The sequence below is a fragment of the Podarcis gaigeae genome, assembly GCF_964106915.1.
Source record: "Podarcis gaigeae genome assembly, chromosome: 13".
NCBI classification, from domain to species: Eukaryota; Metazoa; Chordata; class Lepidosauria; order Squamata; family Lacertidae; genus Podarcis; species Podarcis gaigeae.
The window spans coordinates 25924276-26068454 of NC_139689.1; the positions used below are offsets into that span (position 1 = coordinate 25924276).

Genomic DNA, 144179 nt, shown 5'->3' on the forward strand with positions numbered 1-144179 from the left:
CCAAGATGAGCAGCTTAGGATGCAGTGGATCTCTGACTCAGCTGGGCTAAGTAGGCACTTCATCTCCAACCCTGGCTCAGCTGATGCTATGCCAGTGTAACTGAAGCTGTCTGAGTCAAGGCAAGTGTAAGTCTCAAAAAGGGGCATTAGGAGGTGTGTGGAAGAGGCAGGACTAGAAAGGGTGGGCGGACTTAGGCTGGATTCTAAACCCATTCAGCTCAATTTTATGACTTGGCAACCTGGCATAAAGCACAATTTTAAAGGCTTGTTTTCTCTCTGCCAGGCTTACACAGAGCAGCAACCCCCTGCTGAATTTGGTGTAACTTTAAACCAGCTTAACTTTTATACTGGCTTGCTTCACTCCACCTTCTTGTGCATAGGATTGCCCCTGTGGATGAGGGTAGAGTTAGTGTGTTAGTGGAGTGAGGCTAGCTGTCTCTGTGTGTAAAGATTGTGTGGAGACAAATGTCTGAGCAGGATTTAAATGGCCATATGCATGTTGCAATAAATTACCACTTGGAAAGTGGTTGCCTGTTCAAACTTATAATATTTGCCTGTTCAAATAATAATAATAATAATAATAATAATAATAATAATAATAATAAAAAATTACTTATACCCCTCCCATCTGGCCAGGTCTCCCCAGCCACTCTTGGCAGCTCCCAATATAATATTAAAAACATGATAAAACATCAAACATTGAAAACTTCCCTAAACAGGGCTACCTTCAGATGTCTTCTAAAAGTCATGGTGAATAGCTTTACAGTGAAGGATTTACATTCATCTTTATCTTTTCTTTTGCTCAATAACCTTGGCTGAGAGTCTCTACACCAAAAATTTATTGAGTTTTTAAAAGCAATGCAGTTCATGTATATAATGAATGCTGATATCTTAATCTTCATTGCTTAGAAATCCAGACAGATATATTTCTTGGTAAATGTACATATCACAAAGCATTAAAAAATGAGCATGTATTAAAAGATACACATGCAGCTTACTTCTGAGTACACATACATGGAAGTGCTCTGCAAGTTTTGTTAGTAGTTCTGATATTGTAAATTGCTCTGAGTTGCTTTAGCAAAAAAAGTGACCATAAGCTTAAATGATGATGATAGCTACTAAATGTGGTCATACAGTATCTAAGTAGGCATTATAAGTGGTGCATTATAAAATTTATACATTGTTCACTGTTTGTTCCTCTGTTAAAGCTCAGCTCAGTTTTTTCCAGAGGAGTAACTTATCAATTCAGTCCTTCCTGTTTTCTACAGAGAACTTTTTTAAGGGCCTCTTTCACCTCCTTGTTCCTGAGGCTATATATGATGGGATTCAAGAGTGGAGTGACCAGGCAGTAGAAAACAGCTACCAACTGGTCCATATTGAAGGAGAGGTTTCGGGTGGGCCTGACATAAATGAACATCATTGTTCCATAATAGATACCAACCACTGTCAAATGGGAAGCAAAGGTGGAGAAGGCCTTTTTCCGTCCATCGGAAGAACGAATGCCCAGAACAGTGATCAAGATGGCGGCATAAGAAGCCACAGTTATTGTGAATGACCCAACAAGGAGAAAGGAGCAGATGAAGAAACTCAGCATCTCGTTGAGCTGGGTCCTGTTGCAAACCAGCCTCAGCAATGGCAAAATGTCACAGAAGAAATGGTCCACTATATTGCTCCCACAATAGTTGAGCTGAGATATGAGAATTGTTGGGATCAATGGCAGAACCAAGCCTGTGACCCAAGACCAAGTAGCAAGCTGATGATAGACAACACTATTCATAATGGTGTTGTATCTTAAAGGAGAACGTACAGCCACATATCTATCATATGCCATGGCAGCCAAAAGGAGGCACTCAATGCCGCCAAGAGCATGGAAAAAATATATTTGGGTAAGGCAGTTCTTGAAGGATACAACATTCTTTTTTCTAATGAGATCAACCAATATTGTTGGGGCTGTGACTGAGGTAAAACAGATCTCCAGCAAGGAAAAATTGCCCAGGAAGAAGTACATGGGGGTGTTAAGAGAATTTTCATACCTGGTGATGAATACTATAACCATGTTTCCTATCACTGTTAGTGTGTACATAATTAGTACTAGCGTAAATATTGGAAATCTGCTTTTTTCCAGGCTGGGAAATCCTGTGATAAGAAATTCACTCACTGTTGTATGGTTTGAGAGATCCATATTATGATTGGTTGTTCTTTTGTGGAAACAAAAACAAAAAAAAAAGAACAGTTGTTTGCCCTAAAGTGAAAGCATTCTGTGTACTTCTTATGATATATCAGTTGAAGAGGTTTAACCTAGAAAAGGCTTCAGATGATTTTTTTCAAGGACAGAACGTCAGTCAAAGTGAAGAAATCTATGACAAGGAAAAGAAAAAGAATCTATCAGAAATCTATGAGAAATCTATGAAATCTATGAAAAAGAAAAGAATTCTATGATCACTAACCTTCACAGCAGTCAAAGGAAATAACATTGCCAGTGTGCTTAAGAAATGTTGTAGTCTTGGGTGGTGGAAGGGGGGAAGGAGTTTCTTTGCATTTATATCTATTGATAATATAAGGTCATTATTTGGAGAGTGGACTTGGGGACTTGAAAATGCCACTAAACGTACAGTGTGCATTACTCTGCTCATGTAGAGTAATGCATGCTATCACTGTACCTCTTCTATTGATTCCAGTGGAACTTGTTAATTGCACACAATTGCTGCCTAGTGCTGTTACTCTATGAATGCTTGGTTAAGAGGAAATCATACTAAATTGAGCACCACACTCCAGATGAGCCATCCAGACCATGAGGATTTGTCATATGTGGGATATGAACCTATGCTTCCAATCAGAGACCAGAAAAGATAAAAGATAAAACAGTAAAATCAAAGGGGGGGGGGGACACAGCAACACTTTAAAACATACAAATGTTAAAATACTAAAACAGATTAAAATTACCTCAGCTTTCTAAATACCTGGGCAGGCTCGTCTAAAGAATAATGGTTTTTTGCAGGTGCTAAAAAATGTGTGTGCTTGCATTTGAAGTGGGAGCCAATATTTAGACAGCTCACCTATAAATTTAAACCAACCTGACCTGATTTCTGCCTGAAGAATAATCCAGTGGTTTCACACATACCCCACACTTCTCAGCTGAACTTTTCTCCCAGTATTAAGAATAACAAATATAATCCTTCTGGAGTTATACATTCCTCTCAACTCTCAACATTCCTCCTCATAACAGTTTATGTGCTATTACATATATAATCTCCAATATATTATCTCCAATTTTTCTTTGAAAAATTTACTAAGTTTAAGAAAGAACAAAAAAGCATTTCTTTCTCACATATCCTGGCAATGTGACATTTTTGTCAGTAGAATTAAAATCAATAAATTATATACACATTGAACTACTTCATTAAAGAAAAATCCTGCTTTTGAAACGTTTTGTCCATTTTCATCCTGCAATGTGGCTATACTCACAAATGATGCAGATCATGCATTTGAAAATAGTTGGTCCCATCATGACTACCATGAGGACTGGCCAGGTGTTGGGACAAGACGATGTGAAAAGAAGACCTAAAGATAAATTATATTATCTTTTCATGGGGAGATTTGCATGTGTACTTTATACATTGAACCTATTTCATCAGCATACCTGTATTCAAACTCATGGGGACCTGATCTCCAAGGGATCAAACCCTAGAGCTTAAAGTTAGACAGCCTTATCAGTGAGACTCTGCAAACTGTGCTGATGAAAGTGGTGGAAAATATTTCACCATCTTTAATTGATCTGAGAAACCCCCCAGCAGCTAAATGAGAATGTTGGAGTGTGATTAATGAGAAGAGGACAGACCACTATTTAATAGGAATTGATTCAAGCTACGTGTTAGCATGTGTTCCTTAATGTTAGGAAGTGCTATAGCCTATCAACAATGCACTGCAGAACATCATGAACTGCCACAATCATGTGTATGATATAAAATACAAGAAAAGTGAAACTCATTTTTATGCATATACACTCATTTTTAATTCCCCTCCTTTTAAATGTCGTGGGAAAGGTTATGCAAATAAGGTGCATGTACATACAAAGGCGGACAAACTTCATAATATTTCTCTCTTCCCCAGAGTTTAGCCTACTAATGAACTAATCCCAGAGTAGAGCCTCCGTGGAACGCAAATTCCACAGAGAATTGAGATTGTAGTAATGCTCGTCCCCAACCTCTTGCCCCTCCCTTCTCCTGTCTCTGCTCTCCGGCCAGACCAGGACGCCCAGGACAGGGTTGGCGGACGAACATACGTTTTTGCAAAACAGAACAAACAAAACCCGGTAGGGCTGCCACCACTCCCTCTGATCCAGGGGATCCAGAATCACAACCCAGGGAGAAGGCCGTGACCCATTAGCCTGGCTGTCCCCTTCTCTACAAGCTGTATCCACAGACTTGCAGGCAGAAGTTCTACGGTATAGCGTAACCAAGCGTAAGGCTAGGACTTAGCTTTTCCCTTTTGGAAGGGCACACAACTAAAACAGTTTCATCTTTAAAATGTTTATTTTAAAATAACATAAGAAACATGCTAAAATAGCAGGCACATCTTTTAGAACGTTACAGGTAAGAAAACAACAAAGCTACATAGGCTAACTAAGATTACATACTTACAACTCTAACACAAAGATAGGATAGTTGATGTTCTTTAAGCCTCTGCAAGTAGAAGACGATCGAAGATCTCCATTTCAAAAGATGAATAGCGGCCTATTAAGCTGGAACCATAGAGCCGGGCATCTTTGCGATTTGCAGGGCAAAGGCAGAGAGGCCAAGAGCAGAGGATTCTCTGATCTTTTATTTCCAATTCGCAACCTGCGTCGTAACTTTCAAGCCAATCATAAACTCAAATTATTTTTTGAATGCACCAATGATCGGCTTGCTAGTCTATCAATTTACCTCTTGACAGCTGGGCCAATTTGGAATTCAAACTTTTAAATCAAAGGGTTTCCTCCCTTCCGCCAGAGACACATTCCCAGGCAATTCAAGGGCAGATAACAACACTGGGAGGGGGGATGTTTACATCATTGAACTCAGGTGTTAGATCCTTCATTAATCAAGACATCCTGGGTTCTAATAAACCTTTCAGCTGAGGAGTCAGTTGTCTAGAGTTTTAAAGATACACAATTCCTTTCCCAGGGTCCTTGTGGCTGATGAAACTCCCACAAGGCGTCACTCTCTTTTGCTTGGCCAAAGAATAATTTTCTAAATATTCCTACTTTACTACACCCTCCCCTCTAGAATGAAATTAAGGGTAAAGTCCCCTAATTTCATCAAAGAAAATTATTTACACACTGAGGTAGATCATCCGGTCCAGGGGGTTTTAGCAGCTTTTAAAACCATACATCACTAGCAGCACCCCCTTAATCCGATATTTACACAGTTTCATGGCACAGATTGGTACATTCTAGACAAAGTATCAGCAACAACGTTGTTCTTTCCTGCAATGTGAGTGACATTAAACTGAAAATCTTGAAGGGCCATACTCCACCTAAGCAGTTTCTGATTGGATGATTTTACCCTTTCCAACCAACACAGGGGAGAATGGTCCGTTTGAACCTCAAAGGTGTTACCCCACAGATAAGGCCGCAGTTTGGTTAGGGCCCAGACCAAAGCAAAACACTCTTTCTCTATGGTTGAATAATTTTGTTCAGCAGTGGACAACTTTTTACTTAAGTAAACCACAGGACGCCAATTCCCTTCTTCATCTTCTTGAAGCAAAACTGCTCCTAGTCCTGTTTGACTGGCATCAGTTTGCACTACAAACGGATGTCTCTGATCAGGAGCCAGCATGACTTGGGAGCTCATAAGGGCGTGCTTTAACAAATCAAAAGCCCTCTGACACTCCTCAGTCCAATTTACTTTGACTGGCAGGGATTTCTTACAAAGGTTAGTAAGAGGTGCAGCTAGAGTTGAGAAGTGATTAACGAAGCGTCGATAGTAATTAACCAACCCTATAAAAGACTGTACATCCTTTTTCACGATGGGGCGAGGCCAATCTTGAATGCACTGCACCTTGGCCTCTAAGGTCTTGATGTTTCCCGACCCCACTCTAAATCCCAAATACACCACTTCTCCTTGGGCAAACTGACATTTAGATATTTTAACAGTCAGGTTTGCCTCCTGCAACCGGGCCAAAACTCTCTGCACATGTTTAAGATGTTCTGGCCATGTCTCAGAAAATATTGCCAGGTCATCCAAATAAGCACAGCAAAACTCATTTAGGTCATGAATCAAGGAATTAATTAGCCGTTGGAAGGCTGCGGGAGCATTTCGCAATCCAAACGGCAACACTTTGAACTGGTACAAGCCTACATGAGTGACAAAGGCAGACTTCTCAGAAGCTTCTGGGGACAGCGGGATTTGCCAATAACCTTTCGTCAAATCCATGACTGTGATGAATTTCCCCCGTCCCAGCTTCTCAATCAATGTGTCAATTCTAGGCAAAGGAAACACATCAGGAACAGTGACTAAATTAATTTTCCGATAGTCCACGCAAAAACGAATGGATCCGTCGGGTTTTGGAACCAGCACTATGGGCGAAGCCCAAGCACTTTTACTAGGTTCTATAACTCCCAACTCCAGCATTTCTTTCAGCTCAGTTTCAATATTCTGCGCATGTGCCTCACCGACCCGATAAGGACGTGAGGAAATAGGGGGGGCGTCCCCCGTGACAAAATGATGCTGAGCCAGATGAGTCTTACCAGGTTTGGTGCTGAAAGTGTTGCTATAGGGTTGCAGTGCCTCATAAAGCTCTTTAGCCTGAGTCTCACTTAAACTCGGCAACTGCAATACATCAGAAATGCTTCCAGCCTGTTTGTACTCAGTTAAAAGATCCACAGGCGAAGCAGGCACCTCTTCCTGACTACGCGTAATGGCCAGTACAGAGATCTTTTGTTCAACACATTCTTTCAAGGAATTAACATGATACTCGCGAGCAGTAGGGTGCAATTCCTTGCAACTTACAAGGTAACGCACAGGACTCAGCCTTGCTTCCACAACACCAGGACCTTGCCATTTCACATCTAACTTGTGGGGGCGAGACGGTCTTAAAATCCATACTTGATCTCCCACCTCAAACTGTTTGCACACCGCTCTGGCATCATGTACTCTTTTTTGTTCTAATCGGGCATTCTCTAAATTCTCTTTGGCCAATTGCCAAACGTCGGCTAGAGTTCCTTTTAGTTGAGCAAAGTACTCACTGACAGAAGGCAGTTTTATCTCTTCCTCTGAACCTTCCCACTCTTTTCGAAGCATTGAGAGGGGGGTATTCAGAAGCCTTCCAAAAATTAGCTGGTTAGGTGCAAACCCAAGGCTTCTTTGATGGGCAACATTGTAAGCAGCCACCACCAAAGGCAAATCTTGGTCCCAACTGGAACCATGGGCCAGGGCATACTTGCGCAGCATTTGAACCAAGGTCTTTTGCACTCTTTCCACCAACCCATTTCCTTGATGTTGATAAGCAATAGAGGTATGATGGCGCACCTCAGACAAACGCAAAACCTCTTGGGTGACCTTAGCCATAAAATTAGTTCCCAAATCGCTCACCAAAACCTTAGGAATTCCTAGGGAACAAAAGGCAGAAATTAAAGCCTTAACCAGACTATTAGCAGAGGTATTGGTCAAACTTGTGGCATACACATAACGAGAGGCATAATCAATGATCACGCATAGATACTGCTTTCCTGAGCGGGTTTTTGGTAAGGGGCCCACTAGATCAATTCCCCATTTTTCCAAAACATTTGCTTCTAAGGGGACACTCTGTAACTCATTGGGCAAGTTATCACGGTCATTCCCCACCTTCTGGCAAATCACACAAGAACGTACAAATGCTTTAGTTGTTTGATACACCTCAGGCCAGTAAAAATAACGAGTAAGTCTTTCTAAAGTCTTTTGCAGTCCCATATGACCTGCTAAGCCGTCTTCATGGGCTAAGCTAAGAACAGTAGATCGCTTCTTCTCTGGAACCACTAGCTGCAAAACAAAATCCTTGTCTTTCACCTTTTTTGGTACAAATTGCCGATACAAAAGTCCCTTTTTATACACAAATTGGGCCTTCTTTGATCCTCGAAGAGGGGCTCCAACCGCCTCCCGACATCCCTGCAAGGAGGGGTCAGCCCTTTGTTCAGCAGCAAACTCTCCCAGATCTCCCAGTTCAATAGAACCACCAAGGTCCTTCTTGGCATCCTCATCCAAGGCAGGTAACTCTCCCTCCCCTCCGGGTTTTTCCTTCAACCCAGTCTCAGACTCCACCACATCCTTCCCTGCCGGGGAGGGGGTGGGGGAGGTTGCTACAGTTACCGATTCCCCATTTAGCTGTTGTTGCAAGTAAACTTGAAACCCAAGATCATTCCCAACCAAAACTGGGCTTTTGCAAACTTCTGGATCATGAACAATTACCAGATGGTCCCCACTGTAACCTTTGTATTTAAGGGGGACTATTGCTGTGGGCTGCAAAATTTCTTCTACCCCATAAGGACTGATTTTTAAGGGTCTTTCCTGCATCTGACTAGGCAAAACCAAATCTTTTGAGACGCTAGTGATGTCAGACCCAGTGTCCCGGTACGAGTTCACAACAGTTTTATTGATTTCAATAGGAGCGGAAAACTCCAAGTTCGCCCAATTCACATGGGGTGATTTTCGAGTTCCCCGGGTGCAGACAGGACCCACGGTGATACTAGTTTTTTCAGGTTTGTTCCCAACAGGGGTCACCTCACCCTCCTCCTCCGGAGCCAAGCTCTCCACCGCTCCAGATTTGGCCGGCCCCTCCTCCCAATCTTCTTCCTGCTGCTGTATCATGCGAACAGCAGGTGTGGAGGTAAGGACGGTGGACTTTTTCCCAGCCAACTGGGGACATGCTGCTTTCATGTGCCCCGGTTTTTTGCAAAAGAAACACAGTCCAGAACTCGGGGGCACTTTAGCACGCTCTCCCCCAGCTGCAACAGAGTCTTTAGCAGGTGTAGACAATCCCTTGCTGGATTCTTTAATGGGGGGGCGGTCCTTCCCGATGACGCTGTAGCTTTATACATATTACTCTGTCCTTTATTAACAAGATGGGTGCGGTTCAGCCAAAAAGATTCGGCAAGAGCAGTAGCTTCTGCTAGTGTCTTTGGTTTTTTATCAGCCACCAGGCTAACAATTTCAGGGGGCAGAGAGCGCATTAGTTGTTCAATAAGCATCAGCTGTTTGATTTCTTTCACATCCTCCACCCCTTCAGCCGCCAGCCACAGTTCGAAATTTTGGGCCATTTTTGCAGAAAAAACCGCAATGTTGTCAGTAAGCCCCCCCTTTTCCACTTTCCTGAAAGCTTTACGATAATGTTCAGGGTGCAAGCCATGCCGCTGCATGACTAGCCTCTTGAAGCTTTCATAGTCATTTATTTCTTCCAAAGGGAGATGTCCCATAAGTTCTGACAAATCACCACAAACTAGGGGCCGAAGCACAGCCATGTAAAGTTCTGGGGCTACACCCATGTCCCGGCACGTCACCTCAAACAAATTTAGGTAACTAAGGACATCAGTGGGGGGGGTGGTATTTCTGGAACACCTTCCAGTTGAGATTACTTAAAGTCAGTCCTGGAGGGGACCGTTGGTTTTGATCTCCCCCCCCCTCCTCGGGACCAGTCCATACCTCGGCGCAGGCACAGGAGGCGGTTGCTCCTCGGCACGTAGCTGCTCCGCTGCCGTTGTTGCGTATCCACGCAGGGGTCTCTGGAAGTACTCCTCCTCCTCCTCCTCTGCCACGTACCTTCGCGCCGGCACGCGCACCTCTCGAGCCGCAACCGGCGAGTAGACTCTGCCTGGGCTGAATGAGCGCTGTCTCACCTTCCGACGGGCGTCAGGCGCAAGCTGTTCCCGACGGCAGTCTCCCACAGTCACATCCTGGAACTGCTGTGGCAATTCTTGATAGTCAGGTGCCATCCGGCTAACTCTTGGTCTCATGAAGTAGCCCATCTGGGGAAACTTCTCCCAGCAGCGGAATCCACCGTTCACCGGATCACGAACCCACTCAACATCATAACTCTCCGAGACATCCATCTCTCTGGGTTCTGCATAAACAGAATAGTTCTTCCTAGGACGGGTGGAGGCCCTCACCGCCTCCACCTCCTCACGAGGAGATAACTTTTGTTTACCGGGAGTGCCCCTCCCTCCGTCCACAATGCAGGACTCTCTCTGACCCTTCCGGATCACGCTGGCATCCACCAGTTCTTCCTCTGACCCTGTTTCCGAGTCATTTGAAAACCAGGAAGCGGATTTCACTCCAGGACTCACAGCTTTAGGGGGTTCGGTTTCCACCGGGAGAGAGCTGTCTTCTCCCTCTCCTCCCCATTGATCTAAAGTTTGCAACGATTGCTGCTGCGAAGTTGCGGAACTGTCCTCCATGCTCCTAACTATCACTATCCAAAAAAAAACAAACCACCTGTAACCCACAAAAGATTCGTGCCAAGTTTAAAAAATCAAAGTGCCTTTCCACGGGAAGTCCAATCCCACCACCGCTGCCACCATGTAGTAATGCTCGTCCCCAACCTCTTGCCCCTCCCTTCTCCTGTCTCTGCTCTCCGGCCAGACCAGGACGCCCAGGACAGGGTTGGCGGACGAACATACGTTTTTGCAAAACAGAACAAACAAAACCCAGTAGGGCTGCCACCACTCCCTCTGATCCAGGGGATCCAGAATCACAACCCAGGGAGAAGGCCGTGACCCATTAGCCTGGCTGTCCCCTTCTCTACAAGCTGTATCCACAGACTTGCAGGCAGAAGTTCTACGGTATAGCGTAACCAAGCGTAAGGCTAGGACTTAGCTATTCCCTTTTGGAAGGGCACACAACTAAAACAGTTTCATCTTTAAAATGTTTATTTTAAAATAACATAAGAAACATGCTAAAATAGCAGGCACACCTTTTAGAACGTTACAGGTAAGAAAACAACAAAGCTACATAGGCTAACTAAGATTACATACTTACAACTCTAACACAAAGATAGGATAGTTGATGTTCTTTAAGCCTCTGCAAGTAGAAGACGATCGAAGATCTCCATTTCAAAAGATGAATAGCGGCCTATTAAGCTGGAACCATAGAGCCGGGCATCTTTGCGATTTGCAGGGCAAAGGCAGAGAGGCCAAGAGCAGAGGATTCTCTGATCTTTTATTTCCAATTCGCAACCTGTGTCGTAACTTTCAAGCCAATCATAAACTCAAATTATTTTTTGAATGCACCAATGATCGGCTTGCTAGTCTATCAATTTACCTCTTGACAGCTGGGCCAATTTGGAATTCAAACTTTTAAATCAAAGGGTTTCCTCCCTTCCGCCAGAGACACATTCCCAGGCAATTCAAGGGCAGATAACAACACTGGGAGGGGGGATGTTTACATCATTGAACTCAGGTGTTAGATCCTTCATTAATCAAGACATCCTGGGTTCTAATAAACCTTTCAGCTGAGGAGTCAGTTGTCTAGAGTTTTAAAGATACACAATTCCTTTCCCAGGGTCCTTGTGGCTGATGAAACTCCCACAAGGCGTCACTCTCTTTTGCTTGGCCAAAGAATAATTTTCTAAATATTCCTACTTTACTACAGAGATACATAATGAAACCTGTTATATTTACCATAGCCCTTTTTGCCTCATAGAATGAGATTCAGTAATTCTTTGCAACAATCCTCTGAAAATTTATCTTCAATTATCCATATTCATTAAGCAAGAACTATCCTTAGACTACAGAGATATCTGATTGCCTTCCAGAAATGATCAACACTTTGTTGCCTCTTTAACAATACTTTCTATTCGAACTGCCGACCTTCTGATCAGCAAGTCCTAGGCTCTGTGGTTTAACCCACAGCACCACCCGCATCTTCCTTTAAATGCTTTGACTCAATTCATTGAAGTCCTTGTGTCAAAGATGGATGGTAAACTATGTAGTTGATGTAACACATGAAAAAGTGCCATAGTACTGATTTCATGCAGATCTATTTCTGTGATTTCTCACCACCAGCTCTTTTTATCTACTTACATAGGTGTAAACCCAACTGAACCTAATGTGACTTACTTCTGAGCATGCATGTATAGGATCACACCATAAGACAGAAAATATTGCACATGTGGAGTCTGTCTGCAGGGAGGTGGACAAATTGCAGTGCCTACTAATTAACTAGTCCCAGGGTAGGTCCTTTGTGTAATAAAACTTCCAGAGAGAATTGAGGTGCATGATGAAAAATGTTATATTTACTATGTCCTTTTTTCATTTAGTGGAGATAGTTCTTCATGACTTTCTCTTAAACATCGTCTCCAATTATCTATATTCATAAAGGAAGAACTGCTCTGAGTCTCCTGAGCTATCTGACTGCCTTCCAGATATGATCAGCATAGTCTCATCTCCTTAGCAGCACCTTCCACTTCAGCTCTTAAAGAAAGGAAACAGTGAGGTTTCAGCCTTCTTCAAATTCAAAAAGGTAAGTTGCAAATTAATAAAGTAGCTCCTAAAATGCTGCTACTGTAGTTGTGTCCCTGAATCATTGGCCATCACTTCTAAGTGGAATTTGTAACTTCCAAAGGGAACTTCAACAGTAGAGCTAAACTGAAAAAAATCAGAAATGGTCATTTAATGAGCATGGGTAATTAATCCATGAGAATATCCTAACACCTATTGAAATAAACGGAAAACCCTGAACATAATAAGCAGTGAACCAAATGGAAAGTATACATTAGGATACTGTAATAAACAAATCTGTGAGACATAAAACCTTGTGCTCAAATCCTGTCTCAATCTTGAACATCCTGCAAAGTTTCTGGGAAGCAGTTACCATTCAGGTTCACCTCCCATCTGGAATTTCAGAGTACTTACAACATTGTGAATTCCACCTTGAAGAAACAGGCAACAAAACTTTGTAAACAGTAAAGCACCAGCAATTATATTGTTCCATCCTGCCTAAATTCCTCTACTATCGTTCCAATAGCAAAAAAATCTAACCCGGAAGATCTGAATGACTTTCGTCCAGTAGCACTCACACCTATAATCATGAAGTGCTTTGAAAAGCTGGTACGAAATTATGTCATTGCCTGCCTACCAGAGGGACTGGACACATTCCAATTTGCTTATAAAACGAAAAGATCGACAGAGGATGCTGTGGTGATTGCCCTCCATGCCGTTCTTGCACATTTGGAGCAGCGGGGGGGTTATGCCAGACTGCTTTTTTTAGATTTCAGCTTGGCATTTAATACCATTCTACCACAACGTCTGATGTCTAAACTGGAAGATCTGGGGCTTCCGTTATCACTTTGTGGGTGGATATTGGACTTTCTGTCAGACCACCCCCAGAGGGTTCGGTTGGGCCCTTATACCTCTAATACGCTTAAGACTAACACAAGGAACACCACAGGGATGCGTACTTAGTCCGCTCCTTTATATTCTCTACACGTACGATTGTGTCGCTGCTCACCCTAGTAATAGGGTTGTCAAATTTGCAGATGACACAACCGTGATTGGGCTCATCTCTGAAAGGGAGGGTGAAACGGACTATAGAGATGAGGTGGAGTGGCTGACAGAGTGGTGCAGAGCTAACAACTTGCTCATAAATACAAGGAAGACAAAGGAGCTTGTGGTGGACTTCAGGAGACAGAAGAGCAATGTCCAGCCACTTTTGATTGATGGGGTCTGTGTGGAGAGGGTAACAACGTTCAGATTTTGGGGTATTGAATTACAAGAGGATCTGTCCTGGAGTGTCAACACAAGGGGGCTTGTGAAGAAGGCGCAGCAGAGACTGTACTTTTTGAGAATCCTAAGGAAAAACTATCTTCCGCAGAAACTGCTGCTTGCCTTCTATCACTGTGCCATTGAGAGCGTGCTCACTTATGGCTTATGTGTGTGGTACGGAAGCTGTACTACCCAGGACAGGATGGGGTTGTGCAGAGTTGTTAAGGGAGCAGAGAGCATTGTTGGCTGCCCACTCTCCACCTTAGAGCAGATTTATGCCACAAGGTGCCATAGGAAGGCACTGGACATAGTAAAAGATCCATTGCATCCTGGTCACTGTCTCTTCGAGCTCCTGCCGTCGGGACGGAGATACAGGACGATGAAGACAAGAACGAGCCGTCTCAAGAACAGCTTCTTCTCCAGAGCGATCTCGGCCCTGAATGGGAAACCTGGACTTTGAAAGTCATCTAATCTTCCTTGCTGTATTATACTGTATTGTTTTAATTAGTGTTTTTATAGTTGTTCTGATTTTGAGTGGAGTGCCCTACCTGGGTGGATGGAGCAGCCAAATAATTTTGTTGTCCCCGAGAGGGGGCAATGACAATAAAGATATTAGTAGTAGTAGTAGTAGTAGTAGTAGTAGTAGTATTATAAGTATTAATATCCACATTTTTAATTATACCCAGTGACTGTTAGTATCACTTTCTCTGTCTCCCTTTTTCTCTTCTCTTCAGATAACATCATAGAAATGTGCTTAGATGCACATCAGGTGTGTTTAGCATCAAAAATTCTCTAACTTTTTTCACAATGATCATTATTCTATGTCAGATGATTATTTGATATATGTATCTTTTTGTTTCCTGCTTGATAGATCCACAAGTACATCAGCATGTTGATTGGCAATCAAACTGCAGTAACCCATTTTATCATCTTGGGCTTCCCAAGTCTGAAGAATCTTCAGCTTCTCCTCTTCTTTGTGGGGCTGGTTGTCTACATCTTGACCTTGTGTGGACACCTCATCATTATCACCATAGTACGTATTGACCAACATCTCCAAACACCCATGTACTTTTTCCTCAGCAATTTTTCCTTCCTGGAGATATGGTACACCTCCAACATTGTTCCAAAGATGCTAGAAGTATTCCTAGATAAGAACAAATCCATTACATATGCAGGCTGCATTACTCAACTCTACTTTCTTATTACACTTGGTACTGCAGAATGTTTCATTCTGGCTATCATGGCATTTGATCGCTATTTAGCCATATGCAATCCTCTTCGATATCCTACACTCATGAATGACAAAGTTTGCCTTAAGCTAGCTGTAAGCTCTTGGATTGGTGCCTTCATAGTTAACATCCCTCCATTAGTTGCGCTTTGCAGGCTGCCATTTTGTGGCCCAAATGAGATCAATCACTTCTTTTGTGATGCACCACCTTTACTGAAACTCTCTTGCACAAGCCCACATGAAGCAGAACTGTCCAATTTCATAGTGGCCACAAGCGTCATTGTTAGCTCCTTCCTCCTCATTCTGATATCGTACATCCTCATCCTCATCGCCGTTCTGAAAATCCCTTCATCGACAGGCCGCCAAAAAGCCTTCTCAACTTGCGGTTCCCATTTAGTTGTAGTGACCATTTTCTATGGCACTCTAATGTTCATGTATGTCCGCCCAACATCAAATTTCTCTATTGATTCAGTGAATTTCAACAAAATTGTGTCCATGTTCTATACTGTGGTTACTCCCATGCTTAACCCAATTATATACTGCCTGAGAAACAAAGAGGTCAAAGATGCTCTCCGGAAAGCAATCAGTGGGAAGCGTGTGCTCCAAACAAGTAGGATTTTTAGTGGCATAGTTAAGTAGATGATAATAGTATACATACCTCAATTGAGTGAGCACAATTAATTACCTTGTATAACTGTATCCTTACAAATTCAGTAGTTATTTCCCTCTCATGTTTGAGAACATCTATGATATTGCATCCAAATTTTATCCACGTCTTCTGAAAAACTTTTTTTTAAGACTGAACTTTCTGTACACATCACATTCCATAGGAGTTGCATTGAAAATGCACTAAATGTATTTTACAATATTGTGTGTTTTTGTGTTGTTGTCTTTACTGATCCTCCACCACTGCAACTCAGGCAGAAATTGCATCCAAATGGCACCCTTTTGTCGTTTAAAGCAAACAAGTAGACAGGGCATCACCTCCAGTGATTCCTCCTTTTGGAAGTATTAGAAGCATTGGCATCCAAGCACTGGTGAAGGCTGGTGATAACTAAGTACTTTTGGAGTGACAGGTAAGTTCAGGGAAGGAAGAAGGCTGGCAACAAGCACATCAGTAGCAACATGTGCTCCTTTGTTTTGCTACTGAGCAAAGACAGTTGGCTGGTTGTGGCCAAAAATGTCTGATTGCAGGCAGGGAGGCAGGGTTCCTCAACAAGACAGTGTTTAGAGCAGTGCAGATAGCTAAACATTTCATCTATATGCAACTCTCACACATGGCAATGAGACAAGGAGTGAGTGTGAGAATACATGGAGGAACTGGGACGCTATAAGTAGAGTGAAGGTCAATGGAACAAATGTGGAGTATGAAGAAGTGGGTTGTGATGGACAAGGGCATGCAGTGTAAGGAAAGTCTTGATGAGCCAGGTTTCTTTAAAGTTTACAAGGGCAGTTTGCAAAGGGATGTTATGCCCCTGCCTGGTGGTTTTGTGGGTAATTTGCTGTATTCTTTTTGTTATAGACATAGAGTAAGTGGTAAGACTAGTACTGCTGTATGTAGCCACATGCTGGGAACATTTGAATGGGTTTAAAATAATGTAAATATACAAAATAGTGCTTAATGCATAGTATTGTGGACAAAGACCCAAATCTCCAAGCCATATGAAATTCTAGGGGTTCCAGGCACCCACCCAGGGTCCTTATTTCCTTTGGAATGGAGACAGTGGAGACCATGGTGGTTTATTTACACCTATATACAACCTGTGCCTGTGATGGGGGAGGGGGAGGGGGCTCACAGCATTAACATCCCATGAGGTTCTTGATTCTCCCATAGCCACAGCCTTGGATTCCAACAGAAATCAGGTATAGCTTTGCCTCCCAGCTACCCAGCCTGCCAGTGTCCAGTTTCTAGCTCACAAAACTCCGCTCTAGGGCTCAAGACTACAGCCTGCCCCACCCATAAAAAAATTCATAACAGTGTATAAAATGATGTCTGTTTTTAAGAATGCTCCCTGTCTCAGAGCACTAGCCTCCATAGTCTTTTAGGTATTGCATCCTTCTCATTACAGGTTTCATAACTTTTTTCTCTTGCTGTTGTTGACTATATGTACACTTTGGATGAAGAAGAAAATGTAGCATGGTTTTTGTGTTTGTGATACAAATACATTTTGTTTTTTAAAAAAATCTGTTTTTTTCTGAAGCAAGCATTGGAAATGCATATATTTAGATACAACCAGTTTGTATGGACCAAAGACTGAAGATCATTAAACCCAATATGGTCCTACATTTATATGCTGTAGTAGTTTTCTCACAAGACTTTCTATGGGCAAGCAATATGGTATTAACTTATTGAATTTTTTGGAAAATTAACACTTTAGCATTTATCAAAGAGAAAAACATCAATTTTGTTCAATGTCTAAATCCTTACCTGAGAGGCAGACATATTGCTTGCAGTCTGTAAAAACACAAATCTTTGGCTGTGACATTCTAAAAACCCATTCAAGTAAACTCAATGCTTTTATTTGTGAAATCAGTGAAGAACTTTTAAGACAGTGATGCGGCCCTCCTAATTTCTTAGCAGACATCACTGGGAGTGAAAGAACCTAACGTAGATCCTACTGCTCAGTATGTTGTTATTGATTCTCTAGGCCTGATTTTAAGCTCTAGATTTATAACTGGAAAATACACAAATGGCTGAACTCATCTCTTTATTCCCCTTGGGAAATGTGACCCCCTGAAATGTTTCTTCAACATGTTTGTTTCCACACCATGTTCTTTGATCCTTTATTGTCTTAATGACCCATTAGCCCAGGCTATCACCTCATGGGAAATTTAATTAGCTTTTTACACATGCTGATTCCAGAGGACAGAAGTATCTAATACAGAGCTTAATATGCATGTATCTGGCACTTAGTTTTAATGCATCAAGCCTTAATTAAATTTTAGCACTAGCTTGATCCAGAGATTATATTGGTCTTGCACCCACAAACTCGTAACAATACACAGTGTCAGAGAAGAAGCATCATGAAATTAGATGAAAGATACCATGGTGGAGGATTAGCAAGCTGAGTAGAAAACAGACTGAAGAGGATGTGTTGCTGAAGAAAAAAAGAGTCAATTGATGGAAGCAACATTGTCAGAGAAAAGAGACTTAGAGAAACAGGCATTGATGAGTCTGTGTTGAGGAAAGGCACAGAATGAAGGTAGCCAAGTTGTGGACTTTGGTATGCTGTTGAACTGCAACTCTCATCAGCCCAGACCATATTATGTAGGGGTTATAGGCATAGGAGTTCAAGAAAATCTGCAGGACACCATGTTGGCATACATAATAAAGAACAATGGCTGCTTATTAGAAGAGCTGGCACGGGAATGAGGTGGGGAGTAAATCTGAATATGACATATTGATGAATATTGAACTAAGCTCTGAATTTTGTGGTTGCAGTTTACAACTGTAATGACATAAAACATCCTTTCACTATAATGTTTAATTAGCATACCAAAATACAATGAAATATATCAAGCTAGTGTCGTGTTCATACTAATAAACTACAGCTGCAGTCTTATACTCACTTGTCTGAGAGTAATCCGCCATTTATATAATGGGACTTGCTTCTGAAACAAACTGAATAGGATTGTAGTATTAAAACATTTACTTTCCCCCAAATATTCTCCCAAGAACTCTCTTCACTTCCTTATTTTTCAAGCTATAGATAATTGGGTTCAACATGGGGGTCAAAATGCTATACTGAATAGAGAACAGCTCATCAATGGTCATGGAAGACATGCTGCTGGGTTTCATGTACTGGGACATTCCTGTCATATACAATAAGCCAACCACAATGAAGTGGGAACTGCAGGTAGAGAAGGCTTTGCTCCTTCCCTCTGGGGAGCGGATATTCAGGATGGTGGAGATGATTTGGAAATAGGAGACAAAGGTTGGCAGGAAGGAACCAAGTCCAAAAATCACAACAGAAGATAGAAGAATCATATTATTGAGGAAGGTGTCAGAACAGGAGATTTTCAAAAGAGGTGGCAGCTCACAGCTGAAGTGGCTGATTTTGTGAATGCCACAGAACTGCAAACTTAATGTGGGCACAGTGTTTATTATTGCAAAAAGGAAGCCCATTATCCATGCCCCCATCACCAGGTAAGCACATAATGTTTTGTTCATGATCGCTATATAGTGAAGTGGGTGACACACAGCAGTGTATCTATCATAAGCCATTGCTGAAAGAATAAAAACCTCTGTAACACTCAACAGGAGGCTGAAAAACATTTGTGTAAGACAACCAGTGAAGGAAATTGTCTTTTTCTTCATTAGCAAGTTCATTAACATCTTAGGGACAATGTCAGTTGAATAACAGATATCAACAAAGGACAAGTGAGACAGAAAATAATACATGGGTGTATAAAGGGAAGGTTCCTTCCTTATCACCAGAATGATTGTGACATTTCCTGACAGTGTTAATAGGTAAATGGTTGAAAACACCAAGAAGAAGAAGATATTCAGTTGGGGATTACTGGAAAGTCCCAAGAAAATAAACTCTGAACTTTCAGTTTGGTTTTCCATTTTTGTTTAGGAACCTATAAAACAAGCAAAAAAATATATATGAAAGGAACAATTCAGCCCATTGTTAGCCTCCTTGATCATGCAACTCTGTAAAACTCTACTCAAAATTAATTTCAGTTCAGTTCACTGTGGCTGGTAAGTGGGTATGAAGTTGCAATCTTAATATATAAATTCTCTCATTGTACCCGATGTTCAGCAATCATACTTGAGATATTTCACCCTGAGAGATATTGATGTGAGGATTAATATTAGCATGGACCGAAAGCATGATGAAATCTTGAATTCATGTGTAAATTAAAGGGTCAGTGTGACTTAATAATATAAAATACAAACTGATGAAATATATCAGTATATCTTTTAGAACACATACTCACACATTTTGCACTATTTCTTTTGAAACATGGTCAAAAATTTAGTTATTATTCTTTTTTAAAAAAACAAACATTTATTTAAATTTGAAACAAATCTATATCTATAATCATCTATATCAGGCTTCCTCAACCTCGGCTCTCCAGATGTTTTGAGACTACAATTCCCATCATCCCTGACCACTGGTCCTGCTAGCTAGGGATCATGGGAGTTGTAGGCCAAAATATCTGGAAAGCTGAGGTTGAGGAAGTCTGATCTATATCTATCTCGATCATTGTTATGTTGGGATTTGAAGGATTTCAATGTAATTCTGCAGTTCAAGTGCAGAACACACAGAAAGGGTTTGATGCACACACAGAGTTTTGTGTCTTCAAAAAGCTCCTTCCCCATTACAAGCTTCAAGAAAATTTCTGCATGTTGTTCCATGACCCAGAGAAAAGAAAGGGATGGGCACAAAGTTCTTTCACACATACTTTTGGATCATGGAGGGGGAACACACTCCTGCCTCTGCCACTAGTCAGATGAGTGAGGACCATTAGGATTCCTCTCGTCCAAGACGGATATCACCTGGCAGAATGCTGTTGCGGGGGACTGGGGGTGGAGCGCATGTGTAGTTTAATGGTAGATCATTTTCTTTGCATGCAGAAGGTCCCAAAATCACTCCCTGGTATTTCAAGATACAACTGGGATAGACCCCTGCCAAAAATTCTGGAGAGCTATTGGCAGTCAGTGTAGAAATACCAAAACAGATGGACCACCTGTTTGATTCAATATAAGGCTGCTTTTTGTGTTCCTTTGTACATACTTTGCTCTTTGGTTTTATATTCATTTTTGTATCCTTACTTGTTGCTTGTAAGCTTCCTTTGAACGAATTTGTTGGAAACACAAAGTATAAATATTCAAAACAACGACAAACAAACAGGTAAACATCAGTCTTAAATGATACATAAAAGTTGAGCTGCCCTACAAAAGAGATAAAAATAAAACTATGTTTTAGAAATAAGACGTTTATGAGGAGTATGAGTTATACTATTGCAGTGGCTTTCAAGCTGTGTTCTGGGGAAATGTGGAGTTCCTTGAAAGCTTGTTGTGGTCCCTAAATGAAAAGGTTAATATAATCAAGTTTCTGAAACATAGGTTGGCCATCACAGTGACTTTCACCATTAACATGTTCAGCCAGTACCCTATGTGAATAAAGTGTGTGCCCTGAAATACCTCCAAAATCGTCTGTAATGTTCAAGGCAAATGCACTGACATTCTGCAGCAGAACTATCAATATGGAAACAATTAGACATTATCTATTAGATTCAATGCTTCTTGTAAATGAAGAGGAAAACTAAAGCAGTTCAAAAATGGGTCAGTGTGATCAGATGGTGTGCATAAATATGTGCATTTCTGAAAGACAGATGAACTTACCAGATATGTCGCAAGAAACAGAGCAAAATAAGATTTGTCCTGGAAGGAATGTAAAGTAGAGTGAGCAGAGAAGTCCTCCACTCAAGTGCCCTTTTGATAAAATAAAACAGATCCTCAATTCTTCCAAGCACAAATCTGTTGGCTAAATGTACTGTAAGCATATAATTATCAATTTTATATGAAGGCTATATTAATTCCCAAACCAAACAAATATTTATTCTGGTGGGATGACTATTCCCACCTTGGAGCTCATTGCAAATAATTACCACTATCAGAACTACTTTTTGTTTCCCATGTTTTTAACAATGGGAGATGACCTAATGCAAATACTTGTAAGACACTGTCATATGAGGTGCATTCCCATGTCTGCCCAATATCACCTTTCTTCACCTTGAATCACAGTCATTTTATTGGTCAGCAATTTATTTGGAAAGCTGAGACATGTTCTAGCCTAGAATTAGGCAGAGTTCCCAGGCACAGATAAAATTGCTACTACCAGTGTACAAAGCTCAGGACAAATTTATCTAAATAATTGCCCCACCCTGTATATACCCAGCCGATCAGTGTGCTCTGCAGGAAGGAGCCTCCTGTAGATACATACCATCAGCAAATCCATTCCATATGAAATAGAAATTGGGCTTTCAGTGTTGTGGCACCCAGACTTTGCATCTTCCACCTGTTATATATTAGGCAAGTTCCATCTTCATTGCATTTTTGGCACCTGTTGAAGACCTTCATCTTCCAACAGACCATTCAAATGGATTTTTAAAATCCCAGACTATCTGTATTGACGCAAAAAAATCATATGCATATATTATAGATTTTTATTGTTAATTTACTCAATATGATTAATGAAAACTGATTCATAAAATTAAATATGTCAACTCAAAACAATATGCCACTGATTATCTGTGGATGAATGTTCTCATTTGCGCATCCCCAGGAATAATAAAAACATATTGACACAGAATTTTAGTTTAAAGGTTAATGGGCATAATTTAGGCCACAACTTTATTGATTACAGAAATGTGAGTGGTATTGGCTTATGCATTAGCAATAACTATATCTGACTCCTGCCCGCCTTGCAGGAAATCTAGAAGGGTAAAGCACCAAAAGAGGGAGCTCCATCGATGGCAACTAACTGAAACTCACCACAGGGTTCTCGCTGGGTCCTGGCATGGCCCTAGCCCCCAATCAGACTTTGGACGAAACCCAACCCACAGATTCCTTTACTGGAATACCCTTGTACCTGGAGGGGCAGGTGATGGCTGCACCTCCCCTCCCCCACATCTCACTAAGCCAATGCCTAACCACCAAACCTTACAAAGTTGTAACGATTGCTAAGAGGTAGGCAAAAACCAAATGGCCAGTGCCAATCTGCCAAATGGAAAAAAAGTCCTACCCGGCCCCTGTTCCAAAACAGAAGATCAACCAAAGTCCAGAGCAAGACCGAAGCAGACATCTAAAACATTAGGGCGGGTGGGCAGGTGTTCGGCAGCGTGAAGCCAGGTAAAGCCCCAGCAATGCACCACCACCTTTTAAAGGTCCCCACAATCACGCTCCCACTCTCTGATTGGCCAATAGGCCAGGGCATGATCGTGGGGCCACAGTGTCACTCAGGCTCATCCCCCACCCCCTCCATGGACGGAGGGGGTGCCTTGGGCCCGTGCACAATGCAGAGCCTCAATTAGGAGGATCCAATTTCCTGTTTTAGATCACACATCCCTCTCTAACTAGGCATGCAAGAAACATGATTACATTTAAATGACACTTTTCAAGCAGTAAACACACACAAACACACAAACAGCTACACTCAGAAATACACTCAAGGAAGGTGCAAAGAAGGGTAATTCAGGGACTACCTTCAGTGTTAATTTCATAATCACTTCAAGCTATTTTAGAGCTATTTGTTTTTGGGTGGCTTTAGACTTTATTTATGAGGAAAGTTTTCTTCAAAGCTTCTTTCACATCCTTGTTCCTCAGGGTATATATCATTGGATTTAGCAAGGGTGTGATTACAGAGTAGAAAACAGCTACTATTTTGTTGGCATTAGATTTGTATTTTACTGCTGGGCGGACATACATGAAAATGAGTGTTGCAAAATAGATGGTGACTACAGAGAGGTGGGAGGCACAGGTGGAAAATGTCTTCCTCCGGGCAGCAGCAGAAGACATTTTCAGTATAGTGATTACGATTTGCACATAAGAACCTAGAGTGAACAAAAGAGTGGCCATTACAATAACACTGCTGAAGCCGTAGCCAATGACCTGAATAGAATAAGTGTCAGTACACGAAAGGCGAAATATCTGCCCAGCATCGCAGAAGAAGTGGTTGATTTTGTTGGGGCTGCAGAAGGAAATTTTAGCTAACATGAAGGAAGGGAATGTAGGGCATATGAATCCCACAACCCAGCATATCACAGCCACATTTCTGCAAGTCCTAGGGTTCATGATGGTGGAGTATCGTAGAGGGTTGCAGATTGCAAGGTACCTGTCGTAAGGCATGGCTGTCAGAATAAACAGCTCAGTTGCAGCAAAGGCAAAGAAGAAGTAATATTGAGTGATACATCCTGGAATGGAAATTGTCCTCTTCTGAGCCAGTAAATTCTCCAACATCTTTGGCACTGTGACAGTGGTGTACCAGACTTCGACCATCGAGAGATTGCAGATGAAGAAATACATGGGGGTCTGTAGGCGTGAGTCCACGACCACAATGAGTATAATCAGCAAGTTCCCCATGAGAGATAAGATGTAGATGATTAAGAAGAGCACAAACAACACCATCTCAAGCTTGGGGGTGCTAGTGAAATGAAGAAAGACAAATTCTCTAACCACAGTTCGATTTTCTTTCTCCATTATATCAGAAAGCTACAGGGATATAAGCAATAAAAAGAAATGGAAATCATGATTTTTTAAAAACAACAACGATGAAGAACCGTGTTTAAATTCTTTGTTATTCAAAAAAACAAATTAATAAATTCTTTATTCATCTTCTCAGCATTTTACCTATAAAAAAATAATTTGGCTCAGTGTAATATAACTCCCCTCCCCTCTTCCCTCTCCCCCTCTGTATTTCTTCCATTCATTTTAAAAGAAAAAGAAAAAAGAAACCTTGGATCAATGAAAAACATTTGATGCTGTTTCTAGGTGCACCACAGTACTGACTGATGAATTTCAAAAGTAAAATTTGCGGTGATAAATATTATCATCAATGACTTTTTGGAAAGAATTGGTCCAATTCAAATGCTCATTTGAATGGACCTTGCTCTGTTCCAACAAAGTAATTATACTGTGCTGCTCTTCAGCTTTATTTGAGGTACACACAATGTCAACATTCCTCTGTGTCTGGGTAACTGCATGTATTTCCTGTATACACTGGCATAATTTTTGCAACAGCCTCGGCTATCCTTTTGTCCTCTAGATATTGTTGGACTCCATGCAGCACTACCAATAGTGGAACTTGTGGTCTACCAATATCTGAAAAGCCAAAAGTTTAGTTGCCTCTACGTTAGAGGTTATTTTTCTTTTTAAAAAAATCCATTTACCCCAAACCTCTTTTTTCCTGCCTTTTACAAACAGAAAACTTTTAGCTTGTATTTTCTAATGCATAATTTTATTGTTTTTTGAATGATTCGTGCATAGGCTGCTGCTCAAAATTTGAAGGATACATTCTAGAAGTGAGGTAAGAATTTGATCTTCCTAACCAGAACACAACAGCAACAGGAGATACTTGATTCTATTATGTCCCATGCTGGCTAAACTGTATAATGATGTCACTATCCATTAAAAAAAAACAAAAACCACTGGCTGCGTTAGGGGTTGGCTGCCTCAAAATGAACATGTAGCTAAGTTTGTCAGTGACGTGATAAAACTTAACTTGTGTCATTCCAGATAAACAGGGTGTCACAAGTTTTCTTCCAGGCAAAGGTTATGCACAAAGTTCATACTTTATTCTACACCCATCACATAGTTCTACAACTATTGTGTAGAATATATAATCTACCTAATTCAAGAGGGCTAGTTCTCTATTCCTTGCTTGAAACATTTTTGGTGGTGTCCTAATCTCTCATCTGGCTGAGTAGCAAAACTTGAACAAATTCTGTCCACATGTTGTGGGCTAGTCTGACCCCCACCCACCCATTACTGTGGATGCTGATGATTATTATGTCTGAGCAAAATACAGCTACTGCACAGATGTGCAAGCTGTTAAATCTCAGGGATGGGAAACTGTGACTCCCCAGGTGTCATTATTCTCCCATTCGCATCAACCACAGTAACCATGGCTAATGGTCAGGGATGGTGAACATTGTAGTTATATTTAGGATTCTCCTGCTACCAGTAGTAACAACAGCAACAACAACATTTAGAATAGTCCTCTTGGAGCAGACTTATCAGCTTATCTGATCCAGAAGATCCTGAAAATTCCATTTTCAGCTGTGGTCAACTAATGTCTCCAGGAACATGAAAGCTGGGCATTAAAGAAATAAGCCTCCCCTGATGTTTCTCCCTGAAATCTAGTAGCCAGAAACAAAGTGCCTTTGCACATGAGTATTCCATTTAGCTATCAAGGCTATGAAGCCGTTGATAGAACCTATTTCCTGTAAGAATATAAACACATTTATTGTAATAAGTGTTTTTATAAAGAAACTCACCAGGGAAGTTTCCTGAAGGAGCACTTGCTACACAGAGGGATACTGTCGTCTTTATTGGAAGAAATGCATCCTAAATGGTCTATAGTAAAAGATAAAGATAATGAAGAAGAAACAACCCCTTTCGCTTTCAGTCCAGTCTAGCCCAAGTTTCACCCAGTATTACTGAAATGGTGATTTGTTGTAGCAATTGCACGTAACCCAGCTTACTTAAAAAGACAGTGGCGCATAATGTGCTGGCTATGCATCTTTGCAACTGAACAATAGAAATGTCCCAGGCCTGTTAATATTGGTTCATGTTGAGCTCTAGGGAATTCTGCCCTTGTGATCTTTTTCATGTTATAGTTGCACTTAAGTCTCCCTGGAATACAGAGACTATTTAGTAAATGTAATTAAGCCCATTTACTTTTAGTATGTTTTAATTGGGAAAGTTTGCTAACATGGAATAGTTTTCGCTTTATTCTAGGCTGGACAGGCATAATTTGTGAGTGCAGTTCATTTGCCTTTACTGGCAAGTGGTTGACGTCACTCATGGATGTGGCTGTTAGCACTGCTACACAATGTCTGCAGTCCTGGGAAAGCAGGGGAAGCAATAGGCTGTTGAACCACTGTATATGGATGGGGGGGGGGGTATTTTCAGCTTGATGGCTTACAATATGGATGGGGACATATATATTTTTCACCTTGAAGGATACATTCTGTCATGGGCAGCCTACCAGGGCTATTATAACACTGATGGCAAGGGCCAGGAACAAACAAAGGTGGAGTAACCAGCACAACTATCTTTGCACAGTGGCATATATTCATAAAACGGGGGGCACCCTTTGCGTGGACGCATGCAGCCCTTGGATCTGGAGTGGCTCCATCAGCATAGGCTTGGCTTCGCCTTCCCTCAGGTGGGATACCTGGAGGTCTCCACCTACCTCAGTCAGTTGTCCAATCCCGCCTGGGGGAAGCGTTGCCAAGGAGACCAGGTCAGGTAGGGGAGGGACTACCTGTCCATACAATAGAGGGAGTATCTTACTTGGTAATCCTCACTTGGCTCCAGAGCTTCTCCCACCCTACCCACCCTCAGTTAACGTCTTATTTTGCAGGTTAACTTTTCTTCACAGGTTTGCAGGTTAACTTTTCTTCACAGGTATGCAGGCGCTGCTACGTTAAGGTCGCTGTTAAAGGGCCGGAAAGGAATTCCGCTGCATTGGCAGGTTTGCCTTTCCCATATCAAAACATCACAACTTTGGTAGTATCAGGCCTTGGGCGGAATCCTTTAGTCTATCTTCCTCTTTGCAGCGGCGATACCAGGGTTCCCCGTTAAAGGGGTTTCTGAAGGGAGGCTTTGACCGTACGCCAAAAGGTCGTCATTGCTCTCCCCTGCGGCGGCGGCATAACAGGGGCGGCTATCTCTGCTTGAACATATGTTCTCCAGAGCCAGCCCATCCCCGCCCGCCCCACAAACTGGATAACCCTGATGCTCCCTAGGTCCCCAGCTGGGGACTGGGGAGGGATAACGCCCAATGCCTGAGCCACGGTCTACCCACATTTGAAATTTAATAAAGTTGTGGCCAATTTAATCCCATAGCACGTTGTCTTGAGTCGTTATTCCACATGACCGGGGGTGTGTGCTCGGGATCTGGGGGGCTCTGCCTGTCCACGCAAAAGTCTGAGCTCTCTACCTAAACTCTCAAACATTTCTCCCTCTTCCATCCAGGCAACCAAGAGGTATAATCAGAATTCAATGATCGGCAAGCCACTTGTTCTCTGTTATTTGGCATGTGAGAAGTGGCTGTGCAAATGTACTTCGGCCATTTTCCTCCCTTCCTTAAATGAACAAACTATTCAGTTCTAAGCAGAGTTGCTCTCCAAAGGGACCATGGGAGCTGAGGGCACATTCCTGATCTCTGTACTACATCTTCCTTTGGCAGGGGGGGGGGCGGGATTCGCAAACCTCATGGCTCTGACTTCAAATTGAGCCACAATACAATTTTATAGTATCAGGAGAAAAGTTGTTTGGTAACTTTAAGAAGAGCATATGGCAGGGTATGACATCATCCAGTTTATTCCCCTGCCTTCCAATATATCACACCAAGACTTACATATGGTTCTTCTGAACCAAATAATACATCATAGCCTGGGGAGATACAAGGTAATATTCCCCCCAACAGGTCAATTTAAATGAAGAAGATAAATATAGATGAGTTTTCCCCACACACACTTTGCCTCCTATTAATATTTTATAATGAACATTCTGAGTGGGCGGAAGTTTATTTCAGCTTGAGATGTGATCTTAGGTATAGTGATAGTGGATGCACTTGTGGATTAAATGCTTGGTAAGTGACAACTCATTTCTGGTCTTTGCAGATGGATTTAGTGGTAGGGATATACAATGTTATAGCATAGTGAAAGAATTATAACCTGTTGTATCATTGGTACAGGGTGGCAGGAGAGGGTCCCTAAGCATTTACCACCTGATCTGACTAACCACATAATGGATGTTTAGCTAACTGAAAAGTTGAATTAGCTTTCTAGGCTACTTCATAATAGATAATTGAAAACAATAAAATTAGGATGCAGTTTGAGCTGAGATCTCAAAAAAATATCTAGAAACTAATTCCTTCAAAACTGCAATTAGTTATTATCAAAACCATTTTTTCTTTCCTTTGATGTTCCTCAGATATCTTGCCCAAGCAGATACAGTAGCCCTAATTTTTCCTCTGAAGTTCTCCTTTGGGTGAGATCTTGTCAGTTTGCTTCCCAATACTCATTAAATTTTCTCAATGTATGGAGTGTCTTCAGCAGACATGGTCACCTCAAAACATATATTTTAAGTGGCATATGGCACCCATGGAGAGTGTGAATAAATATGCTGATTTCCCCACACCATTTTTACCCGAGGTAGAACTGTTAGCAATCTTAGTGTGGAGGGCATTCATTTCCTTTCAGTATTTTGCCTTTTCAGAAACTGCCATAATCACTCTACAACAGTTGTTGAAGTTAAGCTTTGTAGCAAATCTATTACTATTGTTTTTTTATAAAGAAAACTTTATAGTCTTGTTACTTAAGATATCAGTTGTGAGATTACATTCAAGCATAACCCCAGTCCAGATAAATCATAATTGTTTATCTCTTGAAATGTTCATGTTTGTTTCTTTATTAAAAAAACCTTTGGTCATTTTTTTAGATGTGCATCCTTCAGATAACTTTCAATGGGAAACCAAACCACTGAATACTATTTTTTTCTTCTTGGCCTCTCCAACAACCTTCAGCTCCAGATCTTCTTATTTTTCCTTTTCTTGTTGATTTATCTGCTAACTCTGTTGGGGAATGTAATAATCATGCTGCTTGTGAGGACCAGTCCACCTCTTCAGAGTCCTATGTACTTCTTCTTGAGTTACCTCTCTTTCCTTGATGTGTGTTATTCAACTGTCACTGTCCCAAAGATGTTGGAGATCATCATTGCTAAGCAGAAGACCATCTCTGTTGGTGGATGCTTCACTCAGGCATTCTTTATTTTGTTTTCGGCTACTGCTGAAGTTTTTATCCTCTCATCAATGGCTTATGACAGATACTGTGCTATATGTAAACCACTGCATTATGTGGAAATCATGAATGTGGCATTCTGCCAAAAGCTAGTAGCCAGTGCATGGATGATTAGTTTTGTTTATGCACTTGCAAACACATTGCCACTGTTAAGGCTACAGTTCTGTGGCTCAAATATCATAAATCATTTCAGTTGTGAGCTCCCTTCCATCCTTTCTCTCTCCTGCAATGATACTTTCTTCAATAAAATGCTGTTCTTCATTTCTGGGAGCACAGTTGGGCTTGTATCCCTGTTCCTCACTGTGCTATCTTACATTCATATCATCTCCACCATACTGAGGATAAATTCATCTGAAGGGAGACGTAAAGCTTTCTCTACCTGCAGCTCCCACCTCACTGTAGTCAGTCTCTTCTATGGAACAGGTTACTTCCGATATCTGAGGCCAAGCTCAGCTTCGTCAGTACTTTTGGATGTAATATTGTCCATAGAATACAGCATTCTTACCCCTTTGTTAAATCCCATCATCTACAGCTTGCAGAACAAGGAGGTGAAAGCGGTGCTTAGGAGGATATTGAGAATGAAATCTTGATATTCATTCCCAATTCAAATCAACAGAACAGTGTGTAATGAGAAGATCGTGTCCCATTGGTTGTATGACCCCAATCTTTTATTTCATAAAACAGTTGATTAACATGGTTGTCAATAATTTTCCCTTCCATTACACACCACAAACATTGCAAATTTTAGACGCACAAATGCCCAATTCTCTTTAGCTTTTCTCCATGCATCTGTAAAGCAAATAAGCGATCTCATGGAAAAGGTCCACAAGGTTTGTATTCCAGCAAGTAAAAGTGGAGCCCATCAACCAGATTCAGTTTAGTAGGGTCTCTTCATTGGTCTGACTGATTGGGATTGCAAATATGTCAATGGTAATTACGCATTGCCCAGTACATGTCAGTCCACACTACATGATTGATGGGTTATGTTCAGCTTTACTCAGCTGTGGGGAACTATGACTGCTGATTTTTAAGATGAACTATATTTTATAGAATTTCTTATTTGAATTGGTTTCAGAGAGAGGGTTTTATTATGTCTTAGGCAATTTTCTTATAATCTGTAAGCATGCCTGCCAACTCATTCACTTGCCAAAATCAGAAGAGCCTAGCTTTGGCACTCCAGCAGTATCACCATTGCTCCTGCTCTAAAAAATAGTTATGGAACTTCATTCCCTAGTGTCCTCCTTCTACTACATGACTGGTCAGCAACATATGCCCTTTTGGCACTAAAATGCATGGGGAAATATACAAACAACTACACAAACAACATGGCAACCAAATTCTTAGCGGATATATGATTAAAATTTACATCACCTGGTTCTAAGGAAACAATGAGGCATTTCAGATAGGCAAATTAGGCCAAATATCTGCAAAACTTTACTGGGTATGGTTTAGTGAGCAGTAGTTTCTCAAAATACACACAAGAGCTACTTTTATTTTTATTTTTTTCTAAAAACATTTTCTAACTGCTTCGAGCAGCTAGAAAGCACAGTGCTTCATTGAAATGGCATCTAAAACTGACCTGGAAGTGGTTGTACATTATGGTGGGTAATCCTTTCTTTGTGCCCACTAAGGAAGCCCCTCTAAATCTGCAAGGGATATTATTGTACATATTTTCCATTGACACAAAATGCCATTTTTTTGTTGTAAATAATAAAATTCTTGATGCCACAATTCCTACACAATTTTGCTTTCGATGTTTCTGCTAATATGTGTTATATCATGCACATGTCTCTTGAATGTGTGCTGATGCTTTCTACTGGACTCCAGCAAGAGGCACCTCCCATCAATTATAGGGGGGGGAGTACATTTTGTAATAAAGTGTGATGATTGAAATACATTGTGAATGAACTTGACATTCCAGTTGCTCCAAATAGCTTGAAATTGGGGTTATGATTACAGTATTATTATTATTATTATTATTATTATTATTATTATTATTATTAATGAAGGAGAAAACACAACCTTCAAACCACCTAGAAAGTTACACATATACAAAGAGAGAGACAGAGAGAAACAGTTAAAGAAATGCAGATTTCACAATAGTTATTTCCTAAAAATTGCAATGTAGACATGGAGCAGAGTGGGCTTTGCCAGTAGGCATATACCAAAACTCAAGCAGATTCATTCTGCCCATTCCTGACTGAAAGTTGCAGTTGTTGACAATATGGAGTAGGATATGTGGCCCTGGTCTGTCTCATTGTAAGGCACCTCTATATCTAAAGGAGTCTATCAAACCTTAATGTTCAGCTGACTTGTAAAACCTATAATAAATGTGTTGTTGTTTTTTGGAAGGAAGAACTAATACAGTTTCATTTAATGAAAAAGGCATCCCAGGAGAAAGTCAGTTGGCAGGATAAATTTCATGGGATTAATTCCAGAAAAATGAACGTGACATCACATCACCATCCTTTCTATACCATCTTGCTCACTTTAAAAATGTCCAGTACATAGGCAGAATGGACACTGAACAATGCACATTAAAAAAATCAGGCTTTTGTAGAGTTGGCAGTGATTTCAATCAATCCCTTTCAGTGTGCACAGCAGGGAACCTGAAATATTTTTCCTTTCTGTCACAGATGAAAAAACTTTGACCAGCTAGATGCTGTTTGGACTCGAGGTTGCATTCAGCCCCAGATGACAGGGCCAAAGGTCATGAACTGAAAACCAGCAACCGGTTCTCCAGCCATGATCTAAATGAGCAATATGATAATATGAGTGATCTTTATTTTCTTTGGGGATTTCACCAAGATTTGTTTCAAATCGTCATTTTTAAAAGTAATTGTAAAGTGGATGGAGATCTCTTTGAGATGCAGCTCCAGTCAAACCTAAGGGCAGTGGCAGTTGTTGCGCATCTGGATTAGCTATCAGGTAAGTGGCAATATTTCTGATATTTATGAATAGCTTAATTCAGTGTGTTTTATGTGCTGGGCGATCTTAAATAGACAGTAACCAGTACATGCTATCAATTTGCAGGATTATTCAATGTTTCCTAAAGATTCCAGTGACTTGCACTTGGAAACACGAAATCACAGTAAATAACTAAGATTCACAAAGAAGCTGAACATATTTGTTAATCTTCTGACAACTTTTTAGTACTTTCTAATCCTCCCAAATGTTTCAGCAGTTTAAAAATTCTACAAATTTGCTTCAAAATTTCACCCTTAAAAAATGAAAAATGTAGGCTGTCCTAGTATATACAAACCAGAAAGGACCAGTGTCTCCTATACTGGCTGAAGAGCTAAAAGCTCAGTGATAGAGCATCTGCTTTGCATGCAGAAAGTCTCAAGTTAATCCCTTGTATTTCCAGGTCAGACTAGACTTATTCTTTTCAGAAATTATGGAGAGCCATTGCAAGTCAGTTTAGACAGTACTGAGCTAGATGGACCAATAAAGGACCAGTACCTAACTAAAAATCATGATCAACATATCCATAAATCTGAAAATGCATCTTTTTCATGTATGCCAGCAGAACTGAGATGACATTATTGGTCTTACCAAGTAGACATGGGTCTCAAAATTGAGATTGAACAGTTTCCACATTCAGAGCAGCATACCTAAGTTTGATCCATGAGGACAAATCTGGAAACGGAAGGGGGCTCACATGTTCTCAGAGCTGCTTCCTTTTTTATAATAGGCAGATGTACAACAGGTCGAAGTTTTCCAACCACCAAATGTGTGCTAGGAAATAGTTTGACTGTTTATAGTCTTGCTTTTCATCTACAAAAACCTCCCTCCATTTTTTTTAAAAAAACCTCCCCTCCCACATTTAGCATTCTGTCTGGAATTTAGAGTTTGGAATTACATGGCCTTGTGCCCAGTATGGAACTATTGGGTCAGTGGTCTCCCTTGTCCCTGTCAGGTATGTAAAATGCTATGTGAACACAGTTTGTTTTCCATCCATTCAGATCAAATAAACCTCATCCCCCCCAACATTAAACATTAGCATGCATATTGACCTCCACCTTAAAAAAGAAGGAAACAATCTTGAAGTGGTTGCACATGTGTGTGCATCCAATTTCCTTTTGTTCAGTGAGTGTGGAACTGCAAATGTGAAATCTCTACACAAACAATTAGCGCTTGAATCAACAGTCTAGTTCTTGGCTGCATCAAAGCAATCATAACTATGTCCAGATAGAGATACAGTAGATCATATTGAATTCAGTGGAGCTTACTCCCAGGTAAATAGGGTTAAAAATTCAGAAAATACTTCCCCTACATTTATACATTTATTAATCATTTTTCAGAGCTTTCTACAAATTGAATAAATTCTATTTCTTTTTTTAATTTGTACAGATGTTAAGGCGTTTAAATTCATTGAGATGGAAAATCAAACTGCAATTACAGAGTTTATACTCTCAGGACTCTCCAGAGATCCACATCTTCAGGTGTTTCTCTTCTTGGTGTTCTTAATAATTTTTTTGGTAACATTGTTAGGAAATTCTGCAATCATGCTGGTGATTAGAACTGAGTGTAGCCTTCAAACCCCCATGTTCTTCTTTCTTAGTCATTTAGCTTTTGTTGACATCTGCTATTCATCTGTCACTGTTCCCAAGATGTTGGAAAATATCATAGCAAAGCAGAAAACGATTTCCTGGGAAGGATGCATTGCACAGATCTTCTTCTTTTTCCAGGTTGCTTGTGCTGAAGTATTCATCCTTTCAGCAATGGCTTATGACCGATACATTGCTATATGTGATCCACTGCATTATACCACAATCATGAAAAAAGAAATCTGCAGACAACTAGTGGGTGGATCTTGGGCTATGGGTACCTTCTATGCTGTGTTGAATGTTCCACCTTTGGTGAATTTGCATTTTTGCGGGAACAATATTATTGACCATTACAGCTGTGAGCTTCCTTCAGTCTTGGCCTTGGCTTGTACCCAGACCCTCATAAATTACATTGTTCTTCTTATCACTGTGTTGGTGTTTGGTCTTGGCTCCTTTCTCCTTACCCTCATCTCTTATGTTTACATTATTTCAACCATCGTGAAGATTCGTTCAGCAGAAAGCAGGCATAAAGCCTTCTCCACTTGCAGCTCTCACCTCATTGTGGTGGGATTGTTTTACATTGCAGCTTTTTTCCGCTACATGAAGCCAGGTTCAGAATCACTCGCCTACCTGGACAAATTAGTGTCGGTGCAGTACAGCATCTTAACTCCCATGTTAAACCCTCTCATTTACAGCTTGAAGAACAAGGATATAAAAAATGCTCTGTTGAAGAAGTTTGGAAAGTGTAAGTTTCTTCAATAAAATTAGACTCAATTCTAGAAAAGTCTACAGTGTCACAAGCTATCATTTAAAATGGTGAACATGTGTATATATCCGCCAAACATCTTAAGGGCTAATGAGAAGAGCAGCTCCCTGTTTTTAAAATGTAATGCTTCCCTTGATGCTGGAGTTAGACTAAAAAAGACCCCAAAACAAAGCTGAGGCATAAGATTAGGTTGAAGAAGACAGAACTGGAATCAATTTGCTTTCATGGAGGGTAAAGACCAAGGGGACATTTAACTAATGGGAAATATGTAAGGGTTCTTTTTTTTCCTTAATGGAAATCTGGAGAGAGAAAATGAATGATATGAATTATATAGGGGAAATGGAGTGAAATTTGAGTTCTGTGTTTATGGTTTGGTTCTACTGCCTTGCATTTAGCTTCTGTTCTGGTGGACATCTTCTGCCTTCATCTAGTCGAGCCCTCTGAATCCAGCCAATGGTCATCCAGCCCAGTGCCTCTTGGAAGCTCAGGTAGAAGGTGAGGAAGCTGAACTTTTTCTCCAGCATCCAAGTCATATGCTTAAACTGCCACTGAACGAAAGCATAGGAATGGGGAACCTGATTGGTCACTTGGGCTTGCAGTGATGTAAACAACTCTTGAAGGGCCAGAAGTTCCCTGTTTATGCATGAGGTTATTAGGAGTGAAGATGTGTTACATGAAAAAGGAGAGTTTATCCATATATTGCTGAGGAAATGTGTTGGAGGCATTCCTAGTTAGGATTGGTGAGATTTGAAGCTAAGAATGGGTGGACTAATATAATCTATATCACTTTCTTGTGTTTCCATTCATAAATCCACACTTCCAGGATTGCTGAATTGATCACACTAATGTATCTGAAGCACCATGACCTTGTCCCTCCCACTCACCTTCCCAGTACACAGCAGAAACTGATATTCATAGGCTCTGAAGATAGCTAATATTAGCCAATATAGCTAATATTTGTTGCTAGCTTCCACAAGTATTTAAAGTGACCTAACTGAGAAGCAATCCCCACATCATATAGCAATGAAACCCCACTAGTTAGTTAAATATGTATTGCTTGAAGACTACAATTTTGTGGTATATTGCCACTCAAATTCATAATGTGAACCCTAGTTCTAGTATTAGCATTATCAGCCACTAAAATTATTATTTTTATAAAACAAAATGCAATTTTGTGCCTGAATGACATATTTGTAACCCAGCTGTCATCAGTCTGTATGGTTATGTGCTTGCTTGTTTGCTTAAATGGTGCTTAATTGGTGAATTGTAACAGCAATGAGTATATGGGGTCTTCTTTGTTACCTTTTAAAGGAGCTATTCCAATCTTGTTTGTTTGTTTTCAAAAGCTATGGTGAATTTTAATGTTTTACATTCTTACTGGACTTAGTTTAACACATCTCTTACAATTAACAGGATGTTCAGGGCTGTTGTTGTTTTTTATAAAAAAATAATCTCTATTGTTTCTTTTTTGTAATTATAGTACTATTACTTTTATGTAATATTTGTTTAATGGCTTTTAAAATTATGTGTGTTTTTGTTATGTTATTGTAAACCTGTTTGAAAGTGGGACATGATAGTGAACAAATAAATGTGACTATTCACCAAAACAGTAGTAAAGTGAGATTTAACTTTTGTCAAGCTGAAATCAATGTTGAACCAAGACATTTTGCTTTCTGATATGGAGTCCAAACGCTCCTCACAAGGATAAACATTTTTAAAACTTTTGCTGCATGATTCAATAAACTCCTGCTTGTAATCTATCTCCCTTTCAGAATTCTCACTGATGCCTGTTGCTTCACCCTCCTGAATGGCAGGGTTACCCTTGGATGAAATGTAAACTCTCATTTACGTTTGCCTTAACTAAATTTCATACAGTTGCACTAGGGGTGCTCACACATTATATTAAACAAGTGTGCAATCAGTGTTCTTGTGTACATGAATAACTGCAGTATCAAAATACAGTGGTACCTCAGTCTACAAACAGTCCTGTTAACGAACTATTCGGGCAACAAACTCTGCAAAAGCAGAGGTAGGTGTTCCGGCTAGTGAACTTTGCCTCGGAAGCCGAACGGAAGTTGAATGGTGGAAGGGCACCCGTGGTGGGAGGCCTCAGCAGGGAAAGCACACCTCAGTTTAAGAATGCTTTGGTTTAAGCATGGACTTCCGGAATGAATAAAGATCATAGACCGAGGTACCACTGTATACAGTATGCCAAAATCTGGTCCTTTATCTCATGAACTGTCATGTCAAATTCGGCAACGATATCTCCAGAGGCATCCAAATTGTTGCAGTTTGGAATGTTTCATTGGCCATCTTGAACGAAATAAACTTAGATGAAGCCTACATCCTTCACTCTGTTACAGATAAACAAAAATATGGCAACAATATATTTAGAGGCATTCAAGTTCCCACAGTTTGGAATCACCAGGCCAAATTGGGTGAAGGCACACCAATTGAGCAATTACATACTCATACATATTCAGAGGCACAAGAACCCTAATTGCCACAATTTGGAACCACCGTTTATCTATATTTGCCACCATGGCAGAAAAGCTTCTCCCACTAAAACAAAACACAACAAAACTCACAGGCATTTGCAGGAATGCACTACTGATGAATTTAATTATCCTCTTGGGATGAGTATTTCTATATAAGTTGCTACATTCCACAGTGAAAAATATATCCTCCAGGGTTTGGTATGGCAAGTATAATAACATCATGGCAAACACTCCACTTGGTCTTAGTGAGCAGGGGAACCATTTTTACTGACACATAAAAGGTACTTTTTCCAATTCATTCCCGCCTTTTCAGTCAGGTAATTATATACAAAAGTTTGATTCTCTGGTCCAAGGCAATGTCCTCCAGAAGCTTCTTGCATGTTTCTTGATTTCTCTTTCCCTCTGTTTTTGCTGATCAGATTGGTTTTTCTTAGGCCTTTTTAAAAGAAAAAATAAGAAATGAAAAGAAGAGATATGTTTACATATGATTTCATTGTGTTTTAATTACAGATAGGTAGCCGTGTTGGTCAGCCATAGTCAAAACAAACAAACAAAAAAATTCGTGCATGCACACGAAAGCTCATACCAAGAACTGACTTAGTTGGTCTTTAAGGTGCTACTGGAAGGAATTGTGTTTTAAGGCAGAAATCCTTCCTTATGTGAGAATGAGCAGGAAGGAAAGAAAAAAAAACAGCATTTGAAATTTCTCACTCACTAGACATAAATTAGAACGTAGGAAGGGAGCAATTACAAGGTACCATATTTTTCTCTCTGTAGGACGCACCAGACGATAAGATGCACCTAGTTTTGGGGGGAGGAAAACAAGAAAAAAAAATCTGAATCCGAAAAGCCAGAACAGCAAGAGGGATCTGCGCAGCGCTCCATCTCGCTGTTCTGGCTTCTGGGATAGCCGCAAAGCTTCTGCAGGGCAGCCGGGTGCCTTCATCCCACTGCCCTGCAGAGGCTTTGTGCAGCTAAGCCAGAAGCTAGAACAGCAAGATGGAGTGCTGCACAGCACTCCCTTTCCCTGTTCTGGCTTCTGGCTTAGCTGTGCAGCCTGCATTCGCTCCATAAGACGCACACACATTTCCCCTTACTTTTTAGGAGGGAAAAAGTGCATCTTATAGAGCAAAAAATACAGTAGTTTTCATCATCAGTGCAACCAAATTACAAACATAAGGCTAAAAAAGTAAGAAGTGGTCCTGCAAATGCACATGTGGGTTAAATATCGGTTCCAGGTTTGAAAAGAATGAAGACCAATGTTCTAATCCACTCTTAACAGTAACATGATATTTATTCCCTTTACATCTCTCTCTCTATTATATTTTAAATTGCAGTATTTGTTAGGAAGAAGAGTAGCCCTACTGTGGTGATGGTCTAAATTTCAGTTGCCATTAATTTCCTTGCATTTCACTTCATTCTGTGTAAGAAAGTAGCATTTGAAGGAGCACTTCTAAAGGCTGACTCACGCACACACTAAATATTTCCATATGATGATTTCTGTATATTTAGAGTGAGCAAACTGCTGCAAATGGGAACCTTCAGAAGCAGAAATGAGATGCAATGTGATTGCCTGCTGATTTTATTATTGGCATTCAACTCTTAAAGGAACAGAAAGTCTTCCAGGGAAAAGGTGGCAACCCTGGACGTTAAATTGTACCAAACTGTCCTTAAGAAAAAAGGCTTGTGAGCCACTGATTTACTAAATCAATTCATTTTTTTATTAATCTTCAGTCCTTATGGAAGACAAACAGAGAAGTCTGTCCCAGCAGACTTTTAGAAACTGGTGAATAAGGTTGAGAAATGTTGAAAGACAGCAACTTCCCAACTGTGTGATCTTGATGATAGCAGCTGCTTTTGTTATTAGACCAGTTAGGATTTAACCAAAGATCCATATTATGGGTTTGAATATGAAATGATGCTCTCAGCATATTGAGGAAATTTTGATACTATTTATTTAAAATATGTTATTTATTATATAAGAAACCTCATTTTAATAAGCTTTCTAACATTGATTACAGGCAAGTAAAAGGCTGAAATGTCATGCATAGCTTGCATGGAATTATGTCCCACTGAGACCAGCTGGACTTCATTTCAAGGAAACATGAACTGGTTTGGGCTACAATGGCTGTTGGTTAATCTTGCTGTCTGGTCTATGAGTGCAATAAAGATTTATTGATTGGTTGGTTGGTTTCAATGATGCAGAAAAATTGAGCATGGACATTGACTTCTTAGTGGAGGTTAAAGCTGCTCAACATAGACTGAATCCAGCTCTTAATTGATATAAGTTTTTAGAATTATGGTTCCCATCTCTTCAATATTTCAGATGCTTTAGTCTACTATTCAGGAACAACAGAACAACTTTGCTGCAATCAGATGTTTGTTTGTTTTTCACAGATTACATTTTTGTTGGAAAGGAAATGGAAAATCAAACTACTGTGACATATTTTCTTCTTGTGGGATTTTCTTACAGTTTTCCAGTCCGTATTTGCCTCTTCCTGGTGTTTTTACTCATGTATGCAATAACTTTGGTAGGGAACACGATCATCATGATGGTAATAAAGAAAGACAGTAATCTACAGAGCCCTATGTACCTCTTCCTAAGTCAACTGTCTTTTCTGGATATTTGCTACTCTTCAGTCACGGTGCCTAAGGTTCTCCTGAATTTCTTCCATAGCCAAAGAATTTCTTACAGTGCCTGCATCATGCAAATGTTTTTCATCATCCAGACAGGATGCACTGAAATCTTCCTTCTTACAGCAATGGCTTATGACCGATATGCTGCCATATGCAAGCCACTTCATTATGTTGAAACTATGAACATACCGTTCTGTAAGCTGCTGGTGGGAGGTGCATGGGCAATTGGTTTTGTACATGCACTGATTAATACATTTCCTGTTCTGAAGCTGGTGTTCTGTGGTCCAAACACTATCAGGCATTTCAGCTGTGAACTCCCATCTCTCTTGGCCTTATCATGCACAGAAACCTTTGTGAATGCGATAACATTCTTAATTACAAGTAGTGCAGTAGTGCTTTCATCAATCTGTGTCATGCTGGTGTCATATACCTACATAGTCTCTATGGTTCTGAAGCTTAATTCAGCAGAAGCTAAAAGAAAAACATTCTCCACCTGCAGTTCCCATCTCATTGTTGTCATTTTATTTTATGGCACTGCCTGCTTTAGGTATTTAAGGCCGAATTCAGCCTCGTCTGTACTACTAGATGAACTCTTTTCCACCCAATATAGCATTTCAACCCCCATGCTGAACCCCATCATTTACAGTCTGAAAACCAAAGAAGTGAAAGACGCCATCAAGAAACTGATGGGGTACAAAAAAGTGATACCTCCTGCTGTATAATTATAATTATTATTATTATTATTATTATTATTATTATTATTAAAGAGTCGCATATAGCAGACAATTCAAAAAATTGTCATGTGGGTATAGAATTAGTTGTATTTATAGGAATTACTTTTCTGTGGTCATTTAAACTATAATAAAGCCATGCTGATTAATTCTGAATCAATTTTCATCTCTCTAATTTGCAATAAGATTTCTGTCTGTCTGTTTTTCATAAAAGAGAATAAACACCCAATAATATGTGTATAAAATCTGAACATTTCCCGATCAATCATAATATTTGAAGGACCACCTGTTTCCTTTTTTTAAAAATAACTTTTTATTGAAGTTTCCACAAATTTTAAACACAACAAGAAAACACAATGACAGACGAAAAAGAAAAAAGACAATATAAAAGATACAAACAAAAAACATATGATATTTAAAAAACCTTAGCTCCTTTCACCTTATTTCTCAGACCTCCTCCCCCCTCCCCTTCTTGCATTCCAATTTATAATATCTGCTCAACAAGTTCTTACCATATTTCTTAACCTTAACTTAAAATTTCATTTATTTAAAATTATATATTTTCCTTTTCTTCTTTCTTCCATTTCTCAATTAATTTTAAGAACCTTATTTCTAACTACTTTAACAAACCCCATTTTAACTTAATCTTAAACCTTTTTCCTAAAATCGACCCAAATTTCCCTTCCACAATATCCCCACATTCCCTAAAAACACAAAAATTATAAAAAGAAAAAAGAACTTAACAAAACTATATTTTAATACCCTTTGGATTCCCAGGTCCCACCTTCCTTTTCCCGGTATGATCCCCAAACCAATGTCCATCAGTCCATCATTTCTCATCCTGGATCCCAAACTTCCGAGGCTCTTAAAGCTCTTTCCATTTCGCTCTGCCGGATTTTTTGACCATTCTTTATATTCTTTTTTTAAAAAAATAAATATATATTTTTATTGCTTTTTAACAAACCATTCTTTATATTCAGCTCCAAATCTCGAGGAAGATCTGTCCCAATAATATCCATTTTTCTTCCAAACAGGCCTCTAAGTTTAAAAGTGGAGCTCAACTTTTGTTCCTTAACCTTTTTAAATCTATATGTCCCAAAAGCTCTAACTTCCATCTTGATCTCGCTTGAACATGCAGGCCTCTGGTCTGCCTTAATCTTCCACAGCATTATGGCTTCACCTTCATTTTCCACCAAATCTTCATGTATCTCTTTTTCCACTGTTTCCACTTTCTCCAGATTATCAAAATTCTTTTGCCCAGCTGCAGCCACTTCTGTTCCAGCTTCAGGGACTTTTGATTCCATGACAAAGACTTGTGTCAAATCTCTTACTGTTCCAGCAAATTTATTTACTGCTTCTTTTAATGTTGTCGCCCTAGTAGTCAAAATATTACCTTGATCCTGGATCTCTCCCTGTACTTCCTGGAGCTCTCCCAGGAGATAAAATGTCCTGTTCAGCTCAGTCAGTATTTTTCCACTTACAGCCATTTCTTACAGTGTTCCACTGCTCCCCTCTAGGGGGATTTTATTAACTTAGTATCTTTCTAGTTCCAATCCAAAAGTCCAATGTAGCTTATTTTCCTTTATTTCCCACAATTTGTATCAAAATTTACAAAAAGTCTAACCGGCAGTATCACCAGAAACCACGTTTCCTCTTATTCCTCAGCTTTGACAGCTAATTTGACAGCTGTCAAAGTCTGTATCTTTTAAGCAGGCTTTCTCACAGGTCACTCCCGGGTCCCGGGGGGTTACACTTTAACTTTCAAAACCAACTCTTGTCCTCCAGCAAATTTAGTTACAATGTCCAATCGTGAAATTAATAAGTTTCCTCCACAAGGGACAAAGATGTTTCTCTGAACTTTAGTTCTCAAGTCCTTGCTTTAGATTGTTTGCAAGGTGGGGGGGACTTCCTTTTTACCCCTCCCCCGGTCGTACCGAATTTCAAGACAAAGATTCCTTTTAGAGTCCAATTTCTTAATTACTCACAGGTTGTTGCTTTTAATCCAAATGTTCAAGGGAAAAAGTCAGCGCTCTCCGTCCATGGCATGCGGCTTCGCTCAGCAGGATAAGCAGAGTACTCTCAGCACTGCGCCTCTCCCCGTCCCCCGTTCCGTAGCCTTTAAAAAGGCTCCTTCACAGGTCAGGGGGGGCATTAATGGTGCCCACCGAGTCACCACGTCCCCAGGCATCCGCGCCTGTGGTTTTTAAGGGTCCCCGCGTCGCCGGCGTGGCAGGACCCGAACCCTGTTGAGCCGATTCCCTCCGAAGCTCGGAGGGAATCCGCCATTAGGCGATGGCACTAACGTGGAAGTGAAGGACCACCTGTTTCCATATTAATGTGCCCATATATTAAGAACTTCATGTTGCAATCATGAACACATTTACTAGTGAATAAGGCCCATTGAACTCAATTGAATTTACTTTTGAGTAGGCCCATTTGTGCAGGATTGTGTTGTCAATGGAGGTCTTCTATGGGTGACTATGCCACTATGAAGTGAGATGTTTTGTTTCCAGAAAGAGATCCTTCACAGTGGTGATGTCTCAGTTGTTGAAAGTTCTCCCCAAGGAATTTTCATTATTACTCTATTGACTGTCCTTTCAACACCAAAGTCCTTCTTAGTTTCCAAGAATCTTTTTGATTGTAATAGTAGTCCTTCTGGATGTTTTATGCTGCCTTTATGATAATGTTGTATTACAATTGACCTTGTAATTATTGTATTCTATACATAAACCACTATGTTTATATAACCTTATAATAATAAAAAATAGGATAATAAATAATAATAAATACCTTAAAATGGACCATGAATTCTTTAGCTTTATCCTATTTATGGTTGCAATAATTATTTTTCAACTTTGCTAACAATAATGCAGATTACATTAGTGAAATGAATGGGACTTCCAGTCTGGAGCTGCCATGGCAAACAGCAATTCCCATGATAGCGGATGCTGGGTGTGCAGATAATTAAGGTTAACTTGAGAGTAATTATCCTTGCAAGCCCCCCCCCCAGCTCAAGGGGGGGGGTGAGCTCTCACTTGCAGATCATCCGATACCTGCTTCTTGTTTCTATGATGTGGGACAGGGGATGCACGTATCAGTAACTTTCCAACACAGTCACCATGAGCAATTGTTCCTCTGTTTTTTAAGATAGATATGAATTTAGACTTAAAAAACAGACACGTTCTGGAAGAAGGAGACAAGATAACCTGCTAAATGAATCAGGCACTGATTGCCAAGGTCTTCATCTGGAGAGGACTATCGTCATAACCGGATTGGAAGGCAGGTGGAGGGAAGCCTTAGTTTTTTCTTTATACATGCACTACATAGTTTTATGATTTGGCAACCCTTCACTGAAGAAAGAAAAATAATTTCTAATGAAATATAATTATCAATGGATTGTAATTAGTAATGGAATGCAAGAGGGAATCAACAAAAACTTTATAATTTTTACGGACTAAGTCAGCCCAGAGCAAGGCTAGAGGCCAAAGAAACATGGTGGAGAGGATTGCGCAGTAAGAATTAAGTTCTTGGAGTGGCATGGGTGGGAATGCCAGAAATAATGGATTGCAACAGGAAAGGAAAGACAAACACTAAAATATATTACACAGAGAAAGTTAGAAGATATAACCCCATCTGGCAAATTAACAGAGATGGAACAGTTAAAAATACGAATGAAAGTCATTACGTCAGTGGCTGCAAAGATAAAGGAATAATATTGGAATGGTATTATTCGGATTAAATAAGAATGGAAGCAGGAGAAGGAGCAACAACAGTATCTCCACAAGACCAGAACATAGGAGGTCACCCAAAAATGTTTAATTTGGAATGGAATAATTGGTTTTTTAAAATTATTTTATGATTTGGTATTGTATCAATGTGGCTTATATTGGATTATTAATGAAAAATTAATATAAATTATTATAATAAAAAATTTATCATTAGTGAAATGAATGGGTTAGGAAAGGAAGGGAAACTCCATGGTGTCCCATAACTTTGGCATATGAGACCCTATTCTTGCTCCTGTTAGAAACATGGCAGGCAAGGACATTTAAGGAATAGCTCCAATATTATTAAGCCTTCCCTACAGAGCCCTCTCAGCCCCCCTTGTCTCTTTCCAGACCAGTGGTTGTCGTGGCTAGATGCAAAGGTTGGTGTGGCTTGTTTCTATATATACTCACACACCCCTCTGCATCATTATCATCCATCCAAGCAAGAGGCGTTATCAGAGTTCAAGAACACAAAGTTGGTCTGCCAACAGGCCTGGTGCCTGAAATCAGCTCCCCGCAGAGCATGCCCTTGGAGATCCTGTCATCTTCTATTCTGTGGACATGGCCAAGATAGCATAGATGTCAGTCGCTGAGATAGGAGTGTTAACTTACTTGGAATGTGGGCATGGAAAAGCATCTTTATCTGATACTCTTTGGGAAGACGAGCCATTTCCATTGGGTTAGGTAACAGGAGTGAACATTTTTGTAACATGCAAAAAGAAAGGCTCACAGTTTCATCAAGTTTTTCTTGAAAGATGGCCAAATGATAGGCCAAATTCCAAAGAGCCCAAGATGAGAATAAGATCATTCTGGCTGGAATGGTCCTCTTATCATGTCTGATGGAGGACACAATGTCTGTGAATGTGTGTAGATGCTAGCCTGTTGTATGAAGGCAATATATACATTCATTTCTTCACCCACTTTTGCCTTTGGCTCTTCCAACCATTCATTAACAAAGCTTGTTTTGTTATAGAGGTGCAAATGAAATTATAGATTTTAAATTGTTTATTATCAGTGTAGTAGAAACCCAAGGTCCACTGGGATGAAAGAGTTTGGATTTGGCTGATCTTGGGCTTTCCTGGCAGAGCCGTGGTTATGGAAACAAAAGTCCCTCACCAGTCTCAGCCAGGGTTCAGTCATCAGAACTTCCACCAGAAGGGGTATCCTGGGGATGTGGCAGGAGTGGGATGGAATAAGGGTAGACTTATACCTATTTCAAACTGCTTTCAGTTTGGTGCATGACCCAGCAGCTGGGCAGAACATAGCTGGCAAAATTCCTCCTGAACAACATTTGGAATAGTGATAATCTACATCAGCCTAAGTGTGATAACTTACACCAGTTTTCTATAGTTAGGATTGCTCTGTACTGTATATATTCTACTATTTCCCATCACCTGCAATATACTGTTTTTGAGTGGAGACATTTCACCCATTTACCTACAAATAATCAAATGTACATTTCTTCCCATCTACACACATACCCAAAATAAACCACCCCAAAGTCAAGAACCAGAGCTCTAAATATAATACTGCAATTCTGCTGGAGAAAAAGAGTAAAATGTTCTTGCTTAACTCATGAGTTGAGGAATACTTTTCTGAGAGCTGCTTTGACATCCTTATTTCTTAAAGTGTAGACTATAGGATTCAGAGTTGGTGTAACCAGTGTGTATAGGGCAGCAACCACCTTGTCTCGCTCAAAAGAGTAGCTGGAGGCTGGTCGTATGTACGTATAGATGACAGTCGAGTAATATAAGGACACAACAATGAGATGTGATGAACAAGTGGAGAAAGCCTTCTTCTTCCCTTCAGAGGTCCTGATATTTAAGATTGCCTTAACAATGAAGCAGTAAGATAAGCATGTTATTAAGAAGTCCCCCATAGCAAGAAATATGTCTGCTGTGAATACCCAGACTTCATTGATTCTTACTGGGCTGCAGGAGAGAGCCAGAAGTGGAGGAATCTCACAGAAGAAGTGATTGATACCATTGGGGCCACAGAAAGTGAGCCGCATAATCAGTCCAGTGTGAACCCATGAGTTTGTAATGGCGATAAGGATCACCACTGTGGAGAGTGCTACACATACTGTCTTGTTCATCATGATGCTATAACGCAAGGGGTGGCATATAGCTACATAGCGATCATAAGCCATGACAGTGAAGAGCACCATCTCAGCTCCCAAACACCATGTGAAGGAATAGAGCTGGGCTATGCAGCCAGAATAGGAGATTCTCTTGCTAAAAGTTGCTATGTTTGTCAGCATCTTGGGAATGATGGTGGAAGTGCAGACTATATCCACCACAGCCAAATGGAACAGGAAGAAATACATGGGTGTGTGAAGTTTGGGATAAGAAAAGATGGCAGCAATTATTGCTGCATTTCCTATCAGGGCAACTATATAAATGGAAAGGAAGAGAATGAAGAGGAAGATCTGCAGCTTTGGATGCTCAGAGAGGCCCATCATCATGAATGTGGTCACACAGCTCCTGTTCCTTACTGCAACTTGGCCACATGATCTGTTAATGCAAAAGAATGTCCATGATAATATGAATCAACAACTATGAAAAACAAGTGTAGTTAAAGTAATGTTTTATATCAATAGACAGTTGCTTTCCTCCCCCTTTTCTAACAACATTCATTTCACTTCCTTTAAAGCTAACTGTTATATTGGAACACTCATATTAAAATTTAAGCATTTTGGCACTGCTGTTTTTTAAGCTCACATTTATTATTAAGAATTCTAGCAGCATGGAATGGCTAGAAAGCACAACAGCTATCATAAACATTATTTTGATATATCACCAAATAGTAAAATTTCTATAACTCACAATATATTTTAGTGATGTCCTGCAAGGACTAAGACAAACGATTGCTTCTTATGAAAAGACCAAAAGATAGTATATTTACATGTCATCAAAGTACTGCTTTTCCATGCTTCTGTTCTCTTACTACTTAGGTTAGTTCTGTTACCATAGAACACAGATAATGCTACAATGCGCTCAGTGGGCAAGAACATGCCAATATGAATGTGTGGAATGATATATAGGTGACTACAGAGAGAACAATTCCCAAAGCAACTCCATATTGGACCCTAAAGGAACAATTAAAATTTTAGTTTGTTTATGAAATGACATCACACAAATCCCCCCTTTCTCTTCGATTTATCATTAAAGTTCCTTGTTAAATTATATTTTATTGCAATAAGGATAACAACCCCTCTGACGATTCATCAGAACATTGCATCATTTCATCCCTGGTGTTCCCCAATCAGAGCAAATGAAATGAATGCAGCTCCTGGGACTGACCTACTCCCAATACTTTGCTCACATTCTCCCCCCAGCCCACCCCATATCACCATAACAAGTCTCTGATTGTCTGACCTGTTCTACATGGCCAATGTAACATTAGAAAAGTTTTTGTGGCACATTTTATTTTCTTATCATAATGTACTACAAATTTTGAAAAATGGTTTTCTTTTTCTCAATAGCTTAGATAATATCTTTCAATATATTATCATCAAACTCAGCATGAGAGTTCCTGAGGTGGGGCCTGTGGCCTTCATCAATATTTGGATGCCTGGTGCCATTTAGAATCAAGATGGTGGAGCAAAGGTGCCAATTTCCAAGGAGGAATGGGGGGCTGATGTCACAGAGTGTGTGATGTCAGGATGTTGGGAGTAGCCAGGACGGAGCCAAACACAGTGGCAGTGTATTGACAGTGTAGCCTCAATGACCATGATGACTCCTGCTGCTGCTGCTGCTGCTGCTGCCACCAACACCACCCGGGGGCTGCTTTCCTGTTTCTTCCTCTCTAGGAGCAGGAGGAGGAGAAGGAACCAGTTGTGCCACATTGGCTCTGTGCTTTTCCTCCTCTGCCCCCTTTAAAAATAGGGGGGGTGCCAAAAGGGCTTGGTCCTTAGGAGATGGTGCTCCTGTGGTAGAAAGCATGAGTTGGGTATGACTTCACATGATTTGGGGCATGCAACGTCAAAAAAAAGTCAATTTTGATGCCACTGAAGATATTGTTCCCCATTTGGTAGAACGTCACCAAATTTGATATATACATGTCAGGGGTGCCAACTTCAATAAAATGGGGGCGGGGGGGCAGGTAAGCCCTATCTTGCATAACTGATGACAAGACACAGCACACACAAACACCATTTGGATGGCAATGCCCATCAAGTTTGGGGGGACCTAGCCAGACCCTTCAAATGTTTTATTGGGGGGTTGAAGGGAGCTTGACTCCTAGGAGTTGGTTCATATGATACACATACAGCCCCCAAACTCACAAATTTCTTTTAATTTCCAGCACCAGGAACTTCCCCCAGTAGTGAATAAGCCAGATAGCCTGTTTTCTATAAAAATAATACCACCAAAGTAGTTGCAGGTCCAGGCATCATGCTCCACAACCCCCAACCCCCAGATAAATAAAAGACAACTAAGTCTGGTTTGGATTGAAACAGGCCACAACTTTATTGAATACTTCCGGCCCACCCACTGGAAATGATGCGTAGGTCAACCCAGGCATGGATTCCTAAGACTTAAGGTAAAGGTAAAGGTACCCCTGCCCGTACGGGCCAGTCTTGACAGACTCGGGGGTTGTGCGCCCATCTCACTTAAGAGGCCAGGGGCCAGCGCTGTCCGGAGACACTTCCGGGTCACGTGGCCAGCGTGACATCGCTGCTCTGGCGAGCCAGAGCCGCACACGGAAACGCCGTTTACCTTCACGCTGTTAAGCGGTCCCTATTTATCTACTTGCACCCGGGGGTGCTTTCGAACTGCTAGGTTGGCAGGCGCTGGGACCGAGCAACGGGAGCGCACCCCGCCGCAGGGATTCGAACCGCCGACCTTTCGATCGGCAAGTCCTAGGCGCTGAGGCTTTAACCCACAGCGCCACCTGCGTCCCTTCCTAAGACTTACCGTATATGAAATAGGTGGACCCCCACAGGGACTGCTGTCTGTGGGAGTACCATCAGCCTTGGCCCCACCTGGGCACACAGACATGACCACTCCCCTCAGATCTCTTTATCAGGATACCCCAGCATTTGAAAGGGCAGGTGGAGACTACAGCCTCCCCTCCATCCAAGACAAATAATTGTCCCAATGCCCCAACCGCCAATCGAGCAAAACAGTCACATCTGCCTTCAAACCCTGATACTTCCTTCAGTGTCTGCCAACCAAATATCATTTCCTGTGGAGAATATGTGCATCCCATCAGGCCTAAACAGAGTCTCTTCTGAAAATGTAATACTGGGGTGCTGGATCACCCAGCCACTTGGTTGCAATATGCGGCACCTAACTGCGCAGCTAGTCCTTTTCCAAGCACAATTGATTCCCACTGGGTCTGGATTGCACCACTGTCATCTCTCAAGCATATTGGACCAGCCAAGGCATAAGCCACACAGCCTGTTTTCTATAAAAATAGAACCACCAAAGTCATCGTAGTAAAAACAAGAATAAGAGCAACAATGGTATAATTTCCTTTCTCCCTTCCTCCATTCACTCATCAAAATGGGGCCTAGATGAACCTGCCTTTGCCTAGGTATTTTAAAAATAAACCTGTAATAAGTCAATTTGTAAATTAATGCTATGACCGTTGATAAGATCTTTGAAGGACAATATAAATTTCTAGATTTCTCTCTCTGCAGATGGAAAGAAAACTAATCACATCTGTTGCTTCTCTACGTCAGAACTTTGGTGTCAGAGAGTGTAAAAAAGAGGTGTGCTGGGAGAGGCTGTCTATACACAGAGTCCAAAAGTTTCCCACTCTCCTAATCTGTCATTAAAACTAAAACTATTAAAAAATAAGCTGGTGTAGCTTATTTCCATCCCAGAGATATATAACTCTCCAAAACAAGGACTAAGTGAGCCTGGGCTTTAGATGTGATGGTTTGACTAAATTTCATTTCCCCTTCCTCAGAGTATTATTATTGCTCTGTTAGTTACACCATGTTCCTTTTCCCTCTCCCCCCCCCCATAGTACCTTGGAATGCACTGGGGTTTAAATGTGTTAATGAACAGCTATCAATTCAAATGGGGGTTAGATATGGGACAAGAGATCCCACTAGATACTTTGTGGGTTTGAAAGCATATCTTGAAGCAAAACATCTACAAAGTAATATTTAGATGACACTTAATTCCTCCTATAATTGATCTTATATATAGGGATCAAGCAATGTATGGCAAAGGTTAAAAGCAAGAAGTGACAATATATTATTGCAGATTTTACTGTTGTGCAGTTTGAAGTGAAAAGTGACTCATTTTGGAAATGAAAACTGCCTCTTTTTGGAAATGAAGCATTGTCAACATTGAAATTTGAATTATAACTGTATTTGAAAAATGGGCTAAATGTTGACATCCGTAGAATGAATAGAACTAATCCTCATCATCTTCCAGGTGCCTCAGAGTTCCTTCTCCCAGTGGCACCATCACTTCAATTAAAGTAAGATTTAAAGGTAGCTGATAGCTTTCCTCGAAAGCCTGTCTACAATGAGATCAAACCAATTTTCATCAGACGTCCAACTTATAGAAGGCAATTGGCTCCAAGTTATAAAATACCAGCAATGATACAAAAGAGCAAATAGGGATGAAGGTAAATCTTTCATGTTACTTAAGAGTTTCTTCATAATGTAAATTGGTTAATTATTAAAGGATAATAAATGACTTGTGCTTTGCCCAACCCCATTTAAAGGGTTTGTAATATGTGGCTTGACACAGTATTTCACATAGCATTTTGCAAGCAATGATTTTTCACACAATCACTTAAATCTCTGAACTCTAACTTCTTGCACAAAAAATGTCCACTTGTTTTCAGATACTCACATATATCTATATATAAGGGCTTTGAAACAGTCCAGTTGGATATGAATCAGAATATTTTAAAAGTGGGTATTTCTGGCTGAATTATGATGACTGCATGTACGTGTTTTTAAAAGAAGGACACAGAAGTTTTGAATATAACTATTTTCTGATTAACCAACTCCTAGAGAATAATTTGAATTATGGAAAACTTTCAAAAAGTGGTGGGAAGATTTAGGTAGCATATTCTTACTAATGTTGATATTTACCGAGGATGAATATAAAGATGAAACTGGGTTATTTAGGCCTTATTTATTTATTATTTATTTCAAGGCTTGGCAGTCCATAAGAAGCTATGGCTAATATTAAGACAATTTATGTTATAAAGATCAACTAACAAGTTATTTAGGCCATAGTAGATGCTGCTCTTTAATGAAAAGACAGCCAATTTAATAATGAATGAAAGTATATTGTTAGCCATGAGACTCAAAATAAGTTTTTATTTTTTTGTGATCTCAAATGAAAGAACAATTGCTTTGCAAATATTTGCCAGCTGAAGAAAGAAATTGCCAAATCTCTTGTGTGAGTGAGAGAGCGAGAAAGTGAATGGAAGAACTTAAGTTTCTATCTGGATAACCAAGTTAACACAATTTGCCTGTCTAGGTCATCAGCATCAGAGATATTGACATGAAAAACAAGTCTACTGCTATGGAGTTTACACTGGTCAGCCTAAGCAGCTCCCTAGAACTACAGACTCTTCTCTTTTGGGTATTTACATTTATCTATGCTACTGCTTTGGCTGGAAACTTCCTGCTCATCTTCACCATATGCAGTTGCACAAAACTCCACACACCCATGTACTTCCTACTCATCAACCTGTCCTTAGTGAATGTATTTTCCATCTCAGTTACAACTCCTAAATTGCTCCAGACTCTTTGGACTCACACAAAGACCATCTCCTTTTATGGCTGCATCACACAGGTGTATCTATTCATATGGGCTTTAGGAACAGAGATTTTTCTTCTCTCATTTATGGCTTTTGACCGCTACGTTGCTATCTGCAATCCTTTGCAGTACACAGTCATTATGAGGAAGGAAGTGTGTTTTGGCATAGCAAGTGGAGTATGGGTTGCTGGAATGGGCAATTCTGCCATTCACACTGTACTTGTGCTACAACTGTCCTTCTGCAACTCCAACATCATCAACCACTTCTTCTGTGATCTTCCTCCACTTTTAGAGCTCGCAAGCTCTGACACCAGCCTGAACGAGACTATGGCTTTGGTGGCAGATGTGATATTTGGGATTGGAAGTTGTGGGTTAACCTTAATATCCTATTTGTTTATCATGAGAGCTATCTTTAGGATTCGTTCCACTGAAGGGAAAAAGAAGGCTTTCTCCACATGTTCCTCACATCTCATTGTAGTCAGTTTTTACTTCTTCTCAATCATATACACATATATCCGGCCATCCTCTGACTACTCCCCAGACAAAGACAAATTTGTTTCTCTCCTTTATACAGTGGTACCCCCTGTTGTTAATCCCCTTATATATTCACTAAGAAACAAAGATTTTAAAGAAGCACTCAAGACATTTCGTGGAAGAAGCAGGCTGCTTCCAATACTCCAAGAATGAACCCCATATCCTTTTAGAGCAGCATTCTTAAAAATATGTGAACTGAAAGAAAAGGTTGACAACAGAATATTGTTTATGTTTAGCTGACGTAAGATGTTTCAGATGACATATTTTGTACTTGAGAATCAAACATGGTGCATAAATAACATTTTAGGAAGCAATCTATTTTAGGTAACAACCTAAGTATAAGCTCCCCTGAACTCATTGGTATTACTGCTGAAAATACAAGTATAGAATGGCAGTATTCCAGTGTATAAATAGCTTCTTTAAAATAAAATAAAAGATACAGGGGGTTTCTGATAGAGAGTGTACATGTACATCAGTGCACACGATTGGGGAACATGCCTTTTGCACATACATGAGCCTTTCATGTGCCTTAGCCTTATTTAGAACTGCAGAACTCAAGCATGGAGGTCTTGGGCAGTTTTTGCAGACACAATTCCAATCCACGTATTGTGAAATGGTGTCCCATGGAATGTTTGAAATAGTCTACAGTGATACCTTGGTTTACAACCACAATCCGTTCCGGAGGTCTGTTTGTAAACCAGAACAGGTTGTAACCCAAGGCATGCTTTCGCCAATGGGTTCTTCCCCCCCCCCCAAAAAAATGGGTTGTAATCCAAAAAAATGGGTTGTAATCCCCCAAAAGGGACACACACTTCCAGGTTAGACGTGGTTGTAATCCAAAACGGTTCTAATCCAAAGTGGTTGCAAACCAAAGTGCCACTATAATTCCTAATATCCTGCCTGTCTTTGTAACTTGGAACAGTGCATTATATTATCTAAATTCAATATATACAGATGATGTTGCTGGATCTCTTCAAATTGTCCAGTTAGCAATGAATATTAGGAGCACTTTGTGAGTTTGTGAGTTGTAAGCCTTTTAAAGACACACATAGTTGTAATTTTTTAAAAAATAATAATAATGATGCAATGTACAATTGTGTATGGATTTAGGAGTAAAGACAAGAACCACTGTAATTTTCTGTAATTCAATAAAAATATTACTCTTAAAAATGGACGTATCAGCAGCCAGTTGACAGTTAATTTTGAATTATATTTAGCCATTGAACCCAGCATGAATATACGTAACTTAAACATATTGCTCCTTCCTGACAGTGACCTTGTTAAATGTGACAATTGAACTGAACTGAAATGATCTGAAATGATATTTGAACTGAATTGAAGTAGAACAAAAACCAAAGGAGCAATGGTTTATCTCAAACTGCTGAAATAGAGAGTATGGACTAGGGATGAAGGGGGAATTCTATTCAGTTTGCATGTAAAGCTGAATCTACCTAATCCGAACTTTCCTAAACAACATGCAACCCAAAACACAACCATAATATGGAGAAATATGCATATACTAGATAAAGAGTGCATTGAATGTGCATATTTCTGAACATAGCTTACAAAATGTATTATATTGGAGAAAATTCTTTGCAAAAGAGAGAGAGCGTGTGTAATAGGAAAGACATGCTTTCAAACATGTATAGTAGGAGTAATCCACAGTAAAAGGTTAACAATTTTACATAAGGACTTTTTTAAAGACAAATGTGTAGAGCTGATTTTAGGATTGGAAAAAATGGGAAACCCAAAACTACAGATTAATCCTTTCATATTAGACATGGGTGTGTGGCAAGGGCAGGAGCTGTGGGGACAGAAAAGAACTAACAACAACAACAAGGTTTAACTTGCTCTTTCAACTATTGGTTTAACACAGAAATGAGTGTCATGCCCTCTAGGTTTTGTTAGGATGCAGGTGGCTTTGTGGTATAAACCACTGAGCCTCTTTTTTGTGTGTGTGTGCATAATTTTTATTGGTTTACAAAATCAAAATATAAACAAACATAACAATTCTCTACATATTCTATAAGAAGATGACTTCCTTCAGTCTTACCACGAATCGTCCATACTACTAATAAACATTATTTCTGCGTTTCTTTGTTTGTAATGCCATAAGTCATTTCCATTTGTACATTTCCTTTTGGACATTACCCTTTACCTCTTACAGAGCATCTTTGAAACCCACCAGAGTTATCTGATCATCAATTAGATTTTCCAGATATTTTGTGAAACTTTCCCAGTCTTTGACAAACCTCTGATCCTTTATGTATCTGATTTTTCCTGTCAACCTGTCCATCTCCGCATATTCTAATAATTTCGATCTCCAATCCTCCAATGACGGTATACCCTCTAATTTCCAATTTTTGGCTATTAAGACCCTTGCTGCTGTTGTTGCATATTGGAATAGCTTATGATCTTTCTTCTTGATCTCCCTTCCCACCAGACCCAGCAGGAACGCCTCCGGTCTTTTAACAAAGGTATATTTTAACATTTTCTTCATTTCATTATATATACTCTCCCAAAACCCTTTAACCTTTTGGCATTCCCACCACATATGGTAGAAAGTTCCCTCCTTTTCCCTGCACTTCCAACATTTATTGCTAGATCCGTACATTCTTGCTAGTTTTGCAGGGGTCAGATACCAGCGGTAGAACATTTTCATTAGGTTCTCTTTTAATAACACACAGGCCGTGAATTTAAGGTGTTGGTTCCAGAGTTTTTCCCACTCTTCGAAATAGATATTGCGACCCAGATCTCTAGCCCAATGTATCATTACTGCCTTAACTTCCTCGTCAACTAGGTTCCAATCTAATAATTGTTTATACATTTTGGACAGAGTTTTTGTATTATTTTCCAAAATCTCGTTTTGGAATCTAGAACTCTTGTCAGCATAACCTTTATCTTTAACATCTTTCCTAAACATTCCGTTTATCTGATGGTAATGCAGCCAGTCATACACTTGGGACTTGACCTGGTCGTACGGCCTCATTTTCCACTTTCCTTCCTCCTTCATTAATAGTTGTTCGTAAGTTACCCATTTGGCTCTCCTATCGCTCTTTTTAACCGCCATAGCTTCTAGTGGTGACAGCCATTGTGGCGTTTTAGGTTCCAAAACATCTCTGTACCTTTCCCACACTTCCATTAGAGGGCCCCTGAAGATGTGATTTCCAAATTCTTTGTGCACTTTCTTCCTCTCATGCCACAAGTATGCGTGCCACCCGAATCGATTATCGTGGCCTTCTAAGTCTAGCACTTCCGCCTCTTCTAGTTTTATCCATGTTTTGACCCAGCACAGGCATGATGCCTCAAAATATAATTTCAAGTCTGGCAGGGCGAAGCCTCCTCTTTCTTTAATATCCGTTAATAGTTTAAATTTTATTCTCGGCTTCCTTCCCTGCCAGATAAATTTGGAAATCTCCCTGTGCCAGGTTTTGAATATTTTTGTGCCTTTGATCACCGGGATGTTTTGAAAATAAAATAGTATTCTTGGAAGTACCGACGTTTTAATTGTGGCTATTCTACCCCAGAATGACAGTTTAAGTCTGCCCCACGTTTCTATATCTTTTTTGACTCTTTTCCACGTTGTTTCATAGTTGTTTTTAAATAAATCTATGTTCTTAGACGTTACCCATATGCCCAAATATTTCACTTTTTTGGTTACTTCTATTTCTGTTTCTCTTTGTAGTTCCTCGATTTTATCTGCCGACATATTTTTAGTTATTATTTTTGTTTTCCTTTTATTTAATTTAAAGCCCGTTACTTCCCCATATTGATCAAATTCTGCCAATACCTCTTTTATTGAGTCGAGTGGATCTTCCATTGTTACAACCAGGTCGTCTGCGAAAGCCTTAGTCTTATATTCGTGTTGACCGACCCTGATTCCTTTGATTTCTTTATTATCTAAACCACTGAGCCTCTTGGGCTTACCGATCAGAAGGTCGGTGGTTCGAATCCCTGCAACGGAGTAAGCTCCTGTTGCTCTGTCCCAGCTCCTGCCAATGTAGCACTTCAAAAGCACGCCAGTGCAAGTAGATAAATAGGTACTGTTGTGACAGGAAGGTAAACGGTGTTTCCGTGCACTCTGGTTTCTGTCACTGTGTTCCATTGTGCCAGAAGTGGTTTTGTCCTGCTGGCCACATGCCCCAGAAAGCTGTCTGTGGACAAACACTGGCTCCCTCGGCATGAAAGGGAGATGAGCGCCACAACCCCATAGTCGCCTTTGACTGGATTTAACCCTCCAGGGGTCCTTTACCTTTTACCTTTACCTTTTAACACAGAAATCAGTGTCATGCCCTCCAGGTTTTGTTGGAGTTCAATTCCCAGTTATGATAGCCAATGGTAACAGAATATGGGAGGGAGCTATACTCCAAAAACAACTGAAGGGCAAAACATGGGCTGTTCCAGTTTTAACAACAAATTGTCAGGAATGAGTCAGCTCCGAGCGAATGTTTGCAGCCAACAGCAGAAAGCAGCCAGGAACAGAGAGACGTAGATGTTAGTCAGGCAGGGGAGAGCCGGGGAGTTGCTGACTTCAGCTCTTCCTGACCATGACAGGCTGGCTGATAAGGCAGTACAGTGGTACCTCGGGTTAAGAACTTAATTCGTTCTGGAGGTCTGTTCTTAACCTGAGGTATCACTTTAGCTTATGGGACCTCCTGCTGCTGCCGCACGATTTGTGTTCTCATCCTGAAGCAAAGTTCTTTTTTTAAAAAAATATAATTTTTATTAACAGGCCAATCACATCACATTATCCAAATCACATTAGTTCCAAATTATACAGCCAAATTTTAAATTTTGTTGGGGGTACCCATACATCAAGCTCCGCACAAGTCCAAAACTCCGAACGAGTCCAAACATCACTTATATTATTGCTTTAATTAGACAGTTCTATCCAGTTCAATCCAGATAGTCCTTTATTACTTTCTTTCTCTTCTTGTTGTTATCGTATATTCCTTTCTTTGCGATCTCTGATAATTTTCACAAGCAGATTGAAAACAGGCATCCTCTGTGTGGGTTTTGTACTCTTCAAAGATCATATTGCTCAGGGACAGCCTCTGTTCAACGCTTCCATAAAAATAAAAAAATATTCGGTCTGTCCTTTACTTTTCTCAGGCTTGCCAAATAAATCAAATGAATCAGGAGGCTCTGTCAGGTCAAGCTTGCGTTCCAACATTCCTTCTCTTTCGAACGATCCTGATTCTCCTCCCCCTGTCCTTTTTTCTCCGCCAAGCCTGTCTTGGCGAGATGCCATTTTTTAACTGCGTCATAAAAAATTTCCTCTTTCTCACCGTTCACCAATCCTCTCTCCTGTTATAATCCATCCCACACAGTTCTTGAATTCCTGCTTGTGAATAATAAAAACGCAACAATCTTATTTCTATCTGGGGTGAAGGGTTATTAATATCACATCGTGCAAAGGGGAAAAAAAGTTTTTTCCTCCACCACCACCCCCCTTCATTCCAAACATACAGTCTCCTAGTGGTGATTCATCAGAAGATTTACTTATCCATCCGTCACTCCCGGTCACAGAGATCCATTAATCAGCAGTCTTATCTCTCAAACATTACTTGATGTATGTGCTTCAGCTTAATTCCAATCATATGTTTCCAATTATAATTCCGAGCTGAAGCAACCAGCACGCAGTAATTGGAATTGGCGTCAGGAAGATCTGACTTCACCGAGGGCTCGTGCCAAGTGTTCGGCACCCCCATCTCTTGGATCAGGGGGTGCATTGTGAACACCGCTGGCAAGGCAGCGCCCCCCGGTCTCCTGGGGGGGTAGGAAGACTGCATACTTCCCATAGCAGCCCCTTAATTACCTCGTATGGGTCAGAGAGATGTTATTGTCGGCCATCTTCCAATGCGCCACCTGGTGGCCCTCCCCCTGAAGCAAAGTTCTTAACCCGAGGTACTATTTCTGGGTTAGCGGAGTCTGTAACCTGAAGCATCTGTAACCTGAAGTGTCTATAACCTGAGGTACCACTGTAGCTGAGAGCAGGCTAGAACACAGGCCAAAGCTCACAGGAAGCACAAAACAGCGCAATCAAACTCAGACAGCATCTCTGAAAAGGAAGAAGTTGGAGCTGATCCAATAAGTCCACACAGTCAGCGAATGGGAGGGCTGCTAGACAGGAAGCAAAACAAGAAACATAAGGTGCGAAAGTTCAATATATTCTGTAGACACTGGAAGGAGTCTTCAGAAGAGTCATCTTGAGTAATGATTCTGGAGGCTTTGTTAGAGCCATCTGGAGCTATCTGTTTGTTTTGCAATAAAGTCTCCTTTTTAAATTACCTACACTAACTGTGTTATCAAGCTGGGAACCTGGACTCCTGACACAAATGAATTTTGTTTTCCTTCAACAGAAGAGATGCAGTGTTTCAGGTGTTTACAATACTAGCTAGATGACTGCAATTACTCTTCCCTGCTTCTGGTTCTTATATTCCTTTATCTTGAAAATAAGAATGTTTAGGGGTACACAAAATAGTATGCACAAAATATAATGCTGCAACTGCAAAACAGCATACAAATTCATTCACCAAAATACTTTCCTTGACATGCACATATTTTAAATATAGTTGTTTATTTCATTCATATATTACATGTGTATATATAATATGTCACCTTTACCTTATAATATGTCCAGGCAAAGACTTTTGGGTAGTGTTCATAGAAAAACCCAATTATATTAGGGTTGCATCATCTCACAAAAACAATAACTTTATTTGAAGAAATAGTAGTGGCATGATTCACCCAAGGTTAAGGACACTCATATTAATTTAAATTCAGTGGGAATGTGAATTTTGCCTTAGGTTTCTAAAAGTTGAATGATAGGAAGTGAATTTGACAAGTGTGCTAAACATGGAAATGATGCAAATGTACATGTGCATTTACTTTGGCTACAGAATTAATCATCATCATCTCCCAAATGATGCCTCAAATGTCTTTCTCCCAGTGGCACCATCTCGTCACTTAAAGAAATATTTAGTGCTGGTTACTAGCTTTCTCTGGATACTGTGCCTACAATGATATCAAACTGGTTATTATCAGACATCAGGTTGATAGGAGGATATTGGCTTTATATTATAAGAAGGGGAAATAAATGAACAAATGAATAATAGGAACAAACGCAAAAACATATGAAGGTAAATATTTGAGTTCATCTAATTGTTTCCTCTGAACCTAAATCGGCTGCATAAAATCAGGAGCATGAAAAACCCCATGGTACATGCGCCTGCTCCAAAAGGTTTCAGCTAGAGTCAAAGAATACATATACAAAGTAGTGCTCCAATGATATTATTCATTGGTGAAGTTTGGAAAGATAAACTGAAAGCTATTTATTAAGTTCTGGATGGTATGTTGCAGACTGGGCATATATTATTCACATGTGGGGGTCTTGCCCAATAATGGCAGCAGTTTGGACTCCCATTTTCCAAAAATTCTCAGCAATTGTCCTACAGATTATCCCTCCAGAACTAACATTGGCACTGCTGTTGATTTATCTAATGGAAATAAAGCCATTGATTTACAAAGAGCTCATTCTTGTTCTAATGCCAGCTGCTATGTTAGAAATCTCCCATAATTGGTCCTCTCATTATCTTCTAACATTAGAACGCTGGTGGAATAAAGTGTGACTCTTTGGTGAGAGGGAGCATTAACCACATCATCAGTGACTGTGCAGGAAAATATCTGGAGCTTATTAGTTCAAAGGAAACATGGTGGCCACTTTTGGTGACCAGTAATAGGCCAATTTGACCTTCAGACGTGCAATTCTGATTTTGAAGACATTCAGTTCAAGCATAGGATCACCTATGATGCTAGGTTTACCTGATAACATGTTTTCAGGCATTCTGTGCTCCTCTCTAATAATTACATCATATTACCAAGCAGTTGCACCCCTACTGTAGTTTTCCTGTTTCTATTCTCTATTGTTAGTGTTTTATCTTTTTTAATGTAATTCTTCAGCTAATTTTGGGTGGGGAAGAAATAAATACACAGTAAATACATATAAATAAGAAACTGTTGTGCTTTGATAAACCCCTTTCAAACCACTTTTTAAAATGAGGCTTTATATAGTATTATATTTTGATATGTATTTCATGTGGAGTGTCATGGAATGTGCCACCAAGATTGTCTGCTGGCTAATGTAACACTGAGGCTGAAAGAAATCTCATTTAAGAGCAGAAATATGATTGTGAGTATGTCAGTCTCTGCTCAGGTGCTGGTGGTTAAAAACTGTATTTGAAAGGAGAGATGGGGTAGCACCTATCTTTAAAAGAGTGGCAAAGTAAATTACAGCACAGTAAATTATTAATACATAAAATAAGATATAAGCTTATTCTAAGAATGAATATGCCCCACCCCCAAAAAATGATTGGAACAGCAGGGCAAGTTTAACAAGAACAGAAATAATAAATGTTGATATTTGAATGATAGAAACGAGGTATTAGAAGTTGTATAATTGGATTTAATTAAACCACAATTGGATTATATCAATTCAAATTAAATGATGAAGAATAATAAATACATGATTTTTTTGTCAATAAGGAATAAAATATCAAACAATAATAAAACACAAATCATCAAATAGTCATTTAAATTTGATGATTTGTGTTTGATTATTGTTTGATTAAAGTATGAAGGATAAAGTATCTCTCTTATTGAATGTATTTTTGTGTTATTTATTTCACTAGTAAAACTTTCTTTTTAATATAATTTTTAAAAAATGCAACACCTCACAAAACTGGTTTAACCAGATATGGTGAAATGAGTGTATCCTTTATGAACAAAGATCCAAGATATCACCCTAAATAGCACAATCTGATGGAAGTTTTCTTGGATGAAAGCCTCACCATTTTCATTGGGTCTTGCTCCCTACAGAGCTGATGGGCACAAGCAATTGTGCATGATGAATTAGCACTTGTCAGACTTTACATCTGTATCTGCAATCACAGGATCCTCCACCTGACTACATCCCCCTGAGTGGACTGATACATCTGTTCAAATCCTGCAGCATTGCAGCAATACATTTCCACTCAGATATAGTTAATTAACCAGCTTAAGTATGAACAAAATGGCCACAGAGACCTTTTGAAATGGAGGGAATAATCAGCATGTCTCAACAAATTTTGACACTTAACAAAAACTGATATAAACGAGGGTAAGCATTGTGTCATTTACTGAAACTACTTGGTGGTTCTCATCCTCACTAGGTAATACAAATGTCAGAGATTATTGCTAGCAGCGTTCTTTTTTAAAAATTTCTGCATTTTCCTAAGCAGTGGCCATCTTTTGTGTGTGTGTTTTGGGGTTGTGGTGGGTAGTATTGCTTTAGTAATTTTCAATGTCAATGAGACTATTTTCTGAGTATAGTGCAAGGGATAACTTCAGAGTCCACATTTTCTATGATGTCAGACTGGCTTGCCACAATCTTAAAAATGACTAGTGAAGTCAAATAAGGGCCAATTTTCTCCTTTTGGCACAAAAGGAGAGAAAGAAGGATGGTGTATGTATAAATTTGGATCATTTATTCTACTTAATATAATTTATCTGTTTAGGACACCAGTGCCACAATTATTGAAATGAAGAACCAGTCGGTTACCATGGAATTTATACTGGTTGGTCTGATCAGCTCCCCAGAACTCCAGACTTTTCTCTTTGGGTTATTCACATTCATCTATGCTATCGCTTTAGGCAGTAATTTCCTCCTAATCTTTACCATATGCTCTTGCCGAAAACTCCACTCTCCCATGTATTTCCTGCTTGTTAACCTATCCTTAGTGAACATGTTTTCCATCTCTGTTACAATTCCTAAATTGCTTCAGACTCTTTGGACCCATGCAAACAGCATCTCCTTTTATGGTTGCATCACACAGGTGTATCTATTCATATGGGCTTTGGGTACAGAGCTTTTCCTTCTGTCATTTATGGCTTTTGACCGCTATGCTGCTATCTGCCATCCTCTGCAGTACACAGTCATTATGAGGAAGGAAGTATGTGTAGGAATAGCAAGTGGAGTGTGGGTTGCTGGAATGGTCAACTCTGCTGTTCACGCTGGACTCATGCTGAAGCTCTCCTTTTGCAGCTCTAACATCATCAACCATTTCTTCTGTGATGTTCCTCCACTTTTAAAGCTCTCCTGCTCTGACACTAGTCTGAATGAGACTATGGCTGTTGCAGCAGACGTGATTTTTGGGATCTGTAGCTGTGGGTTGACTCTAACATCATACTCATTTATCATAAGAAGTATCCTCAGAATTCGTTCCACTGAAGGGAAGAAAAAGGCTTTTTCTACATGCTCCTCACATCTCATTGTAGTCAGTTTTTACTTCTCCTCAGTCATCTACACATATATCAGGCCCACCTCTGACTACTCTCTAGACCAAGACAAATTTGTTTCTCTGCTTTATACAGTGGTAACCCCAGTTGTTAATCCAATCATATACTCACTGAGAAACAAAGATTTCAAAGATGCTTTCAAGACAATTACTGCAAGAGGAAGGCTGCTTCAAATTCCTCAAGGTTGATTTATACATATATAAATTACACACACACACATATATAAATATATAAATACTATTAAAAAACAGTAAACTGTTTTATTACTTCATGAACAGTCAAATATGCTTCAGTTCTTCAGAACTCGATTGCGGAACATATGATTCAAGCTTTCATGATTTTCTCTCTAATAGATAATAGATTTCATTAAAAATACTTAAAAGTTAACACTAAAATCTTCCTTTTCACCACTAGAATGGTTTTTGAAGAGGAAACAATGTGATTTCATAGATAAAGGAGTACTTCATAAGTACTATAACAGGCAATGATATTATTGTAGTAATTGTTTTTTCCTAAATGTTATAGCTAAAAGCCTATAGCTATATTTACCATGTTCCTTCTCAAGTAGGGGGCCTTTGAATGCTCTCAGACACTATTCTCCAATCTGGTGAAAGATAAGTTTGGATGGCAAGAAAGAATGATAAACAAAATATAGCAGATTGGTGTCTGAGAGCATTCAAAGGCCCCCTTCCTTTTTTGCAGGCAGATTATTGAGAAGCCTGAGCAGGTGGAAGATTAAAACTAAACATGTTTTCTCACATCCTTCCCACCACATTATCCAAGCCCACATGTCCTTCCTTATTCACACGTTATGGAGAAACAGAACAAAGTGTCCTGACAGTATGATAATATTTTGATGCTTTAGGAGGCCTCGTATCAATGGTAAATAGTACTGGAGATAAAAATTGTGCCCTGCTGGGGCAGACAATATGAACTTCAAAGCGTTGCAGACGTGCCCTTCTCACCATGTTCAGCGAAAGTGGGGGGTGTTCTGGCATGTGGCATTGCCACTTGTCTTCTCTACTTCATGATGAGGTAATAGTAATGGGATGGGATGCAGCAACAGGCCAGGCAGGAGGTGGCTCCTGGTTGATTGCCCAATCGGGAGAGGAAGGAAGCCAAGCTATTTGATCAGTTTCCTCCCCAAATTGTCCCTTCTTCTTTTAGATGTACTGTACACATTTTGCTGGTTGCTTGTTTAAGTGTTGAGTGTTGAGTAGTAGTTCTGGGGGGAGGCCCTGATAGGTTTTGGGACTCCCCCCCCCCTTATCTACTGTTATGCATGGAGTTTATGGGATTGGTTTAATAGGCCTTTCCATGCAGGAAATGTAAGATCTTTTGGGGAAATAAGGGCACTCTGTGGGAATCTTATATTGTTTTGTCCTTTAGAACTCCAGAGGGCCATTTAAGCTTGGAGGGGAATGGCCAACACCCGTGTTTCGCCCAATAACTGCCGCTCACTACAGAATGCCTAGGCAGGGACACAAGGTCAGGAGCACTGCATGAATTGGCACTTTCCAGAGTCATCACCATGAGCAGGAGGATCCCTGTTTTGCAAAAAAGCATTAAAATTTGGACTAAAAAACAGGCGTGTTCTGGAAAGAAGGGGGTAAAAAGACCTGCTAAATAAATCAGTCACTGGATGCCAAAGTTTTGAATTTAAAAGGACTTTCATCATGGTGTTTCAAGTGAGGTGAGTGGCTATTTCTTTCTCTACATTTGCTACTTATGATTCCTTGAACCTCACAAAAAGAAAGAATTAATTATCAAAATGGTGTGCAGGAGGAACTGTAAAAAGTAATTAGAAGCTGGGCTGTGCAGTTCTTGGTGGAGAGCCCTAATTAGAACTGGCAAATATGATCAGAGATGAAGAAGGTTCGGGCTGAAAATAATGGTGGTGGTTCTGGCGCAGGAAAAACACACACAAAATGGCCTCCTCTGAGGGGCGGGGGCTGAGAACATTTGATGGAATAATTGGAGAATATTTCACCTAAAAAATTCTATTTACTTGCACTGTATCTTTTCAATATACAGTGGTACCTCAGGCTAAATACTTAATTCGTTCCGGAGGTCTGTACTTAACCTGAAACTGTTCTTAACCTGAAGCACCACTTTAGCTAATGAGGCCTCCTGCTGCTGCCGTGCTGCCGGAGCACGATTTCTGTTCTCATCCTGAAGCAAAGTACTTAACCCGAGGTAATATTTCTGGATTAGTGGAGTCTGTAACCTGAAGCGTATGTAACCTGAAGTGTATGTAACCTGAAGTGTATGTAACCTGAGGTACCACTGTATGGTGTAATGTGAAAGTAGAGTCAGTCTTGGATTTGGCAGGCTTCCCTAGGGCCCATGGGAGCAAGCTATCTTAGAGAAGAGATCTTAGAGAATCTAAATTAAAGAGTCACCAAACAAATAGTGAAATATACCCCACGGCATTGCTTTTCTACGGAGATATTCATTTGGAATGCTAACTTGGAACATTAATTTGGAACACTATGGAATACTAACTCATTAAAAGACTGAAAGACTGCTTCATCATAAATCTTATCAAAAGAAGGAGAGTTGGCACGTGCTGAGAGAGCTTTAACATAGCCCAGAGCCTGGACAATAAAATGGTGAAATGAAAGATGGGACTATTAAGAGGACTACGCTGGGGGAAAAAAAACAATTGAAGGATAACAACATAGAATGAACTGCCTTCTGCATGTTAATTCAGAATGTATAATTGGCTTTGTTTGTATTATGATGTGGCAAGATTTGATCTGAATTGCTATCAATTGGAATTTTATTCATTTGAAAATCAATAAAAAATATTTACAAAAAAGAGATGAGATGCATATGCTTTGTGTGCTTATGAACAATAATACATCAGCTGCATATGTTGTTTATGGGCTTTCTTTAATTCTTCAACTAACATTTAAATAAAACAATACAACAGAGTGTACTCAGGAAGAAGTGGAGGTGTATCGTAATTCCTTCGGGCTCACAGCAACCAAGACAGAAGTTAGGGACTATTTCCCCCTTATGCCTGAGGATCAGGGCCTTTGGAGGATCTGCAGAGGATCTGCAGAGCTTTTAGTTCAGTGGACTCTACCTGCCAGCACCTTGTCCCTCAAATATTCTCTTTCTGAGCTTTCTGCCTACCACTGCCAGTGGAGACATTTCCAGCAAGAACATTTTGCCCATCTTGGTTCCTCACTGATGTAGTTCAGTGCAGGCAGGCACCAGTGCAACATCATAACTTGAGTTTACTGGAAGTAAAGGTAGTGCAGAAATTAAACAAACAAACATTTCTATACCGCTTTATATTTTTAATAAAAATCTCAAAGCAGTTTTACAGCATATTAAATCAATAAAACAATAGGCGGGTGATGTTCCTCCGGCCTCATGAGGAGCCTCTTCAGTAGTCTACTCTTACCATCATCAGTTTAAGATTGTGCTCCAAATCTTCTTTAGAATCTGTTTTATATTATGTATACAATATAATGCAACAATTGCAAAACAGGATACAAAGATATTAATCAAAATACTTTGCTCTTACAATCTCACTGCAGATATTTCTGTCTGTCAGTGCAAAGACATTTGAGTACTGTTTCTATAAAAGCCCAATATAATTACTATTGCATCATCTCACAGAAAACAATAACTTTATTGTTTTTTGTTTACTTACTGTGTTTTGTTTATGAGTTATTTCTGATGCACTCCTATCATGTTAGCTGTTTGTTAGTTTGGTGGTAGAATTAGTACAAATAGAAGTGGCATGAACCACCCAAGTTATTACTTTGGCTTCTAAGGGAGTGTGGATTACCCCTTAGGTATCTAAATGTTGCATCAGAAATATGATTAGCAATGTTAATCTTGCATGTGATGTCATGCTCCCAGTGGCACTATTACTTCACATAAAGAAATATTTAATGGGGCTGCTTGCTTTGACTGGAAAGGATTTCTACAAGGGCATCGAACTAGTTATCATCAGACATCAGGCTGATAGCAGACAATTGGCTCTAAGTTATAGGAAGGGGAATTAAGTGAACAAATGAAAACCAGGAACAAAACAAAACTGTAAATAGATATGAAGGTAAATATTTCATTTCATCTTCCTGCCTCCTTACAGCTAATATTGTTGACAACAAACAACTGTACTCTCTGATTATAAACTGATTGATTCTTAAATTATTATTAAAGGGAGCATGGAAATCCAAAGGCATAACTTCCACTTTGCATGGTTTTGGCATGAGTCAAAGAATATTTGGCATGGGTACAAAGTCATATTCTGGTAGTATTGCTCATAGGTCAAGTTGGGAAAGATAAACCGAGAGCGATCTATGGAGTGTTGGATGCAATGTTGCAGGCTGGGCACATGTGGTGGTAATGTCCAGTGGTGGCGATATTCACCCATATATTCCCCCAAAATCACAACAATTTTAATGTAGATTATTCCTCCAGAGCTTACACTGGCACCACTGTCAATTTTCCCAGTGATTTACAAACAGATCATTTCCCACTTAAAAGTTGCTGCTAAGTTAGGAATGATTTGCCATTGGTGCGCCCATGCTCCTTTTATATCAGATGCTTGGTGTAATGAAGTATGGCACTTTGTTGTGAGGGAGCAGCAAACACATCATCTGTGACTGTACAGGGGAATATCTAGAGTTGTTTGGTAGCCCCTTTTGCTGAGTAGGAATACCCCTTCTGACCTCTCGATTTGCAACTCAGATTTTGGAGACATTTAGTTCAAGCATAGGATCCCCCATGATGCTAAGTTTACCTGAAAACATGTTTTTAGGCATTTTGTACTCTTTGACACAGGTCAAATTGGAGCAATCATAACAATATGCTGTAAAGAAGAGTGAAGCCTGGACAGAAACTCCACTTCCGAGACCCCTTCAAGGGTGTAACCTTGAACTAAAAATCCAACCCAAGGCCTTATCTGCCTGAAGCTTTCATGATTGCAATGAGGCAGGTGAAAAACCTGCAGACTGGCCCATTTGCAAGTCCAAAATCCCTCCTCAAGAGAGCTGCTGCTGCCTCCACAGCTTTCCATAATTTTTAAAATGACCGAATTCAAACAACGGTCAATCTTCTCCATTTAGCACAAAAGGAAGGGAGGGAGGGAGGGAGGGAATATGGATCAATCTTGATCCTTAATTTGAATTAATACAATTCATTTGTTCAGGAAATACAATTAATAAAATTCATTTGTTTAGGAAAGTAACATCAGAGAAATGGACATGAAGAACCAGTCGGTTACTATGGAATTTATACTGGCTGGTCTGATCAGCTCCCCAGAACTCCAGACTTTTCTCTTTGGGTTATTCACATTCATCTATGCTATCGCTTTAGGCAGTAATTTCCTCCTAATATTTACGATATGCTCTTGCCGAAAACTCCACTCTCCCATGTATTTCCTGCTTGTTAACCTGTCCTTAGTGAATGTGTTTTCCATCTCTGTTACAATTCCTAAATTGCTTCAGACTCTTTGGACCCGTGTGAATAGCATCTCCTTTTATGGTTGCATCACACAGGTGTATCTATTCATATGGGCTTTGTGTACAGAGCTTTTCCTTCTGTCATTTATGGCTTTTGACCGCTATGCTGCTATCTGCCATCCTCTGCAGTACACAGTCATTATGAGGAAGGAAGTATGTGTAGGAATAGCAAGTGGAGTGTGGGTTGCTGGAATGGTCAACTCTGCTGTTCACGCTGGACTCATGCTGAAGCTCTCCTTTTGCAGCTCTAACATCATCAACCATTTCTTCTGTGATGTTCCTCCACTTTTAAAGCTCTCCTGCTCTGACACTAGTCTGAATGAGACTATGGCTGTTGCAGCAGACGTGATTTTTGGGATCTGTAGCTGTGGGTTGACTCTAACATCATACTCATTTATCATAAGAAGTATCCTCAGAATTCGTTCCACTGAAGGGAAGAAAAAGGCTTTTTCTACATGCTCCTCACATCTCATTGTAGTCAGTTTTTACTTCTCCTCAGTCATCTACACATATATCAGGCCCACCTCTGACTACTCTCTAGACCAAGACAAATTTGTTTCTCTGCTTTATACAGTCGTAACCCCAGTTGTTAATCCAATCATATACTCACTGAGAAACAAAGATTTCAAAGATGCTTTCAAGACAATTACTGCAAGAGGAAGGCTGTTTCAAATTTCTCAAGGTTGATTTATACATATATAAATTACACACACACACACAAATATATAAATACTATTAAAAAACTGGAAACAATAAACTGTTTTATTACTTCATTACTGCAAGAGGAAGGCTGCTTCAAATTCCTCAAGGTTGATTGATCTACATACATTTATTATAAAGACTACTGGAAAACTGGAAACAGTATACTGTTTGATTTCTGCGTAGTCAAATATGCTCCAGTTCTTCAGAACTCGATTGCAGAACTTATCATTCAGGCTTTCATGATTTTCTCTCTAACAGATAATAGATTTCATTAAAAATACATAAAGGTTAACACTAAAATCATCCTTTCACCACTAGGATGGTTTTTGAAGAGGAAACGATATGATTTCATAGATGGAGGAGTCCTTCATAAGTGTTTTAACAGGCAATGATATTATTGTAGGAACTGGTTTCTCCTCAATGTCATAGATAAAAGCCTGCATCTATATTTACTGTTTTCTTTCTCAAGTACGTGGCCTTTGAATGCTCTCAGGCACCAACCTGCTATCTTTTGTTCATCATTCTTTCTTGTCATCCAAACTTATTTCTCACCATATTGGAGAATAATCTTCCTTTTTCGCAAACAGAAGATTATTGAGAAGCCTGAGCGAGTCAAAGATTAAAGCTAAACATGTTTTCCTGCATCCTTCCCTCCACTGTTTCCAAGCCCACATGCCCTTCCTTATTCACATGTTATGGAGAAACAGAGTTGAGTGTCACCAACATACGGACAGTATGATAGTATTTTGAAACACACTACTAAACTGCTGCTTTAGGAGGCCTCGTATCAATGTTAAATAGCACTGGAGATAAAAATTGTGCCCTGCTGGGGCAGACAAGATGAACACCCAAGCCTTGGAGAACATGTCCCCCCTCTCACCAAGTTCAGCAAAAGTGGGACTGTTCTGGCATGTGGCATTGCCACTTGTCTTCTCTGCTGCTTGATGAGGTGGGATGCAGCAACAGGCCGGGCAAGAGGTGGCTCCTGGTGGATTGCCTGATCAGGAGAGGAAGGAAGCCAGACTATTTGATCAGTTTCCTCCCCAAATTGTCCCCTCTTCTTTTAGTATTACAAGCTTTGCTAGTTGCTTGTTTCAGTGTTGAGTAGTAGTTCTGTGGGAAGGCCCTGATTACTTTTGGGACTCCTCTCCCCCACCTCTTTTCTACTGCTATGCATGGAGTTAATGGGATTGGTTTAATTGGCCTTTCCAGGCTGGAAATATAAGATCTTGTGGGGAAATATGGTCTTTCTGTGGGAATCTTACATTGTTTTGTCCTTCAGGACCCTGGAGGGCCTTTTAAGCTTTGCATGCACAGGTGTTATTTCTCTCACTTTCCAGTACACTTTCACCTCACTTTATCATAAAAAGTCCTCTGAGTGACATGAGTTTTCTGCTCCCAAACAACTATAATTGTGCAACCTGAATTTGCCAGTATGTGACTGAATCCCACCTCAGAACAGTGGCATTCTAGAAGCGCCTCAAGAAACAGAACTAAGAGGAGCTATGCTGAAGTAGCAGGTCTGAATCTTGATGACTGAGGTTAGAGGCACAGGTCAGGCTGAGCAGCCATCTGAATGGTAATCCCAAGTGCAGTCCTTTATCTCTCCCATGTAAACAAGTGCTTGCTTTGCATGCACCCCAGGGTAAAAGCTGAGCCCATAAGTCCATGAACACTTAACAGGTTCAGGTTGGAGAAAGGATTCATTCCAGTCTTTTGTGATGAGGCCAATGATGGTAATTGCACTCTAGACCCAGGGAGGGGAGGGAGTTATCCCTTGTGTTTTAGGGAAATTTATTTCAATTGTTGTTGTTTTTTTGCATATCCTCTTTACTGTTTTATTTTGAATAAATATGACCAATTTTCACCATAGTCTGGCTAATGAGTCTTTTTCCAGGGTGTGATGGCAAAGAAAAAAAATACCAAAAGCTTTAAAAAGCATATTTCAGTATATGCATATATTCCATACATTTAGATTTGTGTGCTTTATATGCTTATTAACAATAATACATTAGCTATATATGATGTTTCTCGGGGGTTTTTTAATTCTTCAACTAACATATAAATAAAACAATAGAACAGAGCATACTTGGGGATAAGCGGAGGTGTATCGCAATTCCTTCAAGCTCACAGCAACCAAGATAGAAGTTAGGGACTATTTCCCTCTTATACACATGCCTGAGGATCAGGGCCTTTGGAGGATCTGCAGAGCTTTTAGTTCAGTGGACCCCACCTGCCAGCACCATAGCTGTAAACTTTTCCCTTTTCTTGCAAGGAATCCTATTTGGAATAAGGGAACTTCCATACATGACTACTGGGAAAACCATAGGTTTACAGAATATTAAATCAATAAAACAATAGGCGGGCAATGTTCCTCCAGCCTCATGAGGAGCCTCTTACTAGGGCTGGTGAGTATGGGCCTCGCCCCCCAGGCCAGGTGCAAAGGGTCTTGCAGGGAGCTGCCTTCACACTCACAGCCGGGCAATGTTTCTCCAGCCTCATGAGGAGTCTCTTCTATAGGGCTGCTGAGTCTGTGCCCTGCTGGGGCAGACAAGATGAGCATCCAAGCCTTGGAGAACATGCCCCCCTCTCACCAAGATCAGCAAAAGTGGGACTGTTCTGGCATGTGGCATTGCCACTTGTTTTCCCTGCTCCTTGATGAGGTAATAGTGATGGGCTTGGATGCAGCAACAGGCCAGGCAGGAGGTGGCTCCTGGTTGATTGCCCAATCAGGAGAGGAAGGAATAGTTTCTTCTGCCATTCACCTTTTACTTCTGCAGCATCTGTCCTACTGCAATTCTAACACCATCAAACATTTTTTTCTGTGAACTTCATCCAATTTTAAAGCTCTTTTGCTCTGACATTAGCCTGAATGAAATTGTGGCTGTTTTTGTTTTTGTTTTTTTCAAAGTGAAATTACAACAAAAATTACAAACATAAAATCGAAAAAAGGGGAAAAAATGAAACAAAAAGAACAAAAAAAAACCTAAAAAGAAACCCATACCATCTTAACAAACTTTACGTACATATACACATACACATTGACTTCCTTCCTGTTTTGAGACCTCAAAATTTTTAATATTTCTGAATTGTTGTGTCTAATGTAAATTACATCTATCTTTATACCTTTTGCACCATTTTTTTCAATTTCTTTAACCCCACAAAGCTTCATTCACTACATACCAATATACAGTGGTACCTCGGGTTACAGACGTTTCAGATTACAGACGCTTCAGGTTACAGACTCCATTAACCCAAAAATAGTACCTAGGGTTAAGTACTTTGCTTCAGGATGAGAACAGAAATCATGCTCCAGTGGTGCAGCAGCAGCAGGAGGCCCCATTAGCTAAAGTGGTACCTCAGGTTAAGAACAGTTTCAGGTTAAGAACGGACCTCCAGAATGAATTAAGTTCTTAACCCAAGGTACCACTGTACTTACTCCAGAACAATGTTTTTTCATGTATTCTTTGACACAGTCCCATTCTTTTGCTAATTTTTGGTCTGATTGTCCCCTTCAGAATCCTGTAAATGCTGCCAAATTTATATATTCACAAAGTTTAATTTGCCATTCTTTTGTTGATGGGATTCCCCCCCCTTTCCAGTTTTAATTTAATGGAATTCTTTTTATTTTACCTAAAGTAATTTCCCTTTTTAACCAAATTACTAAAAACCAACTTTTAGTGCACTCATATCTGCTGTGCTTTCTCAATGTGTAGCTTTCACATTTGAATGGAACACCTCCCTATGGCTATGATATAATGTTATTCTTTCTTTTAAGACACAAGCAATTTACACAGCATCTTTTTTTCTTTCTTTCTTTCTTTCTTTCTTTCTTTCTTTCTTTCTTTCTTTCTTTCTTTACTGATCTTCATCTGAGATCTCAGGATGGTTCGCAGCCTAAAGATATAGAATAAAAAACAAAAACAAAACAATAATCCCCATTCTCACAAATAAAGGACACTGAATGTTGATCAGCAAGACACCTGGTTGAAGAGGAATATTTTCACCTGTTGCCTAAAGATGTATAGTGAGGGTGCGGGGAGAGAATTCTACAGGGTAAGACCCACAGCAGAAAAGGCCCATTTTCATCTTTCCACCCTCTGGACCTCTCATGGGGGACACACATGAAGGACGGCCTCAGATGATGACTGCAGGGTCCAGGTCAGTTCATATCAGGAAAGGTGGTCCTTGAGGTATTGCTGTCCTGATCTGTTTATGGCTATATAGGTCAAAACCAGCACTTTGAATTGGGCCTGGAAACTAATTGGCAGCCAGTGCAGTCAGGTCAGTATTGGTGTAATATACTCAAACTGTATTGCTCCAGTGACCAACCTGGCCACCAAATTCTGTACCAGCTGAAGTTTCTGAACCATCTTCAGAGTTCCTAACCTAGAGGTTACAAGAGCATAGATGAAGTTAGGCTACCCCTGTCCAGATAGGGACACAGCTGTAGTTATGGTTCTCGTGAAATCTCAAATGTCTTTTGTTTTTCCCAATGGCATCCACACCCTATTTAAGGAAGTATGTGGAGCCCAATTATACATGGTTATGCTTTTGTCAGATGAACATCAAGGTAATACAATATTGGCTTGCCTAGAAATACATCCAAAGGATATCAGTAAATCTTTCCAGCCAGCAAATATAGTGAACATGAACACTGATGCATTTCAGGAGAAGACTGTGAAACATTTCTTCAGAAAAAACTGGAACTGAGGTGAGGGTTTGGTCTTTCCTTCTTTGTTTTAGATAGGTTTTGGTTAATTTGGTTGGATTATTTTGATAGCAAATTCTATAGTTATAATGTAATAAATATAACCTGTTCCCCATCTTTCTTATCTCAAGTCTTCTTGGGTAGTTGGCAAAACAGGCAATGTAATCATTAACCAAAAATCAGACCAGAAAAGGGTAAAGTTGTAACTAAGGATGGGGGCACCTGTTAGTTGCGGTTTCTTGTCCCTCTAGTCTTAAGTTGAGTTCTCCACATTTCTACATCAGTTTGCTTAGAACAACAAAACAACTCCTAATGAAAATTTATCGTGTATGTGAGAATTTCTCAAAGCATACATTATTCTACACAATTTCCCAAATATATGTATTTTGTAAACAATTTCCCTTCAAGTAGGGATATTTTTTGTATATTTTCACAAATATATGCATTTGTATGTACACTATATCTCAATGTACGGATTTTTGTACACGTCACTTGGATGCAGAATTTCATGTAGATTTTGAAGAATGGCTGTGTTTGGTTTGTTGTTTCAGGTTTGTTGCAAATTAGATAGGCCAACCTTTAAATATGAACTGAATTGAATTTCTTTCAAAGCCTAGTTGCATTCCCCCCCCCCCACAACAACATATATACAATAACTGCTCACACAAGTAGCCAGAAATCACATTAGGACCAGGTGTTTAAATGTTGTTGTTTTTTTAAAAAAAAGAGAGTTGCAAATGACACTGGGCCTATTTAAGTTGTCTTGTGTGAGCTTCAGTTGCTCTTCAGATCCCGGTTTAAATATACAATTCTGCATATAGTAAAACTGCACTATTGTACATACTTAACTTAGATTAAGTCCTATTGAATTTAGTGGGTTTGTTTCTGAGCAGATGTGCATAGGATAGCACTGTCAGTTCCACTGTGTAGACATCTTGCCTGTGAACAGTATTTGCTGCCTAGCATTATTTTAAAACTTAGCAAGTAGCCTGTTACTCTTTTTTTTTATTGCCCTTGACTTAAATGCGAACCATAATTTTCTCCATATGCTATTATTAATAAATCCAACGTGTAGAATGTTTTCATTTCTGAATTAGGGATCTCTCCTATCAACTGGTATGGTCTCTACATAGAGTGATTTATTTGTCTAGGTCTGCAGAGTCACAGTGTTGGAAATGAAGAACCATTCTACCATTACAGAGTTCATCCTGGAGGGTCTTTCCAGCTCCCCTGAACACCAGATATTTATATTTTGGGCATTCACCTTCATCTACACAGCCGCATTGGTAGGCAATGTCCTCATCATCCTTGCCATCTGCACGTGTAGCAAACTCCACACGCCAATGTATTTTCTTCTCATCAATTTGTCTGTAATAAATGTTTGTTCTATTTCTGTTACAGTTCCCAAAATGCTGCAAACTATTTTTGCACCAAGAAAGACAATTGCACTTCCCGGTTGCATTGCACAGGTTTTTCTCTTCACCTTGGCTCTAGGGACTGAGCTCCTGCTCCTTGCATTCATGGCTTTTGACCGCTATGCTGCTATCTGCCATCCTTTCCAGTACTCAAGCATCATGAGGACTGAGTTTTGCATTGGGGCAATGGCTGGACTGTGGCTAATAGGCTTGGTAAATTCTGCAGTACACACAGGACTGGTAGCACAGCTTTCCTTCTGTAACTCCAACATCATCAACCATTTCTTCTGTGAGCTACCACCTATGTTCAAGATCTCTTGCTCAGACACAAGTCTGAATGAAATGATGGTTTTTGCAGCTTCTGTGCTAATTGCAATAGGTAGTTGTGCCTTAACATTAACATCGTATGGATTTATCCTAAGAACCATAGTCAAAATCCGCTCAACAGAAGGGAAGAAGAAAGCCTTCTCTACATGTTCTTCCCATCTCTTAGTTGTAAGCTTTTACTATTCCACAATTATCTACACTTTCCTTCGGCCTGCCTCAGCCTACTCCTTAGAAGAAGACAAGGTTATTGCTATCCTTTACTCAGTAGTAACTCCAGTCCTCAATCCACTCATATACTCTCTGAGAAACACTGATGTTAAAGAAGCTCTTGCAAAGCTAGTAGGCAGAAGGCTCTTCCAGAGAGAGTAGTTTTCGTCTAATAAATGTCTCGGTGGTTCAAGTGATTGCACAATGTAGGATGTGACTGAATCATTGCATAGGTTAACATTACCTTCCTATTAACAAGATAAATCTACAGGCTCAAAACACAGGCCTGGTTCACACTTAATGCTAAGCCATGGTTTCAACCGGGCCTGGTGGCTTAAGCATCATTGATTAAGCATGAAGAAACCACACTCTGAAGCCTGTTGTTGGTTTATAAACCTTGATTAATAATAACCATAGCATAGCATCATGTGTATTAATTAATTAATTAAATAAATTACTATACTGTCCATCATCTGAGGATCATGGGGCAGTATTTTTTGTATAAAAATGCAAAAAATGCATACCATTGTAACAAAGAAAAACAATACCCATGGCCCAGCTTTAAAGGCCATTGATTGTTTAATTAGCCAAAGGCCTGGGAGAAGAGGAGAGCAGGGAGCTACCACAGAAAATGCCCATTCTCATGTTGCCACCCTTTGATCTTCTCGTGGAGGAGGCACACAATCTGCAAGTTGCCTATTAGAACTGAATGACAGAAATATAATTTGTCAGACTTTTGCAGTCATTTGCTACATGAGCTTTGATGATTTATTTGACCCAGTTGATTATTTGAAGGGTTATTTGTTTTTACGGAAGACAACAAATACAAAAAATGTAGAGCTGAAGAGAGAAAAGAATGTTATTCAAAACTAGATACCATTAAAATATGCACTGTGTGTCAAAGCTTGGCTTTATTGTATTGTATGAACTGTGAAATCAAATAAGAGATGGGAAAGTGGAGAGGCATTATAATTCTATGTAGGCTGCCTGCATAGAATTGTGCAATCAAACATTGACAAACCCAGACCTATTTTGTTTCAACATGATTGGTTTATTATCTGTACCCAGTCCTAGCCCTTTGCCTGAAGACAACAAAAGCTACAATATGGTGCATCAGTGAAATAGTTGTGCAGATGTACAAATGAGCATGGTGGCATCAGAGGCATAAGAAGGTCAGGTGGTACCCGGTGCGGAAAATTTCTTGTTAACCCCCATTGAATTTATTATTATTATTATTATTATTATTATTATTATTATTATTATTAGTCTACAAAAAATGGTTTTACGTTATTTCATATTTTCTTACAAAGGAATGTGGATTCTGGGCCTCTGATAACAAGTAGGCGACTATGGACAGATACTTAAATCTACAGGATGGATTGTGTTTTGGCTTGTGTTATTTTATTTATGTTTATAGTTTGTTTGTTTATTTAATAAACTTTATTTTTAAATACCTGCAAAGTGGTTTACCAAAGGAAAAGAAACACCACAGCAGTAAAAATAAAATAAAAAACACAATCCTACTTTAAAACATACAAAAGCTATAATATTAAGATTAAACTTACTTAAACTTCCTAAGCATCTAGGTGTGCTTGCCTAAAGAAGAATGCTTTTAGCAGGTTCCTGAAAAGAGTCTAGCAAAGGCACGTGCTTTGTTGCAATAGGTGGGGAGTTCCAAAGTGCAGGTGCTGTCACAGTAAACAATGCAGTACAGATATTATGTGGAACCTGTAGTGCTTGAAACTACTGAAAGGGAGGTTTTATTTATTGTAATTTCACCATGCTCTGTAATATCTGAAAAGGAAAATGTTTATTCAAAAAACAGGACTGCACAGCAGCGATCTAGTCTCATCTTGATCAGTGGGACTTATTCCTGAGCCAACGGTGCATAAGATGGGCTGCAATCCTATGCACCCCTTGCATCCAACTTGTACCTAAAACTCTGCACAAGCCTGCACCAGAGAATTGTGGAGTTGGAAGGGACCCCTGAGGGTCATGTAGCCAAACCCCTGTGGCAATGCAGGAATCTCAACTAGACCATCCCTGACCAATGGCCACCCATCTTATGTTTTTTCCCCTCAGCCAGGACACACAACAAAGGAGACTGGAGGTAGGGGGAAAGATAAATTTTGACAATGGGGCAGATTTGTCAGGCGTGCACAGGAACAACTTGAAGACTTTACACAGAGAGGAACCCCACATGGGTTTCCCCACATATAACGTAACAGGCATGGAGCCAGCTCAGATAAAGAGAAAGACATTGGGGGAGGGAGGGCAAAAGAATACCAAAGTCCGCCCATTTTATCCTCTTCGGGATGGTGGCGCTAGGGCTCTGGGACCACCCTCTCCAAAATATTTACTTGTCTTCAATGTATTGTTACCACTGTTGTTCAACAGTACAGATCCTTTTTAAATTAAACACTTTCTCTAAAATTAAAATGGCAGACGTAATCAGTAGCATAGATATCAAAAGAAAGGCATGAGAATAGTCCCTAATGGGTACAAGGGAGACACAGATACACAAGCACATATAAGTAAATAATCCAGCCTTGGAGAGGGGGGTGGGAATGTACAGTTTGCTGTATTTAGATGGGAGACTGAAAGGACTTTAAAAATAAAAAATAAAAGTCTTGTGTCTAGGAATATTTTTCCGCAAAAGCATCAGACTGGTTGTCAAAAGTGTGAACTTCATTAATAGACCCTATTTAAAGGAATTGTTCAGTTAGCCACAGAATTGCTTTGCTGATTCTTATCATCTTCTTTTAATTACACAACTGCTTTTGGGGGGTCCTAACTTCATGCAGGGGAGACTGGCAGGGGGTGGGGGATTTTATCATATGCATATGTATTTAGATTTATTCAATTGTCTAATAAAATAATGAAGACTCACATGATGAATGAGAGATGATCCAATTCTAAATGGAAATAAATTTTATTACAATTCTCTAAGTAAACATGCTTAGATTGATATGTGCTCTCTTTCTTGCTTATTTACTCTCAAGAAAGTGTGCACAGAATTGGCCTTAGTTTGCAATTCTGAGCATACTTAAGCCCTATTAAAAACAGTGGAATAGAGCTCTGAATTAACATGAACAGGATTTCAGCGTTAGTCACAAAGCCTTTCCTGGATCTAATTCTGTGTTGGAATGGGCTTAGTTTGGGAGAAAAATAAATGCAACTATTCACCCCCAATAAAATGTTGTTATAATCCAAGTAGGCCTTAATAACATCATAATAATGTAATTCAGTTGTTAGGTATGTCAGCTAGGGTCCATTTCTTATTCTATGCTGCCACCAAGTGTCCTGGTTTTAATCTTGTTAGTATTTGAATATACCATCCAGTGATTGTAGAGCAGCTGCAGCCAGAATCAGCAGTTGCGTGTCGAGGTCCCCAAGCCACCCCCAAATAAATCACAATTCACATTGAATTTTTGTTTTAGGTTTTTGGCATAATTTTGGCCACAACTTTATTAAAATACATAATGTGAGTGGTTGCTTAGGCATTGGTTACAACTATCTGTCCCCGCCCTGGGACAGAACTGACTTCCGGATTCCAGTGAAAGCCTGCGTATTTCCTGCTCACAGGATGTTTCTGTTTTGTCTATTGCTTTTGTTTTCTCTCTCTGTGCCTGAGACATCAACGCAGGCAGTCATGTTTTCTTTGTTCTGACCAACGCTGAATAAAGTTGAAAATAATGCTCTCCTGTGTGCATCTTTCGCTGTGCGAATTCTGCTGATAGAGAGTGCACCAGCTCTGGAATGTGGCAAGCTATTTCTGGAGCTCGTGTCACTAATTGAATGATACTGCGTGTCTACGGGAGATCGATGGATCGTCCGGAATCGACATGGGATCATGATGGCCTTTGTCTCCCTGGCAGTATCCCAACAACCGTCACCCCTCCCTGCATGCTCCCAGGGGCTTGCACGACCCTAGCCCCTTGTCAGGGATGCAGACAAAAGCATGGCAAACCCCTGGATTCCTTTAACGGAATTCCCTTGCAGCAGCAGCATTGGAGGGGCAGGCACAGCCAACCCTTACCCCTCCACCAACCAAATTTTAACCAATGCCTAACAGCAACCTTACAAGTTGTGATGATTTGCTACGCAGTAGGCAAAAACCAGGGACGCAGGTGGCGCTGTGGGTTAAAGCCTCAGCGCCTAGGACTTGCCGATCGAAAGGTCGGCGGTTCGAATCCCTGCGGCGGGGTGCGCTCCCGCTGCTCGGTCCCAGCGCCTGCCAACCTAGCAGTTCCAAAGCACCTCCGGGTGCAAGTAGATAAATAGGGACCGCTTACCAGCGGGAAGGTAAACGGCGTTTCCGTGTGCGGCTCTGGCTCGCCAGAGCAGCGATGTCACGCTGGCCACGTGACCCGGAAGTGTCTCCGGACAGCGCTGGCCCCTGGCCTCTTAAGTGAGATGGGCGCACAACCCCAGAGTCTGTCAAGACTGGCCCGTACGGGCAGGGGTACCTTTACCTTTACCTTTAGGCAAAAACCAAATGGTACCAGCCAATCTGCCAAATGGACAAAATTCCTACCAGGCCCCTGCCCTAAAAGCAGATGACCCCATGACAGGCATAGCAATGTCAAATGCAACAGCCCTAAATTAGGGAGGGTGGGTGGGCGATCCGATGCATGCAGCAAAAGAGACTGAAAAAAGCTGCGTGCCAAGAATATATAACCTTTGGGCCAACCCTCTAAATGGTAACATCAAAATTTCCCCAACAACCCAAATTGGCCCAATCACAGTCATGGTCCCGTCCAATAACCAAGAGGGGGTGTCCTGTTAGACCCCACCACAACATGTGCTCTCCATGAAGGAGAACACGCTTAATCAAAAACTGCATGAGGACACAGCCTCAGAGTTTCATTCCTAAATCTGCCAGTGCTTTAAAACTGTCTGAAAATCAGTCTGACGCATGAAAGAAAAACATACCTATTTCTAGCCTGCCTGTCTCTGATCCTGATTTGAAAGAGGTTTGTTTGTGTGGGGGGAAGCACCCATGGCCGAAGGGATGTTCCCTTCAGTCAGCTGGTAGTCAGGGGTAGATTGGGAAATTATTACTTCACACTGAAGATGCCTCCATGTCTGGGATAGGGAAGCTCTGGCCTCCAGATATTGCTGGACTGAAACTCCCTTCAGCCTCAGTCAGCATGGCCAAAAGTCAGGGGTGATGGGGGTTGTAGTCCAACAAAATCACTTTCAGCCTCCACATGATTGAGGGGATCCCTGACCGCGTCACCCCCTGGCCAGCCAATCAGCTGGGGGGGGCATGGCTTGCCCAATATCACACTGGTGAGGCCAGGGATCTCCCTCTTTTCCCACCTCAGCTCGTGGTCCTGTCCGAAGCCTATGGAGGTGAGGGCCTAAGGCACTCGCCGAGCGGTGACCCCAGAGGATTTCCTAGTTGATGTGCATCAGCAGGACTCCCCCTACTGGTGGTTAACCCTTCCCAGTCTTCAAGCAATTGGGCTGAAGCCAGATAGTCGGTTAGGACCAATGCCTAAGCCAATACCGCTCATTCCTGTAACTAATAAAGTTGTGGCCATTTTTTGCCCATTAACCTAAATATTTATGTCATGTGTCTTTATTTCCACTGGGGGGAGGCAGGAACTTGCTACGCAACACCTGGAGGGGCACAGCTTCCCAATCCTGGCAAGGGTTGACCAATACCTATCTTAATTTCCACCCCTGCTTATATTGCATGACGCAAGAGATCGCTTAGTTACCTTAACCTCTCCTTTCAGTTTTTATGCCAAACACTCTGTGTTCTAGATCTCAGAGGAAACTGCCACACCCACCCATGGAAAGATGAATTTCTGCCAAAAGGGCCAAGAAATTGTAGTTTGCTAAATATGCTGAGAATTACAGTGGCGTAGCGTGGGTTGTCAGCACCCGGGGCAAGGCAAGTAATTTGCGCCCCCTAACCCGTGGATTTGTGCCCCCTAACCCGGCCCCCCCTGCACCCCCCACACTACGCCACTGGAGAATTATAGCACTGTGAGGTGGGAACTACAGTTTCCAGGGTTCGTTGGAGAAAGCTAGTGTTTCTAGGGTGTTACCAGACCATACACACATACTGGTACAATTAGTTTATCAATTCATTAGCTATGAAACTTGGTGCATTATCCTTGTTTCTAAGGCCTGGAACTTGGAATGTGGGATTGCTCACTCTCAATACAAGGCCTTGGGAAGAGTTACTGTTAGTGGTCCCCCATGGCTCATGGCTCATATCTACCAGGAATCATGCATTTAGTATTGTGAGCCCAATGATTTGGAATTCCCTACTGATTTGTATCCCCCTCCTTATTGAACTGTGTAGGTCTGGACCCCAGCTGTGGCATTGAAGAAGGCAGAAGCTGAAACATTTTGACCATTTCTGTTAGTAAGTTTTTGTATCTTGAGATATGGCAAACATTGTGATTGTCTGACTTATTAGTTTTAAGGTTTTATTTTTATTTAAAATATTTGTTTTGGCAGCTATCTACTGTATATAGTAGCTATCTACTACTAACTACTATATATATATCTACTGTATCTATCTACTGTAGCTACTACTGTAGCTACTACTGTATCTATCTGCAGCTATCTACTGTATATATGCTGTAACCCACCAACCTTTTGGGGCCAATGGGAACATTTGCAAGATGGAACAACTCCCTCAGCCCTGCCAACCAGGCACCCTTCCTCCACAATCTAGTTAATTGACTACAAACCTATTTTCAGTGGGGAAATGGAAGTGGAGACATTGAGGTCTATGAAGGAGTCAACTATAGGAATGTAAGTACCTGTAGGTACCTGTAGGCACCATGCTGGCTACCCCTGCCTTAGGATGAAGGGTAGAATATGTATTTAAACTAGGTACCTACATAAAATTGTTTTTTTCAGCATCCTTCTGGGATCAAGAGACTACCTGTTTGAAATGCTGCTTGCTTGCTTTGTGCTCCCTTCCACCAAATTAGCTTGAATACAGGAACATTACAGAATCCACAGTGACTTTGTATAATATTCTAGTATGTTGACACTTCTGCAGCACCCTAGACAGAAATGAATCATGCTAAAAGCACAAAGGTCTTTCCTGCTGGGGAGATGCTCGCCTCTTTGCTCAAGCTCCATTGCTCAATGCAATGTTAATGCAAACATTCCTTCACTCTCTAGAAGTCTAAAGGAATTTATCAACAGTTGCTATGCTGTCCTCAGGAGAGACAATTAAGTGACCTGACATCTAGCCTGCCCAGCTTTGCCTCCTAAATACACTTTGGTGGTAACTTTTTTCGTTTTCCTTTCTGGTCTTGCTCATTCAAGTTAATTTCATCAAGCCGCTTTTCCTTTTTAATCACTCTCAATGGGATCCCGACTTGGAGCTAAGCTTTCCCCAACATTGTTTCTACTAATAGCTCCCAGTAGGTCCTATTACCATTGCACATAACTTTGTTTCTAAACTTACCTTTTATTTCATGAGTGGAATGGGAATATTCTAGGCTTCCAGCCAGTTTACAGCCCTCGGAAGGGAATTTACACGTAGCTTTCAATTAATTAATACAGTATGACTGTAAAATCGAATTCATCAGCTACTTGTTGAAGCAGGGAGGTATTTTTTTATTTACCAATAATGTGTACATTTGCCTAGCCTCTGGCTCCACTAGCCCAAAATCATAAATATTTTTTAATCAAGTCTTATTAACTAGTTGCTACTTAATTATCATTTTAAAAACTCCTCTGCTAGCTGCAGCTTCTCACTCAAGTATATTACCTAAAAAGCTTTATCACATTAAAAAAAAAAAATCTAACACACAGTTTCACAGTCAGGAGGATAGAGCAAGCAGAGATGTTTACATGAAGGAGTGGGGAAGGCCAGCTGCTGCAGGAAGAACTCCCACATTTGATGCTAACTTTCAAATCCTATTTGGGGTGTTATTGTCCCCATGTTCATTAACTCAGGGACCGTGATGTCCTAAGTAGTCACCCCCTTCGCCATCTTCATGGAAAGAGTATGATTATCAATAACAATGGAGACATTGAGTGCACAGCTGTACATATGAAGGCATAGCCAAACAGTGGTACTGTATTTTTCGTCCCATAGGATGCTCCGTCCCATAGGACGCACCTACTTTTTTGGGGGGGGAAATAAAGGAATTTTTTCCCCTTTATTCCCCCCCAAAAAACCAGGTCGGGGAACAGTGGGATGGTGGCGCTGCCCCTTCCCGCTGTCCCCGAGCTTGTGGGGCTGGCCGATGTCTGCCCGGTGTGAGGGGCGTTCTGCTTCAGGGCTCCCCACGTGCCGGGTGGCAGGCTGCGGACACCTGCGCTAAGCACGGGGCTTCCTCCGGAGGGTGCCCCGTGCTCCGCGCTGCAGGCTGCTGCCCGCAAGCCTTGCGTGCCCGGGGGGAGTTCCCCCCCATGCACAAGGCTTGCCGACACCTGCGCGAAGCACGGGGCGTCCTCCAAAGGGCGCCCCGTGCTCCATGCTGCAGGCTGCCACCCGCAAGCCAGGTGCGCCCAGGGGCATTCCCCCGGGCGCGCAAGGCTTGCGGACACCTGCGTGAAGCACGTGGGCATCCTCCGGAGGGTGCCCCGTGCTCCACACTGCCGGCTGCCGCCCGCAAGCCTTGCGCTCCACAGCTTAAGTCCTTAAAACGACATTTCTGACTCGTGAGGGAGGGGATTCTTGTTTAATCACATAAGGAAAGAAAGGAAAGTTTTTTCCCCCTCCCCCATCAGTCATTTGCCATACCGAGTCTTGGCGTATCTTCTCATGATTTCTCTTGTTCCTCCGACTCGTCTTATTTTATCAGAGATCTCTTCTGTTAGCAGTCTTTACTCCCCCTTCATCCTTGATATATGTGCATTCCTTCATCCAAATTGTTTCTTTTGAAATTCTTGCAGCTAGTGGCGTGGATCAGGGACGGCGTCCAGGAGCACCGGAATCCCACAGGAGGGCTTTGTGCCTAGTGGCCCCATCCCCACAAATTCGGGGATGGTATAGGGCACAGCAGGCAAGGCAGTCCCCCCCCACCATCCTGGGGGGGGGGGGTAGGGAGGCTAATTACTCCCATCATAGCCTCCAAATTACCTCGTGTGGGTCGGAGAGATGTTATTGTCAGCCATCTTCTGATGCGCCCCCTAGCGGCCCCCCACCCTCTTCATATCTTTGTGGGTTCTGGGAGACCAGGGGGGAGGTCACAGCAGCTGGTAGAGACCCCCTGGCTTCTTCAGCAGCCTGCCTCTTGTGCCCCCCCTCCTCTTCAGCCTCTGATTCTGAACTGCTCTCTGCCACAGCCTCTTCCTGCTCACAACACTATTACCTCTTCAGTTTCTGATACCTCCTTCTCCCTAGTCTGCTCCCTCTTGTCCCTATGACCACTCATTGTCATCTCTCCACCAATCTCCTGGCTCTACTCCTTCTTCTCTTTCGGATTCCTTTGGAGGCTCCCCAGCTGGCTCTTTCCACTACTCCTCTGAATCCAGCAGTAGCTTAGTGCAAGGTTCCCTCAACAAATTGATGGAGTGTTGTTCAGAGGGTTACACTCCCTCTGAAGGCCTGGGTATGCAGCTTGGAGGTACTTATGGATCCATTCAATGTCGCTTGAAGCTCAGGTGGTATCACTGGCACAGAGTGCCTTCCATCAGCTTCAGCCAAACTGCACCCCTATCTGGACAGGGATAGCCTAACTTCTGTTGTCTATGCTCTGGTAACCTCTAGGTTAGATTGCTGCAACTCATTGTATTTGGAGCTGCTTCTGAAGATGGTTCAGAAACTTCAGCTGGTGCAGAATTAAGCTGCCAGGTTGCTTGCTGGGGCACAACATTTTGAACATATTACGTCAATCATGGCCTGACTGCACTGGCTGCCAATTAGTTTATGGGTCCAAATTAAATCACCGCTTTTGACCTATAAAGCCTTCAATCTCTCAGGACCACAGTACCTGAAGGACTGCCTCTCCCCATATGAACTCACCCAGATCCTGCAATAATATTCTGAGGCCCTTCTTCCTGTGTCCCCTCCCTGAGGTCCAGAGGGTGTGGCTCCTTGTTTGTGGAATGCTCTCCCAAGGGAGGCTCATCTGACACCTTCATTACATATCTTTGGGTGCCAGGCAAAACCACTCCTCTTTTCCCAGGCCTTTGACTGATCAAACCATCTATGGCCTTTAAAATATGACTGTGTGTGTCTGGGGATTGTTGTTGTTGTTAATTTTGTGTTTTTATACTGTGAACTACCATGCAAAGTGTGGGGGGTATATAAATTTAATTAAAAAATAACTTTATGGTCAAATATTGCTGGCTGCTCTGGGTTGGAGGTGGAGAAGCAGAACACAAACTATCTTTTATTTTACCACTGAAATGTGCACAGCAACACTGACATAGTGTGTTAATTTGTGTAAATTTCAGCCATGCATTATTTTGGTCATGTGACAGGAAGCAGGGATGTAATCACTGTGACTCAGAGTGCCATTTCTTTGAGTGCTGAGATGCTTGATTACATTTTAAATGATGACATAGTGTCCTTGTATAAAAGCAAAAATTCACCGCATGTGTATGTCCATAGCCAGACACAGAGAGAAGCATATTTCACACAAAACCTATGTCCGTTTTTGTCTAATGTTTGTCAGTGCTAGGATATTTTTTTAAAAGCAGCATGAAGTGAGATCCCTGCTTAGAGCTGCATTTTGTCTTAGGGAAAAAAAGTTTCTTTGCTAACAGCTCCCTGTGGGGCCCATTAGAGTTACAGAAATGTCACATTGTATGTTGCTTTAGTATCTCAGGAGATTAATCAAAATCTCAGCATTTCTGCTCCACAGAGCTTGAAGCTGAATTAGTCACTGTGGACCCAATCATTGCTGCCCAGAGTCAAAATTCTCAGAAGTATTATTAGAGAACAAGGAATTTACAAGAAAAATCATCTGGGGAGACACATCTCATTAACTTCTAGATAGCCTTGGGTGATTAATTGCACAAGTTTCATTTTTAGAAAGAAGTTGCAATTAAAGGAACACTGCGTAATGAAACAAAGTGTAATGATTTTATAGGTTGACACTGTTTACAGCTTTTTTTTTTGTAGGAAATATGGCTAGACAGAGTTGCTCTTTCAGTCTAGAGATTATTTTTTCGCAGTTCATCTCAGTTAGAAAATCCAGATATGTGCTTTGAAGTGCTGGCACTTAAGTTAGCTAGACATCAGAAGAATAATGCTCTTGGTACATTGCATCTATTTTATTTTATTTTTAATTTTTATTTATACCCCACCCTTCCCGATTTAAAAACCAGGCTCAGGCGGCTAACAGCAAATATAAAACACTGATTAAATTGTGACTTTAAAACAGATTAAATACAACATAAAATGCAGCATCAATATCAATAAAATTCAAAAATCCAGGGGTCATTTTGGGGGTGGAGCGTGGGGGAGAAGTATATTCAGCATTGAAAACAATAATATAGCCAGAACAACAGCCTAGCCTAAGGCTGCAACCGTAAATAAACTCACTACAGTGCATAGCTGTCAACTTACAGATTTGAAAATAAGGGATCAGCAGCCAAAATAAGGGATTTTTGCTAAGCTTATACAGAAATCTGCCACTGATGGAGCCATGTTGCTTTGGCTGCAACTGACTGTGTTTTGCAGGGGGTTGGGCTACATGATCCTAAGGGTCTACAACTCCCACCAAAGAAGAGTGGCAGACAAAATTGATGAATGACGTCAAGATGGCAAAGCTTACAGGCAGAATTAGAAACCAGGAAGAGGACCTCTTTAATAAAGAATGGGGAAAGTTTATAATTTAGTTTGAAAAGCTATTGTAAAGAGTTGCATACATTGGTAGGATTGACAGAAAACTTGTAGTAAAAATTTGAACTATGGATGGACAAATGATTTATAAAAATAGAGTTATAAAAAGGTTGCAGAGGGGGGAATCACTACATTAAGATGCTGCACTGCTTGGAGGGTATGCTAAGCAGCACGTCCGGGCTGCCACCGTCCTGGCGCGAGGAGTTCCATCGGCCCTTACCCGCCCGAGAGAGGGGGGGAGGGAGAGAGACTCTCGCCCACACTGCCCACGAGCTGGCATGAGGCGGTTGCAGCGCTGCGGCGGCCACTGAAGCACCACCCTTCTGCATCCCTCCCCATCCCCTCCTCCTCCTCCTTCCTCAGGCCACCGCCACTGCTGCCGCCACCACCTCCGGCTTTCCCTGGCAGCACAGCATAAGTCTCATAAGAGAGGGGCTGCCTGCCCGCCCACTGTCACCCATCTCCTCACGACACGCCCCTGAGGGGGGAAAGCGAGAGATGGAGATGTGGCAGCTCGTGCACGTGCTCTCTCTCACGGCGGAGGACCCCGAGCCGCTGCTTCCCTCCCGAGCCAGGTGAGCATGAAACCTGGGAAATTTAAGGGACATCATCAATAAGGGACAGCAGCGGGACAAGGCACTGGAATAAGGGAGTTTCCCGCCAAATAAGGGATGGTTGACAGCTATGCTACAGTGTAGGCTCCACTAAACACACACAAACATACTTCTTAGTAAACACACATAATAAGACTGTGCTAGCACTCACAGTAGAACATCCAGTCAATGCGACTTGCCTCCCACTGAACTGGTCATTGATGTGAAAGAGCAAAGTTCCTCCTATATCCTAGGAGTATGGTATACATTTTTGATGCAGATTATTATTATTTTCCTAATGTAGACACAGAGATTTTTGACCAGAGCTGAATCTTGCAAAACTGATGTCTAATCTTTAATGCAAAATGTGTACAGTATATGAATATGCAAACAGGTGAACATAATTCTGTTCAGACACTCTAAGCAAGATGTAAGCTTAGAAATTCTGACATTGCTATGTCAGAGTAGTATAACCAGATGGAGGAAAGGTGGGAGAGAAATTGTTGCAGGTTTTTTCTTCACAGATCGCAAGATAAATACGAGAACAATAAATGGAAAAGGTTTTTCTTTTTTCTTTGTTGAGAAAGAAAGAAAAACATTAGTCATTATTAATTAGATATTGTTAAGTAATGCATTAAACTCGACAGCTTGTGAAACCTAAGAATAACAGTCCTTAAAATAACTGACAATTAAGAAAAACACAAAGCCCTAACATTAAAATTCTGTATAGCAACATTGGATCAATAGCAGTACAGTGGTACCTCACAAGACAAAATTAATTCGTTCCGCGAGTTTTTTCATCTTGCGAGTTTTTCGTCTTGCGAAGCACGGACTTTGGAAAAGCTTCAAAAATCACCAGTCTTCAAAAACCTCAAAAAAGGCTACCACACCGCGTGCTATGAGTTGCTCATCAAAGTGAATGCACGGTTTTAAGAAAAAGGAAACAAACTTGCAAGATGTTTTCGTCTTGTGAAGCAAGCCCATAGGGAAATTTGTCTTGCGAAGCAACTCAAAAAACGAAAAACTCTTTCGTCTTGCGAGTTTTTCGTCTTACGAGGCATTCGTCTTGCGAGGTACTACTGTACAGGAATAAAAATGACCTTTTTTATAAGGAAAAAAGTTGGTTTCGGAATAAAAATGTCTCCATGCATATCAAAACAAAGCTCGCTGAAGGAGGATATGGGAGGGGATTGACAGATCCTCATTTTATTCCATGGTTAAATGCATTAAACTTATCTCCATTTGTCACCTCATTTGGCAGTCATCCTGTCAATGTACTTACTTCAGCAAGCAAAAGCCCACATAACTACCGGTCTAGCTTTTGTATTTGTGGTCAAACAGGTTGGTCTAGTTTCTGCTCTTTGAAGCAGAATCAGTAGCATATCAGTTTCATTTACTCACTGTTGGATTACAAATCACTAGGAACAGTCCTGCAGCTGCTGAATCTCCTCAAAGTTCACAAAACTCTGTGATTCATGAGTGTTGCATAATGTAATGGGTAGCAAATGGCCAAATACATGTCATAGGCCATAGTTGCCAAGAGAAAGCATTCAGAAGAAGCCAAAGATAAGAAAAAATACAGCTGAGTGATGCAGCCCTCCAAAGTGATTGTCTTCTCACCCAACAACAGATTTGATAACAATTTGGGCATTACAGATAGGTAGCCGTGTTGGTCTGCCATAGTCAAAACAAAATAAAAAAAATTCCTTCCAGTAGCACCTTAAAGACCAACTAAGTTAGTTCTTGGTATGAGCTTTCGTGTGCATGCACACTTCAGAAGTGCACACTTCTTCAGTCACTGACTTCTGTTTCAGTGTATCTGAAGAAGTGTGCATGCACACGAAAGCTCATACCAAGAACTAACTTAGTTGGTCTTTAAGGTGCCACTGGAAGGAATTTTTTTATTTTGTTTTGAATTTGGGCATTGTTACTGAGACATAGAATATTTCCAAAAGAGAGAGATTTCCTAGGAAGAAGTACATGGGAGTATGAAGGTGGTTGTTCAATGAAATGGTCACAATGAGGAGGACATTTTCCAGAAGAGTTAGAAGGTAGGTTGTGTCTTCAATAGTTCTTTTATTTCCTGGTCAGTATCTTATGAAAACAGATGATGTAACATTGCGTGGACAGGCGGAGTCCCCAGATCCCGAGCGGTCCCCCCCGTCATGTGGAATAACAACTCTAGACAACGTGCTATGGGATTAAATTGGCCACAACTTTATTAAATTTCAAATGTGGGTAGACCTTGGCTCAGGCATTGGGCGTTCTCCCTCCCTAGTCCCCAGCCGGGGACCTAGGGAGCATCAGGGTTATCCAGTGTGTGTGTGGGGGGGGGAATGGGCCGGCTCTGGAGAACATATGTTCAAGCAGAGATAGCCGCCCCCGTTACGCCGCCGCAGGGGAGAGCAATAACGACCTTTCGGCGTACGGCCAAAGCCTCCCTTCAAAAACCCCTTTAACGGGGAACCCTGGTATCGCCGCCGCAAAGAGGAAGATGGACTAAAGGATTCCGCCCAAGGCCTGATACCGCCAAAGTTGTGACGTTTTGCTACGGGAAAGGCGAAACCTGCCAATGCAGGGAAATTCCTTTCCGGCCCTTTAACAGCGACCTTATCGTAGCAGCGCCCGCATACCTGTGGAGACAGGTTAACCTGCAAAACCTATGAAGAAAAGTTAACCTGCAAAAGAAGACATTAACTGAGGGTGGGTAGGGTGGGAGAAGCTCTGGAGCCAAGTGAGGATTACCAATTAAGATCCACCCTCTATTGTGTGGGCAGGTAATCCCTCCCCCTACCTGGCCTGGTTTCCCTGGCAACGCTTCCCCCAGGTGGGATTGGACAACTCACTGGGGTAGGCGGGGACCTCCAGGTATCCCACCTGAGGGAAGGCAAAGCCTATGCTGATGGGGCCACTCCAGATCCAGGGCTGCACGCGTCCACGCAAAGGGCGCCCCCCGTTTTAAGTGGGGAGCGGTCATTCCTGCAATGATCAGTCTCTATTTAAGACCCAAATCAATTTCCTGGTTTTTGTTTGGGTGTGATGCTTGAAGCTGGTGTTTGAATCCAAGGTACACTATGGACATATATGACAATTAATAGAATGGTATTTCACAAACCACTCCCTAATTTATCTTGGATAATGGTTGTACTGTATATACTAGAACCATTAAACATATGGGTGGATCAAAAACAAATGAGTGGATCAAAACATAATGTGGATCAATAAATGTGATGTAAAACGTGTACCAAAAAATCCTGCCCTCTTTTCAAAGTATTAATAGCAGCAGGTATGAAGGGGAAATTTAATATATTTTCCCTCACTGGGATTCTGAAGAAAATCCTTCTCCTGAAGATATTTATATTGGGAAGAAATATCCTATTGAAATCAATATGTTCTGAATTCACAAAGCATGTATATATACTCAAGATATCTAACAGCTAACTAATATGTTAACAGATCCTCCAAGTATCCCTATTTTCCAGATTTAGAGAAGCTGTCCCAGTTTCTGATTTGATCCTGGAATGTCCTGCTTTTCCTTAGTATGTCCCGATTTTCATTGGAGAAATGTTGGAGGGTATGGAGTTATCCAACCCTCAAGCCATCTGGAGGCAATCCTGTGTAGGGAAGATTTGATTAAAATGTTTGATGTTCTATTGTGTTTTATATATGTTGGAAACTTTCCAGAGTGCTGGCACAACCCAGTAAGATGTGTGGGATGTAAATAGTAAAATTATCATTATGTAATGGGACGTCCCTATTTTCATTCGAAAAATGTTGGAGGGTATGTGTTCAATGGTAATGAGACTGGATTCTGCTCTTACCAAATTACATTAAGGGCTTATCATGGATGGAGGCACTGATAGTGCACCACCAGGCCATGTGAACAGACACAGCCAATCTTCATTTTAATTCTCTTCAATGCAATCCTGTACACCAGTAGTGGGAAGCCTACAACCCATTGGTTTAATTAGGCCCTTGAGGCCTCCCCATTTGGCACACAAGGCTATTTTGGTGAGTGTATGGCCACCTGTCCTTTACTATGATGCTTTATTAAATGTCACTGGGCTACTATTCCCATTGTCCCTGAGCATTGCCCATGCTAGCAGGGTCTGTTGGGAGTTACAATCCAACACCATTTGGAAGGTATCTAGTTGTAAGGTAGGCTGAGTTGAAAGATAGTGACTGGCCCAAGTCTTCCTTGAGAGCTCCATGACAGATTGATGATTTGAATCTCAGACATCCCAGTTTTGATCACTCTTAAGGCATTACAAAATTCAATGTGTGGAGGAGATATGTCTGACAGGCCCAGCCCCTCCACCCTTCACATTGTCATTTTTAATGGCAAGTTGAAGTGCTTCACAGTTTTGGGATTTTGCATGTGTTTGGACCACTGATTAAGAAGAGGGTTATACACATATTCAGATGAGCATATTTATAAGCTCTCTTGAGACCTCACCAGTAAATGTGGCAAGATCAGGGTGAAGGGAGTGGGACTGTTGTGGTTAGGCTTTTGTAATGCTTGAATATGTCTTTTTAGCACACCAGTGCTGATGGCATTTTCCATGAAAGAACTTGTGAAACAGTAACCTGTGGCATAGCTTATAAATTTTCTACTATCTCTACCTATTGGGCTGTACTGCTGAAAACTAGCACCAGAATCTGTCAGCATATTACAAATAAATGTGAGACCTGCTTCCAAGTACAGTGGTACCTCGGCTTACATACGCTTCAGGTTACATGCGCTTCAGGTTACAGACTCCGCTAACCCGGAAATAGTACCTCGGTTTAAGAACTTTGCTTCAGGATGAGAACAGAAATTGTGCTCCAGCAGTATGGCAGCAGCAGGAGGCCGCATTAGCTAAAGTGGTGCTTCAGGTTAAGAACAGTTTCAGGTTAAGAATGGACCTCCGGAACAAATTAAGTATTTAACCCGAGGTACCACTGTAATGTGTTTAGAATCAAGGTGTAAAGGTGCTTTCACATGGACAGATTTCAAGTTAGAAGAGTTGACCTAGGTTGCAGCCTAGGTTCCTGGAAGCAATTCATTTACATACAGTTTGCGACAGCATTAATTCACTGACTTCTTTCATGAGATCCTTAAGGATCCATTCCATGTCTGACATAGGTCTGGTCTGTATTTTATCAGTATATCCAAAATCTCCTGTTAGATAAATGAATGTTCTTGCCTTTCCAAGATGTGATGTGGGAACACTTATCCACACCAGAAGACATGTGATTTTCAGGAGGGTTGCAACAATGTACATTACCCATGTGAATTCAGATCACATCTTGCTGTGCAGTTCTACATTTTATTTAGAAAAAACTCCTGGCAATCAGAAACTTTTAGACAGCTTGGTATGTCTTTATTTTGGAATCAACAAATGGGAAGAAGTATCAGCAAAATCAGACTGTATAAACTGATTTAGTGTATGTTGGAAAACCCGATGAAATGTATGAATGAATTTTATTATTTTGGTCACAGACCAGTTCCAGCCCACATACAATATCAAGGAAGTCATAAAACACCATAGGGATACATTTGAATTTGCAATTATGCATAACAGGAACAATACAGATATAGCAACAGTTTAAAAATATATAAATTAAAACTTAGATGAAATGTAACTTTCTGAAACCCACCTTGGAATCATAGAGGACACATATCAGAACCTCTTAATGTTTTGGTAGTTTCCAATGTATTTTATCATTGTACAAGTTATCACATGATGCTTGATGATGAATGGAGAAGGTATCTGAATTTGGTAATTTTCAGTTTTGTGATGGCTTTAGCTTCTCTGTTTGAAAACATTTTGATAACATGGCTGAATTATGTAAAGCTCTCCTTAAGGTCTTCCTCACTTCCCTGTTTCTAAGGCTGTAGATGATTGGATTGAGAAACGGAGCCACCACTGTGTAGAGGATGGACACCAGCTTGTTGAGATCAAAGGTTCCAATGGCCTTGGGTCGTGCATACATGAATATGGTGGTGGCATAGAACATAGAAACAACTGCCAGGTGTGAGACACAGGTGGAAAAAGCTTTCCGCTTCCCTTTGACGGAGGGGATTTTTGCAACTGTGCAAAAGATGCATACGTAAGATGTTCCGGTGACTGCCAGTGAAGTCATGAGGACTGCTAAAGCTGCCACAAAATCCAACATCTCAATGGATGAAGTGTCGGTGCATGACAACCTCAACAAAGGTGAGAGGTCACAGAAAAAGTGTCTGATTGTATTTTTCCTGCAAAACTGCAAGTTGGAGATCATAAACACTGATGGAAAGGAAGCCAGGAAGCCACCTAGCCAGGAAACCAGACTCAAGACAGTGAATGCTCTGTGATTCATGAGTGTTGCATAATGTAATGGGTAGCAAATGGCCAAATACCTGTCATAGGCCATAGTTGCCAAGAGAAAGCATTCAGAAGAAGCCAAAGACAAGAAAAAATACAGCTGAGTGATGCAGCCCTCCAAAGTGATTGTCTTCTCACCCAACAACAGATTTGATAACAATTTGGGCATTGTTACTGAGACATAGAATATTTCCAAAAGAGAGAGATTTCCTAGGAAGAAGTACATGGGAGTATGAAGGTGGTTGTTCAATGAAATGGTCACAATGAGGAGGACATTTTCCAGAAGAGTTAGAAGGTAGATGGTGCTGAAAAATGCAAATAAATATAACTGATGCTGTGGAAGTTCAGGGAAACCCATAATTATGAATTCTACATGTGAGGTTTGGTTCCACATTCTTCTGTAAGTTAATTGCTGCTTCCGCTGTTAATAAAAACAGAGCATGCTAAGCACAATTCTTGGGGGGGGGGGGGCAGCAGTGAAATTGATTCATGCAAAGTGACATCAGTCATATCAATAAATCCACTTATACTAGTAATTATGGCATAGTCTGAAAAAACAATCTGGAAATTCTGAAATCAGTAACGGGGCAAATCAGATGAGAAGTGGATAAGCAGCTAATAAAATAGTCACAAGATTCTTACTCATGTGATTATTAACAATTTCAATGACTTTTAAAAATGTGTGCAGAGATTTATTCAGCCTTTGCTATTGTTCTTCAATTCAGGAGAGCATCTGTTGCTCATTTTGAACATCTTACTTGCATTTACTAGTGGCCTGTAATTTTGATTGTGTGCTGAAGGTCCATTTCCTGGTCTGAGATTAAAATTTCTTTCCTCCTCACTGCAGCCCCCATACAGCCAAAAATCTGCTCTGGAAGGTTGGTGGACCTTCAGGACCGGATTTTGGAATGTGCATGAGAAGCTGAAGGAAGGGGAAGAGAAACCTGAATTCGCATTGCAAACACTAATTTCTGTTGTGGAGCTGGGAAGACAGCGTTGGATGCCATACATAGTACAGGACTGTCAAAATACACTTCAGGTTTTATTCTAGTTGAAATGTGATTGTGAGTCTAGCATCCAGAGAGTGATATCTGACTTTCAATTTATATATCTTCAATTAATAATAAAACCAGTTCAAGCTATTCTCTATGGTTTTCAAGATTGAGAGCTAAAGCATAACTCTCTAAAAAGGTAATAAATGTTACCAAAATACTCCATTGCTAATTTGGAATACAGTCAAATACTATGACAAATAGGAATTTCCCATTTGACCTCTATGTAATATAGGGTTGCACTTAAAAGTATGTGATACCTACATGAACTAAAAATGATGACCTCACTGCTGTCACTGACCTATTCAAATGCAGACAGCTAGTGGAGGAGGAATAAAAAGAAGCTAAAGCTATCAAGTTCTAATGAAACTGGATTTGGAAACAATAACACAGGCATAATCAGGTTGTCGGTTTCTGTAATATCTCTTCATATCCTTATAACACAACTCTGAATATTTTTTTTTAAAAAAAATCATTGGTCTGTTTCAGCCAAATTTATGGTCACATCCACACAATACATTTACTGTATAACATTTGCAAAACATTGCCAGGTATGACTTTTCCTAGAATATCTTAGGAATTGTAATTTGTTAAGGGTGCTGGGAACTGTAGCTCTGGGAGGGGTCCCGCAGCAACTCACACCACCTTTAACAAACTACAGCTCCAATGATTCTTTGGGGGAAGCCATCACCCTTAAAGTGAAAGGAGAGTGCTTTAAATGTATAGTGTGAATGTGAACTGCCTTCAAATTGAGTTAATGCACCTTACTAAATTTGGCTGGAACATGTCCTGCTTCAATGTATCTAGAACCCTGAGACTTAAATCTTGTACACACTTACCTGAGAGTAAGACCCATTGGATTCAGCAATGCCTACTTTTGAACAGACAGGATTACATTGCACATCTTCTTTTTAACTAGTTATTGGATTGCAATAATTCTGGAGAAGGTAGACCTTTCAATGGCCCATTCTCCATGCTTTCTAACAGCAACTGTAAAAAAAGGAGGAAATCCATACTTGGATGGTTCTAAAGTTCTTATTGAAGCACTTCTATATCTGTCCTCTTTCAAGATGATGAGAAGCTCAGATGTGAGGGATGTAATTTTTCAAAGGAGTCAAACAAGAAATCCTAAATGAGTAGAACCCTGGAGCTTTAATTTCTCATAGCCTAAGAGATTTCCTTCTTATGGCTTTGCTTAGTCACAAATCCCACCTCTGTCCTATTACGTTAATAAGTTTATGGAATGCTGGGATATCCACTTAGAATGTGTTTAATTATAGCAACAAGGTGTCTTTCTCTCTCCTCCACCTTCCTTCTCCTCCAGTTACCATACATTTGCCTCTCTATGAACTGATAAAACACATTTAACAATATTTTGAAAGGCGGCACTTTATTGAAATCAGTGGGATTTAGCTTTCTTTGCTTCATTTGCCAACTGACCTTGGCTTGGCTACAGTACCCTAGGTCTCCAACAACAACAAAATTCTCAAAAAGTATATCATAGGGAGAAATGTGCTGAAAAATGCATAGATTAGTTGAGACAACATGCAAAAATGCATTATGTTATTGGAAACTGCTTGCACAATGGTTTATATAAGGTGCTTATATATGTGCAGTAAAGAACCACATTTGGTAACTGGTTCAAAGACACCCAGAGGCTGACTGAGTGATGGCTTGAATCTAGGTCTCCCCACTGGGTCCTGTTCCCAATGTAGTATGTTTCAGTTTGTAGCAAGGTGTTTATCAACTAAGCCACCATTGTAGAATCACCACAGCAGTATGAGGGTATGTTCTGAAGAATGCATCAACATGGCACCCACAAACACCAGGGTGCCCCCCAGTATGGCACCTGCAAGTGTTCTAAATATATATCCTTTCAAAAAAAACAAACCATAGTGTATCAGAGATTATTAGCTCTTCCTGTTCAGATCTTGTTGGCACTGGTTCAACTTCTCCTTTATTAAACATACCCTCTCAGGCAGTCCCATGCTTCATTTGATATGAGGAATGGATATGCACCCTCCACCCCATTCTGAAGAAAGGGAAGCTTCAAAAAACTTTTCTTCATGAACGACTGCAGTGGTGACTTATATAGATGCACCCCTTCCCCACAATTTATGGAGGAAGGTAATGGATGCATGCCTATACCTGTCTCTTTTTCTGCTCTTTTAATTGTGGCATCAATTTCATGTTATGCCATGAAATCATGGCAGCCATTTTGTGTTGTGCCATGACCACACAATAGTCCTTTTGTGACTAGTTCCCATAGCACCTCCTCAAAATTCCAATGTGCCCACTGGCTCAAAAAAAGTTGGCAACCCCTGGTCTGAAGGCACAAGAGGAAAGGGGAGAGAGTCAAGATACTTCCAGCCTCCTAGTAGGGTAGACTCACATTTTGAAAGTGCTCTCTCCCCTCCCCTCCCCTCCCCTCTCCTCTCCTACTGGGTCCTGCAGGCTCTGAAAACACCATAACTCAAAAATGCCCTCCACCATCAAGGTTTGTTTTACCCCTCCCCCCCGTCTTCCTCTCTGCATAACATATTTATGGACGGCGCCGAAGATGAGAAGCCAAGCTACTATTAAAGGGGCCATGGACAAAATTGCAGCTACACTAAAACTGCAAGCCCCTTTAAGAGCAGCTAAAATTGGGACTTCTTGTGGCAGTGATAGCTTAATTGTTTCTGTGGCAGTCCCAGCAATTTTGGGGCATTTGGAGGGTATGTGCTATTACCAATGGAGAGATAAGGAAATAGTAGCAGCAACAGTAGTTCAGTAAAAATGTACATGAAGCTTGAAGCATCCATAAATAATGCATATTAAACCATTTAAATGTTTATTCATATTCTGTTGACCTTCATGTTAAACACAATTAAGGGGAAGCAATGATAAGTTTACTGCTTTGTTTTAGTTTCTTTCAATTTCTCCTCATTGATCCACAGAGGGACATGGTATGAGTCTGAGATGTTTGCCTTCTTCTGAAAAGTCAATTTACCGTTCCAGTTGCAATGAGAGTTGTGGACTGGTGCAGTCATGGGGGAGTCGGGAGGGAAACTTCCTGTTCCCACACGACCAATGGACAGTGTAATCTCCTCCATCATTTGCAGGGGTTGTCGGGACTTGCCCATGAATTGACCAATCATGGGTGAGCTAAGGGGCTGGACTTTTGAGGTGGACCTGGGTGAAATCTGGCCCTGCCTTAGATCAGCCTCCATTTTATTTGAACCGGGTGTGCTTGCACTCAGAAGTGTGGTAGGCTTTATTACTTCTTCCTATGCTCCAACCCCAACAATTTTGGGCTCACTGCACCTGGGGCCATAATGCACATTCTTGGGGCTCTCCTACACCTGTTGAAATCAGAGAATGTAGCATTATTTAGGGGGAAAGAACAACCCTGTATTGAGAACAATTTCTGAAACTATGAGACTATGTTAGATATATAATTATTTTCCTTGGATATTTGGAATTGGGTCAAAGGGATGCTTTAGTTCAGGCATAGGCAAACTCCGACCCTCCAGATGTTTTGGAACTACAATTCCCATCATCTCTATCTAACAGGACCAGTGGTCAGGCATGATGGGAATTGTAGTCGCAAAACATCTGGAGGGCTGGAGTTTGCCTATGCCTACTGTAGTCCCTTTGAAATGAAATTCACTTGATGATGTGAATTTGAGAGATTTAAGTTTCTGTTTAATACTTCCATCTTTAGTAAATGAATGAGGATGATAAAGAATGGTGGTGACAGAGAGCAGAAGTCCCACATCAAATGCACAGATGATTCTGTGCACTGCCAGGAAATGTCCCATGCACCATGCAAATGACACATATACAGAACATCAGCCTCTGTCTTTTCTGCTAATTTGTAACATAGTTGTGAATCTGAATGTGGCCCTGAAAGCTTCTTGCACCTCAGTATTTCTGAGTGTGTAAATGAAAGGATTTAACAAAGGGGTTACAATAGTATTCAGGAGAGTGACCGTTTTGGTCAATTCCAGTGACTGATGCTTGGCAGGTGTGATATGTAGGAAAATGGTGGAACCATACCATATTATCACCACTGTGAGATGGGAGGAACAGGTGGAAAAGGCTCGTTGACGGCCTTCAGCAGATGCAATCTTTAATATTGTGGTGATGATATAAACGTAGGATATTAAAGTTATCACACATGAGCCCATGATGACAATACCAGCAAGTATGAACCATGCTATTTCTAATGTGTATGTGTCAGTACAGGAAAGGACTATCCAAGGCACAATGTCACAAAAGAAGTGGTTGATAACATTGGAGTCACAGAAAGACAACTGGGTAATAAGGAAGGCTGGTACCAAAATCGCTGCAAAGCCACATATCCAAGATCCCAGTGCCATTTGGACAGACAACATTTTGGACATGATGGTGTGGTAGTGCAATGGGTGGCATATGGCCAAATAGCGGTCATAAGCCATGACAGCAAGCAGGAAGTATTCTGTACATCCCAAGGAGAAAACAATGTACATCTGTGTGATGCACCCTGTGAAGGTGATGGTTTGGTGGCTCTTGGACACAAGGATTGCTAAAGTCTTGGGAATACAGGCTGATGTGTACCATATCTCCAGGAAGGAAAGATTGCAGAGGAAGAAGTACATGGGTGTGTGGAGTTGTCGTCTGGCTCGCACTAAAGCTATGATGGCCACATTTCCAGTGATTGTCAGGATGTACATAAAGAAAAAGAGGATGAAAAGGAAGATTTGTAGTTCATGAGATCCAGAGAAACCCAGAAGGATGAATTCCTTCACAGTGGAGTCATTTCCTTCTCTCATCAGAATCAGGTGTTTTTCTGCCAAAACAACATTCATGAAAACTTAGTGATTGGAAATGGTGGCTCTTATACTCTCACTTATTTGAAGAAATATTAATAATGCTCTCCATAGAATAACTATTAACAAATAAAAATATAAGCCAATAGTTCATTGTAAGAGGATTTTATTAATTTAGCACTTTTGTTCAAAATGCTTTCTTTTTCAAATGAAATATCACTACTTCTCTTTATATATATATATATATATAAATGTTTATTAAATTTTCAAAGTTAATACGTAATAACAGAAAAAGGAAAAAAGCAAAAATACAAAAATATAAGAATACAAAAAGTTAAAAACATTTTAACAACAAGAAAGAAAAGAAAAAACATGTATAAATTCCATTTACATATTTTCTTTTACCTTACTTTCTAGACCTCCTCATACCACCCTTTCTTATATTCCAGTTCACAATTATTTGTTCAGCAAGTCCTCACCATTAAATCTTTTACTTAATTCAAATCCTTAATTTCTATCTCTTAAGCATTACAGCTGAAAGCCACCTAGCTGCCGAAATATCACTACTTCTCATATAATATCAATTTGTCTTACTGTAATGATTTCTATTCATAAATCAGTTTATATTAATCTGTCCATTTTTACACCTATATTTTCTATACACTTTTGTTACAGGTCTTCAGCCTAGAATTAGTGGGTGTCTAGAATACATGCTGCATTTTCAGCCAGAAGGGCAGAGAGATGCTTTGATTTCTGTTTGCAAAATTAGCCTCTTTTTCTCTGGATCTTTGGCATATTAATATCATTAGCAAAAAATAAATATATTAGAAAACCAAACAACACAAAAATAAATTATCATAGGAACATGATTTACACTAATGAAAATAATATATGTTCCCCTGAAATTTACTATTCCAGCAACTTATTAATAAAATTCTATTTTCATTAAATTTATCAGAGATTTTTCTTTGCTTCATATTCTTACGATGGTACACTGTAGTCATGAGGGTTATATTCAAACTTTAAACCTATTAAGCAAGGAGATGCTGTAGAAAAGTTTCACTTTTTAATGTTTTTCATAAAGATTTTCCTGGTGTTAGGATGCTGACAATGATGGCTTTAATGGGATTTTATCAATGGCTTTAAGCTTGTGTTATTTTGCTGTCCAACATTGGGCAAGAGAAGTCCATTATTTTCCCAGTCCAGACCACTATGCACCCAAAAGGGAAGGTGACAATGCCAGGTCTTGTGGAACAGTGGGGGAGGGAGGACATTTCTCTCTGCTGTGATCTTGTGTGATCCCATGGAATAGGGGTCACATATTATAGCAAAAGTATATACAGTTGTCCCAATTGTTTAGAGCCCATACATGCGAGTGTATTTTTGTGTTTGATTTCCATTTAACAAGAGTAGTTAATTGGAAAGTCCATGAAGAAATTTGAAAGAATAAAATTCTTGGGGAAATCCCTACTATCACATCTACACACATTAACCATTACAATTACAACTACAACTTATTTCCCTTCTTCTGAACACTCTAAACTTCTGTCATTGAAATAGTAGAGTTTAGTTCTATTAATTTGTGCTGGATTGTGCCCTAAGTGATTTATAATAAAGACAATTCTTACCTTTCTATTGTTCTGATTAAGCTGATGAAGACCTCAAGACCCCGTGTCACAATTAAAGAAAAAAACTGCATTCCTTGGAGATAAAAAAGTTGTTATTGTTATCTGTGTTTTCTCTTGCATTAAAATAATAAGGATTCTCACTTGAAAATTTATGGTGCTTGCCTAATCCATTGCAACACATTTTTTAGTTTCTGATCCCATGTGTTTCAACCTTTATGCATTTTTGTTGGGAATTCTCTCTTGACTATAGTCAATAAATTTATACACTTTGAGTAAATGCAATGGGTGTTGCTTGCTTTATTATTAAGTCGCAGGAGTAATGTCTGTGTATTTATTTACTTATTTTAATGTGCCAGGTGTATTGGATCAGGGAGAATGGGTTTTTCTCCCTAGGGTATAGGAGGAAACTCAGTCACAAACTTTATTTATATATAGCATCTGCAGCTGGAAAAAAAAAATCCATGAGCAGCTAACAAATAGTGACAAGACTCTGTTTCAATATCTCTCTTTTAAAAGCAACAACAAAAACACAGTATATGCAAGTGTGGTTCTATGTTGTGTGCATCTGGAACATCACTGCAGTCAATCATTATTCAGGATGTAACTGAAGGAAAAAAGAAATTATAGATAAGCAAATAATTTTAGAGCTTTTTTGGGGGAGGGGAAGGTCAGTTTAAGGTAGGGGTGGCTTACTCAAAGCTCATGTCCTCATGTGGCCCACCAAGCCATAGGAACCAACCTACTCATCCCTGCTGCTTTATCTATTGTTCTTCTTGGGTGATCAAGATCTATTTTTGTAGATAAGAAATATCTAAGGAGAAGACAGAGCACAATATCTCCTGAATGGGTCATAAACTTTTATCTTTCTGCCCTTTAAATCTCTCAGTTGCAGTTAGAGCAGAAATGGCTCACTGGGTGACTTTATAAAAGCATCATAATCATCATGACAAGCTGATGATGAAACGTGGAGAAGATTGGAAACAATGAGAAACTGAGAGATAACAAAATTGACAGATTCTACCATCCCTACCGCGGGACGCAGGTGGCGCTGTGGGTTAAAGCCTCAGCGCCTAGGACTTGCCGATCGAAAGGTCGGCGGTTCGAATCCCTGCGGCGGGGTGCGCTCCCGCTGCTCGGTCCCAGCGCCTGCCAACCTAGCAGTTCGAAAGCACCCCCAGGTGCAAGTAGATAAATAGGGACCGCTTACCAGCGGGAAGGTAAACGGCGTTTCCGTGTGCGGCTCTGGCTCGCCAGATGCAGCTTTGTCATGCTGGCCACGTGACCCGGAAGTGTCTCCGGACAGCGCTGGCCCCTGGCCTCTTCAGTGAGATGGGCGCACAACCCCAGAGTCTGTCAAGACTGGCCCGTACGGGCAGGGGTACCTTTACCTTTACCTTACCATCCCTACCACCTGCTTTGTTTCCACTTGGTTCTTCCCAAAAGCCAGATAGATAAAAAGTGCAGAAGACATGTTGGATTACGGCAACCATTTCCACCTCCAGTGTGTGTGCAAATTGCATAAGTGATTCATTTGTTCTGCCACAGAGGTTTTGCTATCATTTTTGAGATAATTTTAATGTTTAATTAATAGGAAACAGGCTTGCCATGCAATCTTATGCATAGTTGATGAGGAGAGGCAGAGCAATCTACATCCCTAAACAACACTGGAAGCTTTTTTGAGGTCTCTGGCCAGACCTGTTACTCACTCAAACAATTAGCTGGTGGAAGAAGTGTTGCGTGTTCAGACCCAGAGGACCCCCCCCCCCAAATAAAAACACATTTGACTCAACTTTTAGTTTTGGTTTTTGGCAGAATTTAGGCCACAACTTTATTGATTACTGAAAAGTGAGTGGTTGCATAGGCTCTGGTTTGACTAGGTCCCTACACCGTTCCAGGTAGCGCTGACCCAGAGCTCTATCATAGGTCAGCCAAGGGTGAACACCTGAGGTAGGTGGAAAGCCCAGGAACAGACTCTGTCCACCCCCACCCCCCGATGCTCCCCTGGACTCAGGCACAGGCACAACCCCCTCTTGGGGGTTGACCAAACCAAGTTTAGTCCCTGGATTCCTTTAGTGGAATACCCTTCACATAAGGATGGCGAGACCGTTCTCCCATGCCTATCACCTGAACCAGTGCCTATCCACCACACAAGCACCCGCACCCACAGCCAACCACTCACACCTGTAACCAATCCCATAACCCCAATAACGCAGCAGTCAGCCACAAATCATTCCCAATCACAGACAGATGAACCCCATCAAGCCTGTAAAGGGATGGATCACTGAAGGTAATGCCCGGGTGACAGATCACCGTCCCACCCAAGGCCAGAACCTTCATGGCCGCTGTGCTCTGGACACACTTCCTGGCCCTCTCGGTGGCAGCTGGGCAACTGGCTACCGAGCCACACACGTCACTGCCATCAGTGACCAAAATTTTTGAGTCCAGGAAGAGCTGCTCTCAACTCTTCCAAGTCCCCCCCCTTCAGATTTTGAAGAAGGGTGGGCGCCTACAAGCGCACCACCAAGCAGGCGCAGTTCCGCGAATAAAAGCCACATTGTATCGGGTAAGCCCAATGTCAGCCTCAGCTGAATTCATCCCCATTTTCAAAGGGGCTGCAGAAGCCTAATTGGGGGGTGGGGATGGAACAGCGGCAAGCTCCCTTTTACTGGGTGCAAAGCCCCACGCCGGGAAAAGACCCTTTTGTAGGTGAAGGGTTGGTGGGGGGTTAAATTAAGCTGAGGAGAAAATAAATTAAATTAGAAAGGAACCGGGAAAGAGGATAAAAGGAATCAATATCACCAACTGACAATCGTCAAAGGAAAGTCTCTCAGCTACACACAGGACAGGTTGCTCTCTGTTCCGTTTGCAAGAGGAGAAAGAGAATCTCTGGGTCATGTGCAAGGGATTAAATAGGTCCCTTGAATTGTTTAGGCTGCACCCCATTGGTCAGATTACACCCAGCAATGAGTGACCTACCAATTCGGGTGTTGTGGCTATCCAATAGTCCCACCCACAAGCAAGAGGTCGGTCTCCAGGTCTCACCGCAACACGTGCCCTCTTTTAGGGAGGACACACTATATCCCTAGAAGGAGTGTTAGACAGTGGGAAACCACCAAAGTGGGCACAGGAGAGTGTGACCTAGGGTCTGTTAGATCCCAAATCAGCTCTGAACCCATATTTTTCCCTACGCCCTTCCTGCTTCTTGCTCTAAGCTTACTCTAACAGATCTCTCCTCAATATCTCCCTCCCCCTCGGGCACATCAACCACTTCTTCCACTCCCAGGTTCCCCCCTCCCTCCAGGGAACTTGAAACCACTGGCTCGTCCCTGATACTGCCTTCCTGGAATATCTCTCTGGGTTCCCTAGTGGGATCCCGGATGCTTGGTTCAGTACTGAGCTCAACACTGATACATGAGTTCAGTACTGGGTGACTCCTAAGGTGAGGGGCTGTGATTCCCAACCTTGAAAGGAATGCCATTCCATCAGTAGAAGCTGAGTGGAATAAAGACTTGATCCTCACCCTGCTGCCATACTACCTCCACCTACTGTTTAATCATCAAAGTTATGGCTTCATTTCTCCCAAAACTGGTGTTCATTTTGTATTATTTCCACAACACCCATGAGCCACAAATATGCACCTGCCTGGGGAAACAAAACTCTAATTTCTGTGGTGTTTTTTTAATTAACAAATGAAACAAGCTAAGGGGTCAATCCTAAAACTCCTGAAAGACTGACTTAAAAGGCTCTTGGATGTGGCATTATACACATACTTATGCCACCAGTAGCTCCCCCAGTCCACCTACAAAAAACTATGTGGTGATAGATGTACCACCAGTGGCAGTGAAAATGGGACATTCTTTTGGGTGTGGAGTTTGTTTCATGGGTGGTCTTTTTATATTTTTACTATTATTTGGGAATTAAAAAAAAAAGAAATAAGTTCGGTTTTTAGATTATTCTACGGATTGTGTGTTGTTAGCCATCCTGTGGAAGGGTGATAGATTAAAATGTAAAATAGAAAAATGGCCATTGGAAAATGAAAGTACAGGTTCAAAAATGCTGAACCAATGGGCTGCATGCAGTTTACATCCATCTGAGGATGCAAGTGTGATGTCATGATTCAAGTGTTGCATTACTCAGCCATGAGGCACACAGTGTGACCCTGAGCCAGCCATGCTCTCTCCAGCTAACCTATGCCACTGGATTGCTATTAGGATAAAATAGGAAGGGAAATAGGAAGTATGTACAAAATCTTGAACTTCTTGAAGGAAAGGTGAGATATAAATGGAATAATGATAAAACAACAGCACAGCAGCAGCAGCAACAACAGCAATTTTAGAAAAGCCAGTTTGAGTACTTGTTATTTATACCCATAGTGGCGTTTAATTTAGCTCCAGGCATTTTCATTGTTCTCTATTAGAAATTGAAATTTCGTATTGAAATTTGAGTTAGCATTGCAATCCAAAACCATGGAGAGAATTGATTACAAAAAAAATATGAAATATCCTTGGGGGGGGGGGGGGAATTATCTATTCCATAATTGCTTGAGAACATTTTGTATGAATTCCTTGGAGATAAAATGTAAAGGGAAGCTCTGATCGTGTCAATGATATAAATATACCTTGGTCAGCTGTCTGTATGTGAGGTGCTTAGAAGGGCTTTCCTGGTTCGGTTTTAGACTCTGTGAGTAGAAACAATGAGGGGTGTAATAAATATAAAGTAGCTGATGACTGAGAGACTGAAAATGTATACAGTATGTGTGAATTATAGGATGGGTGAGTGGGTTGCTATGAAAATTCAAAGCGATATTGTCTGTGTATGGATATGAAAGGATGATGCAATAAATATCTGTGAAGTGGCTTTCTTTACTTACTTTTTCTGACAGTTTTTAAATATTAAATGCATTTGTGATCAGCAATTCATCAAATGGAAAAAAATACTACTTTGAACAGCTGGCCTGTAGCTTTCCCTGCCAGTAATAATAATAAAAAAATCAGAGCAGGGGAAACTTTCTCAGCCCAAGGGCTGCAGTTCTTTGTTTGCAACATGAGAGAGCTACATGCCAGAAGGGGGTGAAACTAGAGACAAAGGGGAAAGAAACAACAGTTGTGACTCTTACTGTTGTAATACATACTAGCAATGCAAAAGCCTGAGGCTTCTGCAAATAATCCACTCCTTGTGTATCTTCACCCTCCATCCATTAAGATAGCTGAAGGACGCATTCCAGATAGGCAAAAGCACTCAAGGAAGGAACAGAGCAGGGCTAATGAGGAGTCTCGTCTGGGGAAGGGCAGAGAGAGAGGTCGGGAGGGTCACAATTGGCCTCTGGGCATGAAGACCAGCTGAGAAGCAGCTGATCTGTTTACATTAAAATGTTGGCATTTGTCATCTTGAAAGATAACGGAGTGCACCTCTGGGAGTGATATTAGTGCTGCATTAGTGACCTCCCTGGGGTAAAAGCCTGGGCAGTATGTACAGAGGTCCTGGGCTGCCCAGACAACAAGACCCCACTCTTGGCCTTGCTAATGGGGTCCAAAGGAAAACAGAGCAATATGTTTGGCACCAGCTTGGCTGCAGGAGTTGCCAGAAGGAGGCACACAAGGACCCATCCTAATGTCATATGAGCTCCAGATTTGGGTAGGGTTCACTCCTTAGCCTTTTCTTCTCCTGAAGATATCCCACAAGACAGCAGAGGTTTAGGATCAGAGTTTTCCCTATCCTACAGGGGTACCTTCCCAGGTAAATGAGCCCCATCTGCCCCTCAATTCTCTCTACAGCACATGAAGAAACCTCCTTCTTGACCACTGGACCCACTATTGGTCTCATCCATTCAATCTGCTAGAGCCTGTCTTAAGATGCAGGGCAAGTTCCTAACTCTCTGAGGGATTGAGACCCTTTGGCTCCCCTCATCTGGTTTAGCCAGCCAGCTGAAGCTGTTTCTGGGGTATGGCCTCTGTCCCATGCTGATAGCTTCTAGGAGCCACAGATGAGAGCTGAGTGCAGAGTGGGGGTCAAAGGTGGATAAGCTACCCAAAAAGAGCACAATGTGTCTCCTACCAGAGGTACTCCCACCCCCTAACACCCTATAAAATCATACATTAAAATGCATATAAAGCAATCCTACCAGTGTGTTGGTCAGTGAGAGAAAGCTAAAGATGCAAGAGCTGAAGAGAGAGAGAAGCAGTATTTTACATCCCCTTTTTATTATTACTATTTTCTTAACAATGTCCCTCTCATGTATATGACAGCTTCAGGGGATAGGAAGACTTTGTTTCCTTTGGATCCATGCTTTTCCCTGATCCACTTCCAGCATGACCAAATATTCTTTGGCATGTCTTTTTGGCAATGGTAAGATAAGGTTTATGGCAGCTTTTGGGGTGGCCTTATGGAATCTGATCTCACAGTTCAAAGATGCTCCTCTCTCTGTTTCCTTGGAGAGGGAGAGCTACATTTCCCAAGGTCAATAGGATTGAAGTGTTAGTGAATTTAGATCAGCATTTTTACTGACTAAAGAAGCAAGCACAAGTATGGGCATTAGTGGGATAAAAGCAGTCTTGACTCTGTACAGGATTGCAACCAAACTCTCATTCTCAGAAAGGTGAAGGAAGCATATTGCCTAAGAAAATCAAATAGCTTCCAAGCTCTGTTTGTTTTCAGAACATGTAGGCTTTGAGATAAATTTGATATTAAATCTTACATGTTGGATTTCCTATATATAAAAAGAGAGAGAGAACACTATTTGTTAAAAAAAATATATTTTAAACTCTCATAAACATCTAAAAGTCCATGTTTAATCTGATTTTGAGACCAGACTATACAATATGCAACCTCTACAAACTGAACCCAGAACACAAAATGGAACCAACCGGATGGTCATTTTAAATATTTATGTATTGTTTTATATTATTTATTGCCTTTATACCCCACTTTCCCATCTGATTTCAGTAACTAAGCTCAGATCACCCAGTTAGCTTCATGACTGAGTAGGAATTTGAACCCTGGTCTTTCACTAAGCAACACTGGTGCTTTGAATTCCAAACTGAAATGAGAAAACTCAAGAAAACAAACTTTTGAGTTTCTGCAACTCCAGACACTTAGCAAAAACGGGTCCCATGGACACATTGGCACCATTCAGGCAAGCTTGGTGGTCTGTGTTCAGTTGGTTGGATCACAAGTAAAGGTAAAGGTAAAGGACCCCTGACAGTTAAGTCCAGTCGCAAATGACTCTGGGGTTGCGGTGCTCATCTCACTTTACTGGCTGAGGGAGCCGACATTTGTCCGCAGACAGATTTTCCGGGTCATGTGGCCAGCATGACTAAGCCACTTCTGGCGAAACCAGAGCAGCACACGGAAACACCGTTTACCTTCCCACCAGAGCAGTACCTATTTATCTACTTGAACTTTGACGTGCTTTCAAACTGCTAGGTTGGCAGGCGCTGGGACTGAGCAACGGGAGCTCACCCCATTGTGGGGATTCAAACTGTGGTTTAGACCACAGCACCACCCGCGTCCTGGATCACAAGTAGGAATTGTCAAATCTGTCCATTTTGGTTTCTCTCAGTTTCTTTCTCATATTAAAGTAACAGATCCCTAGTTTTAAATACTAGTAGAATACAGTGGACTCTCGGGTTCCGAATGTGATCCATGTGGGAAGCACGTTCGCAACCCACAGCATCAGTGAACAACAGCGCGTGTCTGCGCACGTGGGGGTCATGATTCGGGCGCTTCTGCGCATGCGAAAAGCGCGATTTAGCGCTTCTGCACTAGCACAAGCACCGAAACCAGGAAGTAACCCATTTCAGTACTTCTGGGTTCAGCACAGTGAGCAACCCGAAATGGTGGAACCCGAAGCACCTGTATCCCGAGTTATGCCTGTACTGAATATTGTTCGGGTAACCTTGTCTCCCAAAATGCAGATATAATTCAAAAATCCATATCAGTTTTTGTATTAGCAATCCTGGGGATTCATTTTAGGTGGTCTAGATTTTTAAAACAACAACTCAAAACCAAACCTCAATTGATGTAAATTCTACCAACTTTGTGCAGGGATTGTCTGTAATATTCATATTGAGGGTAAGGAGAAATGTTTTGCCTATTCATTCAGAATTGTGTTTCAGCAGGTTAAAGAAAAGAACAGATGGGAGAAAATAACAAAGAAGAGCAAAATAAATCAAGAGTGATGGAATATATTCTGCTTCGCTTCCCTGGGTCTTCACATTTCCAGCTAACAATCTTCATCATCTTTTTAAATATGTACATCTTGACCATTTTGGGAAATTGCTGTATTATCCTTCTAATAGTAACTAATCGCCGTCTCCATACTCCCATGTATTTCTTTCTTTGCAATCTCTCTTTCTTGGAAATATGGTACACAACAGCCTCTGCCCCAAAGATCCTGGCTATGTTCCTCGGAAGAAGCAGAAGCATCTCTTTTACAGGTTGCATTTTGCAGATGTACTGTATTTTTTCTTTTGGGTGCACAGAGCATTTCCTAATAGCCATCATGGCTTATGATCGATATTTGGCCATATGTTTTCCCCTTCATTACAGCACCATTATGGACATTCACCTTTCTAGCAAGTTGGCAGGAGGCTGTTGGCTTGGTGGATTCCTTGCTATGTGTATACCAACCTATCTGCTCACAACATTGTCTTTCTGTGGCCCCAATGTTATCAATAATTTCTATTGTAACCTAGATTCCTGGATAGTTCTTTCCTGCACAGACACCCACTTTCTTGAGATAACAGCTTTTTTCACAGCTATATTTGTCATTGTAGGCTCCTGTGTGACAACCCTTCTTTCCTATATTTACATTATCCTCACCATCCTACGCATCCCCTCCAAAAAAGGAAGACAAAAAGCCTTTTCCACATGTTCCTCCCATCTTGCTGTGGTGATTATTTGGTATGGCTCCACTATCTTCCTGTTTGTAAAGCCATCTAAACAGACCTCACTAGAAAGGACCAAAGTAGTGAGCATCTTCAATCTTATTGTGGTGCCTCTTTTGAATCCTTTCATCTATACACTAAGAAATAAAGAGGTGAGGGAGGTGTTGAGAAAAGTATTGTGCAGGTGATTAACAAAGCACAGATGTGAAGGGGAAGGGAAATAAATAAATAAAATCTGTATTAGTTGGCCTAGATTTTAGCAGCAGACAGTCTAGTTGTTAAGAGAGTTGCAGATGACTGGAGTAAGATTTCTGTTTGTCCATGTGCTCTCTCTCTCTCTCTCTCTCTCTCTTTCTCTCTCTCTCCCTCACACACACACACACACTTTACATGTGCACTTGGATATCCCTAGGTGTGTCCACCCCACATATGATTCCATAAAACACCTTTCTATGAGAGAACTGAAACTTTGTGCATAGAGTCAAACTGTGTGTTGTTCAAACTGTATGCCTATCAACCCAATAAACACTCTTCAAACAGAGCTATGCAAAGGATTGGTTTATTGAAAGCAGTTACTAGAGACACCAACCAATTCAAATCAAGCTTGATTTCAGATTAAATCTCAGAATCACCACAACATTGTATAGCAATTTTATCTAAATCATTTTTCCTGTTTCCTGTGTGTGTTTGTTTGTTTGTTTGCAGCTAATGCATAGAGGGCCACTATGTGTGTTACAAAGCTATTTTTGTCACTCAAAAGAAAATGAACCATTTCTTTCTTTGGGACAACAGTAACTTCTCCACTAGCAGAAAACAAACAAAATGGCTTAATAATGAATTAGGAAGCTTCTTCCCTGGAATGATATACCCATTGACTTCATTTTGTCTATTTGGATAGATTTCCAAAATTGCTAATCATCACTGCTATGCCATCATTCATTGTGTGCAAGCATTAAAACTGGGAAAGTTGTTTCTCACAAAAGGAATGTCAAGAGCGGCACCTGCATAGTTTGCACTCTAAGAGGTTGGTTTTTTGGGGGAGTAGGGTAGGGCGATGCCCAGGGATGGCAGATACTAATGATGGCCTTCCTTGCCTCACCCTAATAAAAAACCCTTTTACCTTTTACCTAGAGCATCAATAAACTGTTTAGACGCCATGGCTCAGTGATTGGTTCTGGCCATTGCATCCATCGTCAAAATTGCCTCTAGTTATTTCTAGTTGTTTTTTCCTATCATATATATATATATATATATATTTGCTTTCGTAGATTTTATATATATATAGATATATATATATATATATATATATATATGCAGGTTTTGGTGTCCTCGGGTGTCTTCCCGTGTAAAAGTTGGGGTGTCTAGGCGACGTTTCGACGAGGTCTCACTCGTCATCTTCAGGCTGGTGCTTTCGGCTTCTTGTTACTGGAACAGAGCGGGATCTCAATGTTTGAGTTCCTATAAATACTGTAGAGGGGGTGTGGTGTCTAGCCTCCAATGTTCTGGGCAGAGAGGAAGTTCCCAGGCTAGTGTGCCTTTTCTTCTTTTGTTCCTTAATTACTTGAGAGATACCTTGAGTGATTTCTTGAGTGATATCCTGAGTACCACTTAGGTGGGTCATTAGGTGTGGATTAGTTGCTAAAGTCTTTGTGTCTTGACCTCTTGAACTTTGTGAAGAGTTTTCCTGAGAAGATGGCTGTATTGCACTTAGTTGTGCTTTGGCTTGGCTTCGTGTATAGGGGCGAGCTGTGGTTTTGTGGCTTGTGTCAGCCAGATCTGTGTAGGGATTGCAGGGGGGTGCAGCATCCGGAGGTGCCACCATGGATTGGCTACTGGATGGTGTCAGTAATTCATCTGTGGAGAGGGTCTGGGTTTGGGTCTGGTGTGGTTGATTGGTGTTGGCGTTCTGTGTGCCTCTGGATCTGGTGTCAGTTTTTGTGGGGAGGGCTAATTTCCAGATGTCTGGCAAGCGGGATGTGTCGTCACGCTTGTTCATGTTGTGAGGGTGTTTCTCTATCTCGATGGCTTCCATGATTATTCTCTTGTGGTGATGTTCCGTGTTAAAGAGCAATTTGGAATCTGCAAAAGGCACACTAGCCTGGGAACTTCCTCTCTGCCCAGAACATTGGAGGCTAGACACCACACCCCCTCTACAGTATTTATAGGAACTCAAACATTGAGATCCCGCTCTGTTCCAGTAACAAGAAGCCGAAAGCACCAGCCTGAAGATGACGAGTGAGACCTCGTCGAAACGTCGCCTAGACACCCCAACTTTTACACGGGAAGACACCCGAGGACACCAAAACCTGCATTCCTGTACCCGTGAAAATCTACGAAAGCATATATATATATATATACACACACACAAATCACATCTCTATAGAACTTCCAGTTTTTCAGCACAATTACATGTAAGTGGAATGCATTAAAATAATACTTAAGGATTTAAAACCAGCTATGTTTTGAAGCAATCACCATCATGCTTTTGTGCCATTTTTAACACATATTTATTTCCTTTTCATCATGATTCACAACACATTTACACAGTATTTCTTACATGGGGAAAATTGCACAAAGGACTGTTTTTTCTGTTTCTTTTTAAGTGTTCTATGGTTAAGCATGCGAGGTTATGCTAGTTGGTCTTTAATACATATGGGGGTATAACACTGAATTATTACATTTGTGGTATATATGTGTGTGCGTTCTAAATAATATACATAACTAACAAACAATCCTAAATAAATTCTAAAGCATGTATTTATGTATTTCCCCCCTTCATTTGGCTTTTCACAAAGAAGAATTACTCAATGCAAAGAAGTCAAAAATATACACAGTATACAAAATGCATCAATTATTAAAAAGGGTGAAAGGGTTGTTATACTGTCATTTAATTTCTTTCAAACTTGGTGCTAATCTTATGCAAAGGTCATACTCTATATGTTTACTTTGTTCAAGCTGCCTCAAAGGAATCAGCAAAGTAATTTCTTTAACTCAACTTTTCTTCATCTTCAAAAAGTTCACTTGCCTGATGCTATCTCAGTTAGAAACAGCTTTCCTTTGGGAATAAATATTGTAGTGTGTGACATTCACTTTATATTTTAATGTCAATTGTAGTATAATGTTTAAGTCACTGCACTAGAATCAACTTTGATGTATAATGGGGCGTTAAATATACACCCAACGTTCATAATCTGTGATTCGTCTGCTTTTGATTTGGTGATGAAGTGATCAAACCTTAATTTGGAGTTAGTTTCTAAAATATCAAAAGTGGGAAGAGGATCAAATATACAGCTCCCCGGCCTGAAACACTTTTAAATGAATTATTTGTAGCCTCTCGGAAAATCAAGAAATAGTTACATGGGACATTTTTTTATAATGGTAAGCTATTTTAAATTTATCTTTAATAAGTTTGATTTCAGAGGTTCATATCACAGCACTTTTATTTTATTCAACATGTTTTATTTCAAATTATAGCCATTCAGTGTTACATCTATCTGCAGATCTTTTCATAGTTTTCACTAATTTACCCTAAAGGCAGGTAATACTAGTAAATCTTTAGGACATTTCAACTCAGATCCTAGTAACACCTGTGTTTTTTTATGCTTGTTTATTTTGCCCGGTGCCTTTGTGGCCAAGTGTCTGCATGTTCTAACATGATAAAACTCCAGCAGCTCCCATGGTCAAGAAGCTTTGGAACCTTCTTGATCATGGACCTTTTGAAAGTAAAAAAGAGCTTGCGATCAGTCTAACTCACATATGCATACTCATGATTGCCACCTTGTGTGAATGGGCAATGGAAGGCATTTCAAGGGAATCAGGACACATATCCAGCTGTTGGCAAATGAAAAAAAATATATGCAAGTGTTGCACATAGTATCTTTGAAACTGCTATAACATAACGGTTACCATTACCACATGTTGCAAGAGTGATTTTCATTAGTTAATCATTAATTGGATGGAGAAGTAACTGGCACATTGTGATTTGCTCATTTGAGCTGAAGAAAGTGATGAACAGCAAACTCCAAAGCACATTCACTCAGAAGTTAAGTTTCCTACGAGCATTTCCTCAGTGCATTCTGTTTGAGTAAGTGTGCATATGATTGTGGCCCCAATGAAATTCATGTTTTGATTATTAAGACTCTACACACACTGCATAAGAGTAACCTCCACTGAAGGTACTGCAACTTATAACTAAATAACCAATGTGTATGACTGCATTTCATGTGTCATTCATTTCAGTAGAATGGTAAGCAACTGTGTAGAAATGAAAGGCAGAATGATCACTTCAGTTGATTTCCCTGTTATTTGGATTGCAGAGCCTCCAAGTGTCCCTATTTTGCAGGGATGTCCCTGATTTAGAGAAGCCATCCCAATTTCTCATTTGATCCCGGAATGTCCCACTTTTCCTTAGGATGTCCCTATTTTCATTGGAGAAATGTTGGGGGTATGGAGTTAGGCAACCCCCAAACTGTCTGAAAGCAATCCTTTTAAAAGGAAGGGTGTTTTTTTTTTTTTTTAAGGTTTAATGTTTTATTATGGTTTTTATATATGATGGAAGCTGCCCAGAGTGGCTGGGGCAACCCAGTAAGATGTGTGGGGTATAAAAACTACATTGTGCAATATACTGATTATATGCTGTGAAATCCTATTCATAATTATTCAGAAGTTGGATTGTGATATATGTGTGGGTATTGTCATATGTGTGGGGGCCCTGTTTCCACCAAGCAATTCATGGCAATATAGTATTCCTGTTAAAGCACTGGATTGCCCCAGATTATTCTGATTTTCCACAGCGTTGCTTAAGCAATTTGACTCCAATTGAATATGACCTTGTGGGTTAAACTTCCTTACCTGGTGGAAATTGTGTATCTTTGAAAGATGCAGTGTAGTTCTTGACAGTTCTGAAGGGAAATGCATAAATACTTTTTTGAAAGCATTTCAAATGAAATGAACAGGAACTGAAAGGAACTGAAATTAAGGATAAAAATGTATAAAAATACCTCTACTCGTTCACACTGCACAATAGTACATAGCACTGGATAAAATTTTCTGCTATAAATGTCTCCTCTCAAATATACAAGAAAAAGCATGTCCTCTTAAATGAATATTCCTTCAGAACATGGGAAGGGGAATTGTGTCTTTATTGAGCTGTGATAAATATATTGCATGGCCACGTGGAGACCCCCCGACCCCAGGCGACACCTGGGTGGAGTAATGACTCATGACAACATGTTATGGGATTAAAATTGGCCACAATAAACTTTCAGATGTAGGGAGACCTTGACTTAGGCATTGGGCGTTTATTCCTCCTAGTCCCCAGCCGAGGATCTGGGGAACACCAGGGTTATGTAATCTGTGTGGGGTTAGGGCTGGCTCTGGAAGACGTATGTTTAAGCAGAGAGCCCCCCCCCCCCATTTCACTGCAACACAGGGGAGAGCACTGACAACCTTTCAGCGTATGGCCAGTGACTCCCCTCATCACAACCCCTTTAACGGGGAAGTCTGGGATTGCCGCCACGGGGGGGGTGTGATTCACCGCTCTCCCCCCCCCCCGCCATTTAGGGAAGATAGACTAAAGCATTCCACCTGAAACCGCCAAAGTTGTGACATTTTGCTGTGGGGAAGGCAAAACCTGCCAATGCAGGGAAATTCCTCCTCGGTCCTTCAACAGCAACCATTAATGACTGCAGCGGCGCCTGCATACTTGTAAAGAAGAGGTAACCTGCAATAAGAAGGCATAAACTGAGGGAGGGTCGGGCGGGAGAAGCTCTGGGAGCTGACGGAGGGCTCCCAGGTAAGTTCCACCCTCTATTGTGAGTGCAGGGCGGTCTCAATCCTACCTGGCCCATTCCCCTGGCAACGTCTCCCCAGCTGGGATTGGTTAATTCTTTCAGGTTAGGCAGGAACCTCCAGGTATCCAGCCTGGGGAGGCAAAGGTTGGCTGCATTGTGGAGAATCGCGTAGGCTTGGGGAGAGGCTGCGCATGACCACACAAACAGTGCCCCCCATTTCATGTGGAGAGTAGCCATTTCCATTACAATGTTATTTTCATCCAAATTGATTTAATGGCTTTATTATTATTTGCTGAGTCCAGATGCTCATCATGGCATTACAGACTTGGGGAAAATTGCAAGTTTTGTTGTCAGAGAAATGAATAGGAGTAAAACGGAGAGAAATAAAAAAAAAATTGTGTCCATATTTTGACTTTTTGAAATATGGCAACCCTACCTTACTCCTATATCCATATGATAGAGCTACAGAACTACAATCATTTGCATGCTTGTGTAGGACTTAACCACATCAAATAAATTAACCCAGGGGCTTCTAACTGACCATGTATAGGATTTTAGGGTCTATACTAAAAATTACTGACCTGTTTCAAAATGTGTACTAAGCCCAAACTCTAAATATTTTTCCAGATCCCTGGTGGATATGAGGCCATAGCAGCTCATGCTGGATTGCAACTCTCTCTCAGTGTGCCTGCATAGCCCCTAACTTGACATTGTATATATACCCAGCATCAGCCAGATAAGTTGTAGCAGTTTTAGGACAGTGATTCCACAACTCTGGACAACAACACAGGCTACTAATTATTGTTTCTTCTCTATTTAGTAACATAGAACATTGGATATTCTGAAAGAAGCAGCTAGAAATACTTTCTGTGGTCTGAACTGTACTTTTATTTTATTCCATATAACTGTAACCATTTTACTGTTGTTGTAGTTGTTATTGTTTCTCTTCTCTTTGTTATAATTCTTTTGTTGCATTCAGATGCTCATTTTACTAGAAAACAATCAAACAACCATCACAGAATTTATTCTCTTGGGATTTGGGAATCTTCATGGTCTACAAATCCTTCTATTTGTGACATTCTTGGCTATCTACCTGATTACAGTCTCTGGCAACATCCTCATATTGATTACTGTATCACTCAGCCGAGGCCTTCACACACCCATGTATTTCTTCCTGTTAAATTTCTCTTTCCTGGAGATATGGTATACAACCTCAGTTGTCCCAAAGATGCTGAAGACTCTTCTTAAAGTACGTGAAGCCATCTCCTTCTCTGGTTGCATTACCCAGTTTTATTTCTTTGGCTCCATGGCAGTCGTTGAATGCTATCTCTTAGCAGTGATGTCTTATGATCGGTACTTAGCCATCTGCAATCCACTTCGCTACACAACCATCATGAACATCAAAGTCTGCTTTCAGATGGCAGCTGGTTCCTGGATAAGTGGATTCCTGACTCCCATAGTGACTATCGTGCTAACTTTCCGATTGCCATTCTGTGCCTCCAATGAAATTGACCATTTCTTCTGTGATTTAAGCCCTATTATAAAGCTCTCCTGTGCTGACTCTCATATAGCAGAGATGACCACATTCATTTTAGCATCCATGGTGACAATGGTCCCCTTTCTTCTCACTTTGGCTTCATATGCCAAAATTATTTTGACTGTTTTGAGAATTCCATCTGCCAAAGGGAAGCAGAAAGCTTTTTCCACATGTTCCTCTCACCTCATTGTGGTGACACTGTTCTATGTCACTTTAGGTACTGTTTATGCAGCCCCATCAGCAAAACAGTCACCCATTCTCAATAAACTCTTCTCTTTGTTGTACACTGTCATCACACCCATGTTCAACCCCATGATCTATAGTCTGAGAAACAAAGATGTCAAAGAAGCCCTGTGGAAACTCATCTATAAAGAACCTTATTGTCCATGCATGGCCACCACTGTGGAACCAGAGGCAGCATATAAGGGAACCCCAATAGAAGTGGCAATAGACCAGTGATCCTTACTTCTAATAAGTGAGGTACTGTTTGCTTTGAAGGGACAATTTACTCATTCATCCCAATCGTTTAATTTTAGAAAGATTTAGTATTAATTTCTATTGTGTTTCTGCATATGCAATTACTTGGGTCTATAAATCAGGGATTCCAAGCCATGTGGCTGCCAAATCTCCTTCCCACACCCATACCCCAAATGCCAGGGCTATATGGAGGCAGAATAGATGTAAAACACTTTAATCAGAATTGGAATTAAGGGTATCATCATTTTTTTTCTTTAATTGCTCTTTCTATTCAGAGCCAGTATGGTGTAGTGGTTAAGAGTGGTGGACTTGTAATCTGGTAAACTGGGTTCACTTCCCCGCTCATCCACATGCAGCTGTTGGGTGACCTTGGGCTAGTCACACTTCTTTGAAGTTTCTCAACCTCACTCACTTCACAGTGTTTGTTGTGGGTGAGGAAGGGAAAGGAGATTGTTAGCCACTTTGGGACTCCTTAAGGGAAGTGAAAGGTGGGATATCAAGTCCAAACTCCTCCTTGTCCTCCTCCTCCTCCTCTTCTCTGTTCTACATTCTACTGTGCCTCATTTTCAATTGAACTAGAATGTCTAACACTGACATAATATATGCAGTTTGCCATAACATACAGTCCGTTTAGCCAAATTGCTTCCCCCACTAATCTCTCAAGGTTACACTCAGATATAAAATGTTTTGATGCATTTTGATGTTATTAAAAGTATGTTTCCATCAATATTTTTTCTTTGTTTGGTCTTACATTGATATGAAAATCATATATATATATAAATTAGGGCTGCCTTATGACCAGATTTACCCGGACATTATTGGGATTTCAAAGGTGGAATTGATATCTGGGGAGGATTTTCTGAAAGGATGCACCTTGTCAAGTCAATGATACAAACGTGTTTTATTAGCGTTTTTGTAAGGGGGGGGGGGAAGCTCAACAATTTTATTATGTTGATTAGAGAGAGCTGGTGTTTTAGTAGCATCCAATGTAGAAGAAAAATCAACACTAAATTAATATAAAATGAAGAGGCAGTTTATAATTAGCATAACCTGGTTCACCAAACTATAGAAACAAATATTTAATTCTTCAGTCAGTTCTTCGTATTAGCTGTTCCCTTTTGTTCAATTCAGGCTTCAACAAAATAATGTAGCATTTGGGAGAAAAGATGCAGACCAACAATCCCGTACTGGAGGCTAAGATAGAAAAGATCTCCACAGCTACCATGTATTTCCCCTTGGTGCTCAAGTAGGTTGGAACAAAGGATAACCACACACTGCAAAACACTAACATGCTGAAAGTGATAAACTTGGCTTCATTGAACGTGTCGGGTAACTTCCTGGCAAGGAAGGCCAAAGTGAAGCTGGCAATGGCCAGGAAGCCAATATAGCCAAGGACACAATAAAACATAATCACAGTCCCCTCGTTACATCCAAGTATTATTTCTTCAGCCATTGAGTGTACATCAGCCTCTGGGAATGGGGGAGAGATTGCCAGCCACACAATGCAAATGCCTCCTTGTATAAGGGAGCAAGAAAGTACAATGAAATTGGCCAGCCTCTTTCCCACCCATTTCCTCATTCTGGATCCTGGCTTGGTGGCCATGAAAGCCAGAACCACAGTGAGGGTTTTTGCCAGCACACAAGAAACAGCCACTGAGAAGACAATGCCAAAAGCAGTTTGTCGGAGGAGACACGTCACCATCTGAGGCTGTCCAATGAATAGCAGTGCAGAAAGGAAGCAGAGCAGGAGGGAGAGGAGGAGAGTGTAAGTGAGCTGCCGGTTGTTGGCTTTGACAATGGGAGTGTTGTGGTTCTTCATAAATGTGAAGAGGACTAGAATGGTGACCAAAGAACCGGAAAGAGCAGAAAAGGCTAAACTGAGCCCCACAGGTTCTTGAAAAGCCAAAAAGCTTATTTCCTTGGGAATACAGAAATTATGGTTTTTATTTGGGTAAGTTTGGTCTGAACATGTAGCACAGTCACTCGTATCTGAAAAGGAAAATATTTGGCATAATCTCACAAACATGCCGTTAATCTCAAGAGCAGCCAATTTTACAATTTAAATTGGAGAAGAATAAATTATTCATCCTGTAAAATGTAGTGTGACTCCAGTAATTAAGGCTGAGTCTTTCTAAAGTGGAAAGTTTCAAATTCTTCCCAGCTTTAAGGTTTTAAGCAGCCATTTTTTTTAACTGGAAAACCAAGTAAACAGAAATGATACCACAGAGCCCTGCTATGCATGTTTGCTTATTGCACTAGTAATCTGTATTTCAGTGCTTCTACCAAGGCTGTTATACACATGCAATTCAAATTAGCTGACAAAAGCAATTGAAATACAACATATGGCTGGAAGGAAGTATATCTTGTTATAAAGTTAAAAGACCCCTGACAGTTAAGTCCATTCACGAACGACTCTGGGGTTGTGGCGCACAACTTGCTTTACTGTCTGAGGGAGCTGACATTTTTCCACAGGCAGTTTTTTTTGGGGGGTCATGTGGCCAGCATGACTAAGCCATTTCTGGTGAAACCAGAGCAGTGCACAGAAACGCTGTTTACCCAGTGGTGGAGCTTCATGCTTCAGCACCGGGGGGCGGAGAGCAGGCGGGTGTGGGGTTGGCGCGTGTCCTGGGGATGTGGTGCCCAGCGTGGGAGGGAGGGCAGCTGTGATGGCACCCCACCAGGATCGTGCTGCCAGGGGCGTTGTGCTCCCCCCGCACTCCTCTTCCTCTGCCAGTGCATTTACCTTCCCACCAGAGCGGTACCTATTTATCTACTTGTACTTTGATGTGCTTTCAAACTGCGAGGTTGGCAAGAGCTGAGACCGAGCAACGGGAGTAAACCCCGTCATGGGGATTCGAACCGCCAACCTTCCGATCAGCAAGCCCTAGGCTCTGTGATTTATACCACAGCACCACCCACGTCCCTTATACCTGCATCCCTTAAATAATTCCTGCAATTTCAGCACATTAAGTTACAGCACAAATACAGTGGTACCTCTGGTTGCAGACAGGATCCATTCTGGAGCTCCGGTCAGATCCAGAGGTTTCCACAAACGGAGGGACCGCTTCTGCGCGTACACACACAGCAAAAAACTCAAAAATATACTTCCTGGTTTGCTGCTTACATATCCCGAAGTTTATGTAAGCGGAGGAATACGTAAGCGGAGGTATGGCTGTACAATTTTACAGGTTAACAAAATTGCAAATGCATTTAGTACTGAATGCTAATGACATGGAAGTGGTAAAGAAACCTCCCTCTAAATTTTGCATCTACTGTTAAATCTTTTAAAAGGCCACATAAAAAAAATCTAAATTATTAGCTAACAATGTTTGGAAAATGGAATAAAGTGTTATCTGAATGCAGTCCTAATGTATACACACATCCTTATGCATTTTTAGCTTTGTTTCTCTGAATTTCAGGCAATTTTCCTCTTTCTATATGCGTAATTGCTTACCCTTCTGATCTGAAATTTTCCCTTCTGGACAGGGAATGCAGTCGTAGCAACAAAATGGCTTCCCTTCCTTCATTTTCTTGCTTGAACCAGGATTGCACTTCTTACTGCATACAGAAATAGGCCTTGCCTAATCCATGAATGAAAAAAGAGAATCTAGAGCTTGGAATCCTTGAGAACTTGTAGGTGGTCAACCGTAAATTGTTACCTTAATTTTAACTGAACTTTTGGTCACAATATAAAAGTGTTGATGCAGGTGCACCTTGTCTAGAATGCACTTATTTTAAGCAGGTAACCTGTTGCCATTTTCTCAAATTGAAGCAGTTTGGAGAAGACGGAGAGAGTGCGTGTTGATTGTTCAAAGCTGCTTTCAGAAACAGAAGGGTGGTCATTAATGGTGGCTGCATTCCAGGAAAAAGCAATTTACTGCTCCCCTGCATCTAGCACAGGTTTCCCCAACCTTAACCCTCCAGATATTTTTGGCCTACAAGTCCCATAATCCCTAGCTAACAGAACCAGTGGTCAGGGATGATGGAAATTGTAGTCTCAAAACATCTGGACAGCCAAGGTTGAGTAAGCCTGATCTAGCACCTGAAACAATTATATAATGCTGCCTTATGATCTTGCCAATTCCACAATTAAGGACAGTGCTTATGGCCATTCTGTTCCATCTGAATAATATAACTCCCATTAATAGTCTCAACCTCAATTTTCAATCAATTTTCAGAAGAACAGCTTTTTAAAAAAGCAACATGCATTTATAATGGCATGGACTGTACTCTCGCTTTGTCACTGAGACTACCCAATATAGTGGGGCAGCTGGAATCAATATGTTAAAGAGTATTAATTGTTGTCTTGATAGAAGCAAGCGGGAAATAAAGATTTCCCCTTCAGAGGGTAGAAGACAACTATGAGGTAAGGCTAACTGGTTGGTTCACCACCCTCCCTCTTACTGCAAATACTTCCAACAGCTGTCAGGAATTACTGCATGCTTCAAATACTTAAAGGTGACATATAGTTTAGTCCTATGGACAAAATTTGAATTTTAACTATTTTGGGTGATATTCAGTGATGTAGTAATCTGAGCAGCCTCACTGAAATCAGTGTGTGTGTTTGGATTCCCATGTGCATGATGCCTGCAGCCCAGTGAGGGGGAAACCAGAAATAAGATGGTTAATGGGTTGAAATAGCCCAAAACATTATTGATTACAGATGTAGGTTTTGGCAAAGTGATTGGGAATGTAACTAGTATTAAGGAATATACCTCCTGGTTCATATGCAAGGTAGGATCAGTCCTAACCAGAAGTTGCCCACTGACATGCACCAGGTGTTAGGATCCTGCCAGGAGTGCCATTGGAAATGATGCTATGGCCCACGGGGGTCATTTAACCAGCCCATGGGTCTCCCCTGAACCAAGCCACCCACTCAGTGAGTCCCCACTCACTGCGCTAAACAAGCGCAGCACAGCTTGGTGACTCTCACTCAAGCACTTGCACAGGGATCTCCCTGGAGTGAACCGCCACAGGCAAGGTAAACCTTGCCGACCCCTGCTATGGCCCATCGGCCCCAATGTGGGCAGACAGACAATAATAACCCTTCCTGGGTGGGTGGTGAATCTGGTGGGAATCCAAGAAGTGGGACTGCAGGTGTGATTCTATTTTACAGGGCTGCAAGCCCACCTTCCTACAGGCACCTAATTGGCCTATTTCAATGGGCTAATGTCTATACAGCTAGGCGGAGGGAATGTGCATCCCACCCCCAGTTGCGCAGGAAGGGAAACATGGTCCCTGGGATCATGTTGTGCCCTTACCGGACAGCAAATGCTGCTTCTGCAGAGCCCCAAGTAAGCAGAGACTGACCTCAAGTAATGATAATCATTTTACATATATTCAATGTAAAGGATGCATATTTTTTGTTCCTCCAACAACTTCTCAATAAAAGAAATCTAAAGCACATCGCCTGTTTCGGAACTTCACTTTTAATTTCTTTAATCAACTCATGAATTCTTTGTAACATTCAAGCACATCATTGTCCAGTGAAACTGTGTTTACAATCAGGACTTAAAATACTGATAATTTGATTGTACCTGATTAAACCACTTGTGCCATGTTATAGCATCCTCATGGATGGTGAACATCTTCCCCGAAGATGTCTGGGGATCCATTCTCCCAACTTTAACTTTACGAAAGGATTGGTTTTGCGAAGCAATCCAATTAATAACATCAAGCCCAGCTTCCAACTCCCCCTTCTGGTTGAAGGAAACTGTGTCTCCCACACTATTATTAAATGACACTCCTCTGAGGAAATGATGAAACTAGATTTTGAAAAGAGAGAAAAGAGAGGTATACATCAGCCTTACAAATAAAGACAATGTTAACTGCATCTCAAAAGGACCAGAACCATCACAGAGATAGTTTACTGCACTATTTTGACACCAATTTATGGCACATGGTCTCAAGGGAAATCTGGCCACATTACCTGCCACAGCTGATAAACCTGAGATGTCAGCTTCATATTGTTTTCCAGTAATCTTGAATTGAGTCTGGATGAGAACATGGCCTGGACAGCATGTGCCATGGCATAAACAGCATTGTATATACAGTAGCTATGGCCCGTCATGCTCATTTCAAAAAAAGGTGTAGGAAGCATTTCCAGGTTCTCCTCTCCAGTGCAAATATTCTGATCCATAACATCTGTGACTGTACTAGGGAAGACACAAGCAAAGGCTTGTTGCCAGAAGTCCTTGATGAAAAAATCACCATCTGTGTTGGAGGGACTTATGTGTTCAAGAAATTTGTGAAATTCTGGTAGAGCATTAGAGTGAATTGTGAAAGACAGAGCCCCATGGATTATTTGTGTATCCCAAGTCTTTTGAAAAACTGCAGAAGTCAGCTCCATCTGGGCTGTCATTATCCACACTTTACGTCTTGCAACCTCTCCTATCTCTTCTTCTTCTGATAAATATGGAAACCATCTAAGAAATATCATTGAGTATGATTCTCCATAGAGGACCATCACATTGGCTTTGCTACCCATTATTTTATCACATATTTTGGCACACTCCTGTATCATGTCTTTTAGTTCAGTGATGAAAGATACTTTGGGGATTCTTTCTATGAAGGCAAAACAGATACCACTAGAGGAAAACATTGGAACCACTGTTTGCACAAATTGTTCTCCATTCTCAAGTTCCATCGTAAGGAGCCCAATCCATATCCACTTGAAATGCAGAAGTAAGGACAGAATCCCTTCATACTGAAGGGCTTCCTGGGGGACCATTTGGTAGAAGGAGAGGCCTGGAGTTTTATCATGCATGATGGGAGCAGGACCATATGTAAGCTAAAGGGAGGAGGGTGCAGAAAAGGAACAGAATGAATAGGAATGCTTTAATGGATATATCTAGTGAGTTTTTCTGCAACATTTAAAAATGTAGAGAAGCACAATAAACAAAACTGCAAAACTATGAGAACTACCTTATCCCACCTGTCCCTATGTGACCACTATAATATATGTTCTGCGTTTGTAAGAAGATTGGTTAGTTTGGCAATGCCTTCACTTTGAAACTCCCTGCCTGTTTTCGATCAAGCAGTCGGCTTCACTGTGGTCTTTTTAATTGCTGCTAAAAACATTTTTGTTTAAATATGCCCTCTCAGTTGCTTAGAAAGCTGAGGAAGATTTAAATTGTTGCAGTATTCTAACCTTTATATGTTTTAAGGTTTGGTTGTGATTTTTTTTTCTTTTTTCTTCTTCTCTTAACTGCTTTTGAGGTTTCATTTGCATTCAAGAGGTTTTAAGTAATAATAAGTAAACAAATTGTCATGGCTTATGGAGTTGGGTCCCTATGCTTCAATTAATGAATGGAAATATTTATTAAGACTTGTGTTCTCTTTCAGTTATAATGGACGCTCTCAAATGGAATTGAGAGAGCTGGAGCTGGAGCACTGTATATATGACTATTGATAAAGGAGATGAATGACCTTTGCTTCCCTGGTGTCATTTGTACATTCTTGCCCAAAAGATTTGTGGCTGATTTCATATATTTCTCAATAATTGTCTTCTATGAAGATTAACAAAGGTGCAACTCTGTTAAATCACATTGTTCTCTGCTCTGAGTTAATGCATCTAACCACCTTTTTGTGAGTGCCAGGCTACATTCAAGCTGATCCTCAATTTTCTATAAGCTCAGATGATGAAAAAACTAGAGGAATGAAAAAGTATGTTGTTTTGTTTTTCTTAATTGTATTAATAAATTCAGGATTTTTTCTTTAAGGTTATGCTTTATTCACAATACCAGTTTACATATTCTAGCATCTAAACCATAAAGTGAAACATGGTGGACAATACGAACATTAAGAGAAAACCTCCTTAAACCCATAGTGCGCAACACAGAGACTGTTATACCTGAGGAATTTTGTAGATATCCAAGACTGTTGCTGCATAAAGAGAGGTTAGCGGATCAAGTCCCCCAATGACACCTATCAAATCATTCTGAGTGTCACATTTGTAGTTGGGGACGAATCTGTCTGGACTGGACGTAAGGAGCAGTGTGGCATGATAAGTCCCCCTTAGCTGTCAAAGATGTGGAAGCCCAAGGTTGTATTGGATAAGATCTGAGGGTTGCCATTGATCTCCTTTACTGCAAATGCCAAGGCCAGGATGTGCTGATAATTCTTAGGCACCATGCTAGAATAAGAATTGCAATCTGCATCAGAAAGATATCTTACATTGTGTAAAATTAGAATTACAGCATTTTAACCAATATAATAGTAATAATAATAATAATAATAATAATAATAATAATAATAATAATAGTAATAATAATATTAATGTTGAAACCAGCAATCCTGTTTTTTTTTATTGGCCAAAATCTGAAATTTTGTATCTTGCTTTTCTAAAATAGAAACACCATCCCTGTTTTGGCCAAAGGAAAATTCAACATACTGCTTGACATCTTTCCCAGAAGTGAGAATGGATTCAGGTCTCATACTCAATTTTGGCCAAAGGACTGCTCATCAAAAATATGTGACTTGAAAAAATAAAATGTATAATATAAATGTCATATTTAACTTTAAACCTGTGATTCTAACATTCACTTAATGTATAACAATAGGTTGTATTCATGACAGTAATCTTATGTAGGACATGCATTTTAAAAGGCAATACTCTTTTCGCATAAGAGATGCTTAAAGGAAAATAACAAGGTTTTGTTTTTGGTAGCCAACCATTCTGAGCCATTAATTAGCATTTCACCTAATAATGGAAGTATTAGTGGTCAATAACCAAAACAATAAATTATCTAGTGCAGGGGGAGAGGATGGAGAGGATGTGAATATGAGATCAATCAGTACCATTATCAGGAATATATGAAGGTAAAAAAGAAGAAGATGATGATGATTTAGGAATTAGGATTTAATTTCATTTACAGAATAAGGTAGACAGTGGTTTTTAAAATTAAGAGATATGCAGTTAGAATATTCAGGCTTATATGCCAATTAAATCAATTAATCATTATTATAGTCCTCCTTATTTTATTGTTATGGGGAACAGGAAGTTTTAACCCATTCAGTATACAATTAATTTCATTGTTATTATTTTTCTATGATCACAATAATTAAACTTAGCATTTTGCATGTTGCCCTTGCAACAAAAGAAAACAATACTCAACAACAAATTGACCAAAGGAAAGGCAAAACTATTTGATTTTTTCCCCTAATGTGAAGTCCATTCATTTAATACATTTGGTGATCTATGCAACATCCTCATCTGTTTTCCTAAGAATGTGGAACACTGGCAGATGAGGTCTCTGTTCTCATTCATTCAGACAATGGATTCATCTGATTTATATATCCTCAAAATTTTCTCAACTGTTTCTCCTTCTACAGCTGGGCATTTGGGAAATTACCTGTTTTAATGTTTCTATTCTCTTTTTGAAAATAACAGAAGATACAGAAGAAAACATCAGTAAGGCACAGCTGCCAGATTTGAGTTCTGGGGCTGACTAAACAAAGGGACAAAGGAAGAAGTCCTTACACCAGCTCTTCGGGCAATACCTGTGGGGGATCTTCAGCGAAGGCTAAGGCATTAGAGATTATGTAGCTGTGAGAAGCTATGCCACCAAGGATGAGGTCTCCTGACTGGTGATACTTGTGAAGTGGAGGGTGTGGATCATGAACATGACACTTCACAATGTGAGCCTTGCATGTTGTGTGAGGTGGCAGTACAAGAAGCACCACCAGAAATATCAGCATCCTGAGTGCAAGGAAAAATCCCCACTCAAGGGATATTACACTATGTCCACTGTCAACTCCCTTATTAGAGTATCTATAGTTTCAAAGGCAAATATAAATGCTCATTCAGTCTTTAAAGAAGTCTGAACCCTGAATAATATATATTGTCAATCTCTAGGAGGAGCTCTAAACTCTAATTGGTATATTTACTAAATACCATGTTTCAAATTCTTTCCTACGCAAATTCCACAGGGAGTTTGATAGGCAGCAGAATTAATTATTGCCATTTTTGCAATGACAGGGTTTCACTGTGGAATAGCAGAAGGGAGCTAGTTTGTCACATTTGAACAAATTTCCCCCTAATTATTCTGGTATCAGAATAAGAGCAAATCATCAGATGTACAATACCATGGTCTAGAAATTGAAAACACGTGCACATGTATTAGGGGGACCACACTGAAGTTTCATACAGAACTTTATTAGCTCATTCTGGAAAATATCAAACACCCTCTCATAGATTAGAAATGTGGGCAAACCATTGGTAGGAGAAATTATCAGTCGGTGTGTATGTGTGCAGGGTGGTTTTGCTTACTTTTAACAAAGACATGCCTCTTCTCTAATGCACATCTCAATTTTCAGAATCTTGAAACCAAAAAAAGTATTTACTGCTGAATGTAAATGTGCCACTTAATTTAATTAACAATCTCAGAAAATTAGAATATTAAAAGAAATCATTAAATGAATATTAAATGAAATGAATCTATTTCATATATTAGTTTCACCTTTTGCTCATGAATCTGTTTTCCATAGTATCAGATCCAATGTAATAGAGTGCTCTGTGTCAGGTGCTGAATTTCAGTAATTCAACTTAAATTACTGAAATTCAGCACCTGACACAGAGCACTCTATTACACTGGATCTGATACTATGGAAAACAGATTCATGAGCAAAAAACAAACAAATATGGACATACTGAAATGTAAAAGACCAGGTTCATCCCCATAATAAATTTGTTTTTCTAGTACCGGTACTTCTAACCATGTATACTCACATGTTTGCAAACCTCTGCACTCTGGAGGGTCCCTTCCAACTCCACAATTCTGTGATTCTATGTCAGTATCCCAAAGAATGGAGTGAGAATTACTTCCTGATAAAGGGTTAGCATTGCAGCCCTGACTTTAGTGTTTTTGGGACGAGGAACAATGTTTATTAGAGAGAGCTGACTTTTTAGTAGCATCCATTGTAGAAGAAAAATCAACCCTAAATTATTATGAAATGAAGAGTTAATTTATAATAAACATGACTCTGGTTCACTAATTAAAGAAATTCAATTAGTTCTTCGTATTAGCTGTTCCCTTTTGTTCAATTCAGGCTTCAACAAAATAATGTAGCATTTGGGGGAAAAGATGCAGACCAACAATCCAGCACTGGAGGCTAAGATAGAAAAGATCTCCACAGCTACCATGTATTTCCCCTTGGTGCTCAAGTAGGTTGGAACAAAGGATAACCACACACTGCAAAACACTAACATGCTGAAAGTGATAAATTTGGCTTCATTGAATGTGTCGGGTAACTTCCTGGCAAGGAAGGCCAAAGTGAAGCTGGCAATGGCTAGGAAGCCAATATAGCCAAGGACACAGTAAAACATTGTCACAGACCCCTCATTACATCTGAGTATAATTTGTCCAGCCACTGAATCTATATCAGCCTCTGGCAATGGGGGAGAGATTGCCAGCCACACAATGCAAATGCTTCCTTGTTTAAGGGAGCAAGAAAGTACAATGGAATTGGCCAGCCTCTTTCCCACCCATTTCCTCATTCTGGATCCTGGTTTGGTGGCCATGAAAGCCAGAACCACAGTGAGGGTTTTTGCCAGCACACAAGAAACAGCCACTGAGAAGATGATGCCAAAAGCAGTTTGACGGAGGAGACATGACACCTTCTGAGGCTGTCCAATGAATAGCAGTGCAGAAAGGAAGCAGAGCAGTAGGGAGAGGAGGAGCGTGTAGGAGAGCTGCCGGTTGTTGGCTTTGACAATGGGAGTGTTGTGGTTCTTCATAAATGTGAAGAGGACTAGAACGGTGACCAAAGAACATGAAAGAGCAGAAAGGGCTAAACTTAGCCCCACAGGTTCTTCAAAAGACAAGAAGCTTATTTCCTTGGGAATACATAAATCATGGTTTTTATTTGGATATGTTTGTTCTGAACATGTGGAACAATCACTCATATCTGAAATGGAAAATATATGGTTTAATCTCACAAACATGCCATTAATCTCTCTTTTTTCAATTTTTTTTATTGATTTTCACAAAATTATAAACACACTAACAAATAAACAGACAAACATAAATCATAACCTTATTGAAACTAATTTTCTTAACATTTTTAAGTGACTTCCTCATATCCCCCTAATTGAATTTCAATGCATATCATTTTAACAGGTTTTTTTTTTAAAAAAAATATGCCATTAATCTCAAGCCATTTATGCAATTTGAATCTATAGCCCTGTTGTGATTAAATATCACATAATCTCCCTCCTATTTCTAAACACATTATTGCTTACCCTTCTGGTCTGAAATCTTCCCTTCTGGACAGGGGATGCAATCATAGCAACAAAATGGCTCCCCTTCTTTTGCTTTCTTGCTTGAACCAGGACTGCACTGCTCACTGCATAGAGAAATAGGCCTTGTCTAATCCATGAAGGAAAAAAGTGAATATTGATCTTGGAGTCATTATGGGGATGGCTAATTTTAAATTATCTTATTTCAAACTGAACCTTTAGTCACCACATAAAAGTGGTGATGCAGGCTGACCTTGTCCAGAATGCACTCGTTGTGAGGAAGAAACCATGTGCCCTTTCTCAAAGTGAGACAGTGAGGAGGATGAGGAGAGGGTGGGCATTGAATGCAGAAGGCTGTTTTCATAAACAGAAGGCTGGTCATTTATATTAGCTGCATTGCAGGAAATAACAATTTACTGTACCCAGCAGCTGAAACAATGATTTAATTGTGCCTTACGATAGTGGCAATGCCACAGTTAAGGAGCGTGGTCATGTCCATTTAGTTCCATTTGAATTATTTAACTCCGGTCTCATTGCCAATATTCAATATTCAATCAATATTCAATCAATTATAGGAATAAATATTTTTAAAGAAACATGCTATTGTGATGGTACGGTGTCAGTATGCTGTCATCGGCTCCCGAATGGTTACCCAGGAAAAGTATAAAGACAAGGAAAAGTTTCCTACAGTCCTTTCTTTATTTCAGACTTTTCAGAGAGAGGCTATAGAACCCAACCTCTTGGATAATGGTGTTGTCTCGAGTGAATCTCCACCCTCTTTTTCTGTTTCCAACTTTCCCATCCATCAATATAATCACCTCTTCTACAGGTGCTCCTAAGTGCCCTCTGTCTTTGAGCTCCTTGCTCTCATACTTTTAAGGCTCACCAGGTTCTGGGAGATGGAGGGTCTGATATGATTTCTAATGGCAAGGTGTCAGCCAAGTGTTGGCCCAGCTCTCCCATGATTTCCCAACTTTCCCCCTCATCTGTCTCTGAGCTGTGACCTCCCTCAAATGCTTGTTGTAAATACAGTATATGCCATCTACCTCTTCTTCCTCCCTAGAAGAGCCAGGATGGGGAGATGGATTCCACCATTCCTCCTTTGCCCATTACCTGACAATGTAGCCTCCCCTCATCAGTCAATGTCCCCAGAATAGTGAGGTTACTGGATCAGTGAATTACAAAGTCTTAAGGGCTGTTTTGTTACAGGCAAGCAGGAAATAAAGTTTTCCACTTGTAGAGAGGGAATAGGACTCCTGTCTGGTGATGCTAGCTAGATTGCTCACTTCCCTGACTCTCACTCCGCAGACTTCAAGCAGCTGACAGAAAACATTGCATAAAGAAAATGCTTAAAAGTGACATATAGCTTGGTCCTATGAAGGGAATTTGATATTTTGGGTAATATTCAATGATGCAGTATTCTGAGCGTACTCACTGAAATTAGTGTGCGTGTTTGCATTCCCATGTGCATGATACCTGAGGCCAGGTTAAGGGTAAATTAGTGATAAGATACAGGGCGTGGGTGGGTTGCTTCCGGTGCTCCGTGATCTCAACGCAGGCAAGGTTCTTACCAGGAGGGAGAACCTGAGCTATTTTGGAGGATAGGGGCAACTCCAGGGCGCGGAGACCCCACCAAATACTTCTGGAGGGTGTCCAGAAGGTCCGGTTCACGGCGTGGCCAGAGAAAGATCGACCCAGCCGCCAGGTAGCTTCGGAAGAGGTGAAGAGCGCGGCAGAGAGATCTTGCAGGTCGAGGGAAGCCATTACTTACCTCCAATTAGTGAAGCCCTGAGCTTGCGGAGAGAGCGGTGCATTCTCATAGATAAGAACTCCGAACAGAAAGAAAGTATCCAAACTTGATGGTTAAAGGACCAAAAGAACAAGGAAGTCTCAGAGCAACAAAGAGATGTTAATGGAGTTTAGCTGAAAGCCGAAATCAACCTAGACGCAGCGCGACGCCAGTGAGGGAGAAAGCGAAAGTCAGTCGCCTTGGCGGATGCGTTGTTTCCCTTCAAGTATCTCTCCCAAGATAACGATAAAAGTAAGTTTGCAAGCATTAATGCTTTGTCAGTAAGAGGGAGGAGAAAGAGGGGCCAGAGAAAAACTATTGGAATTTGATGTTCCTGGTGAAACGGAGGGGGTGAAGAGGAGAAGGAGTGTCTCTCTATCTTTCTGGCAGACTATAAGAGATTTTAACCCGGAAGAGAAGACCCCGCCGCCATTAGGAATTTTTGAGCGTGGCAAATGCGATAAGGGAAAAGAGGAGAGGAAAAAGAGGACAGTGTTATATACTTATATTGATGCCTCAATGCATATGATTTCCGCTTCTTGCGTTTGATTTTTCTTTCTTTTTTTGGGGGGACTGGGACTTGGAATTTTGGATCTTTGACTTCTGATTTACATGAGAGACTAAACTCTGGAGAATTAAGATGCTGACATACCTTTAGAAAGCAATTTGGACTTCCAACTTATATGAGAGACTAAATTGGGATCTCTAAACTATATGAGAGACTGGCTTCTGAAGAACTGAGATGCTGGGGAACTAAAACGCCGATATAGCTAAAAAACACTAACTCATAGAGACTTGGTGATACCTAGTGACACCTAGTGGCAGGATGGAGATTGCTTAATTTCTGACCGGTCTCTGCTTCCTCCTGCTCTCCCTCCCTTCCCCCCTGCCCCCCAATCTGTTTCTTTCGCTTTTTCTTTGTTATATACCTTTTCTATTAAGCGCTCTTGTGTGCCTACCCAGCCATATGGACTAGCCAGATTGGAAGCGAGAAGATTTCTGGTAGTGGAATAATTCGATCGGAGGAAAGAAGAATCTACAGGATTTTGTAGCAAGAACTTTATAGTGACTTTCTGGAAAATATTTATATATGAGACTAAACTCCGGAGAATTAAGATGCTGACATACCTTTAGAAAGCAATTTGGACTTCCAACTTATATGAGAGACTAAATTGGGATCTCTAAACTATATGAGAGACTGGCTTCTGGAAAACTGAGACGCTGGGGAACTAAAACGCCGATATAGCTAAAAAACGCTAACTCATAGAGACTTGGTGACACCTAGTGACACCTAGTGGCAGGATGGAGATCGCTTAATTTCTGACCGGTCTCTGCTTCCTCCTGCTCTCCCTCCCTTCCCCCCTGCCCCCCCAATCTGTTTCTTTCTCTTTTTCTTTGTTATATACCTTTTCTATTAAGCGCTCTTGTGTGCCTACCCAGCCATATGGACTAGCCAGATTGGAAGCGAGAAGATTTTCTGGTAGTGGAATAATTCGATCGGAGGAAAGAAGAATCTACAGGATTTTGTAGCAAGAACTTTATAGTGACTTTCTGGAATATATATGAGTTTGGTAACTCAGTAATATTAAGGACGGAAGGTCGGCAGAAAGAAAATTGATAAGGTCGGATATATATAAAGAAAGCATTAGGGACAACTACGGAGGGAAAGGTACTGTTTGGGAGCGGTGGGAACTTAAATCTGTAAGATGTCACATACAGGAAAGAAGGGAACAAATGGGGGGACCCCTGGTGACAGGAGGGGCTCTAAACAAGAGGCAGATTTCAAGACAGATATTTTGAAGATGTTTGCGGAAATTAAACAGAGTCAAAACAATTTAGAGCACAAATTAGAGCAGGTAGATAATAAGATTGGGAGAATGGATAAAAAAATGGATGAAACGGTGAACGAACTCAAAGGCAAAATAAAGGAAATATTTAGGAGAACGCAGCTCACTGAAGAAGGGTTAAAGAGGACAAGGGTGGAACTAAAGGATATAAAAAAGGATAAAGAAAGGGTTAAAGCAGAAGTTATGGATTTAAATAAGGCACAGGAGGAGATGAAGGATATTATAGCGATGAATGAACTAAGGCAGAGGGAGGTGAATCTGAGGCTTAGAGCTGTACCAGAGACACAAAATGAAAATATTAAGGAGAAACTGATAAAGGACCTAGCGGAATGGATGGGCGTACCAGTTGAGGAAATGGTCAAAAATGTACAGAACGCATTTAGAATGCGGGTCAGTACAATGAGAGTAAAGAAATTTACAGGTGACTGCCTGATTACATTTAAGGATAAAGAAATGAGGAATAGGATTCTTCAAAGGAATAGAGATAAGAGGCTGAATATAGACGGGAACTACATTATTATCTTCAAAGACATCCCAATCAGATTACTTAAACGAAGAGACTCTTACAAATCATTGGCGCAGGCATTGAAGAAAAACAAAATCGAATTTAGATGGGAATTCCCGGAAGGGTTATCATTTACATATAGAGGCAAGAGGCATAGGTTATCAAATCAGGAAGAAACCGGGAAATTTCTGAGGAAATATAAGGAATTGAGAGTGGAGGCGAACGGTATGGGGGGAGCAGAGGGAGGATCATCAGGAGAACCAGAAGCAAAAGAGGAGGAGGAGGGGGGAGGAAGCGGACCGGACGAAGAGACAGAGGAAGAAGAAGAGGAAGACCCAGGGAATTTATAAAGAAAAGGAAAACTTAAGTGAGAGTTAGATATCATGGGGTTAAAAATTTGGAGTTGGAACATTAATTGGATGAACGAGAAAAAGAAGAGGAATAAAATTGAGCAATATTTGAAAAAGAAAAACTTGGATATTATTTGTCTTCAGGAAACGCACGTAGCAAGAAGACATAGGAAAGTATTAATTAATAAGAGATTGGGAAATGAATTTGATTCTCTGGACAGAGAAAAGAAAAGAGGGGTAGTATTGTATATTAAAAATAAGATCGAAGCCAAAACAATATTTAAAGACGAGGAGGGGAGGATGATAGGGGTCCGTATTAATTGGCAAGGAGAAAATCTGGTGGTAATCGGGGTGTACGCTCCAAACGGAAATAAGACTGAATTCTTTAAAAAATTAGAAGAGAAAACATCTGAATATGTAGATCAGAAAATTATCTTAGTGGGTGATATGAATGGGGTGGTTTCGTTAGGAATTGATAGATGCAGGGAAGGAGTAAGTAAGGAAGGGAAACTACCAAAAACTTTCTTTTCAATGGTGGAAAACTGCAATTTGATAAATATATGGCGCCTCAGGCACCCTCTAGATAAACAATTCACCTTTCACTCCGAACCAAACCAGTCGATGTCGCGTATAGATCAGATATGGATTTCAAGTGAATTATGTCCAAGAGTTAAACTAATAGAAATAAGACCGAAAGTAATCTCAGACCATAATCCGATAGAGTTGGAATTAGAAAGCTTGGAGACAAGAACCTTCAGATGGAGACTGAAAGACTATCTCCTGGATGATCAGAAAATTGTTGAAACTGCGCAGGAAAAATTGATGCATTACTTTGCGGATAATTGTGATAAAGGAACAAAGGTTAATGTAGTGTGGGACGCAAGTAAGGCAGTGATAAGAGGATATTTTATCCAGCAGAATGCAATTAAAAATAAGATTAGAGAGAAAGGTAAAGAAGAAATCCTAAGGCAGATAATGGTAAACGAACAAAAACTATCCCAGAAACCTAACTGTCAGAAAGCAAAAGAAAGAATAAAAATTCTACAAGCCCAATTTGCCACAATAATAAATAGAGAGGTGGAGTGGAATATCAAAAAATTAAGACAAAAAAACTTCGAATTTTCGAATAAGTCAGGCAAATGGCTTGCATGGCAAATTAAAAAGAGGAAGGAACAGAGCACAATAAATAAAATAATAGTGGGGGGGGGGGGAGAGAAAACTGACCCTAAAGGAATTAGGAGGGAGTTCCTCAACTACTACAGAGGTTTATATAAAAATAACGAGAGAATACGTTTAAGGAGGATAGAGAGATTTTTGAAGGATAAAGGGGTGCAGAAAATCTCAACAGAGGAAAAACAACGACTGAATAACCCAATTGGAAATGAAGAGATAGAAGACGTAATTAAAGATCTAAAGAGGGGGAAAGCTCCTGGCCCAGATGGATTTACCGCAGGCTATTATAAAGAGATGAAATCTGTTCTGGTGGGACCCCTGAAAGAGACTATGAACAATATCTTAAGGAAGGGAGAATTCCCAGAGACTTGGAAGGAGGCATACATCACATTCATCCCCAAACAGGACGCAGATCTAACCCAAGTTAGAAATTATAGACCAATCTCACTGCTAAATACAGACTATAAAATATTTGCAGGGATCCTTGCAAAAAGGTTGAAGAGGTTGCTATCAGAAATTATTCATAGGGACCAAGCGGGATTCCTGCCAGGTCGGCAATTGAGAGATAACATAAGAAATATAGTCAATATGTTAGAATACCTATCTGTCAGGATTGATAAACAAGTTATAATGATGTTTGTGGATGCCGAGAAAGCATTCGACAATGTGATATGGGACTTCATGCTGAAAAATCTAGAATATATGGACGTGGGAAACGACTTTTTTAACGGGGTAAAAGCTATATATACAGACCAGAAAGCTAAACTGATCATTAATAACATTGTGACAGAAGAGATAAAGATACAAAAAGGAACAAGACAGGGTTGTCCACTCTCCCCACTTTTGTTTATAACAGTTTTAGAAGTTCTTCTAAACTCTATAAGACAAAATCAAAAAATAAAAGGAGTGTTAATTGGACAGAATGTATACAAGATTAGAGCCTTTGCGGATGACGTAGTAATAATGACAGAAGAACCAACAATTGCAATAGAAGAAATATTAAAGGAATTAGACCAGTTTGGGGATGTAGCAGGGTTCAAATTAAATAAGATGAAAACGAAAATGATAGGTAAAAATGTAGACTTAAAGACAACAGAAATAATTCAACTCCAATCGCAAATAGAGGTGGTTAAAAAAGTGAAATATCTCGGTATTTGGCTAACACCTAAAAATATAGATTTATTCAAAAATAATTATGAGCCGGTGTAGAGGGAAATAAGAAAGGATTTGGAAATATGGGGAGGGCTGAAACTGTCATTCTGGGGAAGGATTAATACAATTAAGATGAATGTCCTTCCACGGCTGATGTTCTTATTCCAGACTATTCCTATAATTAAGGGGAGCCGAATCTTTAAAGAGTGGCAAAGAGTGCTCTCAAGATACATCTGGCAGGGGAAAAAACCTAGGATTCAGTTCAAATTATTAACGGATATAAAAGAAAGGGGGTTTTTGCGCTGCCGGATGTGAAACTATATTATGAGGCAGTTTGCCTCTGTTGGATAAGAGATTGGGTAAAGTTAGTGAATAGGGAGCTTCTCGATTTGGAGGGCTTCGATAATAGATTCGGCTGGCACGCCTATTTATGGCAGAACAAAAGAAAAGTACATAAGGGATTTGAAAATCATATTTTTAGAGGGCCATTAATTGAAATATGGGAAAAATATAAAAATTTGTTGGAACCGAAAACACCACACTGGCTTTCACCCCCGGAAGTAATGAGTGTAAAGACTATTAATATGAGAAGTAATTGGGCAACATACAGTCAGTTATTAACTAAAGAAGATGGGAAATGGAAGGTTAGACCATACGAACAAGTTAAGGACCATGTTTATGATTAGCTACACCATCTTCAGGTGAGTCAGATGTTCAGAAAAGAAATTAAAGAAAGAGGCTATGCAGAGAAAGAGTCCAAATATCAGACGGAGATTATAAATAATGAAGAGAAAATTATATCTAAAATGTATAGAATACTGTTAGATTGGAACTTGGGAGACGAGGAAGTTAAATCCGTGATGATCCGCTGGGCAAAGGATGTAGGACATAGTATACTATTTGAGGACTGGGAAAAACTTTGGAAGGATGGATTAAATTTTAGGGCGTGTATAATGATAAAGGAAAATGTCATGAAGATGTTCTATAGGTGGTACTTAACACCTATGAAACTATCGAAAATGTATAAGGTGGACAATAAGTGTTGGAAATGCAAGGACAAAGAGGGCTCGTTTTTCCACATGTGTTGGGAGTGTGGAAAAGTAAAACAGTTTTGGGAAAAAAATTACATTGAACTAAAGAAGATCCTAAAATATACGTTCACAAAGAAATCAGAAATTTTCCTATTAGGGATACTAGGCCACGAGATAAAAAAAGAAGACTGTAAATTAATATACTATGCAGTCACAGCTGCAAGGGTAGTGCTAGCCCAGATGTGGAAACAGCAGGAAACACCAACGGTGGAGGAGTGGAGATCAAAGCTGCTAGACTACGCGGAATTGGATAAACTTACAGGAAAAGTTAGGTATATAAGAGACCAAAAGTTCATCAAGGATTGGGGAAAGTACGTAGACTATCTGGAATCTATCAGTGAGGGAAAAACAACACTAAAGGGATTCAGAGATGCACTGTGATAGACTAGGAGTTATTGTGTAAAGAAAATAGGAGATAGAGAAAGGTACAATGACAATATATGCTAAGAAATGTGTAACCCAAATTATTACTTCGAATGATTTTCGGGCAAGCTAAAGGAAGCCTCGAAAGGGAAGATTAGGTAATTTTGCTGATGTGAAAATTATAATTTTGTGTATCTTCTTTTTTATTTTTATTTTCCTTTTTATTATTTTTATTGTTATTTGTCTGTGTAATATTCTTTTTTGTTTATCTGTGTTTTAGTCTCTATTTCCTTTATGGAATGAAGCAATAAAAAGAATTTTCAAAAAAAAAAAAAAAAAAGATACAGGGCGTGGGTATTAGGTTGAACTAGGCCAAAAAAAAAATGATTAGAGAAAAAGGTAGGTTTCGGCCAAAGTATTTGATATGTATGCAGCCCACTTCCTGCCAGTACAGCCAGGGGGAAGGGATGTGCATCCAACCACCAGCTGCGCAGGAAGGAAACCATGGCCCTGGGATCATGTCACAGCCATGCTGGGAACCATATGCCACTTCCTTGGATACCAAATAAGTGCAGACTAACTATACATTTCAATCAATAATGGATATTTTACACATCCTCAATGCAAAAAAAGGCATATTCTTTGTTCACCCAACAACTTATCAATACATAAAATCAAAGACCTCCAGAAGAGGAATTTCATGCAGTGTAACATCCAAGCACATCATTGTCCAGTGAAACTGTGTTTACAATCAGGACTCAAAATACCGACAATTTGATTGTACCTGATTAAACCACTTGTGCCAAGTTATAGCATCCTCATGGATGGTGAACATTTTCCCCGAAGCTGTCTGGGGATCCATTCTCCCAACTTCAACTTTATGAAAGGATTGGTTTTGCGAAGCAATCCAATTAATAATAGCAAGCCCAGCTTCCAACTCCCCCTTTTGGTTGAAGGAAAATGTGTCTCCCACACAATTATTAAATGACACACGCCTGAGGAAATGATGAAACTAGATTTTGAAAAGAGAGAAAAGAGATGTTCATGTCGGTTTTACAGAAGAAGACACTGCTAACTCTATCCCACAAGGACCAGAACCATCAGACAGATAATTTACTGAACTATTTTAACACCAATTTATGGCACACAGCGAAATGAGCACCGCAACCCCAGAGTCAGTCATGACTGGACCTAATGGTCAGGGGTCCCTTTAGCTTTACCTTTATGGCACACGGTCTCAAGGGAAATCTGGCCACATTACCTGCCACAGCTGATAAACCTGAGATGTCAGCTTCATATTGTCTTCCAGTAATCTTGAATTGAGTCTGGATGAGAACATGGCCTGGACAGCATGTGCCATGGCATAAACAGCATTGTATATACAGTAGCTATGGCCCGTCATGCTCATTTCAAAAAAAGGTGTAGGAAGCATTTCCAGGTTCTCCGCTCCAGTGCAAATATTCTGATCCATAACATCTGTGACTGTACTAGGGAAGACACAAGCAAAGGCCTGTTGCCAGAAGTCCTTGATGAAAAAATCACCATCTGTGTTGGAGGGACTTATGTGTTCAAGAAATTTGTGAAATTCTGGTAGAGCATTAGAGTGAATTGTGAAAGACAGAGCCCCATGGATTATTTGTGTATCCCAAGTCTTTTGAAAAACTGCAGAAGTCAGCTCCATCTGGGCTGTCATTATCCACACTTTACCTCTTGCATCCTCCCCCATCTCTTCTTCTTCTGATAAATATGGAAACCATCTAAGAAATATCATTGAGTAAGATTCTCCATAGACGACTATCACATTAGCATTGCTACCCATTACTTTATCACGTATTTTCGCACCCTCTTGTAACAAGTCTTTTAGTTCAGTGATGAAAGATACTTTGGGGATTCTTTCTATGAAGGCAAAACAGATACCACTAGAGGAAAACATCGGAACCACTGTTTGCACAAATTGTTCTCCATTCTCAAGTTCCATCGTAAGGAGCCCAATCCATATCCACTTGAAATGCAGAAGTAAGGACAGAATCCCCTCATACTGAAGGGCTTCCTGGGGGACCATTTGGTAGAAGGAGAGGCCTGGAGTTTTATCATGCATGATGGGAGCAGGACCATATGTGAGCTAAAGTGAGGAGGGTGCAGAAAAGGAACAGAATGAATAGGAATGCTTTAATGGATATATCCAGTGAGTTTTTCTGCAACATTTAAAAATGTAGAGCAGCACAATAAACAAAACTGCAAAACCATGAGAACTACCTTATTCCACATGTCCCTATGTGACAGCTATAATATCTGGTCTGCGTTTGTAAAAAGATTGGTTAGTTTGGCAGTGCCTTCACTTTGAAACTCCCTGCCTGTTTTAGATCAAGCAGTCAGCTTCACTGTGGTCTTTTAAATTGCTGCTAAAAACATTTTTGTTTAAATTAGCCCACTCAGTTGCTTAGAAAGCTGAGGTAAATTTAAATTGTTGCAGTATTCTAACCTTTATATGTTTTAAGGTTTGGTTGTGATTTTTTTTTCTTTTTTCTTCTTCTCTTAACTGCTTTTGAGTTTTCATTTGCATTCAAGAGGTTTTAAGTAATAATCAGTAAACAAATTGTCATGACTTATGGAGTTGGGTCCCTATGCTTCAATTAATGATTGTAAAATATTTATAAAGATTGTGTTCTATTTCAGTTATAATGGACGCTCTCAAATGGAATTCTGAGAGCTGGAGCTGGAGGACTGTATATGATATATGACTCTTGATAAAGGAAATGAATGACCTTTGCTTCCCTGGTGTCACTTGTATATTATTGCCCAAAAGATTTGTTGCTGATTTCATATATTTCTCAATAATTGTCTTCTATGAAGCTTAACAAAGCTGCAACTCTTTTAAATCACATTGTTCTCTGCTCTGAGTTAATGCATCTAACCACCTTTTTGTGAGGGACTGGCTACATTCAAGCTGATCCTCAATTTTCTATAAGCTCAGATAATGAAAAAACTAGAGGAATGAAAAAGCATGTTGTTTTGTTTTTCTTAATTGTATTAATAAATTCAGGATTTTTTCTTTAAGGTTATGCTTTATTCACAATACCAGTTTACATATTCTAGCATCTAAACCATAAAGTGAAACATGGTTGACAATACGAACATTAAGAGAAAACCTCCTTAAACCCATAGTGCGCAGCACAGAGACTGTTATACCTGTGGAATTTTGTAGATATCCAAAACTGTTGCTACATAAAGAGAGGTTAGGGGGTCAAGTCCCCCAATGACACCTATCAAAACAATCTGAGTGTCACATTTGTAGTTGGGGACGAATCTGTCTGGACTGGACGTAAGGAGCAGTGTGGCATGATAAGTCCCCCTTGCAATGAAATAGCTGTCAAAGATGTGGAAGCCCAAGGTTGTATTGGATAAGATCTGAGGGTTGCCATTGATCTCCTTTACTGCAAATGCCAAGGCCAGGATGTGCTGATAATTCTTAGGCACCATGCTAGAATAAGAATTGCAATCTGCATCAGAAAGATATCTTACATTGTGTAAAATTAGAATTACAGCATTTTAACCAATATAATAGTAGTAATAATAATAATAATAATAATAATAATAATAATAATAATAATGTTGAAACCAGCAATCCTGCTTTTTTTATTGGCCAAAATCTGAAATTTTGTCTCTTGCTTTTCTAAAATAGAAACACCATCCCTGTTTTGGCCAAAGGAAAATTCAACATAATGCTTGACATCTTTCCCAGAAGTGAGAATGGATTCAGGTCTCATACTCAATTTTGGCCAAAGGACTGCTCATCAAAAATATGTGACTTGAAAAAATAAAATGTATAATATAAATGTCATATTTAACTTTAAACCTGTGATTCTAACATTCACTTAATGTATAACAATAGGTTGTATTCATGACAGTAATCTTATGTAGGGCATGGATTTTTAAAGGCAATACTCTTTTCGCATAAGAGATGCTTAAAGGAAAATAACAAGGTTTTGTTTTTGGTAGCCAACCATTCTGAGCCATTAATTAGCATTTCACCTAATAATGGAAGTATTAGTGGTCAATAACCAAAACAATAAATTATCTAGTGCAGGGGGAGAGGATGGAGAGGATGTGAATATGAGATCAATCAGTACCATTATCAGGAATATATGAAGGTAAAAAAGAAGAAGATGATGATGATTTAGGAATTAGGATTTAATTTCATTTACAGAATAAGGTAGACAGTGGTTTTTAAAATTAAGAGATATGCAGTTAGAATATTCAGGCTTATATGCCAATTAAATCAATTAATCATTATTATAGTCCTCCTTATTTTATTGTTATGGGGAACAGGAAGTTTTAACCCATTCAGTATACAATTAATTTCATTGTTATTATTTTTCTATGATCACAATAATTAAACTTAGCATTTTGCATGTTGCCCTTGCAACAAAAGAAAACAATACTCAACAACAAATTGACCAAAGGAAAGGCAAAACTATTTGATTTTTTCCCCTAATGTGAAGTCCATTCATTTAATACATTTGGTGATATATGCAACATCCTCATCCATTTTCCTAAGATTGTGGAACACTGGCAGATGAGGTCTCTGTTCTCATTCATTCAGACAATGAATTCATCTCATTTATGTATCCTCAAAATTTTCTCAACTGCTTCTCCTTCTACAGCTGGGCATTTGGGAAATTACCTGTTTTAATGTTTCTATTCTCTTTTCTTTCTTTTTTTTTTTTTTTTTGAAAATAGCAGAAAATACAGAAGAAAAAATCATTAAGACACAGCTGCCAGATTTGAGTTATGGGCTGACTAAAGAAAGTGACAAAGGAAGAAGTTCTTACACCAGCTCTTCGGGCAATACCTGTGGGGGATCTTCAGCAAAGGCTAAGGCATTAGAGACGATGTAGCT

General features: G+C 40.5%; 10 protein-coding genes across 11 annotated transcripts; 5 read left to right on the forward strand and 5 right to left on the reverse strand.

Moving 5' to 3' along the window:
- Positions 1 to 1240: 1240 nt before the first annotated feature.
- LOC310830817 (olfactory receptor 5AR1-like) lies at positions 1241 to 2182 on the reverse strand (the record flags this gene model as incomplete). The annotated part of the gene is made up of 1 exon (XM_083710652.1): positions 1241 to 2182. The coding sequence occupies one exon, from the start codon at positions 2180 to 2182 to the stop codon at positions 1241 to 1243; it is 942 nt and encodes a 313-aa protein (XP_083566778.1).
- A 12415-nt stretch (positions 2183 to 14597) lies between these two features.
- On the forward strand, positions 14598 to 34789 carry LOC310830818 (uncharacterized protein; the record flags this gene model as incomplete). Its single annotated transcript, XM_083710653.1, has 3 exons — positions 14598 to 15546; positions 32845 to 32994; positions 33831 to 34789. 3 exons carry the CDS (start codon positions 14598 to 14600, stop codon positions 34787 to 34789), a joined length of 2058 nt encoding a protein of 685 aa, XP_083566779.1.
- On the reverse strand, positions 18586 to 19506 carry LOC310829675 (olfactory receptor 5V1-like; the record flags this gene model as incomplete). Its single annotated transcript, XM_083708399.1, has 1 exon — positions 18586 to 19506. One exon carries the CDS (start codon positions 19504 to 19506, stop codon positions 18586 to 18588), a length of 921 nt encoding a protein of 306 aa, XP_083564525.1.
- A 4922-nt stretch (positions 34790 to 39711) lies between the features above and the next one.
- Positions 39712 to 40650, forward strand: LOC310830819 (olfactory receptor 5BS1-like; the record flags this gene model as incomplete). Its single annotated transcript, XM_083710654.1, has 1 exon — positions 39712 to 40650. The coding sequence occupies one exon, from the start codon at positions 39712 to 39714 to the stop codon at positions 40648 to 40650; it is 939 nt and encodes a 312-aa protein (XP_083566780.1).
- A 5349-nt stretch (positions 40651 to 45999) lies between these two features.
- OR13G1 (olfactory receptor family 13 subfamily G member 1) lies at positions 46000 to 47356 on the reverse strand (the record flags this gene model as incomplete). Its single annotated transcript, XM_083710655.1, has 2 exons — positions 46000 to 46939; positions 47331 to 47356. 2 exons carry the CDS (start codon positions 47354 to 47356, stop codon positions 46000 to 46002), a joined length of 966 nt encoding a protein of 321 aa, XP_083566781.1.
- A 3652-nt stretch (positions 47357 to 51008) lies between these two features.
- On the forward strand, positions 51009 to 76044 carry LOC310830821 (olfactory receptor 5F1-like; the record flags this gene model as incomplete). The annotated part of the gene is made up of 3 exons (XM_083710656.1): positions 51009 to 51014; positions 51884 to 52741; positions 75085 to 76044. 3 exons carry the CDS (start codon positions 51009 to 51011, stop codon positions 76042 to 76044), a joined length of 1824 nt encoding a protein of 607 aa, XP_083566782.1.
- A 6154-nt stretch (positions 76045 to 82198) lies between these two features.
- Positions 82199 to 111299, forward strand: LOC310829636 (olfactory receptor 6F1-like). Of its 2 annotated transcripts, none has more exons than XM_083708348.1 (2): positions 82199 to 82267; positions 110198 to 111299. In XM_083708348.1, exon 2 carries the CDS (start codon positions 110215 to 110217, stop codon positions 111151 to 111153), a length of 939 nt encoding a protein of 312 aa, XP_083564474.1. In that variant the 5' UTR covers positions 82199 to 82267; positions 110198 to 110214; the 3' UTR covers positions 111154 to 111299. The 2 variants fall into 2 exon arrangements, with proteins under 2 accessions (XP_083564474.1, XP_083564475.1); XM_083708349.1 differs by having other exon boundaries at positions 82213 to 82267; positions 110195 to 111299.
- Positions 93800 to 96648, reverse strand: LOC310829606 (olfactory receptor 6A2-like). The gene is made up of 2 exons (XM_083708312.1): positions 96499 to 96648; positions 93800 to 95028 (listed from the first exon to the last, which is right to left on the reverse strand). Exon 2 carries the CDS (start codon positions 94999 to 95001, stop codon positions 94030 to 94032), a length of 972 nt encoding a protein of 323 aa, XP_083564438.1. The 5' UTR covers positions 95002 to 95028; positions 96499 to 96648; the 3' UTR covers positions 93800 to 94029.
- On the reverse strand, positions 99493 to 100491 carry LOC310830822 (olfactory receptor 6F1-like; the record flags this gene model as incomplete). Its single annotated transcript, XM_083710657.1, has 1 exon — positions 99493 to 100491. One exon carries the CDS (start codon positions 100489 to 100491, stop codon positions 99493 to 99495), a length of 999 nt encoding a protein of 332 aa, XP_083566783.1.
- A 6464-nt stretch (positions 111300 to 117763) lies between the features above and the next one.
- LOC310830823 (olfactory receptor 10A5-like) lies at positions 117764 to 118753 on the forward strand (the record flags this gene model as incomplete). The annotated part of the gene is made up of 1 exon (XM_083710658.1): positions 117764 to 118753. Exon 1 carries the CDS (start codon positions 117920 to 117922, stop codon positions 118751 to 118753), a length of 834 nt encoding a protein of 277 aa, XP_083566784.1. The 5' UTR covers positions 117764 to 117919.
- Between the last annotated feature and the right edge of the window lie 25426 nt (positions 118754 to 144179).

Bases quoted from the DNA above. Each gene is read 5' to 3' on its own strand.
- LOC310829606 (XM_083708312.1), bottom strand. From the start codon at position 95,001: ATGTGGAACCAAACCTCACATGTAGAATTCATAATTATGGGTTTCCCT.
- LOC310829636 (XM_083708348.1), top strand. From the start codon at position 110,215: ATGGGAGAAAATAACAAAGAAGAGCAAAATAAATCAAGAGTGATGGAA.